At 36.3% G+C, this 144,179-nt stretch overlaps 6 protein-coding genes across 6 annotated transcripts in view; 2 read left to right on the top strand and 4 right to left on the bottom strand.

Annotated features, from left to right (window-relative positions):
• The first annotated feature begins 1,803 nt into the window (after positions 1–1,803).
• LOC149077071 (pentatricopeptide repeat-containing protein 1, mitochondrial) lies at positions 1,804–20,662 on the top strand. Its single transcript, XM_089244804.1, has 10 exons — positions 1,804–1,922; positions 5,340–5,884; positions 9,425–9,559; positions 10,028–10,237; positions 10,380–10,490; positions 12,894–13,336; positions 14,272–14,500; positions 18,041–18,157; positions 20,142–20,330; positions 20,441–20,662. The coding sequence occupies exons 2-10, from the start codon at positions 5,351–5,353 to the stop codon at positions 20,612–20,614; spliced, it is 2,142 nt and encodes a 713-aa protein (XP_089100930.1). The 5' UTR covers positions 1,804–1,922; positions 5,340–5,350; the 3' UTR covers positions 20,615–20,662.
• A 2,306-nt stretch (positions 20,663–22,968) lies between these two features.
• Positions 22,969–61,923, bottom strand: Nup75 (nuclear pore complex protein Nup75). The gene is made up of 23 exons (XM_089244805.1): positions 61,816–61,923; positions 58,586–58,673; positions 50,585–50,680; positions 48,036–48,096; positions 47,694–47,764; positions 45,940–45,977; positions 45,748–45,817; positions 42,596–42,717; positions 39,829–39,954; positions 39,597–39,719; positions 39,474–39,511; positions 38,649–38,742; positions 36,892–36,995; positions 36,019–36,102; positions 34,897–34,962; positions 34,311–34,361; positions 32,920–33,020; positions 31,962–32,047; positions 30,253–30,284; positions 28,893–28,993; positions 27,561–27,660; positions 23,836–23,965; positions 22,969–23,135 (listed from the first exon to the last, which is right to left on the bottom strand). Exons 1-23 carry the CDS (start codon positions 61,870–61,872, stop codon positions 23,040–23,042), a joined length of 1,935 nt encoding a protein of 644 aa, XP_089100931.1. The 5' UTR covers positions 61,873–61,923; the 3' UTR covers positions 22,969–23,039.
• A 473-nt stretch (positions 61,924–62,396) lies between these two features.
• Dph1 (diphthamide biosynthesis 1) lies at positions 62,397–68,371 on the top strand. The gene is made up of 2 exons (XM_089244806.1): positions 62,397–63,317; positions 67,864–68,371. Exons 1-2 carry the CDS (start codon positions 62,575–62,577, stop codon positions 68,354–68,356), a joined length of 1,236 nt encoding a protein of 411 aa, XP_089100932.1. The 5' UTR covers positions 62,397–62,574; the 3' UTR covers positions 68,357–68,371.
• Positions 68,372–70,370: 1,999 nt separating this feature from the next.
• drk (growth factor receptor-bound protein 2 drk) lies at positions 70,371–88,112 on the bottom strand. Its single transcript, XM_089244808.1, has 6 exons — positions 87,830–88,112; positions 87,384–87,641; positions 84,439–84,536; positions 82,371–82,490; positions 81,031–81,196; positions 70,371–75,727 (listed from the first exon to the last, which is right to left on the bottom strand). The coding sequence occupies exons 2-6, from the start codon at positions 87,459–87,461 to the stop codon at positions 75,554–75,556; spliced, it is 636 nt and encodes a 211-aa protein (XP_089100934.1). The 5' UTR covers positions 87,462–87,641; positions 87,830–88,112; the 3' UTR covers positions 70,371–75,553.
• A 6,333-nt stretch (positions 88,113–94,445) lies between these two features.
• Positions 94,446–111,607, bottom strand: CCT5 (chaperonin containing TCP1 subunit 5). Its single transcript, XM_089244809.1, has 9 exons — positions 111,290–111,607; positions 107,801–107,861; positions 106,062–106,425; positions 102,701–103,043; positions 101,121–101,240; positions 100,313–100,498; positions 98,161–98,298; positions 97,743–97,923; positions 94,446–94,726 (listed from the first exon to the last, which is right to left on the bottom strand). The coding sequence occupies exons 1-9, from the start codon at positions 111,392–111,394 to the stop codon at positions 94,596–94,598; spliced, it is 1,629 nt and encodes a 542-aa protein (XP_089100935.1). The 5' UTR covers positions 111,395–111,607; the 3' UTR covers positions 94,446–94,595.
• A 32,555-nt stretch (positions 111,608–144,162) lies between these two features.
• Positions 144,163–144,179, bottom strand: part of LOC149077076 (uncharacterized) — a 9,800-nt gene continuing 9,783 nt past the window's right edge. Inside the window, exon 4 of the mRNA XM_089242654.1 lies at positions 144,163–144,179. This exon is cut by the window's right edge and continues 416 nt beyond it. The gene's annotated coding sequence lies outside the window, so the exon portion shown is untranslated.

A 144,179-nucleotide genomic window follows, 5' to 3' on the forward strand; every position in this document is an offset into this window, starting at 1 on the left:
CTGATGAGTCTGAATTTGAAAGTTTTTGATTGAACTGTAAATTATATTTTGTGTGTAAATAATGCTATTGTTTCATAAATAAACTTCATTAATTAGCGCATCGATGGATTGATTATTGAAGCACAAAGTAAATTTTTGTTATTATTTTTTAAATAATGTAGACAAAATACGCCGCAACGGTCTATACGTTTTTTTCCCCTTCAAATTTCTCATGCGGATTATGCGCCACCGCGGATTAAACGCAGGAAAATACGGTATCATATGTTCCGTGAGAATATTCTCTCCTCAGTATTATTCTCCATAAGAATATTCTCCAGTATTAGACTCAAGGAGAATATTCGCAAGTTATTTATAAAGAATATTTATTATAACATATGCATTGTTATAAATATTCTTGAGAATTTCTCTAGAAAGACTATTAGGACCTATAAATAACTGGAGCATATTTTCATTGAGAATAATAAGAAAATCCTCACGTTATTTATAATAGTAGCTCCTAGATGAGAGTATTCTATTCTGCTAAAAATTATTCACGAGAATTATACATCTCTAGACGATTCTACTTGTATTTTGACCAGTCGGCAAAGAGCAGGATGACAGCGAGAAAGGGGGCAACTGCCTGCCCCTGTCGTAGATCTTAAGGCATAGGTGGAACCATAGAGTTATAATAGTATATCTTTAGTCTATGGATGGAACACTGAGCTATAATGAAAGGTTTACTTATAGCTCAGTGCGGTGGAACAGGAAGAGGACGACCGATCACCCCCCTCCCCCATACAGGGCCATCTTAAGAATATCATGGGCCTCGGGCCAAGAGATTTTTATGAGGCCCTACCTGGGAAATTCTTGAAAAATTCAACTACTTCTCATTTTTGTGAGGCCTTCCTTCTTTTGAGGCCCCCGGGTAGGCCCATGCGTTAAGACGGCACTGCCCCCCTCCCCGTCCAGTGAAAAAATGCATAATTGGCATTAGTGGGAGGGCTGAGGACATTCGCTGCTCTCCCCCCCCCCCCAACGATCACAAAACAACACGACTTCGGTGATTCGCCTTCCCACCTCCTCCCGTGTGAGGGGCTGCATTTATCCGCTTATGACTTGGGGGGGGGGGGGATCCTGAAGTCGGGGGTGGTAAAATTATGAATAAAATATGAAAATTATTATCTCTCTTTTACTCCAAAATTTCATTGGCACAGAAGTGTGTGTGTGTATATATATATATATATGCAGGGCATTAACACACGCTAATGAAGAGATATCTATTTTTCTCGATGAAATTTTTCTCCAACAAAGAAAAGATAAAAATTCTCCGGAAATCCGAAAACGGAGAAATTTCGAAAATGTGCGAGGACGCTCAGAATGAGATAACAAAATGAGGGCATGTCCTCATAAATATGATACGTCTGGTAACCCTATCCGTGACTCAGCCACAAGTATCTATAGTAATTTTTATAGTAATTTTTTCTTCGGAGAATCTAAACCAGTGTTTCCCAAAGTGGGCAATATCGCCCCCTGGTGGGCGATGGAATGGGCCAGGGGGGCGATAGAAGTTACGGATTTAACATAGGATCTTATGGGTTCCGTTGAGTTGGGGGCGATGAGGGGAAAAAATTTCTGAAGAAGGGGGCGATGGAACGAAAAGTTCGGGAAACTATGATCTAAACAATACTAAAATCAAATTTTATGAGCAAACTCAATGATGAAATATGTGCTGCCATCTAGTAGCTTTCAGTAATACAACAAAGCATTCAGTTACCACGATAGAAAGTAGAGAGCAGCACATCAATCTATTCTGAATATATTCCTCAATGAATGCCAGAGAAAATATTGCCCTCCTTTTACTCTTTAGTTGAACTGGAACCACAACAAACCCCTGTGGCACATGGTTATAGTAAACATTGTAGTTTTGGAGACGACGATGCGAGGTTCATTTTCTTTGAAATATTTCTTTTCCATTTCATGTTTGATGGATGCAATATTTTAAAATTAAATTAAACATATTAAGTTTTTATGTTTGATGGGTACAGCATTAAATAGTTGTTTTGGCGTGATGATAAAATTGGGGACAATCCGTTGTTGCAAGATAAAGCTAGAAGATTCCAATTGCAGTTAATCATGGAGGGAGATAATGGGCATGCTATAGGCCTACCCCTTCTCCCAACAGATCTGTGTGTGTGTGTGGGATCTAATATGTATATCCAAGGATGATGTCACTCGCTACTATGCATACAGAGGTTTCAACATTTGTCTGATGCGAAAATGAATGCAGGGAAGAAAGAAAATTCAACCGCCCTTACCCGGAATTGAGCCCACATCCTCTCACTTTTCTTTCTTTCAAGCAGAGCACAACTCAGGTCTATCACCATCTATGGGCGATTTACTACCTAGTGAGATGTGCCAGAAGTGTAAGTGTGTGTGTACCTAACAGTTAGTGCATATATAGTGTTGTGTTTGATTTTTCAGTGCTGCTATCTATACACATTCTCTCACTGAGTGAGCTCACTAGACCACTATTGCTACAAGGGCAATGAACCTCAATATTCTTTCTTTCCTGAATTCATCTTCGTATCATCCAGCTGTTGAAACCTTTGTATGGATATCTGAAAGTGTCATCATCCTTAGATAAGTCACCATCTGGTGGTAGTGTTAGCAGTTGTGAGCTTTAGCCTGAGTTTGGTCATACCGTTCATGAGTTTAGGGTTTCATTCAGCTCATATGAGAGCGCTAAGGAAAGATTGGGATTTTTGTTTTAAAATAATTACTTTCTATCTTAAAACAAAAATATATTTTTTTATTGAAATTATTATATATTTTTAGAATCTGTATACTTTTATGTTTCATCTTTTCCATAATTTTAATTACTTTTTATCAATAGTTTAATATAACCAAATAAAAATTTCTCACAGCTTTTTTTTTTTCCATTTGTGGCATTTGGAAAACATCGTTTCAAGTCCTACAACACCAGTTGCTACCATAAATTAATGTAGCCATTACTAAATCAATCAGAATTGTAAATTTGTATTTACAATTAATGGTAATTAATTACTTTACAAATTAGATTTGATCAGGAAAAACGAGGCAAGTGTTTTTATTAAATGACCTTGTAAAGTTTTAGATTTTTTTGGTGAGATGTTTATTATTGAAAATTATTTTCAATTTATCTTACGTTTCAGTTTAGAGACTTCTATTACTTCTGAAAAGCACATGTTTTCAACATGCTTAGTTTTTGATCAGTGTTAAAAAGCATGTAAAAATGTTTCTCCTGGTATTAGGTACCCAGAAAGAAGGTTAGATCATAAATTAAAGGGGGAAAAGGGGAAAAAAAATCTAGATTTCTTCGTTGCAACATTTGAGCTGCAGTAATGTTTCATCTAAAGATTTCTTTTGAGAATGCATTTTGTGAGCAACAGAGACAAATTAGAAATGTGCTGTATACGTAAAATTTACGAAAAAAGGAGCAATGAACGCCAATTATAAAAAAATAAAACTGCAATTGACAAAAGAAAAAAAAATTAATAGTATCAGAGTATCAGTGCTTGTTGAAGTTGAAAATAAACTACTAAAATATATGGAATATGATGTGAGTGTCAAGCATAAATATCAAGTTAAGTGTGGTAACAGGCAAAAATACCATGTCGGATTTGCCTATCTCTTAACACAATGTATGCTGGCATATTACGAGCAGACACATGCATGTAACAGGCATTTTTCGTGAATTTTCATGGAATTCAGTCATTCAGTAAAATTTTTATAAAAGACCTAATCTATTTTTCCAGATAGTACTACCTGCTTTATACTATCTATGTAGAAGCAATGCAAAAAACACACATATGCACTTACAATGACCCATATTTATACAATGCCCGCTCTCCACTTCAAGTCTACTAAAGACTACTTTTACGTGACCCGCGCTCAAGTGGCAGATTGGGAAAAATACAAAAGTATGTAACCCAACAACAATTTGTTGACATGGTTGGTTAAACTTTTTTAAGAATTTTTTTTCACCATTTATTTTGGATGAAATTTGCTGCTGACTATATTTTGTTTATGAAAAAGTAAAGTGTCCCTAAGAATATTGTTGTATTTCTTGATAGACATTTTTTTTTCTGTCAGCATAAAAATTATATTAATTACTAGCTTACCCGTCACGTGTTGCTGCGATCTCAGAAGAAAGGAAATTCAAGGAAATGAAGGAAAGGGGAAAAAACTATGCCAGAAACCTTCATGGGAGTGTAGTCAACAACTTTCCAAAGTTTCATGGCGATCGGATGAATAGTGTAGTAATGCATAAAGGACAAACAGACAGACATACATTCTTTTATATATATATAGATTAGAGCCCAGATAATATGTAAATGCATAAGCACATATGCAATTGCATATTTTAGCACTTTTTATAGTTACTGCATGTAAATGCATAAAATCACAGAAATTTTGGAATAAGAGCAAATTTTTGACATTTTTTCCATAAATTTCATTGCATACTTGTTTTTAAGATTATTTTTAACTATTTATTCCTCAAATTGAATCAAATTTCTTTAATTTGTTAAGAAAATATTTCACCATTAAGAAGTGTTCATTTTAAGGCACATTGTTACGCATTTTTAAATGCATATTTTTTTACACTACTTTAATGTATGTTTTCTCATTTTTTTCACTTATTCTTCAGTTTTACTTCATATTTTTCTCTTCTCTCAGGTCAGGGCCTATTTCAGTGATTTTATTATGGATATTTTTTTCAATTTTTTGCACAGACTTCTCATTTTTTTCCGCATATTTTTTCATTTTTGTGCATATTTTTTCCTTTTTGTGTACTTTTTTCTTCATTTTTTGTAGTTTCAAAAATGCACTTTTTTTTGCCCACATTTTCCCTCTTTAGGGAAGCTTCAGCATTTTTAAAAGTTGCAGTTTATTTTTCATTTAATTTATATTTTTCAATATTCCCATGGGTATATTGAAGAACTTTTAGAGCATATTTTTTATTTTATGCATATTTCAATATTTTTAAAGGCATATTTCAGCAGTTTTAAATGCATATTTTAACAATCTTTATGAACTTTTTCATTTTTTGGTGCTTTCAAATGCATATTATTTTTATTTTTGTATATATTTTTCATTTTTAGTCACATACATTAGCATTATTAGATGAATAGTAAAAAAGAATTTTCCATTTTTTGCACATATTTTTTATTTCATGAAGTATGCCTCTGCATTTTTAAATGAAGATTTATCTTCATTTCAGTGCATATTTTGGCACTTTTTTAGCTCATATAATTCGAGCATATAATTATGCCTTCTCATATAATTATGAGGAAATTAATTTTCTTTTTTTTTCATTACAGAAATATAAAAAATGATTCCAACATATATGAAATATATTCGGCAATTACTTCAATATACAAATACAGTTACTTCTACTCAAACGCAACTGCTGAATAATGTGACTAGGACGTTTCCGAAAATTGCACCATGTGTAAGAAGTCTTGAAACATTGTCACTTCAGACATTCAATGAAACTGATAGCCCAGTCAAAGCTTGTGATGATTCTGATGTGTTTGGGAACATGAGAGTATCACTAGAGCGGGATAAATCAAAGAAGAAAAAATTTCTGCAACAAATGAATGTGCCTCAAGTTAATCGCTATGTCAATCATCAAAACTACAAGAAGCAAACTAGGAGATTTGTTTCCAAACGGGTAGATGAAGCAGATGAATTCGGCAAACTGAATGACCAAAACCCTTTGTGGTATTCCGAAGATTTAAATGAAGAATGTGATTTTGAAGAAGAGGCCGATTATGATAGTCGACGTGAATACCCTGCTGAGAAAAGATTCAAAAATGCTCATTTATATCTACATGAGATGAAACGCTTAGCGAAAGAGAAAAAGGTTATCTCTTTTATTTTGTCTACTGTATCATGCAAAGAAAATTCTGTGTTTATCTTGATATTTCTCCTTCCTGAAACAGTGTTTCCTCAACTTTTTCACCCTTCCATAGCCCTTGAAAAGATATTTATATTCTAGAGAAACCATATATACATTACTTTTACTTAACCATGTATGCACCTCGTACACATTCCTTTGTGGAATTTCTAACTGATCAGTACAATCAGCAACATGTTGTTTGTATATATACATATACAAACATATGGCCATGCATATATGTAACGTGTTTATGTTGTAGGAGTTGTTCTTGGGTTACCAGATTTAAAAACTGAGAAAGGAGAGGATGCCTGCCTGCACCATTAGTAATTTTGCTTTTCCACAACAGATGGTGCCACTATTCCCTCTAATAAAACCGTTCACAATAATTTTTCCCAACTTAAACAGACCCACTAAAAAAAAATTCTTCAAATTTTCACAGCTATTGGTCAATGTAAAAAACCACAAAAACACTCATATCAATGAATATCAATAGATATGTTTCAAAGTGGGAAAAAAAATTTTCAAGAAAAAAGAAGGAAAAACAATTCTGGAAACCTTAAAAGGACAAAAGGGTGAATTTTCTAAAACAGGGGGGACACATGAAATGACATAGAAAAAAATAACATCTGGTAAACCTATGCTTGTTTCATGTTTTTGGTGGTGCTGCCATCTGTCTTCCATATTTTGAAGTGAAGATAGGAATTTCCACACTGTCACTTCAGTTGTCTCAAAAACTTAAGGTTCTGGATTATTGGAAGTGCTGGGGATTTTTTGAAATTCCTTCTCAAAATATGACGCATTCTGTTATTTACCAAGAACATGTTTTGTTTCATTTTTCTCATGAATGTAAGCGAGGGACCGGATATGTTAAGACTGTTCGTCTTAACATCTCCGGCCCCTCGCCTAGGCCAAATAATTTTTTTGGGAACCCCCACCTTATATCGTCACCTTATAATGAAACCTCATACACACACACATCAATTTTTTTTTAAATAACTGTGACAGTTTTAAATTGAGAACATCATATCTCACCTATTACAACTTCTGAGGAAAAAACAATTGGCAAAGATCTGCTCTATATAGCCGAAAAAATTAACCCCTTATTTGTTTTATTCAATGGGATGTCCCATAACTTTTTTTTTCTCTTTCTGTAAAATTAGGAATTTTGATGTAAGAGGTTTTCATTATAAGGTGATGATATATTGTCAAAAGTATATACCGTCATACCAATTTACATATTTACTCCTGAAAATTGTAATCAGATGTTATCATGAGGTGCCCTTCTGGTGGGCCCATGCATGAAGATGGCACTAAATGTAAGTGCCAATGACAGTTTAAGGGGATCTTAATCCGTGAGCCCCTTCATATTAACCCATTAGCTGCTATGATCCCCATTTGGGGATTTTTGAATTTTACTTGCTTTACGTTTACGACTTTTTGTGCATATATATAACTTATCTGGCCAAAAATTTAAAAAAAAAAAATCAGCAGTTAATGGGTTAATGTATAGTGTCATCAAATGCCATGGGCAGCCCTCAACTGTTATTCAAATGTCATTTATATTATTTAAACTCATTTTCATCCTTCAAACGCATCTGATAAATTCTTAATACAATCAGTTTTCTGATAAGTCATAAGTTTCCTGATGGATTGTTTCCACAGAATGTATATAATAGTGCATAGCTAATTAGTGCAAATTAGCGTGTATTTAATCTCTTTTCGCTGGTTTTGTATTTCATTTTTATTTCATTTCTCTCTTAGTTAATCTTGATTGTATGTATCCTCAATGTCTTCTGATGGATTGTTTCCATAGAATGTATATTATAACTTTTCATTTGTTGAATAAATAGAAGATGCTCTCCGATACGACCCAGCCTCCTAGGAGGTGAAGAGAGGAAGTTGTCTTGCACAACAGCTCTGGGCGTGAGCAGTCATCAATCAATCAATCTTAATACAGTCAAACCTTTCTATTTCGAAAGTGATGGAATGGAAAAAAATTTCAAAATGGAGTTTTGAGAAATTAAATTTCTTTTGTAAGAAAGCAAAAACCATGCCGAAGTGATGAAAAACCTGATTGATAAAAACTAAAAATACAGTATCATATACAAATACAATGCCACAACAGGCGAAATGCCCAACGAGGTGTCTGAGAAAAAGATGCCCATAACAAATATGGATGTCATACATTTCAAAAATACAGCAACCCAATTAAAAGTGCAATTACAAACAATATATATACATGATGAAATATTATACAATGCCTATAAAGAATACTTATGGTTGTCTTATTAAGTATGGATAGCTTCTCGATTTACCCCAACGTGTTTATTGTATTTCTTTTTAAACGTGTCAATTGTGTTAGAATTTACTACCTCTGGGGGTGAGCTATTTCATTTATTAACAACCCTATTAGAGAAAAATTCCCTGCGATACCATAACCTATGGTATACTAATAATTCATGGTCCATCCTATCCATCCCGTTGAAAATTTTGAATGCTTCGATCATATCTCCGTGAAACAAAGCATTCTATTCCCTTTTTTGACTACTGCTGAACGATGTTCAGAAAACCCAAGCCGCTCATCAATGAGAATTCCTGTATGTAATATTTTTTTTTCATAAATAATGTGATCATCACGTATCAGCATGATCCATCCAGGGAATTTGTTAGTGTTAGGTTAGACATCCATGCCCAAACCAGGATTTTTTTTTTTGTCACTGTTATTTGCATACCTTATTTAAAATAATCTTGAAGCTTGGATTGATGCATATTTTTGGTGCTGCATTTTTACAGCAGCACCTCTTAAACAAATTCTGTGGGGAATTTCTAATTAATTAGCACATGCAGGAACCTTATATGTGTAGCCCCAATGTATTTATGTTGTCAAAGTTATGCTCGTTTTGTGTTGTACCAGTGCTGCCATCTGCCTTCCATATTTTAAGTTAAAATGTCTAATGATGGAACTTTCATGATATGTAAGTATCGTGTTAAGATTTGCCTGCTCTCCCAGCAGAGAGGCTTTTTCAAATGGGAGACCTGCTCTCATTCATGCTTCCAAGTTGGAAAACCAATGAAGACGAACTTCAGCCAACCACCACTGTTCCGCTAACTAGGTTTGAATCTGGATCCTCATGATGAGAACCCAGCACGATGCCTTGTGTTTTTGTACTGCAATTCAATTTTCTATATTACTATAGGATAGCTGTATATATATTTGATGCATAGTGCTTTACCCTTTGTGTCACATGACACATCTATGTCTGTTATCATCCTTGAAGAACAATATTTTTTGAAAACCGAAGCAGTTAATCATGAACAAAGGATGTTTTCTTTTATATGCATCAATAAAATTGAATTTTGTAAAGACCAATTAGCTATCAATCTTCTTGAACCTTTTGCTTTGTCGAATATTCATTACTTCTTCTAAACTGTGCAAATCAGTTTATTCTAAGTATAACTCAAAACTGCAAGAGTGTAATCAATTCGAACATTTTTGCTTTGTAGCTGAAAGAAGCTTTGGAATTGATTCCTGATATGTACAAGAATCATGTTTTTCCCGTTGTTTCGAATTACACATTTCTCATTGGTGCCTGCGGTAGAGCTGGATACACAGAAATGGCATTCAAGCTTCTTAGACAGGTAAATATAAAGTTTATTTGCAGTTACATGTAATTTTGTATGTAGATTTTCTTTTTCTATTTGCTATAAATACTTTTGATTTCAATTTAAAATTTATAATGATGGGCTTGACAAATCCCAGGTCGCCATGGGAAATCGAATATAAAATCTGTATTTTTGCCAATAATATTTTCTGTATGTGATTGCTAAATTGGAATGTAAGGATGAGACAAGATTTTCTGATTTCATTACGTCTTTTAACATGGGACTGGGAGAGTTGAAAATAAAAATTAGTTAGGACCATGTTTCGTGAGCAAAAACCCATGCTTGGATCCCAAGAAATTTGGCTAATGCCGAAATATTTTTTTGATTTGTCAAGCTCTGATGAAATCATCTTTCAGTCTTGTTTATATCCAGTAATGCCTGGAAATGAATCTGTGTTCATTATGAATGGATTAATGCAGCATACATTATATGCTATTCAAATAGATGACTGACAGAGGTTTTCGTCCGACCTGTGCTGTATTAACTGGTCTATTCAACTCCTGCGCTGAATGCCCGTTTCCAGATTATGGCTTGAAGAATGCAGTTAAACTAAGGGAGAAAATAGCTGAAAAAAGCTGGTCATTGAATCAAACTTCTTACCATGCAATGATCAAAGCATTTGGAAAATGTGGTGACATCGGAACTGCATTCGAAGTAATTAATGACGCAAATTTTATTTCAAGTTTTTTTTTAATGAATCACAACCCTCATTTTCCCATGGATGCTTCATTTTTTGGCAGAAACGTGCTAATAATGACTTATGGGTGAGATTTTCATTGCTCTCCTCCTGTTTCAGATTGTTGATGAGATGATAAAAGAAGGTATTCGTGTCACTACATCAACTTATAACTTTCTATTGATGGCATGCATAGCTGATAAAGATGCTGGTTTCACACATTCAATAGAAGTATGATCATTGCGCATTATGATTTTTTTATGATTTACTTTATATTTTATTTATTTGAATCTTTTTCTGATTTTTGACTTTTAGTGAATGTGTAATGGTTATACTGAAATTAATTGGCAAGAATTTTTTTTTTTCAATCAGAATTTATTTCATGCAATGAAAACGAGTGCAGAGAAATAGACTGCTTTTTTTTCTCTGCTCAAGATGTCAAGGAATGGATATTTTCTGGATATTATGCTGAGGTGAACTTGGGGAGGGGAAGTCATCATTTGGTCTCCGCCGGGACTTGAACCCAGGCCTTCTTGTCTGCAAGAAGGCCTGGCATGGGCGGAGATATGGGGGGCGTGGAGGGGCAGCTCCCCCAGAGTCAAACGTGGAGTCGACTGATCTAATGTATATATGTATAGATGAATTAGCATCATCATCATCGTGCCCCCCCCCAGCAATAATGACCTTGCCCCCCCCCCCAGACTTCCAAGTCAATCTCCGCCTATGAGGCCTGGGTTCAAGTTTCAGCAAATTATTATCCAGAAAATATCGCTCTCTCAAAAAATGAGTATATTATCTCAATCTACAGCGTTTTCTTCACTTTCCAACAGTGACGATTTTTCTGCACATATCTTTGCTATTATTTTGGAAGTTTGAATAGAAAGACCATTTAGTAGATTTATGTTCTAAAGTCATGAATAGTTGAAAAAACCATGGTCACATAGTTTTATGGACATCATCCACTGTCTAGTGACGTCATTCCACACTCACAATTTTATTCTGCATTCATAATAATAGAACTGGCTTCCATCATCTGTCACTATTTTCATCAAAAAGTTCGGCAACATACTGATTTTTTTTTCAAGGTTCAAGATGTACCTCTCCTTTTTCATTTTTCACTAAAATGACTAGATCAGAAAATTCTGCTAGTGAGCAATAATATATGTGTAATAAATTAGCAATGTGTACAGTGTATATAACAGTTATCATTTCACTCCAAGCTGTCTTTTAGACATTATGTTTAACCAGTATAAATTTGATTTATCACTTTCATGAGTTTTTTTTCTTTTCGGACCTTTGCAACTAAACTTTTCGTATGCATTAGCTAAGATAGACTTCAAGGTCTGGGAGATAGTATCATCATGTGGATGTCAATATATATATACACATAGGCCTATGCACAATTTTCTCAAGGGGGGTTTTCAGTTTTTTTTTCCTTCTCAAAGGGGGGGGGGTTACATTTTTTCCTGCAAAATAACACTATAATCTCGACTTGAAGGGGGAAGTTAGAACCCCAAACCTCCTCCTTTGCGTACACCAATATATATATATATAGTGAACCCTTGCTATAAATATACTCTGTGGATCAAGAAAAAATATTGTTGTAGAGGAATTATCACACATTGCATTGAGAGGCAGCAGTTTAACATTAAAGCACTTTCATTTCTAAACAAGATTTAAAAAATATTTTTGCAGACAGATTAATTGTTATATCGAGTATTGTTGTAACGGCCTCACTGTATTAGATCTACTACACAAATATTTCATGTTCTAGAGCATAGCTTTCCTTTCCCCTGAGCTCCCACCCCCCTGTTCACCTGAAATTTAAGTCTGTTGTCTAGACCTTTCATAAAATTAACTGCAACATTAATTTGAAACATAATTTCTTTTGTACAAATTATTTAGATTGTTTCTATCCCCACAAAATTATGGATCATTTTCAGGAAAATAAATGAAGGACATTTTCAAAAAATAATTCCCTGTAAAAAAAGTCTGGACAGACCCCTGCTACTACTACTGTATTTGATGCTGCATCAATGCAATCAAAACCCAACCTCTTTTACTACAAACTAATAAACCATGCATGGTCCTCATAAATATTCCCATATGGAGTTCCTAAGGAATCCGTGCATTTTGAATAGGGTAGCATGTGTATATATCAACATACTTATGGTGTCATGTTATATATTTAGAGTACCACCTTTTATCTCATCAATCTTAGAATTGAAAGTAGGTATGGCAGAATTTTTTTTATATTGTGTCGTAAGTCTGTCCACTGTCTGAAAAAACTCACTGCCACAAATACGAGACCAGCTCACATTTGCACCAAATAAATTGATGCAAATTATTTTGAATAAATTTAATAAAATAACATTTATTATATTTATTACAATACTAATTACAATTATAAATTATTATAACAATAAAATTATTACAATATTAAATTAAATTTTATTACAATATTAAATTAAATTTTATTACAATATTAAATTAAATTTTATTACAATATTAAATTAAATTTTATTACAATATTAAATTAAATTTTATTACAATATTAAATTAAATTTTATTACAATATTTTAAAATTAAATGAGTATTCAAATTTGGATTCAAGTTATTTCCTTTTTGTATCAGGTATGGAGGAAGATGATCACAAAGAAGATGCAGCCTCAGTTGTACACATTCAACTTACTTTTGCGAGCAGTTCGAGACTGTGGCATTGGGCCAGAGGAAATATCTTGCTTCCTTCTACAGCATTGGAGCAGCTACAGTAGGGGATCATATAGCCTGAATACTCCTTCGTCAAAAGATAACAATGACATCTTGAGATTGCCTAATCCAGACTTTTCTCAAACGAAATTCTTAGACCCACCCAAGGATAGTAAGTCAGCTCCTGGAAAACCCTCTTTCCAAGATGATTTTAGTGACAGTGGGAGAACTGAAATCACTTTATATTCTAAAGAGGAGCCATATTTGTGCATCAATGCAAAGGAGATCTGTGCTAATATTTTGACTCAAAGGCCTCTGGGAGGCCATGAGATCATTCACCTTTCAAACATCAAAACTTCATCTGATAGGTTTGTTTCATTTATTATAAAGATGGTACAGTCAGACCTTGGTATAACGCCACTATAACATCAGCCATAGGGAACAAATAAAAATGACTTCGGGACATTATGCTATCAGTGACTTTTAAAACCTGGTGTTGTGGTCGAGATTATGTTAAAAGCAATCAACGTTATACCAAGGTCTTACTGTACATTGCTAAAACTTTTGTCCATATTTGTCTGAAATAAATAAGCCTAAGATATTTCATTGAAAAATCAAAAATTGTACATTGAGCCAACTATCAGTAATCATTAAAAAATTGTTATCCAAAAGTAGTTGTCATTCCCACATTCATATAGAAATCATGCCAAGCAAAACTTCACATATTTTTGTTCCAAAACAGAAGTAGAATAGGATATTAATGTTCATTATTTCTTTCTCCTTCATTTTTGAAGAGTTTTTTTTTCTTTAATTTGCATGTGTTATTGCTGCACACATGATAGCATAATTTTCTTCCAGAATTTACAGTGAGTGTCAATCTATTTTAACTTCCCTAGTCTTTGGAAACCCAGGCTGTTTGAAAAAGAAACTGTGTCTTTACTGAGTGAAATTGTACTTTAGGTTTAGTAAATTGAATTTTTATGTGGTTTTTTTTTCTTCCAAATTTCAGAGTTCCAAAATTTCTTCACTGATTTCAGTTAAAAAATATAATTCCATGAAATTAATGTAATTATATGTTCAGCTTTGAGAGTTAGTAAATCGGTGGCAAAGCATGAGAAGTGGCCATAGGAGGAATGAAAGCAGTATAAATATGCTTATTACAGGAATAATTTTTTTCATAAATGCCATTGAGACTCATATTGATATCATTAGACTACATAGTTACTACCGTTGAAGATTACTGAGTTATTGTGATTAAAGTTACTGAGTTAGCTGGGTTATGAATTTCCATTTATTTCCTCAGATTGGCATTAGTTGGTCATGCAAGTGGATATTTGAAACTCATGGAGGACCATGGAGTAAAACCTGACATAAAGACATTCACCCTTTTGCTGGAAAGCTTGCCTCAGACGAACGAGTCAGAAAATGAACTTCTGGATTTGTTTGTCAAATATAAGTTGCATCCTGATACCGATTTCTTCAATATCTTAATCAAGCGGAGGAATGTGAGATGGGATTTCAATGCAGCAAAAGTAAGTTATTCAAATTAAAAGCAGAGAAGCAACATTTTATTAAAATTTTATTCATCCAATAGACTTCTTTTTTTTTGTTATAAAGTAAAAATCTGAAATGTAGTGGCAATGTGTAGGTGATGACAATCAAAAGGTTATGTGATATATAAAACATATTTTATTTTTTTTAACACGGACATAGAAAAAGTATAGAGCATCATACACACACAATTTCTTGCCATACAAGAGTAAAAACATTTGATTTGCCATCAGTACTTTTGTTGCTAGGTTACCATCATGGAAATATAAAAATTCTGGAAGTTTGATGTCACAGATAGGAAAGTTTCTATCATAGGTTGCTACATAATAATGCTCACTATAATGATATAACAACATATAATGATATTACTTTCCGGTCCCGACATACTTCCCACAGTATTAACATATATATTCTATATCTGTAATTATAAACCCTGTTTGAAAGGATGATGTCACTCTCCACTACCACACGAAGGTTTTTAACAACTGGCTGTTGCAAAAATGTATTTTTGGAAAGAGAGAAAATTCAACTGTGCTTTTGCAGGGAATCAAACCCATGTCACTTTCCAGGGTGAACGCCCTAACCACTAGATTACAAAAGCCACGAATCTCTCAATCTGTCCTTGGAGCTCATGTACACCGAAAGGGACTGTACATGGACTGTCGCACCTGACTCAGGCCAAGCTGGGGTGGTCTGAGTCAGGGGGTTTGATACCCGCAAAGGTAGTTGAATTTCTTTCAACATTTCTTTTCAAAATTTGCTTACGTAATACTTGAACAACCCCTAAACCCTGTTCGCCATTACTTTTTTTTTCTCTTGTCCCTTCAGCTTTCGTCAGATACTATATTAACATTTTACAGGGGTAATTCAGATTCGAGCATATCTTCTTTTTTCCTAGCTCACTTCCATAGAAACTACATTAAAAATCAAAAGCAAATTTTTTTCCTTTGAAAATATGTGATTTCAGAAAAGAACTGTGCTGAAATGGAGGAAATTTTTTTTCTAAATTAAATTTCAAATCTCACCTTTAGGGGGGAGGGAATAAATTCAGTAACCCCCCCCCCCCCCCCCCCCACCAACAATAACTTTTTTGTCCCACCAGTGTCTGCAAAAGAGAGGTTTTACTGTATTCTCATTTGAATTCATGTGGCAATTTTTATCTCAAAATACATTGAATTGATGATAACTATGAAGAACACTGTGGTCAATTACTACTCTTTTCAAGCATTACACTTCAGTAGGGAAAATATTGTGTGTTGTGGTATATCTTTCTATATTTTGCTGTAAGTATCTAATCCAAACAAGTTTTTGATAGCATTAAACAATATTCACACAAGAGCAATGCAATAATCAGTATATCAATAAGTTCAGCTGTCCCGCCTTTACAGGCATATGGCAAGGTGGGTTCAACGCAGCTGTCACAATTTCACAGCAATAAAAGCAAACAACTCTCTCTAGAATATACTGAGCTTAAAAAGAAGTCCACAACAAAAACATAGAACGTTAAAGTAAACATAAAAGTAATTGTGTGACAAACAAAAACATTAAGACTTAAAATTATCATTGAAATAAATAAAAAGCTTAACATATAAAATGAAGGATATAAAAATGTTCAAATTAAAACACAAAAACTCGTGAAATTGAAATAAATACCTTCTAAACATACAAAACTTTTACAACAAAAATTGAGATTAAGACACAAAAACCATGTAAGACTTAAAATGGAATTTTTAAAAAAAAAAAAAGAAAAATGCCAAATAAAATATCAAATAGCGATAATTAGTAGAAAAAAAGCAATGCGATATGCAGTGCGGTTAGAAATCAACAGATATTGCTTAAAACATGACGTTTTCATTGAAGCAACAGATTTGGCTCACACTAGCACCATTACACCAAAAAATAAGAGTCTTATCGGTTAAGAATCCTAAGCATTCTAATTAGTCCATGTGACATGTCATGCGTCTGGCAGGAATAGTGTTCATACAGCAGGAGAAATATTTTTTCATTCCAAAACAATAAATAGTTTTTCTGTTTTTTCTGACACAGATATCAGTAAACTATAAATGCCTCCTTTTCCAGAGGATCTCACAATTGAAACTGAGCTACGAAAAGCCCTATCTTAGGATTCTATTGCTTATCTCTTGAGAGGGCACAAGGATGTTATATGCAGATAAATATTATATTGTTGGATAACTGAAAATATCATGTCATATGTTATATTTTTTCAGTGTGCATCACTCATTAGATTTGGCATTTGGAAATTTTGAGCAATGTGATATCACATCATATAAATTTATGTTTGTGATTTCGAGAAAAATTTATTCTCATATAAACAATTTTTTACAAAAATATGTTGTTGAAAAAAATATGTAAACAAATTTTTGTGAAAGAAGAATTGTGTAATTGATTCACTTATGTTCAGTCTAAAATGTATTTTCGAACATATTTAAAAGTATGATTGTCTACTGTCAAGCTTTAATATTTCAAAGTGTTTCTGAAAATTGATGTAATGATTCCTCAAAATATGGCACTAAAAGAATTTAAAATGTATAAAAAATTGATTCTACTGTGATTTAATTTACTTCTAGCTATCATAATTTGAGTTCAATTCTATAGGAGCTTATTTTCAAAATGGAACATTTGCATTGTTTTTCAAAATGCATTTTTTAATTATTTCTGAACTTGTGGAGATGAGCTTTGTCAGATTATGCAACACGGTTTATTTGAATGGGAATATTTTTTGGTAGAAATCACAGTGTAAAGTTAGTCGTTTCTACCAAAAACGAACATGTCTATTTTGTTCATTCACTTCGGTATTTTTTATTCAAAAGGGAGCATAACAAAGCTGTGCTCCTAATTACCTCAGAAAGTATTTTTTCAAAACAGCACATTTTTCAGAAGTGCCTTCAGTTGCATTTCACAGTAGAACCTCTCAATAATGGACACATATTGCACCAAAAATTTTGTCCACTGATGAGTAATGCATTTATGAATAGTAAAATGCATCGAGTCCCATCAATTTAATTTAAAAGAAGTGTCCATATTAGTGAAGATGGTTGCTAACAGCAGGTTCCACTATAGAACGATCATGTTTGTTTATGTTGCTCTTGAGAGAGTAATAAAGGTACTTTCCTTGGTAAGGTGAATCCTTCTGGAATCAACAGGTGGTGTATAAATTTGCAATTCTTTAGACGTACCTTTTGATTAAAATTGGAATTGTTTAACATTTGAACTAATTTTCTTTGAAAATGGAACATTTCCAACTCCCTTGAATATTGATCAAGAAACATATTTAAATATTCTTGCACTACTTCAGTGTGCTATTTTCCACTTTTGTAATGTAGTCCATTCCAGAGGAAAAAAAAGGTTTTTGTTTTAATTTAGTAATTGTAGAAATGTTCCCTTTTGAAAATAAGCTCCTCGTATGCAAAATTATATGATTGTGTTGCTGGTTAAATAACTTATATACAACCTTAAAGTTGTTTTTTTTTCTCAGTTGCTTTAAATTTTTATTCTTACAGAATGTCCTGTTGCTATTAAACAAGCATAATTTGAGCCCGGACATCGTGACCTTTGGTGTGCTTGCTTTGGGATGTCGAAATGCGAAGCAAGGGAACTTCTTGTTGCAAGATATGAAAGTATATGAATTTTTTTTTTCATAGGGCTTGCCAGTGTCATCTGAAAATATAATTTTGAAGAATAATTTCACTTCTTTCCGATATTTTAAGGGGACTTTTTTTTGTAAAAATTTTGAGGCATTTTTTACTTTTTTTATCAGTTAAAAATAATTATTAAAGAAAATTACCTTGAATTTGGAGTATTTTCACTCAATGAAATTTGAAAGCATAAAATTTAATTTTGATGCAAGAATCACACATCTAGATGTGTATTCGGGAACACTAGGGCCCTCATGCCATATTTTACTAATTTTTTTTAGTGCCAGAATAATTGTAAGGAAGTGTTAACTAAACCATGGTAGTTCTCACATCAAGCATTTAGCACATTGACTTTTCATTAATTGAGAAAAATGAAAGAAAAGTTGTTCAAAATTCGTAATTCCAGATTTAATTAGCTTCCCAATTAGCTTATATACGCATAAAAAAAGCCATAGAAATGCTTTCCCAACTGGGGGTGCATGAGAGCATTTTTGGGGGTGCGAGATGGAAAAAAAATTACATGATGTTTGATTATATTCAGGAAAATTAAAATGATAAAAATTGAATTTTCAATTTTCTAAAAAAAATATGAATCATACTAATATTTTGACACCACATTTGACTTCTGTTCACAAAAATATGTCATATGAATTTTGGGTTGTAAAAGTTTCTTTTTCAATTAGCGATCAAATCCACAGGAAAAATGTCAAAAAATGCTGTCATGTATAAAAGAAACAATAATTTATAGTTATTGTGCCTGGAATCAGTATAAGTGAAACTATTCAATGTATATTTTTTAATCTCAAAAAATGTTAAAAAATAGTGGTTTTTTTTTAGTTTTGTTTTTGAATTAATTTTCAAAAGAATGAAGCCAAAATTAAATATTAGCCAAAAAGCCAATAAGGAAAAGAATTCATAGGAGTTAGTTATCGGATAATTAATGCAATCAATTGCAAAAACAAATGCTGAATTTTTCTTACATATAAAAAAACGTATTATCCAAGGGGTTGTGGGAAGCTAAGTCGCATTGCTCTAGGGGTGCAGAAAGGAAAAAAGGTTGGGAATCACCGAACTAATATGATAAAAATCATCAAATTAGATTTTAATCATTTGTTTGTATAAATATCAGTTGTCTTGTTAAAATAACTTTTTTTACTGGAATACCTTCAAATTATTGAGCGGAATATTTTGTTTTTCGTGTGTAATGGGCAACTTTTGCTAACAAGGTTTTCAGTTTTGGCGGAAAGAATTGGCAAAAAATCTCCATAACTGGAATCTTTGTTTACACGTAAGCAATTAGAATTGGTTATCAAGATCTTCAAGAGTTCATGGCATGACCACTTCTCTTTTAAGGACTTGTAAAACAAATTAATTTCTCATTTTCTTTTGAATTGAGTGAGTTGAATGAAAAAATATGTCCCACCTCCAACCTATGGTTGCTCAATAACAAAGTTTATGTAAACTCATTTTAACACTTTCAGAACCAGCGTGCACAAACGGGAAGGGGGGGGGGTCCTGCTGTAGATATTGTTTTTAATCCTCAGAAGTTCAGACTTGACTTTCAAGAATATGTGTGTGTACACAATCCTTGAAATCAGCGGGGCTGAGTTCCCGCGAGGTTAAAAGAAAATAATACTAAAGCAATAAAAACAGCCCCCTATTTTTCGTTTGGGGGCATACAAGGTCTGATGGTTATTGTAGACCAGAACTCTCCTTCGTCAGTAAAGCAGTTAATGAGCATGACACAGTACAGCTCATCACCTTAGATACTGATTCATGTTACTTTTCGTTCAAAATATTATTTCTTATTGATGAAGTTAAATTCCATCATACATTCTTTGATTTGATGGCATTTATGATTTTCTTTGATTTTATGGGTTCTATTTTCTTTTTATGGAATTTGACTTCATTAAAATGTGAAAAAAAAGCTTAAGGCTATAATATTAATCGAGTTTTAATTTTTCAGAACTTTGGTGTCACTCCCAATGTAGAAATTCTTGGTGCTTTGATTACTTCTGCCTGTAAAACAGTTGACTTTAATTATCTGTCTCATCTTATGAAAATCATGAGAGTCGAGTCGATTTTTCCAAATGAGCGTATACTGAGTAAGATTGAATGCATGGTGGAAAGTGCTCATGAATCTATTATCAAAAAAGTATGTGTCTGAGATTTTACTACTATTCATATTTCAAGTGCATGTCAAACCCAAAATTTTGTATTCAATGGTATATATAATCAAATTCTCTCTCTCTATTTTTCCGTAAGGAGCAAGGGAAGCCAGTGGAAGAGCCTTTTCTTGATGAAGATTTTAGCAAGCACTTCCATGCTTTTAAATCCTATTATGCTGAGTGGCTTAGAGTTGTAAAAATGGAAATTATTGATCATCCATGGGATCAATACAAAGCAGATATTAGCCTACATAAGAATGAAACCAGATAAGGCCATGTGTATTTATTTGTAAAATAAATGTGCAGTTAAGTAATTTTATCAATGTCCAAAAAATTTAAATATTACGTCCAAAGCCCAAAACTGGGTGGTCATTTTTCGTTTTGATGAATTTCATTGCAAATTGACCAGCCAATTTATGATTTTTTTTTATTTTGAGACTTTGGCAAGGCAATTCATGAAATGGCATGGGGTGATCAGCCAAGTTTGGCAGGAAAAAAAGCATAATATATGAACAGAATATTGTCACAATATGGCACCTTTTTTTGTTCCATGTGCATGCCACCATCAAATCAGAAGCGATAGAGATGTGCTGTTTACTGGACTGTCTTATGCCAGGACATTGAATTTTGGTGAGGGATCTCGAGCCACTTTGCAAAATGGCCAAAGTGGAAAAAAACACCAGTCATTGGCCTGTAATATATATATTTTATGTACTAACGTATCTTATATTTGGCCCAAAAGAGACATTAGTCAGATTAGAGAAAATTTGGTTTATCAAGGTAACCAAAAGCAAATATACAGTATATCATAGAACAGCGGTTCCCAACCAAGGGTACATGAGAGGCTGTTAGGGGGTATGCGAAAAAGAAATGGTAATGGCGGCCACCCATCTAAAAAAACAAAGAATTAAAAAGCAGATAGAGGTTTTTACTAATATTGTCAGTTGTAATATATTAACCTCCCTATCAATAAAATCTTAAGATGAAAAGGGGGGGGGAGGGAGTTGTGTCATCTAGAAGGATCGGCCTTCCTTCCTCCCACCCTATGATCTGGATTCTTACACTCCTTCCTCCCAGCTTACTTTTCTACGGCGTTTTAGATTTGATTTTTGATACATGCCGAGCTGTGCATAAAAAGATTTAATTAATTCATGTTGTGTTTAGCTTTTGTTGTGGGTGATTGTATTGAGAAGTGTTCGTGTTATTCCCATAATTTTCTATATCAACTTTTCTACCAAGCATCTACTACTCGCATGATTTACGCTATGGATCAGTGGCTAAACACTGGATCTGTATGGAAGTCGACTGAAACACTAAAATGAAGTACTGTGTATCTTTAAACATGAAAACATATTTTGATTCTGTCAAAACTACCGAGGCTTCCTACTGCATTAGCTATCGTATTGCGAGACAAGGAAAAGAATTACAGCATTGGTGAAAATTTAATTTCACCCTGCATCACAAATGAAGCAAAATCCACAGAAGGTTTCTACTTAGGTCTTCTTGCATGTATGGCAGAAGTCGCCCCAAAAATGAAATGGACTTACTGCTATATTCACAGACAGAGCTCTGCTTCCAAATCGTTCTTGATGAAGTTGTCAACTTTTTATCAAGGTGAATCCTACCAACTACAGGTTGTGTGAAGACATGGACAGCCTTCACAACGCTTTGCTTTTGCACACCGAAGTTAAGTCCTGGTGCAGCTGTTTAAACTTCGACACAAGGCAGTTCTTTTTTTTTTTTTTAAGTGTTTGAAACACTTCGATTTCTTGTCACAAGCGGAACTAAATTTAACAGTCGGTCACTTGAAAGGATTAAAATCATCATTTGAAAAAGGTAATCGGTGGACATGAGTAATTTGAACTGGCTTCATTGTCGATTCCAGAAAAGAAGAAATTGCTAGCGCTCACATCAGATGCCACTCTGAAGATCCTGTTCAATGGCGGAATGGTAAACCTAGTCAGTTTTCAGAAACCAATATTGCTTTCGTTTGTATTTATTGTTCAACCCTAGCAAGAAAAAAATGTTGAAGGGGCTGCAACCTTAACCCGCTTAATGATCAGGAACATGATATCTCAGCCCTGTGTAAGAAGAAATACATTAGAGCTGTCCCTTTGGGACTCTTCATTGGTGACCTTATTAGAGAAAATTGTCTTTTTTTTCCTTCCTTGCTACGGTTTGACAATTAAGGTATAGTATAACATAGGAAGGAGGTAGCTGCTCTCTTCTTCCCCTCACTTCCATGTGTAAACAATGATACCAGTTTTTAAGATTTATCTTGTACCACTTCAATCTTGAAAGAATGGCATTATTGCTGACAGGATATGAAAGTAAAAAAGCTGAGACAAAAAGGTTTTTCATTCTTTCTCCCTCTTCCAGCCACCGCTATATATACAGTGAAATCTGTAAGAAACGGAAAGTCAAGTGATTGAACTATTATTCTGTTTTAGACTGATTTGCACCTTTATAAAATGGAAATCTAAGTACTGACTATATTTTGATTCCGTTTTGAACAGGTTTCACTGTAATACATTTTTCTTATAAGGTTACCATTGTGTAGTACTCAAGACCCATTTCACAAACTCCTATATGTATGTTAGGGGGATTAAAATATATATACATACATTCAAGTTCTGAAGGTTTTAATAGAAAACAAATTATGTACAAATAAAAGAAACAAACAGTCACTTTCCACATCAAGAGACGCTATTTTCATAGATAAAGCCCCGAGCTAAATTCCTAGCTAGAGCAAGGCGAATCACTTTTTCTTTCTTCATCAATCCTGTTTTTTCCTATAAAAAGATCACAAACCCTTTATTTTAACTTAAAATATCAGAATTTAATGATATATTTTTCAAAATGTCTCATGTTGAAAGTGCGATAGAAACGTTATGTGCAGCATGATTTGCACACTACAACAACCCTTACTAAATCTGTGAGTATTAATGGAAAAATTAGTCATATTTCCTAGTATTTTTTATGATCAATAGAAAAACTAGGAAAACACTTTTTCTGGAGAAGGGTTCACTAATGTAGAAGTTAAAGAAATTAGAATCAATAACAATTCGGAAATTGACAGAGGAAGGATTAGTAGAGCCCCATGAAGATGATCTACATTTGGGATTAGAAGACAAGCTCATAATGAGCAACATAGCAAGGGCTTCCCAAGTTTAAATCGGCAATGGATTATTTCCATGAAATAAACCCATCTATGGTACGTTTTTCACGTGTATAAAAATTGGTATAGGTAGCCTTGTTACCATACTCTAACAGAAATTGAGAAGAAATGGCTAACAGACATCATTGTTCTTTCAGAAAACATCGCCTAGAATCACTAGATCCCCCCCCCCTTCCCATTTCTACTTCCACACATCCCGGTTCGGGCATGGATGTTTACCAACACTGACAAATTCCCTGGACGGATCATGCTGGTCCCTTGGGAATATGTGTGGATCACGTTATTATTATCAAGGTTTAAAAGAATTATTTTACCTCCTGTTTCATATCAGTGCAACATACATCCTCAAGACATGACATAAACTTTGTTGTATCGCTCATGGTGAACACTGGTTCAGCTGCCTCCAAGAGAGGTAATGCATCTAACAACAGGACTATTTTAAATCTGCAAAACAAATTAGTGAAATCAGTTCTAAGTGAACTGCGTGGAGATGCGTATAGGTGTTGTTAGGAAGTCATTTTTCATGAAATTTTTAATAACAATTACCAAAAAATTGCATTTTAATATATATGAATAAAATATTATTTAAAAAAATTTAATTCACTGATTTTGATAAAGGTTTTTTTTTCAAATTTATCATACAGCATACTTGAAATCTCATACCAACAATCACCTTTAAGGCGAAAATGCTCTGTAAAAAATGCATTAACACCCTGAAAAACAAAAATTAACCCCCCCCCCCAAAAAAAAAAATTTCAAATTTATTTTTCCTATTTCTGCAAGGATGTGAAAATATTAAGGCCTTGTTATCTATATGACCCTCCAAGAATCGATTGTATGATGAATCAATTACAGCCACACTATTGAGGGAGGGAGGAAGGGGATCTTAAGAGACTAACAGGCAACCTTAAGTGCAAGACTGACTTGCAACAAGTCTACTACAGCACATTTTATTTCCAGCTTGAGAATAGGTAATGTACAAATGTTCTGAATATCAAGATCCACCCTCCCCTCTTTCTATCTCAATCTCTTAAAAGTCAGCCTTTCAGTAAGTTAAGGTGGCCGGGGGGACTCATTTTCATTGGAAATGCTGAAATATGAAAAGCAGATGCTGAAAAAATGTAATGCTCTATCAAGTAAAAATTAAGTAACAAGCATATTTTTTCATGACAGCAAAGTCATAGAAAAATGCTAGCCCTAATAATGACATTATCTAATGCAAGAGTTTCCAACCTTTCAGACATTGTGGGCTAAATTCAAAAAAATTTTCAAGAAGCCTGTGGGTCACCACATCAAGTCCTAATACAGGACAGTCTCGATGATCCAAGATGAACGGGACAAAGACTACATCGGGTTACTGGAAAACTCAAATTATCAGAAAAACAATAGAAATCAACTGGAAGAAAGGGCTTATGTACTCTTGCCTGTTGTGTTCTTAATCCAACGACATAGTTCATTAAGATTGGGGACTACCAATCGATGGCCTCTTCATAAGGTTGGCTGACAGGAGCTCTTCAATTCCCGGAGCCCCGATATATGAACATAATTATTTTTCTTTGATACTATAAATTTATTGTAGCCTGTGAAAAAATTCTGACCTGGGGTTCTGCCAAAAACCCCAGCTTAGGGATAAAAACCCCTTAAAACTGATTTGTTGCAAGAATCAACCAAAATAAAATAAACCACATTCTCGGAAAATCAACAGAAAGGTTTCAGAGGGGAATTATAAAAAATTCCAGCACCTCAGATTATATGGACTCTACTGTATAAGATGTGATTGAGATTTGCTAGGACTTTTAATTTACAATGGCTTCCTAACGAATCAGCCAACACAGCCCCCGATAAAAACATGGGCCCAAATAACTGAAATTTTTTTATTCTAAAATTATTCCTTTCACCAATTCTGAAATTCATTTTTGACTTGTTATTCTTTTCATTAATTTTGAAAGCACTTTAAATTATTCTGATATTGTTTTTTGCAGTGATTCTAAAGTTATCTTTTTAGACATTTCTTGAAATTAATTTTTAGACATTTCTTGAAATTAATTTTTATCAGTTACTTTAAAATTACTTCTTCTAGTAAGTCTAAATTTTTTTTTTTTGCATCAATTATGAAACTATTTCCTTCCATAATTCTAAATTTATTTATTTCAAAAATTTTGAAATTACTGTTTTTAAGGCAGCATTAAAACATTTCTGTAAATTAATAAATTACACACACTTTTTTGATGCTGACTTTCCCTTCCTGAGACATAGCTGCCAACTTTGGGGAATGAGAATTAGGTTTTTGCATGGAATCAAAATCCGTAAAAAAATAAACAGATTTTTGAAAAACATTGAACTGATTTTACATTAATAAAAGAAAAATTGCAGGGATTTTTGCCCCTTTTCAAGAACATGACATTGCAAATAATGCCAAGTTGCTAATTATCACCAACTAGTAGGTTAAATTACCTGTGATTACTACTCTCTACCAATCATGTCAACGAAAAAAATCACCAATGAGTCCAACGTGGGATATATGATCAAAGCAGATACAAGTAATTTTGCCAATATTGGATGTCGAAAGGCAGAATAACTGTTTGGCTAATTCTGTCTCCCCACCCCGAACATGAAATACTTTTGTGATTTGAGACATTGGCAAAAATTCATATTACACTTGTGACTTTAGGGATTAAAAACAAAAGCTAAGGTCTTATTCAGGTAAATTATTTGAAAATATATTTTTTCCCCTAAAAGTAGATTTTTTATAATCGCATCAAAATTTGAGAGTGCTGGCGATGGAGTAGAAATCCAAAAATCTTGACACCTATGCTGAGATAATGAAATTAAGCAGTTCCGAAAAGTGTCCCCCCCCACCCCAACTTAAGTAGCCTTTGTAATATATCAAAAGCACAGCATTATTGGTAGTGAAATGCAGGTTTTAAATTTCTTTTATATTTATCTTCTAATATTTTCAGCTATTTCCTAAAAATGATCAGCAAGCCACAATTGGCATTGCAAGTTGATGGCACCCCGATCTAATGCATATAGATACAACCTCTGACAATAAAGATCGGTGAATGAAGTCAGAATGGCCGATCTGGCAACACTGGCGAAGCAAAATGCTGCACATGCGTAGCTGCAGGTGTTGACCATCTGCCGCCACCGTTGTTCAGTTGAGCGTCGTTTGTGTTCCATGAAAGACTTGTTTTACAAAGTGCTTGTTTAGTGCGTTGGTTCTTAACTGAGAACAGGAAGCTGAATGAACAAAAGATTGTCACTGAGGATGAGTCCTGATGTCTCAGGTACGACCCTGAAATGAAATGGCAAAGCATGGAATGGCGTTCTCCTGCATCACCTCGTCGGAAAAAGGTCAGGGCAGAAAAATCATGCATCAAAACGATGCTAATCACCTTTTTTGATAGTCAAAGCATTATCCACAAGGAATTTCTACCTGAGGGAACGACGATGAATGCTGCAAGGTACATTGAAATTTTGACCCGTTTCATGAAACGTCTACGCAGGGTACGACCTCAGTACGCACAACAAGGTTCATGGTTTCTTGTTCTTGGACGACAATGCTCGCCCTCACACAGCCAATATCGTCAAACAGTTCCTGGCAAAAAAGGGGGTGGTGCAAATTGAACAACCACCATACTCGCCAGATCTCAATCCTCCAGACTTCTTCCTATTCCCACGACTCAAACTCGCTTTGAAAGGAAAGAGATTTGAAGATATTCCTGATATCCAACGAAACGTGACGAGGCTTTTGAACTCCATCCCAAAAGAAGACTTCTTGCAAAGTTTCCAGGACATGTATAGGAGATGTCAGCGGTGCATAGTAATGGGAGGTGACTATTTTGAAGGCCAGTAAGGTAGCTTTCGTTAACATTTCATCTACATGTTACAGGACTATTCACCGAACTTTATTGTCAGAGGTGGTATTAAAAATCAGGGTGATTTTCATGTTTATATATCATGAATTAATTTTTACTGTAAAAGGTGAGTGTTGAAATGCATCAGTGTATAATGTTTAATCCATATCGAAATTACTCACGGCTGTGGAACAAGTCCTGATGACAGCAACGTCACAAGCAATCTAGCCGCTGCTTTGAAATCTCTTTCTTGATATAGTTTATGGAATTCACAGTATTTTCCTGCAGGGGGAAAAAGAACCTGTCACTAAGTCATTCCAACAGTACATACAGTGAACGTCTTATAACGAGAATCTCATTATTACTAGTAATTCACAAGGAATTATTAAATATTAAAGTACCAACTGCTAAAGATAAAAAAAAAATCTGCTTATAAAGTCATTTATGAACAAAAATCAGAACATATTTGCGATAAAGTTAACAGAAATTCCCGAAAAGCATGTTTTCCTTTCCCGTTCTTTAAGAATTACACATAAAATGGACGAGAGTGGCCCTTTTTTTAAACTCTTCACTCTATTCACAGGTATAAATGGAGCATGTCAGTACCTCCCCATAGATAAGAGGACCACGTGCTGCATCCTATCTTCTTGTATTCTACATATAAATATAAGTCTTCTTAATTAATAAGTCTTCTTCTTAATAATCTTCTTGTATTCTACATATATTATATAATTCTACATATATAAGAAATCTATTATGTCATATCCCACATAGGAGGAGGTGGAAAAACACATCGTTTTATCGACAAGTAAGGTTGGTAGGGCATGGCCTCTGGTTTTGATACTGTTCTTATTTCCCTTGAAAAATCCCTCTCCCCCCCCCCCCCAGCCCTTTTCTTAGAATCTTCCAAAACTAAACAGAGGTTAATCATTTTCTCTGCCTTAAATGTTATTGGAAATTTTTATAGGGCAACACATACTCCATTTGCAAAAACTGCTGCATTTCACAAAGTGCAAAATTTTGTTATACATTTAGCATTGTGTATAACGGTTAACTCTGTGTGTGCATAAGCAGTTAAGTCTAGATACATATTTCATCAAAAATACAGTAGACTCTCAATAATCCAGCATGCGCTAATCTGGCCCGTCCAATTATTTAGCATTTTAAGGCCGGTTTTCTTCAAACATGAATGAGAAAAATGTCATATCCCACAAGTTTATATTATTTAAATGAGCTTTTTCAATTGACTTCCATTAATCTGGCACGTGCTGGATTACCAAGAGTCTACTGTAGTTCAAAATAAAATATTAAAAAAAAAAGGTAAATTTATTAAATTTGTTTTTTTCCCATTTATGTTTTTACAGTGCAAAAAAAAAATTTATAACAAGAAATCTATTATAATGACAATTTTTCTTCTGATTGTGAACTGTTGTTGTAACAGACTTTTACTGTATTTCTATTTGAAACGCAGCGCTTCTAATGATGAAAAAATAATTAATAAATATGATTCTTACCTAAGAATGTCAATTCATCACTCACAAGCATGCTAATGCTAAGATTTTTCAAAACCTCAAAACATCGAAATTTTCCGGTTTCTGTATATTCTTTGATCCACCTGAAAATACAAATATATATATACACACACACAGTTTTAACATTCAATCAAATTAAGATAAGGTATATGCATAAGGGTACCCAACTCAAATGGTTCTAGACCTTCTTTATTGACCCAAAAATTATTCACAAAAAAAAAATTTTTTTAATCAATTAAGAAAAAGTTCCATTTCTTTCCCCTCCCCCCCCCCCCCCCCCGGCAGGCTCAGCATTGCCCCTGAGCAGAATATAGTTCCATGTCAGTCTTTCCATGCAGAATAGAGAAATCGCATCTACATAATGTTCATAAAACATAAGTGTTTCCTTTCATGGATGCTATCAGTGATTGATAATCATGGGTATACAAACTCTTAAAAGCTTTATATTTAGCTTTACATAGCTTAAAGTTTTATATTTTCTTTCTGAAGAAATTTAATCGGAGGAAACAATTTAAAAAACTTCAACATACAAAGCTGCTAATGAAAAAACTTGTGTTTACCGAACGGCTGTTAATGGAATACAATAACGATTATACAGGAATTTCAGCAACCAAGGTCATACCCCTGATAAATGATTGCCGATATATGCTATGTAAACAAAGTCACGTCTTTGCCAGTTGCTTAAATGAGGTCACCAAGACTTTTTTTTCTAGTTGATCGATGGAAATGACCGTGGCTGTCCTCTATGGGTGTTTTTCCTAACGACAAAGGCAGTCATTGACATTGCGACAACGTGAAAGATCGCGTAAAATCTAATTTTCTGCCAAAAAATCCGGAGAAATGTTAACAAATCCGGAGTCTCCTGCCTAAATCTGGATAGTTGACAGGTTAGGGTTAGGCAAGATATCTCATAATTGCTGCTGAGAGTGTTAAACAGGATCACAGCAGTTATGGTGAATGTTGATAAGTATATGTTCTAGGGCAGCGGTTCTCAACCTTTTTTGACTTGCGGAGCCCTTTCCAGTATATAATTTCTGTGATGGAGCCCTGTTTGATTCAAAGAGCCCTTTTTTGTACATAATTTTCATGGCAGAACCTTGTATGCCTCTCTTATTTACTTATCTATTAAATTTACCGATTCATTTTATTTTCCATGAGTCAACGCGGAGCCTTTGGGAGGTCCACACGGAGCCACAAGGGCTCCGCGGAGCACCGGTTGAGAACCGCTGTTCTAGGGTATCTAATGCAAGTTAATGTGATATAGACTGCCTGGGGTATGAAGAATGTTATTATGTGTTAAAAATAGGCAATTCAAAATCTATTTAAATTGTTAAGAGAATACCTGTTTGCAAGTTCTGTGGCAAACTTGACATCCTGCAATTAAATAATTAAAATCGTCCATAATAATGAAAAATTTCACATGCATAAACAAAATAAAATATCTTTTATACAAAATACATTCCTGACAGGTTTCTGTTTTATATAAAGCACACACAAAAATAAATGCAGTGATTTATTTTTGTCGTTTTGTGAAACTTAAATTTTGAGTATATCACCCTAACTATTATAAACCAATGAATATGAGACATGCATATTATTATTTTGATTTTTTTCATGTTTGCTGTTTCAAATTACTATGCATTTGAAATTTCACATTCAATGTGGTAATAGTTAAACTTTGAATATAAAGCATCCTCCTGAATAGCAATATAATGAACACTTACTTACGTCAAAAATACAATTTTTTTTAATATTGGAAATAAAATATTGCGAAATTGTGTACCATTTTAAAAATAGTGACAATGAGATCAACAACTGATAACGTTTACGAGAGAAAGATTCTACATCTCTGTAGAACTTAAATTTTGCTTCTACGGCTTCCATTTCTGTGCTTAAATCCAAGATGTTTCTTGCAGCTGTGGTCACCATCACATTGAATGAAATGTTAAAATACAGTATCGCTGAACTAAGAACAATAATTGTCTCCTTTGCCTGTTCTTCTCCCAAACTGGACATTAAAACAATGGACATAAAACTGGACATTAAAACAATGGACATAAAACTGGACATTTAAATAATGGTTTAAATGGACATTATCAACATTTTACTAAGAAACTGGGGTGTTTTCTAACAAAAGTCACTATTTACATCATAAATGACACACTAAAACAGGCTTTTACTAAATTTTGAATAGTAAATCAGCTTCCACCCAACCCCTTACTTTCAGAACCAGTTCAGATAGGTAATAAGTAATAAGCATTTATCGTTTTTCCAAGAAGTATAAGAGTTTCTTAAAAAATGGGGTATCAGTACCCGAAGATGATGTCACTCTCCGCTATCCATACGAAGGGGGGTTTTAGCAGCTGGCTGATGGGAAGATATATTTTTAGGAAAGAAAGAAAATTCAACTGCCCTTGTGAGGAATCAAACCCACGTCCTTTCACTTTCCAGGTGAACACCCTAGACCACTAGACTACAAAGGCAACGAATATCTCAATCTTTACTTGAAGCCTATGTGCACTGAACAGGACTATACATGGACAGTCGGACCTAACTCATGCCAAAGCTCACAACAATCAGGGTATCAGTATGACTTTACTTTCTTCCATCCAAAGGACAAAAACTTGCACTTGACCAAAAATTCTTTCCGTTTCAGCAGGTTTTGTTCATCTAGAAATTGACTGAACATGCCTTCCATTTCTGCATTAGATAGTTTCCGTCTTAGAGGTTTCACATAATTGAAAAACATAATTATTCACTAGAATATTTTTCTGTTCCATTCAAGACAAGTTTCCATCTCATATAGTGTGTGTCTTAGGTATCAGGGTTTGAGAAAAAGGAAAAAGAGCACAATGCCAAATTTTTAGAAGCTTTTTTTTTTTTCAGAAAATTCCAAATTAATGGAGATTCTTTTTTAAATGGTAGATCGGTTAGCATTAATATCTTGAAATTCTGTTCCTACTTGATGTACCTGTCAGATCCACTATACCAAACTGAGGGTAAAAAAGCACATGATAAAAGCTTGGTTGAATAAAAAATTTTCAATGGTACCTTTGACTGGACAACCCAACTCAGAGCAGTTCCAAACATTTCATTCTCAATGGCTCTAATTGTCATAATACGACAGACAGACTTGACTGGAAAAAAAATTTAAACTGAAGATTGAGTATCAAAAACAATGCTCATGAAATAAATGTAAAATAATTAATGCTATAATTACCAATGAAATCTTTTTATTACATTATGTGTGTATAAAATATTTTTAATGCTGTAATTTTTCTAGATACTTATAAGATATAGTACTTATTACGAGATACTTATAACAAATAATGGATACAGAAAAGTCAAATTTTTTAACCCTCTTATTTTTGGGCTTCCCCACTATTCACTTGGTATGCGATAGTTGTATTCTGGTTCCATGGCCTCTTGGCCATGTAATCAGAAGTAATAGTTCAAAATTGTTTCGTTTCCGAATGACTGAACAAAAAAAATCTTTCTGATCAACAGAAAAATTTTAATGATCCACACAGTTGTAGAAGTAAGCAGTGGTATATTAATTGAAAATTTTAATTGTTTGGTTAGTTGACTAAATTAGTTTTGAGAATAAGAAATTCTCCACAAAAATATCTTCGCGAATAAGCTGTGAGACCAAAAAATTAATTTCATAACTAGAGTTCTGTTCATTTGTTAATATTAAAACAAAATGATCTAAAAGACATTTTAATGAACATAAAACAGCAATTTTCAACAAGCAACAACAGCAAATTTGTCGGTTATAATGAAAACTTTCCTTCTGATTGTTAGCTCTCATTATAACTGACTTTCACACTATATATATTCTGGGGGAAAACTTTCATTAAGCTCATAACATAAATAGCACTCATAAGATAGCATTGCTTGTCAGAGAAAATTTTTTCTTCTGAATTCTTGACGTTCATAACTCTGCATCAAAAATGTCTAATGACACCTACAGCAGATGAGCCTTTAAGTAGTCTTTTCAGCCACTTACCTAATTCTGTCATTTTCCGTTTTTCTGCCAAGTGTAAGACTTTGCCAGCTTTCACATCTGAATCAAGTGGAATTCTCTGAAGCCACAACTCCAAGAAATCCCTGTAATTCAAAGAAAAAAAAACCACAATAAAGTTAATGGGAGTAAATCTTGTGTCAATACAGCTCACATACATGAATTTTCCATGAGAAAATGCAATATTGATAATTTTCACTCATAGAACCATGAAACTGATTAGTTTAGTTAACACAAATCAATGTTTTTCTGTGCTTGTACAGTAAAACTTGGTTAATTTGAATTTTGGATAAGTCAAACTTTTACAAACTCCCTTGAGTTTTCTGTCTAATTTAATGTTAAAATTTTTTGTTTAATTCAAACTTTTTGGATAATTCAAAGTTGGAGGGGAAAAATCATAATTTTTGTATGAGCAAATTTAGTTTGGAAAAATTTTGCTAGACTGCTTTTCTCGATAAAGTTATCTAACAACAAATTTTAAAAGGCTACTAAAACAAGTGTCAAAATGCTGTTTTTCGCTACTTCTTTTTGATAATTTAATGCCCATTTAAACATTGTTCAACTGGAGTGCATCAAGACTTAATACTGATTATGCTTTTCAACCTACGAATCAAGGTGTAACATACAAATCTGAATCTCTTTGTCGTCATTAAGAGTATGGAAAGTATCGGGAAGTTCACATTGCAATACGTTGATGAAAGTATATTTCTTTGATGGCATGAATAATAATGAAAAGCAAAATTTGGGAAACAGTTTTGCAATGAATGATCATGAACTATTTCTATAAATCAGGTGCTGAAAATGGTCAAGAAATTCTGCAATGATGCTGAGATTCCAGAGCAGTGGAATAATGTAGCAGTTAAGATTAATTACAATTGTAAAATTAAAATTGGGAAAACAGTTTTGTAACTGATTAAATATTAATAATTGATAATTATCATATTATGTGAATGCTGATGATTAAGTCATAATTTGTAGTCATTTTACAGATGATTTTTTGATCCAGGATAGATTAATTGGATAATTCAAACTTTTTCCTAGTTATTTTGGACTTCAAATTAACCAAGTTTGATTTTATAAGATAGAAAATGTTTAATTAAAACAATTATTTAAAACAAAAATGTTTAATTTAATACGTTGAAAGGGTTAAGTGGAAAATGAAATAAAGTTCATCACATATAAACTGGCTTACAGATGTGTAAAAAAACCCAGTAAGCATTTTGATTATTTGAAGAGAAAATGGTGTTTCACATATATACAAAGGCCCTTTCAACACAAATTCATTCGACTTTCTACATAATTGGTGAGACTACAGTATTCAAAAAACACCACATTTAAAAAAAATCGAGAAATATAAAAGCAATAAGCACCCATACCTTCCGTGTTCCTCACACTGGTCTAAATAATCTGGTCCAATTTGCCATAAACTACAATCAAAATTTAAACAATACATTCAACTTCAGTATTCAATATTATTAAAACATCATAAAATTAGAAGTGATTCATACAACATTTATTGTAAAATGCAGTGGTAACTAGCATTGCAAGTGTCTCAAACTTGAAGAAATCCAAGTTAAATGCAAAAAATAGCAATTAAAAATGCTTGAACTGGGAAACATTGACTTTTGAGTTTGAAATATATTACAGAAAAAAGAAATTTAGTTTACTTTTAAAAGAATTTACTTTTAATAAGTCAAAACTAACAGCAGTTGTCACACTAATTGCTGTATCAAATTTTTATGAACAAAAAACTACTTTTATTTGACATAGAAAATACCATACTAGTTGATTTTCATACGAGTAATAATACTGCAGGGAAGTAGCACCAATTAAAGAGAACATCATTATTCTGGAAGTTTGCTTCAAGATACATTTTCTATAATAGCTTTTCCCTCAAGGTAATTATACTAATTATTACATTAATATAAATTCAAGCAAATATGAATAAAAAATGGCTCGTACCTATTATGAATCATGAGGAATGCTGCATAATTAACCAAAAACCACTCTCTCATGGAATTTAGATGACTGCACATAAAATATATAAGAAAATGTGTTACTCATAAGCATCTTCTAAAAAGTGATCAAGTCTTCATTACCCAGTAACACTGACTCGAAACAGTAAACTCATAGTACAATAACTTATTTTCAGTAACGATTATGCAACTTGTTAATATGCAAGTTATGGAAATTATATAAAAAATAAATATGAGTTTTCTTGTAAAAAATTTTGACAATGTTACCAAGTAAGGGTTCAATACAAAAAAAATTTATCAACTTCATGAGAAATTATGCATTTAAGAATATTATTTTAAATTGTTTTGAGTATTTTTTACAGATAAATGTCATTTTAAACTCAAGCCAATTTACAATAAAAAAAGATTTTCCCCCTCTTCTTGCAGATTGAAAAAAATAAATCATACACTAAAAGTGAAAAAAAAACTACACAATATCCTTAATTATCTCAAATAAGCCAAATTTGATTAGTTAGAACTTATATCAGTGACTGAATACTACATACAACTGGGTAACTCAATTTTAGATGGTATGAGAAAAATGTGTTTGAACACTAACACATAACATGAAAGGTATATGCAGCCAGTGCCATATTAACACATGGGCCCACCCTGGCACGGCCCAAGAGCCTCACAAAAATTAGATATGATTGAAAATTTCAAGTAAGCATGTAAATTTGTCAGGTAGGGCCTCAGAAAAATCACTTGGCCTGAGGGCCCATGATGTTCCTGTATTCACAGCATTATCTGCTATTGAAACAAACAAAAATAATTCTGCTTGGCTTGCATAATGGTTGTAGCATATTGAAACACATACCAAGATGTGTGCTTCGTTTTTTTAACATAAATATCAGCAATGTTTCAGTTATCCAGTTGCAGTATTGAAGCAAATGATATGATCACAATACATAAAAAAAAAAAAATCAGTACTACCCAAGTGAGAAGCCTCAGTTTAATCATTTTCAAAAATACGTTATCACTAGAAAAAAAGATTTCATCACAATACGCTATAGAAAAGAATTATGTTCACTCTTCACATTACAAATTTTTTTACAGGCTAAATATTTACCTTGAAGAGGACGAATTCAGGTAATTTCCACGATATAATAAATCTGTCATATGTGCAACAAACCATCTACCATCATTGAATTTGCTAGAGTAAATGGGAAAAGAAAAACTTTTTTCGTGAACTTATTTACAAAATAACTTAAAAATTTTAGGAATAAATAAATATATATTCTCAATTCTGGCAGTACAGATTTGGTAACAACCATGTGTAAGCATCAAGTAGTTTAAAGGATAAGTTTTAATACATTATGTAAATAACAATGTGTGTGTCTCACTAGTTTTTCCATCAGCATCAACAAAAACTATTTCGATTTCTATATACCTATTTGATCATTTTAGTAGCACTGCTGTCATTTTTTACTCACAAGGACAAATTGAACAGAGACCTACAGCTTATTGTAGATTCTGAATGGTAACATTAAATTTTTATTCATTTTTTCACATTCCTCACAAAGGGTTTGATATGTTAACCCCTCTGCATGGAACTTCCTATAGTATCAATGTGTTTGGATGCCATCTTGTCACTGTTTCTGTTGCAGAAAAGTGTGTTAGAGAAGATTTCAACAATTACTGGAATTGAACTCGGCAGCAGTTCTGAACATGTTTCTGTGCAATAGACAGGTGTCTTATCAATCTGGGCCTAACAGCCTATTTCAATTTGTAATATCTTTCAAAAGCTTTCAAGCTCCCAACAGAACTATTTATAATTAAGCACATTCATGGATCCATCTCATTAACTTAAAAATAGTGTTAAAGCCAAAATATAGTAAACAATGGCACAAGAAAATTATTCAATTTTTATTTTTAAATCTGTTCAGACTAAGAAAAAAATCAGATAATTTTCAAGGCCAATCAGATCATTTTGAAAACCTACCTGCACTTTTTCAGGAGACTAACTACATCAAGCTCCATAGCATCCAAGATAATGAGGTCAAGATGAGATAGTTCTGACTCTGCTGTCACATTGGCGCTATAACTCTTTAAAAGTAAAAGAAATCAATCAATCAGTAATAGGAATGCGTAACTTATTTTCATCTCACTTAAGATAAAGAATATTTTGATCATGTGCTGCAATTGTGTGCAACTTCAAAAAGATATTTTTCAAAAAACAAAACTTGAAAATTATGAATATAATATACAGTGAATCCCACTTCTAACATTCTTTGTGAAATTGTCAGGAAAAACATTGTAATCGGGAAACTTGATGAGAATTAGTTAAGAGTTGGGACTATGGAAGTAAGTCATACTAAGAGGGAACATTATAAGCAGGATCAAGTGGAAATTATTAGAATTAATGGTCTGAATGGGCTGATTTTTTTTTCTTTTTGTGATGTTATCTATAACCCATACATGATTTTTAAAGCTTCATACAGTGAAACCTGTCTCAAACAGAATCAAAATATAGTAGTCTGTTCGATAATTAGTGCTTTGGTTTGCAAGTTTTATGAAACAAGAATCTGTCTAAAACTGGAATATTATTTCAGTCTTGCCATTCCATCTCTCACACGTTTCACTGTATATAGTTTCTAATGACATAAAAATTTGTCATATCAACAATTCATTCACATTTTATACAAGACATTCACATATTTTCAAATGTGGCAAAAAGAGGGACTACTTAAAAAACATTCTAAAAGAGTTGCAGGCTAATTTCAAATATTATAGGCCTGATTGATTTCTTATCTATGTAAAGAGACTTTCGGGGGGGGGGGGAATCACAGGATAACCGTGGAATTGATAATGATCAAGTTGTAATCAAATAAGAATTGCTTTGCTCATCAGAATACCATATTTAACAAAACTGAGCTAATTTTTAAAAACAATATAAGCCAGAGAAGTTGTTAAAGATGAAAACTTTGCAGTGATCTAGAAATGGAATCCCGGAGCTTGTATGACATCTGCCATTTTTGCAGACTGTTGGCCACGGTTTCATACCTGAAATCAAACATTTTTTACTAGTAGTAAAAAAATTGTTTGATGCGATGCTCATCAATGACAATTCAACCAGTCTGAAACAATTAGTTTCAACTAACCAATCGAAATTACTTGTCCAGCCCACAAAACTAAGGTTTCATGAAAACATTGAAAGAGTACTACACATAAAGTTCATTTGCACAGATTCAAGGGATTATAGACATTTTTAAGGGTCGATTGCAGCCACAAGGTAACTTAGATTTCATAAAGCCATCCTTAAAAAAAAAAAAAAATTCTTATTGCAATTTTTACAAAACACTGTTTTTTCCACACAAATTTTATTCCTGCTATTAACTAATATTCATATGCAAAATTATACCTGACCTACAATAATTTGACTTAGCGTACATGGTTATTGTCAGTCTTACCATGTCAATTTTCATAACTTCAGCATATTATTGAATAATCAATAATACCTTACAGATTTTTAATGCAGGGTTGAAATTTGTTACTAGAAACAGGATTTACATATTTTCAATTTAGAATTATGGGTAAAACTATAGGATGAATCGGTCAAATCTAAAGCAAAAATAGTATATAAAAAGAAAAATTCAGTAATGAAACAACAAAACATGTCAAAAATTATTTATAGAGCAAATCAACTAATGAAAAACTAGTTATTTGTATAGCTAGTAAACTAGTTAAATGTATGCTCACTTTTGCCAACTGACCCAAAACATTGACAGGTATGCAAGGATCTGAATAAAGCAGTACAGAGACAAGTAAATGATACCACGTGTTGCAAAGATAGCTGGAAGTTTAAAAGAATATATAATATAAGGGTATTGCACAAGAAACAAGAAAAAAAATTAAACATTAAAACTTATTTAACTTTCCATAATATAGTTGCAGCTTTAATAGTAAATTTTTAGCTCTTGTGGATTATTCACAGCCTCTGCCCAGTCAATCACATTCATTTTATTCATGTCAAAATATTTCTATTGTGCTTCTCCATGTAAATGGGGGTGGGGGGGGGATCACTTTCTGCAGAAGAGGAACAGTGGCAGAAAAACAGCAAACAATTTTTTTCTTCATTTTCCTGAGTGTGTATTTATTTCTGTTAATGGCAATAAAACCCAGCAATATGAATATCTGGCATTGCCAGCCTAAATCTGGAAAGTTGGCAGTTCTGGGTATATACTCATAAATTTTTATGATTAAAGTGTTAATTTCCAAATTCCTGATTGTAATGAACATAATGGTATTAACTGCACACTTCATTGAAAAGAAAGAGAAATTTGACAATATAAAGAATTTTATACATCTATGAATATTGTAAATTTATTTCATTATCATTATTAACTTTGATGAAGTTGCAGCATACTACTAATTTTTATGTTTAAAAAAATTATATATTAACAAACATTCCTTTTCACTCCCTATTAGTCTGTTAAAATGGAAGGTTTACAGCCATTAAAATTATGTAAGAATCAGAATTTTTAGAGAGAAAAACTGATGATGCAAAAGATGTTCAAGATTTACCTTTTAGCTGAAAGTGCTTCTTTACTACCACACAGAATCTATAAGTAAAAAAATATGGATATCTATACAAAAAGTTTATACAGAATAATGCTGTTTTATATCAGATGTGATTTCTATATATACCTGGCCTATCTCTTCCAACTGTTCAATACCAGAAAATTCACCTTGAGACAGGCGATTCTTACATTCTTCCTGCCAGTGACGCCATCTCATCTGAAATTCATTCCATGACATATTTGTTCCTGACTAAATTATAAGAAGAAAAACAATTTTTACATTTCAAAGTAAGATGTGATACAAAAAAGAAAAAAAGAGGACAGCACAAAGGAATGGATAGCATTCATCCTTCACTTACATAATATGTAGGCATTTTCCGAAGCAGCTCATCCATACTTAAGAAATCTTCCCTGTTTTTTGACTTATGTAACTTCAATAGAGACCTGGCATTATTTATATTACCTTGCAGCACAAACTGTAGCACCTAATATTCAATATATAAACAAAACATGTAGTAATTTTCAATGTGAAAACAAAATCGATGCATAAGAACGATTTACTATGGATGTTTTTGTGAAGGCGAGAGGATTATCTGTCACCTATTTAAAATTCCAACCTTCATAGGTTCAAGATCTATAATTTATGCTTCAAAATTCTACAATTTTCTACAATTCATACATTGGTGAAAAATATTTTGTCATTGAAAATATGTACAGAGAACAAACTCATTGCTATAACTAAACTATAATTTTGCCTCTACTACTTCTAAAGATTCCTATGGGGAACTTATGATGAATCTGTGAATGCTAAAATGTACAAGATATATGTAGCTCTAACATATTCATGATATCAGAGACACAAGTGCTTTTTATATGAGAAGCGCTGCCTGTCTTCCAGATGAATACTTTTTCTTGAAGACATCTAAGAGATGCAAAATTTGATTAGTGTTGAGGTGAAGTATAATGAGTTTTCAGAAATTTCCTAATATGTAATAATGATTTGTCATGTTGTACGCACAGTTTGCAGATGAAATGGCACAATTCATAAGTAAGGTGGAGCTGTTTTGTTTTCCCACTTAGTTATTAATTTGAACATATGTTTCAGAACATATATATATATATTTTTTTTGTCGAAGTGCAGTATTTGAAAACAGCACCAGTGAGAACACAAAACAAGCATGAGTTTGACAACATGGGGCTACGCATACACTCGTACAACACATTTTGACATGTTCCAATGCATGAGAAATTCTGCTCAAGAATGTGTACGATATGCATGTATGGTCTAGTAGTAGTAGTCTTCAAAAACACTCCATAAAAAGTCTAGACTTCAGTTGTTGAATTCAATGTACAGGGTGTCTCAAAATAAAGCACTAGTGAAGTTTAAAAAAAATTTTAAAAAACTGATGTATTTGATTTTTTTACAATGAATGTTCAATGTGCCCTCCTGAACTGCTAGGGCGTAACAATGGTTTTTGTTCACTGCATATCTTTCTCAATATTGTGTGATTATTACAAAACCGCAGACTATTCAATTGATTGCTGGGTCAGTTAGAGTACACTATTTACCAAACCTCTCTCATAAAACAGTCTTCTCATTTCTTTTAAAGGATTTATTGTTCAAAAAATGAACTTTGATAATGAACTGTTGACGATAAAACACCCTGTTGGCGTAGACTCTGCTACAGAACTGAGTTTGCTATGCTGATCGAACCTTTCACATTACACACTTCAGAGTTGTATAGGATGGTTTCTTAAAGATTCTTGCATTTGTCTCTTACTAGATTGTAGATTTAAATTCCACTAGTTGACTATTGAGGACACCCTGTATATACAGTATATTAGTAATTGTATATTGTGATAACAGACATAATTTTAAAAAAAGCAAGTTAGAAAGATCAAAAAAATATTAAACAGAAAGTGTGGCACTTGACTACATTACAAAATAAAGGTCTAGGAAAGAAATATTTTATGGCTAACCCAGAGAATAAATAGGTACAAATGGCAATAATCTTCTTTATCCCTTTAAGCTTAAGCTTGAACGATCATGTGGGAGAAATACTTAAAGAAGTCACATACCTCTTAACACGTAAAAAAGTCAAAACATGAAAAATAGTGTTTAACCATTGATGTATTATAATTTTTTCCACATATTTTTGAATAAATATGCTATCCTATATACTGGCATAAAATTTTACATATCTTCAATACTTAATTTTTTTATAATTTTCAATAAATACATTAAAAACTGCTTTTGTGCATGATAAAGTGACATCAATGTAACCATTTGATATTGAAATTAAAATGAAGAAAATGGTTCATTCCATAAAATGAACTAAAAGATTCCAGATCCCTTCATAAAAATTTGATTTATAATATAAATTTTTTTGAATTTTTGAAAATTTAAATTTGAAATTAAATTTTAAATATGAACGAATCAATGCAATTTCACTCTTTTAGTTCATTCGATGAAATGAACCATTTTCTTCATTTTAATTTTAATATTGCATGGTTACATTGATGCCATGTCATTTTATCATGCATGTAAGCTGTTTTTAATGTATTTTTTTTAAATGTTTAAAAAATAAAATATTAGAGATATGTAAAATTGTGTACCAGCATAGCATAGCATATTTAATCAAAAGTATGTGAGAAAAAATTTCTAATAAATCAATGGTTAAATAGTATTTTTAATGATGTTTTGACTTTTTACCTTATTCATACCTTAAGAAATTTTCCTGGTCCTAAAGGGTTAAGGAACCTTTTAAAAGAATGTTCAATTTCAAAAGTTGAGACACAATTTAAACATAATCATGAAGAGCACTACTGATGAAAGTGGCAAGGAAAAATGTCTATAGATCAATGGCACTTAAATGGTAAGTAACAGATTAGGGTGGACTAAAATTATATTGAACATAGTAAGAGGGCTGTGACCCTTATTCATGTTACCAGAATGTAGATGCTAAACAGTAAAAGAGAAGTAAAGAAAAGAATCTCTGTACAGAAATGCTTTCATGAGAATGTTTAATGTCTGAGCACTTCACAAAGTGTCGAGACTTCAGGGTGTAAAATATAAACATCATTTATATCTCTTGGCATCATTTATATTTTAACCAAAAAACTCACAGTATCCCAATATTTAGAATGTTCGCATGGTTCATCTAATTCAAGGATTTTTTGAGACATCTTTTCAGCATCTGTAAAGTGCCACTGAATCCACTCAAGAAGTCGATATACAACTAATGTGCCTGTCAATTACAACAAAAATATACATGAACAGAAGAACGTTAAGAATTTAAGCAAACAAGAATCTTGACTCTTTCAGATCTAGTACCAACAAACATGAAGGTTCTTTTTGCTCACTGTAGGTATACTTTAACTTCAGGGAGTTAGCTTTAACTTCAACAATAATCAACACACACACAATCCTTAAAATAAGGGTGAACTCCCGAAGCTATTGAAAAGAATATTTTAAGAGCGAAAAAGCAACCTCCTCCCACTTGCATACAGGGGCTGAAAGAGTTAAAATGGGTTCACACAGTAAAATCTGTTTGATAATTTGCCAAACCAAAACTCCTGAAGAAAGATAAATAATTTAAAATCTTCATGTTAAAAGTTTTTTGGAGTTTGTTTTTTTGCTTCACAGAATTTTTCTCTGACTTTTGTAGAATATTTGCATATTCCTTGACTTTCCAGGTCACTTGGAACTAAAAAAAAAAATTTTTATTTAGCTTTACAAAAAGGCAATGCTAGTCACAGAATTTAGAATAGACAATTTACATATACATCGCTGTAACTTTCTGAACATTTTCTAATATTAAAACTTTTGGCTCTGCTACAATTAATTGTGGAAAATGTCAATGCAAATGTCATGAGAAAAAAATTTGATGGTGCTTGTCTCTATTTATGATCAATCATTGCATCAACATGCAATGATAAATGATAAGCAAGTGATGCTTATAGTGTTATAGCATGGCTTCATTGTTTTTCAGTTGGTTTTGAATTAAAGTTAAGAATCTAGAAATGTGCAATACCAAAACATAAATTGATATTCTCAGATTCTATCTGATATAGATTATAATTCTTTTTATCACAACAATGTATGATAATAAAATTAAAGTGATTCAATAGGTTACACAATTTCTGGCTTCAATAATTTATTTAAACATTTTGTTGGTCTGAGGCATACTTGGCAAACTTGCTAAATTTAGAAATTATAAATTATATATATACATGTAGCCTATGGCAGTATGGCATCTATACATCACAGCTACAAGCAAAGAATATTTGATTAAAAAAAATTATGGTACTTGAGGGCAAATAGAAAATATTTATGAGCTTGGAACATAAGAGAAGCTCATTCAACACACACAAGCTGTAGAACTGTGAGGAATTAAAAGCTGTCAGAGTTTAACAAAGCATGTTTATCTTGTAAGCAAAACTACTTTTATTCAGCATGAAATACACTGTAAACTGATTCTAATTTATTTTTGAGCTAGTCTTAATATTGTAAAGATTTGGAATGAATTGAGATCTTTTCAAAGGGGGAAAGTTCTGCTTTAAGATACAAGATTTTCATGATACAAATAACATTCAGGGGCTGTACTATCTGTTCATGCTTATCAGGAATCTGATCCATATCTGCGTCGATTATGACAATATAAGCATGAAAGGGAAATTTCCGTACTAGCGGCATTCTTCTTCCGAAAACAAGCATGGTATTTCTCTGAATATTCGGATGACGATAAGGATAGGGCAGACCCACTTCTTAAGCACATCGGATGATCGTATTTTATTTATTTATTCAAAAATTTATTTCTTGGACTTGGAAATTCACATTACGAGATGAGAGAAAACAATGCAATTTCGTTGGCTGATTCAATTAGAAATCCAAGTGTAGTACAGTGAAACCTCGCTACAAGGATACTCGATATAATGATATAATTCCCTCTACAGCTATTTTTCCTCACGAGATTTTTTTTCATGCCATATTTCTCGATGATACAATTATATTATCATAAAATTATATATATATATAAAATAAATGAAGAAAAGTAATAATCACCCACGTCCATCAAAATAGGCAATGGAGGACAACAATACATTTTTATTCCAATGTGATTTTCGTAGCTTCTCATGAAGTATGGCTTAAAGAACTTCAACAAATCAATTAGGATGATGAAATATCCTTCTGAATAATATTTACACGCTTTAAAATATATTTTAATTTTATAGAAATATAACTCTTCACACTCTTCATACACTTCCTTTTATTTTCCATCATCCCCATTTAAAAAAAAAAAAAAAGTATCTAGCCGATAGAGCCCGCTAACACCTTCCATTTTTGACGTTAAAGAATGTGGAAAGAAAATAACAACAAATGTTCTGCACGTGCATTAAAGATAAATTGCATTGCCACCATCGCTGAACAAAAAATTCAGTAAATGTATAGTAGTAGTTGTATATCCCAAGCTTAATTTTGATTGGTCAGTGGTCAATTGGCCAAAGGGAAAAATTGCTTTCCCCTGTGTAGAAAGTGATTTCTTTGATTTTCCCTCTTTCACGCCACGTGACGTTAAGGAGTGAACCTAACAATAATTCCTTGGTATTGTTTTTCGGATTATTCTTAACATCATGCTTATGAACCAATGCTTATAATTCAAATCGGATGAGAATAAGCATCAGCAGGTAGTACAACCCCAGGAAGGAAATAAACTCCTAACTTGAGATAATACTACTTTATTTTTATTTGTATCAAATATTTAACTTATTGTAAAGATGAAATTTATGATACTTACAAACCAATAAAAATTTCTTACATAGAGATGCGTGTCCTCTCACAATATAATATACTCAAACTATTTTTTTCAGCCTTTAACAACTTCCACATATAGGTTTATCAGATTATTTCATTAATCAATTCCAGAGAAATTCAAGTCTCAATAAGAGCCTGTTGGATCGGAGCCACTGTTGCATTAAATTTAAAACTGAGGCAGTTTTTAAGAGAAACAGCGAAACCTGTACGAAATGAAGCATCAAGAGGGTGAAATAATATTCCACTTTAGACAAATTTCCATTTTATAAGGGTGCAAATAAAAGCACTAATCATTGAACAGACTATATTTTAATTTCGTTTAAGATAGGTTTCCATCTCCTACAGTGTTCGCCTTAGGTTTCACAGTAGAAGTTTGCAAATAACTTAAAAAGACCATTACCAGTTAAAGGTTAACAAAAAAGCTATTTATGACACAATATTAAAAATATCAATCAAAACTTACTAGAACGCATATCAAAAAGTAATATTTCTATCAGGCTCCAAATTAATTCGATCTCTGAAAACATTGTTTTCTGCAATAGGAAAAAAAGAGAAAATTTTATCATAAAAGTATGAAAAAAATTTCATTCATTGTAAAAATAATAAAAACATTTTAAAGAAGTTTGAGAGAATTTTGAATAACACACACACATACCAAAGTTACTATATCTTCCTCAGACAGATAATCAGCAGCTGCTCCATGCGTAAAAAAAATACAACAAATTATTAAGCGGGCTCTCAATTTACATAATTTTTACTTAATCATTACAAAATTTTCTACATAATGTATGTGATGATTTTAATTAAGATCAGAAAATTATTTCAGTTGACTTTGATAATCATGCTTAAAAAATCCTTCTCATTTCTTTCATTTACTTAAGGAAATACATTTAACAAACATGTAAAAAAATAAACGTAACTATAAAGATTTTAAATGATCAATGAAGGCAATATAATTGATATATTTTGTGTTATCTGCAGGGCTGGACAATCTAGGTGCCAAAAATTTTTTTCCTGAAAGAAAAGGTCCAAAATAATGCACCTTTTGACTTTTACAGAGGCATAGTGACTCTTTCATGTTGGCAGATAGGCTGTATAAATTACAAACATTTTGTGCTGCTCTCGGCCTACAATTTAGTAAATACGCAAAGAAAATTTCAGGCACTAATACCAATTTCTTCTGGTTATCTTAATATAAAAACTACAGAATTATTTATAGAGTTAGTACCATCATGATTCACATGATTTTTCCTAAATCAAAACCAAGTCTTGCATCATGGTACTCAAATTTTTTGGCTTGCAGGCCATTCTTTTTATTCAGAAATATTATTGTGGGCCTTACCATTCATCGTTAACAGAAAAATTACTTAAATTATTGTATTTTAATGCGTAAAAGGAACCCCCCTTATTGCCAAAAATATAGGACGGTTCCTTATACACATGGATAATATTATAGATATATCTTTTCAACTTTTTTCCAAATTTTTAAGCCCATAAAAATCAGGGGTTTCTTATACACATTATAATACGGAGCTTCTTTGAGAGGCCAAATACTGAAGAGAAAATACTCACAAAATTGATTTAAACATTGTTTCAATAAGTCTATCAGTCTTTGTGAGCATTAATATTCACAGTGAGATAGATGGCTTTCTTTCTCAGCCCGAGATATCAAGGAAACAGTTATTTTCCGGATATTGTGCTGAGGTGACTTCGGAAAATAACTGTTTCCTTGATTAATATTCATAGTTCACAAAATCCTGTTTTTTCTCTGCACACATTACACATTTACTTTATATTCCACATCACATTTCAATACACAACGAAACCTATCTTGAACGGAATCAAAAGATAGTTTATATTCCATGATTCGTGCTTTGATGTGAGCCTTTATAAAATGGAAATTGGTTTAAAACAGAATATTGTTTCTGTCTCAGTCAGTCCATTTTGTACAGGCTTCACTGTAATAACATATAAATATTTTTAAATGATATGTAGGCTGGAGAAAATTCCTGAATGAGTTATCTTGGCTCGCAGCTGGAGTTTGTGCACCCATTTTTTAAATGATATTCATTTCTCACTTTACTTCCACTTTGATAGATTGATCACGTACATCAGGGCTGGACAAATTCCAGGCACCAGGTTACCATGGTGACTAGAAAATCGCATTGGTGCCCAAAGTTTTTCAAATGTGGTTTCTATACTGGAGTATAAGAGTGAAACAAAATTTTCTAATCTCATTATTCTACATCGTTCAGCATAGGAAAGGTAAAAGAAAACATTATTTAGGACCATTTTTCATGTGAAAAATACCATGCTGGGCTCCTAAGGAATTGGACTGGTGCCTAAATATTTTTTCAATTTGTCAAGCCCTAATGTACATAGAATAATGTTTTTTGTTGTTTTTTTTACCTTCAGCACTTTCCAAGTCTTCCATGCATGCCAGCAACACTGAATGATATTTCTGACTCATCTTCTTTATGCTTGAAAAATAAATTGATACAAAGCCATAAATTATTTTGAAACTATTAAGCTATACACACATCCAAGTATGATGTTCAGAATAATATAATAAATAATGGGGGTATAAAAATTAATTATGAAATATCAATCTTAGCAAAGACAAACTCTTTGGTAAAAAGTAAATGCTATAAGAATTTGAGTTTCAAAACCATCAGTGGAATTAATTCTACAGAGTATGCATATGAAATAATTACAATTCAAGTGTGAGGACAATTTATGCACAAAAATTACCTCTGATGGAGAGCCATTTCATCACTGCTCTTACTCAGACGTGTAGCAGAAAGGAATATACCTGAAGAATACAGAATAGAAATTTTTTCAAGCTTATTATTATCAGCGCATGTTCATTTAAGCAAAAATTTAACATATTTTTATATGATTCTTGATTAATAGAAATATTGTTCGTAATTATTGATGTGCACATGATACAAATAATTTTCTTAATGCAAGTCAAGATTCATTTTAACGACCATGCTTAATTGGGATTAGAATTTAGCAACCAGGACAATAAGTCCTGAATGTCTTCCCATTCATCGCATGCTATTTTTCATCCAATACAATGATCCAAAAAGGCATTCAACTCAATACGACATCCGAATTCAGCTCTGACCCAACTCTTTTCTACAAAAAAATAAGCAAAATGTGTTTTTTGTTTGTCAAAATTGTATTCACCAAAAATTCTATTTCTATTAAGCTTAGCAGTTAGTGATAACCCCCTTTGGACAAGAAATTTATTGGTGACCATATGAGGTGACACACATGTGGATTTTTACATGTGTGTCACCACGTGTCTTGGTTTTCCTGAATATTCCCTATTTTTTTTAATAAATGTGCTGCCTCAAAAACGTTTTCTGGAACGCCTTTTTAACTCAGTTCCAAATTGTGTTATCAGTGATGAATGAAATCAAATTACTTTTCAATATTTCAATATTTAGTTGGCAGTGCTGTTTTAGTATGAAATTAAAATTGTAGGGAAGTATACATTCTTGATTTTAATGTACAGTATGATTTAGAAAGAATCATCTAATTTCCAAATGATTCTTTGCTTGAAATTAACTATTAATTTTGTTGATAGACTATTAAGATTGTTCATAACATAGACACACATAAGTGTACGCAGAATTTTCTCAGGGGGGGGGGGATGATTTTTTTTTTTCTTCTGAAGAGGGGGGTTTGTTTTTTCCTGCAAAATAATACTATAATCTCGGCTCGGGGTTATGATACTTTTGTACATATCAACTTCTGTACAACGTACATATAAAAATATGTACGTTGTGAAAAATGCAAATTAATTTCTTGTTTGTGGACTTTTTTGTTTCGGATAATCTCTCGTGACCCCTCCCCAGTTCATTTGCATGACCCAATGCACTTCTGGAACCACTGTTCTGAAGAAGATAAATAATTTCTACCTTAAATATTAGAGTCCACAAGTCAGAGAATATGTAAAAAGTACATGGTAAATAAGAGATTAAGAGTCACTGCACTAGCCATTATAGGCATCACTCAAAAGTGATATAATGTTCTCATTATATAGTAGAACCTCAAATCCTAATGAACTAATACAAACTGCAGGTTTTCCCGTTTTAATGAAAGTCTGGTTTATAACAAATAAATGGTAGAGGGGGGTGTAATGTAACAAAGTGGGCATCAATGAAATGCAATAGTTAGCTATAACAAGTATTTATTATACAGTTAACACAGCTTATTAGAATCATGAATAATGTTATCATTTGGGTATTATTATTATCCCTCCCAAAAATTGTGGAACAGACCAATATCATAAAATTGAAAAACTTTTATAGTAATCAAGCCTTTGGTTTATGTTATCAATTTTTTTGCATTGACAGGTTTTCCTATTTGCATATTTTGAAGCTGATATTGAACCGGTCATTTTTCTCTACAAGTTATCGATCTGCGAGACTATGTAGGAGGTGAGAAGGCCCCCTTTTGGCAAAAAATTCTTGCACTCACACCGTACTAATCAGGCTTTAATAGCTACTATGATCCAGCTATGTGTAGCACGTTTGATTTTTTTTTTTCTTTCTTTCAAACTGAGCACAACTTAGGTCTATCACCATGGGCAATTTTCTACCTAGTGAGTTGTGCCAGAAGTGTAAGTATGTGTGTACCTATAAGAGAAATATAGATGGCATCACTGAAAAATCGGACAACACTAGATATGTACTCAGACTATTGTCTGAATGCATATCTTGTGTTGTCCGATTTTTCAGTGATGCCATCTATATTTTAGAAGTGAAGTGTAAGGATTGCATATCTGTACTGATTGTAGGCCTGTTGCTCTCTGTGGCGAGACTTTTTAATGGGGAGATCAGCTCGCATTTGCTCCATCATGGTCATTGAACTTGCTACTGGGATTTTTATCATATATAGTTATCAGGATCCCTGAGTCCCGATGTGATCACATTAAGTGGCATGCTTTGTATATCAAATTTAAAAAAAGCTTAAACACAGATTTGACTGAAAAATATTTATACATATACACTCTATTAATCTTAATTTTTATGGCTGGCAAATGGTATGAGTAATGCAACGCATCCATGTCTACGAAAAACAACACAATAATGCATGTTAAAAAACTTGCTTAGAAAATGTAAAACTTATCAGATAAAAATAAGCGTCCTTTACTAATATTACAATTTTTTTAACTGTTCATTATAATGAGGTTCTACTGTACTTTTAGTAGTCATTGTATAGCGAAGTATTTCTAATGAAATTCAAAGTTCATTGTATTTGTTCTATATTCAAAATAGATTACTCACCGTGGCATTCATTAACCAACTTTCTTGTGTATCTGTTGTGCAATGAGCTTATAGAACTGACTTCATGAAAAATAGCATCACCTTGATGTTTGATTTCTGAAATAATTAAAAAACGCCATGAAATGAGCAAATTCTTTCAAAAGATAAAAAAATAATAATAAAGTTCCAATCCCCTCTACATCATGACAATTAATAATTTTCAAATCATTGTTATAATAATGAGAACATTCTCTCTGGTTTTTTGGGACAATAAAATATCACGCTCCTTCTAAATGGAAAAGATTGAAGTAACGCAAATTCTCTTTAAAACAATGAACAAAAAAATAAAATAAAAACACATCAAGAAATCGAACACAACAGGCAAATTCTCCTGTGAAGTGGCTGAAAAAATTATACCCATAAAAAAAAATATGGCTATCAAACATAACTAAAATGTACAGCATATATCGTGAAAAAAATTGATAATACTATAGGCCTATAATGCACTGTCCATAGAAAACATTATGATTGTCTTATCTAAGTATGAATAGCTTCTCGATTTATCTCAATATAATTATCGTATTTCTTTTTAAATGTGTCACTCATGTTAGAATTCACAACCCCAGAGGTAAGGCATTCCATTTATTCACAACCCTATTAGAGATAAACTTCCTGCGACACCAGAACCTGGAATTGCCCTTTATTAAACAATACTACTACTAAACCACACATGCACCTTGTCCACATTCCTGTGTGGAACTTCTAACGAATTGGTACATGTTGGAATGTACGTGTCCGTTTTGTGAACTTAACACAAAGTTTTTGTTTCTGTGTTATGTGTAGTGCTGTCACCTGCCATTAATTTTTCTAACTATGAGTGAGGTGTAATAATTGACAATTTAACCATTGTAGGTTTGTTGCTCTCTGTCGAAAGACTTTTCAACTGAGGAAGTCTGCTTGCATTCACACATTAAAATTGGGAACCACAGGAAACCAACTTCAGCCAACCACCACTGTAACGACAGTAAGGTTTGAACCCTATTAAACAATACTGGTGTACCCTTGTCAAAGCAGTTGATTGATGGTGTATTTAATAACTCATGGTCCACCCCATCCATCCCATTGACAATTTTAAGCACTTTGATCATATCCCCCAGCCCCGGCAACTGCATTCTTCCGATGTAAACATATTCAAGGAATCAAGTCTCAAATAAGCAATAAATAACTCATATTCCAAATAGTTGTAACATGATGAAGTTATACATGTATAATAAATTGTTAAGTCTCATATTCTTTAAAAAGCCTCTTCATTTTAAGGGAATATACAAAATCAAACTTGAAATTCTATCCTGAAATCAAATATTTGATAGAACTTGTACCATTTCTAAATTTGTCAACATGTAAGCCCATACCAGGACATGGCAAATCCCAGGTGACCATAACGACAATGAAATTGGTTGGGCAATTGGCAAACAGGGATGGGCAAATCTATTCTGACATATCCAGGGTATTTACTTATATCCATGTGCATGATGCTAACACATAAAATACAGTTTCGAGCATGTAGTTTTAAGTCGGACTTGTAAATTTTTGAAGATTTGTCCGCCCTAGTATTGGCGCCTATAAAATTTTCTATATATGATTGCTAAATTGGAGTCTATGGATGACACAAAATTAGACCAGCCATTCAATTCACTCTCACAGTTTACGTTGATCACCTTCAGCTTCATCAATGACCAAAGACCACCGCTGATTGAGTTCCTCAATAATTCAGAGCTATTGTCAACACAGGTATACTGCTACTCATAACGCCCTTAAGAAGTAAAAAAAAAAAAGACATTAATTCAAGTTAATTAATTATTACCGTTTTTTAGATAAAGATCTTTCTTGGCTCTTAAGAAATTTTGCTGGTACCTGAAATTTTCTTCAATTTGTGAAGAACTGGCCTAAACATATGAAATTATTTGGATTTTTCACAGCAATGAGCAATGTCCATGGCAGAATCAATTAAATTCTACAATAACTTGAATTGAATGTCCAAACCAAAAAAAAGCTAATCTTACTATCAAATCTACCATAGTAGAATATGATAAAGATAAAAGACTAGGCCTAAGATATGAATCAAACAGCAGTTGATGAATTCAATGAGCTGTCACTTATGCGTCTGTGCAAGGGAACAAGGAAAAAAAGACGCATAAGTGAGAGGGGTGCATAAATGCATGGTAAATGTAATGGTATAGCATTATTATGCTATACCTTTGACCAGGAGTTCATAAAATCCTCTTATAACTGAGAGAAATGTATAAGTGAGAGATCAATGTATATATGGGGAGATTTTATCCTGTTATACCGAGATACTGATAAACATATATATATAACTTCATGTATTAGATAAATATATTAGTTGCTTTTCCATGAAGAAAAAAAATAGCAAAACACATTTTTCAAATGCCAAGCTGTGTGTTTTGCACTTTGCAACGTGGATGATGTTATGTGGGCATTACATTAACGTGACATTCATATACAGAGAGGAATCAGCACAAGTAGACTGGCAGTTCAATTCACTCCCACAGTTTCACATTGATCACCTTCAGTTTCCTCAATGACAAAAGACCACTCTTGATTGAGTTTGTGGTGAGATTCGATTTGTATTTTATCTCACAGATGGCGGCACTTGTAAAGCCGATGCCATTGGATTGTCACGCGGGAAATCGCGGGAGAAGCGATCAAACCATCAAGAGCTTAACGTGTCGCTCCGTAGATTTTTTATTTCGTCTTATGTTCCGTGTTGTAAATAAATAATTATTTTTAGAAATTTATCAATTATCCTGAATCCAACATTTTATCCAAATCACGCAACCTCATAACCCAAAGTATGGTGACCGCGGACTTCAAACAAGTTCCAGTTTCTTCACTGCAGCACGAGGCAATCTACTGGTGTTTCCCGTGAGTGAACTTTCGCTTTCCGGAACTTGACATCACTTTTCCTGGATTTTCATCATGGAAGTAAGTGCCGTTCAGGTACCACTTTTTAACCACCATGATCCAGCGCTGTGGTTTATCATGTGTGAAAGCACTTTCGCTCTCGCTGTTCCGAAACCGATAACCGAATCTGTCACAAAGTACAACTATGTTGTCGCGAATCTGCCTCCGGAAAGTGCGGCTCTTGTCAGAGACATTCTCGTTAATCCGCCGGCCACGGATCCGTATGAAAGGCTGAAATCGGAACTCATTAAACGGTCGAGCGAGTCGTCGTCCACTCAACTTCGAAAGCTCTTAACATGCGGGTCATTGGGAGATCGGAAACCATCCGACATGCTCCGCGAATTGCGACGACGAGCAGAATCGCATTCTGTCTCCGACGAATTGCTGATGGAGCTTTTTCTCCAACACCTACCGGCATCAACTCAGTCCATTCTCGCTGCTGTCACTCCACTCGTTCTCGAGAAAGCTGCTCAACTCGCCGACAAAATTCATGAAGTGAACCCTCAGCATGTTGACGCAGTTGAGAAACCGCAACAGCCGGATTCCGTCGCGCAACTTCGGGACGAAGTGGCTCAGTTACGCCGCGAGTTGAAAAACGTCCTGCGTTCGCGTAGCAACTCTCGCCAACGTACCTCACGTGCGCGCAGTCCGCATCCACGATCGGAAAACTGCTGGTATCACAACAAATTCGGCAACAACGCCAAAAAGTGCGTGTCGCCGTGCAAGTTTCAAAAAAACGGGGCGGGCGAGGAGTAATCGCGACATGCTCCTTGCCACAGGCATCTCGTCGCCTTTTTACCATGGACAGAAATTCCAAAATTTGATTCCTGATTGACACTGGATCCGATGTTTCTATCCTTCCAGCATCACCATCACAACGACGCCGTGACGCCACTATGAAGCTCTCTGCTGCTAATGCTTCATCCATTAGTGTTTATGGTCAAAAGAGGGTGACATTAGATTTCAATCTCCGTCGTAATTTCACTTGGACTTTCCTACTGGCTAATGTTTCCACACCCATCATTGGGGCAGACTTTCTGTTCAACTTTGATCTTGTTCCGGATCTCCGACGACGATGTTTGCTGGATAGGACAACAAAACTCAATACTGACTGTGATCTTCACATTGCAGAAGTTCACTCAATCAAACTCATCGAAGGTGACACCATCTACCACAGCCTTCTCAGCAAGTTTCCCGACATCATCAAACCACCACAACCAGGACAACCTGTGAAACACTCTGTCGTGCATCATATTGAGACTGTTGGTCCACCTGTGCATGCCAAACCAAGACGTCTAGCTCCTGATCGATTGAAAATCGTGAAGCAAGAATTTCAGCAGATGCTTGACCTCGGCCATTTACGACCATCTAACAGCTGCTACGCATCACCTCTGCACTTGGTCCCGAAAAATGACAGTGATGAATGGCGTCCAGTTGGTGATTACCGAGCTTTAAATGCACAGACTGTGAAAGACCGGTACAGTGTTCCAAATGTTCTGGACTTTACATCTGAATTGCATGGTAGTAAAATCTTTTCCCACATAGATCTCATCAGGGCCTATCATCAGATTCCTATACTTCCTGAAGATGTCCATAAAAGTGCTATTATCACACCATTTGGGTTGTTCGAGAGCACTCAAATGCAATTTGGCCTTTGCAACGCTGCAGCCACATTCCAAAGGTTTATTGACGAGGTCACTCGTGGACTTCCATTTGTATATGCCTTTGTTGATGACATACTGGTAGCCTCGAAATCACCAGAAGAGCACATCGAACATCTAAGGTTGTTATTCGAACGTCTGCAAATATATGGCCTCAGCATCAAGCCCTCTAAATGTGTATTTGGTGTTTCATCAATTGAATTTTTGGGCTACCAAGTTTCTGGATCTGGCATCGAGCCTTTAACAGATCGTGTTGATTGCATCCTGAACTTTCCTAAGCCAAAAACCATCACTCAATTACGACGTTTTCTTGGTCTCTTCAACTTTTATCGTCGTTTTGTGCCCAGAGCTGCACACATCTTAACACCTCTACACAAGTTTTTGGAGGGAATAAAAAACAAAAAGAAATCCAAAAGAGCTACTCAAACCAAGCCAGCTGATATCCTTCAGTGGACTGATCCAGCCGAGCAAGCATTCATCGATGCGAAGCAAGCCTTAGCGGGTGCAACATTACTTCACCATCCAATTCCTGGTGCCAAGCTAAGTCTTTGGGTCGACGCCAGTGATTTAGCAGTCGGTGGTTCGCTAATGCAATCAAATGGAAAAGGATGGGAACCCATTGCATTCCTGTCCATGAAACTGACAAAGAGTCAACAGAAGTTCTCCACTTACGACCGAGAACTGTTAGCAATGTACACTGCTGTCAAAAGATTCCGGCACATGCTAGACGGCCGTGAATTCATAATTTTCACCGATCAGAAACCTCTTGTCTTTGCCTTCAAGCAAAATCCTGATAAATGCAGCCCACGTCAATGGCGACACCTCGACTTCATCTCGCAATTCAGCACTGATGTTCGTCATACTAAAGGTGCAGATAATGTGGTAGCTGACGCTCTTTCAAGAATAGAAATCAACTCGATTTCCAAATCACCATTCCTGGATTTTGCCCTTTTTGCAACTGCTCAACGAGAGGATCCTGAATTAAAACAGTTACAGCAAGACAACTCTAATTCACTGACTTTCAAGTCAATGCCAAGTCCATTTACCGCAACGGAACTGGTGTGTGATGTGTCTACAGGCTCACCAAGACCATTTGTTCCAGCGAGCTTCCGCAAGACTATTTTTCATCATTTCCACAATCTTGCTCATGCAGGTGTAACATCATCTACTCAGCTAATATCTGCAAGATACGTTTGGCCTAACATGAGAAGGAACATCAAAGATTGGGTAAAGTGTTGCAATGAGTGCCAACGCTCAAAGGTTCATAAGCATACCAAAACACCTTTAGGCACCTTTGCAACACCCGATGCAAGATTTTCTCATATTCATATCGATCTGGTTGGACCTCTGCCTCCTTCAGAAGGAAAGACATACTGCTTAACAGTAATTGATCGCTACACCAGATGGCCAGAAGTCATACCTGTAGCAGACATCACAGCAGACACAGTTTGTCGTGCCTTGTTCGATGGTTGGATTTCCCGTTATGGATGTCCATCAACCATAACAACCGATCAAGGACGGCAGTTCGAATCATCACTCTTCAGAGAACTGATCAACCTGCTTGGCAGTAGCAGGATTCGTACCACTGCTTACCATCCACAGGCCAATGGCATGGTCGAACGGTTCCACCGTGTCTTAAAAAGCTCATTGAAGGCACATGAGAATCCAAAGTGGACCGTCACATTGCCAGCCATCTTACTTGGTCTCAGGGCAGCCGTCAAGCCGGATATCAAAGCCTCTAGTGCCAAGTTAGTTTTTGGTACATCTTTGAGATTACCTGCAGATCTCTGCACGGATACACCCGGTCAGCTCTCATCAACATACACATACGTACAACAGCTCAGAGAGCGTATGAATAGTATCAAACCATGCAAAACATCACCTCATGGTCAATCCAAAATTTATGTGCATCCTCAACTGCAAACTTGCTCACATGTGTTTCTTCGAATTGACAAGATCACACCACCTTTGACACAACCATATACTGGACCCCATGAAGTGATTTCTCGTAATGAAAAAAATATCACTTTAAATGTAAATGGGAGAAAGACCTGTGTTTCACTTGACAGAGTGAAACCCGCATTTATCTTTAACGATGTCTGTGTGGAACTTGACAAAAACAAGCTCGAAGAAAAGAAAAATGACACTGTGCCAGTACAACCATATGTCACTAGGTCTGGCAGAAAAGTCAAATTCAGTCCTAGGCTGATAACCGAAATTAATTTTGTTTCGAATTGTGCATCATAATATTTTTTTGCATCATATAATTCTACATTTCATTGATTTTTTTTTGCATCTTGTATTTCATGCATCTCATTTATATTATGCATCCGATATATATTTTTTACAGCTTATTGAATTTTCTGCATTTAATTGTACATTTTGCATCGTATATTTTTAAGTGTTTACTTATTGCACATGATTTCCTGCATCTTATGCATCATTGTATTATGTCTTGCACATCTATTATTCTGCATCTTATGATTAATTTTTTGTATCACATTTTCATTTTGTATCTCATTTATCGTTCTCTCACCATGTTCCTTCACTGGGGGGAAACTCATGTGGTGAGATTCGATTTGTATTTTATCTCACAGATGGCGGCACTTGTAAAGCCGATGCCATTGGATTGTCACGCGGGAAATCGCGGGAGAAGCGATCGAACCATCAAGAGCTTAACGTGTCGCTCCGTAGATTTTTTATTTCGTCTTATGTTCCGTGTTGTAAATAAATAATTATTTTTAGAAATTTATCAATTATCCTGAATCCAACATTTTATCCAAATCACGCAACCTCATAACCCAAAAGTTCCTCAACAATTCAGAGCTATTGTTCAGTTAGGTGTACTCAGGGCTTAACCCTTAATACCTTTGTTTTTAGTTGTTTTTCTTCCTTCAAAAAATTATGCCTTTCTTTTAGCGCTATTTTAGGCATTTTTAGTGCCTTTTTTGCTTGTCTATTTCAGCCATTTTTAGTGCCTAAACTTCCAAGCGATATTCATAAATCCTTTATATGCCTCCTAATACAATATCTATCATTCATCCCCTTGATCGTGGGATAATACAAGCATTCATGGATCACTATACATGTCACACAATGGAGATGATTGTGCATACAATAGACGAAGATGCAAATGCAGAAAATGTCTTGAAGATATGGAAGACTTACACTATCGCCAATGGCATCACTGTTATCACTAGAACCATAGCAGTTCTTAAGAAAAAGACAGGTAGAAGAGAATAGAAAAGAGGGTGCAGAAATGTTGGCAATGTTTTCTGAAAAAAACATTAATTTTTGGCTGGACAGACCTTCGGTATAGCTTTAACATATTTATGATATCAGTTCTAAAAAAAACCACAAAAATATGAAAAATTACCATCTTCATGGGATGCATAAACTGTCAAACTACCGTTCGGAGCCATAACAGCATGGCAGCCATTCATAAGAGATCTGTCGTAGACATGCTACAAAATAGGAAAAAAAATATATCTTATGTTTTGCATTAACAAAATGGAAACAAAACACATTTTCTAAATAAAAAGAAAAAAGACAGAGAACTAAAACCTCCTCTCAGAAATATATGCATATCAGACCAGGGGTACGCCGGAATACCGAAAACTAGGAATGGAACGAATAGTGATTTAGCCGAATACTCAATATTTGGTTAATGTTTTGGCTATACTGAATATTTCTTGGCCGAATATCTTTCTTAAAATTTATCATAATTATTAATAAAATTTTTGTTTTTAATGAAAAATAAAATTATTGAAAATTTCAAATGATTGATAAAGAATTTTAATTTATTAATATATTAAAAAACTGGTAATTGAAATATTTTTAGTGCCACGATACCGACAATCAAATTTACCGATGATATATTGTATGCATTTTTTTTAACACTAGTCACAAAATTTTACAGCTAATCAAGAAAATGTCAACCATTATTTAATGTCAACTAGTAATGCATCCTAAAAAATTTACAACTTATTTTTCCTATTCAGATGTTATTCCCCCCCCCCCTTTTTGTCTCTTTCATTAGCTCAATACATTTCTCGTCTTCTAATCTTGTACACCCTTCAGTTATGGAACTTGCGCAATTCATGCTCACTTCTACCTTTTATTGCAGCAGAATTCTATTTTCAGTTTTGTTTTTCCTGTCGGAGAGAGAAATCCCCCCCCCTCCCCCGGGACATAACTTTTCCCAAAGGAAGGGATATACACTGCACAATAAAATATAATCAGTAAATTTTCAATTTATGCAAAAAATTCCAATTAATATAACTTTTTAAAATTAAGTTTGTTCTGTTTAGATTCACACAGATATATATATATTCACAGAATATTCAGCAAAAGGGCCGAATATTCATCCCATCTCTACCAGGAAAATCTTTAAAAAATCAATTCATTCAAATTATGTAGGTCATCCAGAAAGTAACGACAGCAGGTTTATTATTCAAGGTCGTTCAGTGGCCCCAAACTATTCTCTTTGGTTTCCTTTGAGTATTGGTCGCAAACATTTGTGTTTTGGGAATTTTGTGCTAATTTAAAATGAACTGTCTGATTAAATCTTCTTGACTGTGAAGTGTGGGGAGTTATTCATTTCTTGAACAATTAAAAAGTGAATCCTGCGGAAATTCATCACCAATCAAAGGAAGTGTATGGCGATACAATAATGAATGAAAGACATGTGAGAAGATGATGTGCAATGTTTAATGAAGAATGAACTGATATGCATGAAGATACTTGGTTTGGATGCCCATCACTCGTTAGATACTTTGCTACGTGAAATCAATGGCAATCCCCCCTCTTCACAGTCGGTGGGATTGCTAGTCAGATGTTTATTTAAAATTAATGCAAAATCTGCAAAAATAAACTTTTGCGACCAATATTCACAGAAAAAAAAATCAAATAGTTGAGGATACCAGACAACCTTGAATGATGAAGATTGTGTGACCTGCGCCACGAAATACGCAATTGCACGTTACTTTCTGGAGGACCCTCGTATTTAAACTCACCATATATCAGATTTTCATTACGAAAACACCAGAGAAAACTGAGTATTAAACCCCCACTGCAAACCACTGAAGGGGGGGGGAGGGTTTTTCCACTCCTCTCAGGCCAGGATTACACTATATTAAATTTTACAAGACATACAGAAGACTGGATGTTGTGAAGATATTTATTATTTGAGATGTTAATTTTTTAAGGAAGGAAAAAACTCTCTGCCTCTACCGGGAGTCGAACCCGGGTCCCTCGATTGCCGGACGAGTGCTCTGACCACTAAGCTACACAAGAGATTTTCCTTCGCTAGAGCGTATATATTAACATCTCAAATAATAAATATCTTCACAACATCCAGTCTTCTGTATGTCTTGTATTAACAAGTGGAGAGTGACATTCATGTCATATATTAAATTTTATAAATATTATTTTATAAAACTGGAAAAATGCAACCAATCAGTGTATTGGTTGCATTCGAGTGAATATAACCAACGGGCTTACTGGTTGTTTTTTTTCTTCAAGTTTTATGAAAGATATTTTACCAAACTTTTATAGTGATCTGAACCTGTGCCTCACTGATCTCTTTTCTTCGTATCCCCTCTCCACAGGTGGGTACACCAGTATGATGGTGGCCATGAAGGTTTCACCATTCATGAAATGATCATGTGCTTTTCTCCATACATATTAAGCATATTGAAACATTCCCCCCCCCCCTCCCGACTCTTCATTTTTGTCCCACCATAGTCAGTTTTACACACGAGATAATTAGACCGGGACCTATAATTTATTGCAGATTCCAAACAAGTCTTTTTTTATACTCAGAGAGAGTGATGCACTAACTCTGCAGTGTGAGAGGGGACCACCGGTGGATACCAGGTGGCGCTGCACTAGCTTTGCCGAACAGGATTTTTCTTTTGTTCACCATATAGCAGCTGTTCCTACAGTTAATTAATGCGGTTGAGAAAGGGTTACCAAAACTAGCGAACACCAATTCAGCTATCAGGGTTGCCAATTCCGGTGAAAAAAAAAAAATCGTCACGTTGGAGCGAACCACGTCTATGGAAAATGAACCGCCGAAGATATCTGCTTCTGCTACATTCGCAGCTGGAGGAGTCTGTGTTTTCTCAGGTACAGATCCGGGGGGGGGGGAAGGGAACGACAATTTCCCCCCCCCCCCAAAAAAAAAAAGCGGAATGATATAAGAAAATTTCTCTATCCGTAAAATCCGGGATGATCAAACGAAAGTCACGCAATTTGCCCCTCCCATATTGTCTTGGATCCACGCCTGTGAGCTATAGCTCACTAACGCTTCCCCCTCCCGTAAATACATCTGTGTGGGGGGGAGGGGGGCAACGAAATTTGTATTTGAAAAAGTTACACAACAGTTTATCATGAGACAAGATCGAAACGGTAGATTCAATCAATTCAGCTAATTAAAGCAATTTAATGATATAATGCAGTGAGGTTGGTTATTGTGATAGGTATATATAACGCGGATTACTGAATAAATGGCCTGGGGTGGCGGAAATAGTTAATGCGAAATTGTATTTACATCATCAATTAATGTAAAACCAGCTTTTTAATAAAAATTAAACGTATCCTTACGAGTACATTGATATCCTGAATATCACCGGCGGGGTCAAAATCGTTTGATTCCGCCATGTTTTGAATTTTCCCTGAAAAGCACCGCTTTTGAAGTGGACCTCTCGCTTGAATTATACAGTATTGCAGCTGTTAGGGTGATTTCCTGTGCCGTTTATGAATTTATGTTTTTAAAAGCTCAAGAAATAGTTAAAATAATATAAATAACTGTAATGACCAAATTTAGTAAAGATTATTTTTTAGGCGTTGAATTTCATCAACATGTATATATATATATATATATATATATGTGTTGTTTTTTATTGAAGGGAGATTCTATCACCTCCTATGAATCAGAGCTGTACTGTTTGTTTACTGCTGGAGATGTGTATGTGTTGTTTAAATTAAACAGCATCATAGCTGTGAGGATTACTTCCTGTACATTTTATAAAATTATATTTTTAAAAGCTTATCAAGAAATTTTTGAAATAATATAGATAAAATAAATGAAAAATTCAATATAGAATAATTTGTGGAGGTGGTGAAATTTATTACTGCATATTTTTTTTCGGGAGAGCCATCTAAGCTTTAATCATTTCTCCCATGAAGTATAACTGTGCCGTTTGTTTACCAATTTAGATGGGTGCCTGAGTTGTATTGAAATTATAATTATGTTGTATTAATTTACTCTGTTGTATATTAATAATATAGACATACAGGCAATAGACGTGTGCTAAATTTTCTGTTATCGGAGATAATCATCGACAACTTTGTATCGTTGAGATGGCAGATTCGACCGTTCTCGTGGTGTCGGCGAAACCCGACCGTAAGGTTTACGGACCACCAACGAAGAAAGCGTTCAGCAGCGCCGGCGTTCCCGCTCACATACTCGAAAACAGCGCTCTACGTGAAGCAATCAAAAGTCTGCCGGAAAACTACAACTTCGAAATCCCTAAAACGATATGGCGTATACAGAGATGTAAAGCGCAGTGTGTAGCTCTGCAGTTCCCCGAAGGGTTGTTGATTTACGCTCTGACGATATCGGATATACTCGAGAAATTCGCAAGCGTATCCACTATAATAATGGGTGACGTGACGTACGGGGCGTGCTGCGTCGATGATTACACGGCTCGGGCTCTTGGCGCTGACCTCATGGTACATTACGGTCACAGCTGTTTAGTGCCTATCAACATGACGGACAGTATGAAGATGCTGTACATATTCGTGGACATCAAGATAGATACTCTACATCTGTTAGAAACGCTGTTGCACAACGTGTCGAATTCGGAACGAATAGCTCTCGTTAGCACTATCCAATTCATATCTACAATTCAGCATGTTTCTTCAGAGCTGCGGGAACTGAACTATGATGTTGTTGTACCGCAGTGCAAACCTTTGTCACCCGGAGAAGTTTTGGGTTGTACCTCTCCCCGTTTTCAAGATCGTGACTGCTTGGTTTTCGTAGGAGATGGTCGATTTCATCTAGAGTCTGCAATGATCGCTAATCCAACATTGAAAGCTTATAGGTTTGCAACACTTTCATATCGGGATAAAAATAAACTGTTCTTTAGTTTGGAGGATCTCTACTATAAAACAAATATAAATTGGGGTGAGATTATGCCACTTTGGGTGAGAACGTCCCATGATGGGAAGTAACCCTGGCACGTAACGCCTTGCCGTTTGTGGGGGTCAGAGGTCGATATTTTGAGATCAGGGGACAAGGGGCCCCTTTATTGGTGTGAGGAGCGAAGTTGTTTGTATGCTGCAGTCACTTGCAGTACCGTGAAAAGTACAACCTACAGATGTTTATTGATTAAATAACAATTATTGTTATTAATGTATTTCATATATATAATTTTTATTTTTACATATTTTCAATCGTTTTTGGTATTTTGGTAGTGACCCTGGTGGGTTTGGCGCTAAATCTCTGTATACCGTGTATTGGGAATTTACCAAACATGCTTGTTTGCTGAATCCTAGGATGGCATATTCTCATCCCATTTCGAGGTACACTTTGCACTTTCAAGCAAATACGTTCTACTAACTCTGGACAATTCCCAGGCAACAGGTTGCTATGGCAATTAAAAAATCAGTGTTGGTGCATTGATTGTATAAAATTGGTTTGCTAAATTCTAGTCTAAGGGTCACACAAAATTTTCTGATTTCATTACGCTGCATCTTTTAACGTGGGGAAAAGTAAAAGAAAACTTTATTTAGGACTGGTTTTTTTTTCAACAAAATGTTCCTGGGAAACTGGGTTGTCACCTAAATATTTTTTTTTTTATTTGTGACTAAATCAATCTGTTTTATAATGTAATACAAAGTCTAATAGAGTTTTTGCAATGATTAATTATTGTTATTATTAATAATTAATTAATTATAGCATAATAAAAGCAAAACTGTCAATATATTAATCAATGATGTCATGGGGGAGGGGGGAGGACAATGGAACCTTGTATGATAATCACTATAGTGAGAGCTGTGGCAGCTCTCTGTAGTCTGTCCTACCATGTACATATTGCCCTACCATGTACTCTTATCTTGTCAGGTTCGAGATTGAAAAATGGCCCTCGAAACCCCTCTGACTAGTAGTGTGATAATATATAAGTCAATGACAGTGCATGTTCTCTTTAACATGTAATAATACCAGGTTGCTCCTCTTTACTCACAAAGAATTCTGCAAACTCAGATGAAAAAACGACAGAGTGCCTGCCGGACAATACTGACTGCCAGCACCTGTCATGTGTTTCTGAGCACCTACCTACTTTGCTACACTCATACAAAAACAAACCAAATTATAACTTTCATTTGATCCAAGCTTTTCAGTCCACAGACGAGATATATGCTCCCCAAAGCAGAATGTGCCAAAATCTGCGATGTACGTCGTAGAACAATTAGCGATACTGCAGAACAATCTGGAAGTATTTTAGGAAAAAGTGCAAGAAAACACTACTATGGAGATTTTTACCGCAGAACATTTCCAGTCAGCCGAGGGTTCGTTGCAGAACAATGCGAAACATTCTGCTTTTGGGTATATGCTATTTCTGCCACTCATGGGCCTGAACCTGATACTGTTACGATATAAAAGTGAAGGTTTTGTAATGGCTGGTTATGCCAAAAGCATGAAGAGTATTGTAGTCGACCTCTTGGCACCATGTTAAGTAGAATGGCCTTTCCGTAAATAAAACTGGTGCTGAAGGATGTTGCATTTCCTTGTGTGAAGAGTGTATAAGCGATGTATCCAGTCCACCCACCCTGTTGTTTTGCAACACGTTATCAAACCGTATAAACTTCTTACCTAAATGGAAACCCAAAAGAAGATGTTTACGTGTCACAAGAATTTCTCGTTTGCCATTTAAAAAGAAGTTTATATGGTTTGAGGCAATCAGGAAGAGAATGGAATGAATGTTTCGACATTTTTCTGAAGCAGTGTGTGGACGTAGATGCCAATGTACAATGCTTTGTCTTAATGATAGTAAATACATGGGTCACTCTTGCAGCGTGACCCATGTATTTACTATCATTAAGACAAAGCATTGTACATTGGCATCTACGTTGACAACATTCCTATTGTAGGAACCTCAGATACCATAACCTTTTTTAAACATATGGTCAAGGAAAGATTTCAAGTTAAGAAGATGGCTCAATAACACTTGATCAAATGGCCTGCACTGAAGAGATTTTGGACACTTTTGAAGCATACAAAGTACGAAAGCCTGGATAACCAAGCAAAGATCGAGATGTAGTTCAGAAAGAAAATTCATATTCCTCTGTGGGAAACCGAACCACCTATCTCTCACTGTCCGGGCGAGTGTTCTAACCATTGAACTGCAGAGGATAGACATTTTTATTCCTTAGAGCATATGTATGAACGCTGAATGGGACTGCGCATGGACAGCCTCCTAGCTCAGCTAATAGCTCTTACGACGTTAGCCCCCAGATGGCGACATAGAGAGAAACGATATCACTCTCCGTTGTTCATATGAAGTGCGAAAGCCTGGATAACCAAGTGGAGATCAACATGTAGTTCAGAAAGAAAATTCACATTTCTCTGTGGGGAATCAAACCACCAATCTCTCACTGTCCGGGCGTACTTTGTATGAACAGCGGAGAGTGACATTGTTTTTCTCTATACTTTGAAGCAACCCATTTTAAGGGAGCATCAACTCCTTTGGACCAGAGCGTGAATATATTCATGCTCAAATTTTAAAGCTTTAATCAACAGTACCAGTCGGAATTCCCATTTTCATCTTCTAAGAGGTTTTCCGTGAGCATATTGGTAGCAAAAAATTTGCATAAAGTAGATTGAATGCATCTTAAAATGCCAAATTACTTTTTCCTTTTAGTTTCAAAAAATTAGAACATCCATTGCTTCTTTGAAACAGATTATTACATGAACATTTTTATGCAAATTTACATCGTGATCGAATAAGTGTTGTATGCTTTTCCAGGTAATGTATGTAAACCCAGAATAGTTTGATTTTTGTATTACGGATAGCAAACAGAACATTTCTGCAAACTCAAAATTATATGTGTATTTGCTTAGACATTATGAGAAAACATGTACTGGTGTGATACGAATACATTGCACTGAAGAACATCTTTAGTCTTGACCATAAATTTCATGCACCATGACATTCAATTGATAAGTCCCTGGCACAGATCAGGATTGCACCTCAACCATGAACCAATTGTTTAAAGATGGAAAACATGAATTATATCAAGAATTTGGTAATGTCTGTCGAAAATCATAGATACAGGGTGGGCAAAAAGTCTGTAGAAGCTTTAAAAATTCATAAAAACCAGAAAAATAACCGAAATAAAAAACGGTTTGCAGGGTTAGCATTGCTAAGTCGCAGGAATTTTTTTTAAGATGGAAAGAAAACTCAAAAGATAGCTGATAGGTGACGCTGTCAAACAAAAGATATGCAAGTAACAAACAGAATGCCTCCAAATCGTTTATTACAGCAGTATGTGTTCCACATGACCACCACCACCACAGGGGATAGTACATTGCAGGCGAGTCACAAATCCAGCAATGGCAGAGTGCAGCAGCTCCACATACATGGTTTACAATGGTGAACTGGTTGTGGATTGGGAGCGGAAGTTCCTATAACTTTCTCATTTTCGTATTTACATCAAAGTCTCTCTTACCAGCGCCACCTATTGGCTGTTTTTTGAATCCCCCCCACCCCCCTATCTTAAAAAATCTCCAGTGACCTAGCAATGTTAAAATGCAAACCATTTATTTCAGTTTTTTTTTTTTCCGGTTTTTATTCATTTTGAAATTTTCTACAGACTTTTTGCCCACCCCATACTTCTATGATTCTGTGATATCAGATGATTGTACCTGATGTTGATCCTATCAAGAGATTGTGGAGTGAAGCTAAAAAAAGAAGGTGATCAGTTGCAAACCACCTGTTATCGATTCTACAGCAGCGAAGATGGATTCATAGTTGAGGTCTGATCCAGATCTGTGAATTTAATCAAATACTCATAAATTCAATGTCTAGATGCATAAAATGATGGTCAAGGCCAAAGATGGCCGAGGTACAATGTATTAGTACGATATCGGCACACATTTTCCCATACTATACAAGCAAATGTACATGTAATTTTGAGTTTGCAGAAATGTTTTTCTACCTGTAATGTAAAGATTGAACTACTCTAGGTTTACATGGATAACCAGGAAAGACATGCAATGCTTATTCAATCAAGTTGATGTAAATTTGCATGAAAAATATTCATATCACAATCCATTTCAAATCATATGTTCTAATTTTTTTAACAACATTTGGTTTGTATTTTTCGAAACAAAGATGAAAAAATGATTTGGTATTTCAAGATACATTCAATCTACTTTATTCAATTGTTTTGCCACCGATATGGCCAAGAAGAACCTCTTAAACGATGAAAATTCAAATTACAACTATAATGTTAATTTAAACTTTCAAACTTGAGAATTTCATGAACTACACTTGCAAATTTCTGGGATGTTCTTATTTATTTTTTAAAAATTGTACAAACAAACGTTTTAGCTATTTTTTAATGTTTTCATTTCTTTATCAATAGGTATAACCCTTATGACAAAACCTTCACAGAAGAGTTTTATGACTATGAAAAGATGATGTCTATAAGGAAGTGCAGCATAGACAGGGCTTCTGAATCATCGATATTCGGCATAATTTTAGGAACACTCGGCAGGCAAGGGAACCCAAAAGTAATGAACAACATAAAGTCTCTTTTATCAAAAGCAAATAAGAGTTATGTGACTGTGCTCCTGTCGGAAATATTCCCTGAAAAACTGAAGCTGTTTACCAGTATCGACTCATGGATACAGATAGCGTGTCCAAGGTTATCAATTGATTGGGGAACAGCCTTTGATAAACCTCTCCTTACTCCTTACGAAGTTGCCGTGGCAGTCAAAGCTATCGAATGGAAAGAACAATATCCGATGGATTTCTATGCGTCAAAAAGTCTTGGTCCTTGGACTCCCAATTTTATTCCGAGCTCTGATGAATCGTGTAAGCAATGTGAAGATTGTAGTTGTAAAGAAAAGAAATGAATATTTTAGAAATTATCGATATTTTTTTTATTACTCATTTGAGCAAAGTTAAAAGTTAATATGCCTGCCAGTTTGCATACTCACTGTCAGAAACTCTAACCATATCTTAATTAATGCTGCTTATTGGAATCTCAGATAATATTATCATTTGAGTATTGTTATCACTTTTGCAAAGTACAGAACAGATCACTATCATGACATGGGAAGAAATACTTATAAAAGTTTATAGTAATGAGGACTTCAGTTCATGTTATCAATTGTTTTTCATCAACAGTTTGTGTTTTTTTTGTTTTTTTTTTGCATATATACTGAAGCTGGGGTTGAACCAAACTCATGTTTTCTCCCTATAAATTATCATTACTAATCTGCAAGACTATGTAGGAGGTCAAAAGGCTCCATTATGGATGACAATTTCCATACTCAGGTTCACAATGTCGTAATTGAGCTATTATAGCTGCTATGATTGTACATGTATCGTTTCTTTTTGTAAATTTTGTACAAGAGTGAAAGCATGTTTAAGGTAAAAAAAATCCTTTTAGTTCATGGTCAGTTCCTCGGTTGTAAGAATTTCATAAGGAATCTATGCCATGTACTATAATTCACAATGCACTATAGACAATTCCATTCCAACTCTTCTCAATTTTTGAATTTAAAGAAAGGATTTCAGCTTAAGGGGGGGGGGGGGAGATCCTGTTTTAGAACAATTAGGAAAACAATGTATGATTTAAAGTTTTGGAACCTGTTATGTTGGAAAAAAACACAGTTGGTCCTTTTCCATACATCCCATTCAACCAAACAAGACATTTGGTCATTGTAATTATAACTGGGATTTTTTTTTTCAGTTATAGTATCAATTGGTTATTGCAATTAGAAACCTGAGTCCTGATGTGATCACATTAAATATGGTGCACTGTATCTGGAGGTCTCGGGTAGACCCATGCATTAAGATAGCATGGCATGTTGGGTGAGCAGTGTCAAACTCTCTTGAAGTGCCAGCAAGACAAATGAGTTGAACAGGGATTGACAAATCAAAAAGAAAATGTTTAGGAGCCAGCTAAATTTCTTAGGAGCAAAACACTTTTTCTTGTGAGAAAAAGAGAAGCAGGCCTCAAAATAATAATTATTTCTTCTTTTCTGGCCATTTTCCATGCTCACAGTCATATGACTTATCCTCAGACTCCAGTTTAATAATTAGACAAAAAACATTTTAGGTGCCACCACCAGTTTCTTTAGTCACCATTAGGGATTAATGTTTCCTAGTTTTTTCTCAATCCCAAGAAAGTGGATTAGAATGCTCCAAACCTAAGATTTGGTTATCGCATACATTGAACAATTTAAGTAAATTAAAAAAGATTTAGTTACAGAAAAATAATTAATGTGAAAAGTTATCAAGTCTTGATAACAAAATATCTAGGCTTCTGAATGCAAAAATAAGAGGCCTTTAAAGAGGCAAAATATCTTGTCAATGCGTCGCTCAAAGGGTTAATTTAATTTATTTCATTAATATATTTAACTTTTTTGAAAATTTATTAATTGCAGCTTTTAGAATGCATGCTTCTAGTGATAAAATATTTTGTGGCATGTCTAATTAACCCTTACAGCGGCAATCCTGAGATATCTAATCAAACTTGATCTACTTTATTTCAGTCACCCCAAAATATCTCTGGTTTCTAACACGCTTTTATTTCAAATGTGTTCCCATAATGCGGATCAGGAAAATTTTAAAACTGCTTAAACAGTTAAGTACGTAAATGCAATCTGGTTCAACCTTATATTTCTTCCGAGGTCCCGGGAAATTCCCAGTTGCATTTTCCTGGGATAGAACCCCTAGTCACATAACAATCTAGTTAAATAGTCCATAACTACTTGATACTTATAAAAAGACCAATAGAATCCTGGAGATTACTACCTCTCATGGGTCGGAAGCCCTTCTCATTCAGTTGTTCCCTTAGAAAAACCTGTCTTTTCTCCAGATATGGAAGGTTCAAAAATAATTTACAAAGAAACAACAATATTGAAATAAAAATTGACATTTTATTTTGAAAACCATAAGCAACAAAAGCAGCGAGTAATTGTCCACAAAACAATTGTAAAAGCACACACACACACATCATATTCTAAAGCTTTGAACATCAAACTTGAGATTCAGATTTAGTAAACAAAAAAAAATTGAACACATCAACATTGTGCAAATTTCTTACTTTGAAAAAAATCGCATAACCATCAGAAAAGATATTGACCTTTTTTTTCTTTTCTGTTTACATTTATGTACGCCACAATTTTTTTTTCTCAATTTATTTGTTTAAATTATTATCTCAAGATTATTGCAAGATGTATAATAAGCATTTTTGAATAATATATCACAGTTTCAGCGACAAAAACCATTCAGCCAATCATTCTTCCTACCTTATCAAATTATCAGAATATATTTTGAAGTTTAGAGTGAATATTAAACTATTCATCATCGATGAGTATACAGCTATATTAGTACAATAATATGGCGGAATGCTGATCAGATTTTTTTGAAAATTAAAATGCTTATTTTTGCAAATTAAAAAAAAAACAAGCTAGAAATCTCAGTCAGTAAATTCAATTATGAAAAAAAAAATTTAATATTCGGTTGAACTCAACACCTAGTCTATAGTTAAGTAGCCCATAGCCACTTGATACTTATAAAAATACTGATCGGGAAATTTGACTCCGAATGTCAATGTAGTTCTTTTGAAATATGTATTTAAAAATATTCTACCTCCAAATGGTTTTTTTAATTCTTTCTTGAATAATGTATATCATCGAAATCATTCATCTTCCTGTCAAAAATTCATGCTGCTGGTTCTTTAGGACAGTGAGTTTTATTTTTTGAATAATTGATATGATTGAAATCATGAAAGCATCCATCTTCCTATCAAAAATTCATATGATGAGTCAACTGTCAGTTGGTTCTCTGTGACAGCATCATTGCAGACTTCTCTGAATGATAACAGTGAGTTTTGTGGCATTGCTCTGGCTTTTGTTTCAGCTGATGAGAGACACTTTAACCCTGTTTACATGGACATTTTAGTAGGTATGAAGCCTTATTGAAGTCACTAGACAACTTTTTTTGCACATAGAAGGGGGCAAAATAGAGTTCAAGTATCTTACCCACTTTTTTTTATACTTCACACATAAACAAGGATTTTGAGAGTCGTCAAAATACTCATTCCCCATCATCTTTTTTTTTTTAATTTGGGTCAGATCATTTTTTTGAATGTACCAGTTGATAATCGCCACAAACAAGGAAGATTTAACATATAAGGAAAAGGTAATCTTCTAATTCTAATTGAACTAAAAAGAAGTTCAATAACTGATTCATGTCAATTTCTTGAGACTACTGCATAAAAAAAATGAGGTACAATATCAAAATAACATACACCACATCAATAAAAAGGTTCAGCTGATTCTTGTCACAAAAAACTTTTAATTTTTAGCTGTTTCAAATTTCACATTGTGCTGATAAATTTCTAAATCAGTTGCATTTGTAATGTGAATATATATCGCTTTTTTCTTTTTTCGTATGTGGAATTGCATTGTATGATCCATATGTATATCACTAATACTAATGCATTTTTAGTAGAATTTATGAAAAATTTTCTGTAATGGTAATATGAATCAGAGACATAATTTTGAATATATCCACATATGTCGACGGCTGCAGTTAAAATAATATTGCGAGTATATATTAGCAGGGAGCAGGGTATTTTGTCTGTTTTGGCCTTTGTATTTGTTGTATAATAATTACAAAGCATTCACCATTGAGCAACTAACATAAAATAGAAAGGATTATAGTAGAACCTCGATTATCTGAAACTCATCTGACATCTGTTTCTTTATTGATAATTGATTTTTTTTTTATGTGATGAAGAAATTATTAGTCCAAGCCCAACACTTTTTAGTGAACAAATTTTGCTAGATATAAATAAGCAGCAATGATGCTTTTGAGAGTGTTTCTTTTCAAAAGATATTATTTGGTTGAAACAGTAACAACATTTCCGCTTTTTAGAAAATAATATTGCTTTCAAATTTTTGCAATATAGCTTTAAATCTGAGAATAATGAATTTGTCTATATGTCTGTGTTGAATGTAGCCTTTTTATTTGGCAGGGGGCATTCATAAACTATTTAGAAAAAATTGGAGGGGTGATAGTTCCCATCAAGACAAACAGTATTTTTACAATTGACTGTACTGAAGAGTAAATCCACTCAGAGTGTCAGGAAAGCATAAAGTAAGATGTCTACATTGAAGTTCCAACAATGGAAAAAAAACAGACATAACAAAGTCATAAGTTTCACCATCCAATACAGATTAGTGAAAGACTTAAAAGAGATATTGAAAGTAATATCCAAGGATGTTGTTGCACAGTTCACATCAAAAGTGAGGTCTTGTGCTTGTTGGACATGTTTTAAAGTTTCGCTTTTCTGACACTGAGTGGGCATACTTTTGAGTAGATTCCATAGTTAATCTTGTTCGTCTTGATTGGTACTATGACCCCCCTCCAAATTTTTCTCAACGGTTTACAAACACCCTGTATATTCCCATGTGTATTTAACTGTATTCAGTATGGATGGCACTAGACCTTTTGATTGATGCGTATTTGATTATCTGGGAATTTCGATTTTACCTACGTAGGCTCATTAAATAACCAATTACATTAAGTAATAGAGGTTTTACTATACTTTCAAACTACCATTTGTATACAGTTGCATTATGAATCCACTTTCCTGAATAATAATTTCGATTTCAAGCATACGAACAAGAAATTATAAACCATTTACAGAACACTCACTGTTTCATAAATACTTCAAACTTTTCATAGGCACGTTCACAGCAGAGCAGAAATTCAATGGAGTTAATTCACTTTGCAATCCATAACGCAAATTTGTTAAATAGTGCAATTAAGCAAAAAAAAAATTAATTTCAATGTTTAAAAAAAAATAGCAAGATAGACAAACTTTCTCATCTCAAAAAAACAAAAAACAATTTTTTTTCCACCATTTCATCTGTTGCACAACTGATATCGAGAATCTTATCTACCAGCCAAGTTTCTTTGTGATATTTTCTTGAACACAAGCGAGTGATAAATACACAAATGTAAAAATCCATACATATAATTGAAAATAACACTTACATAATGATATATTTTTCAATTTTAAACACCATCAATTTTTCAAAAGTACATATATACACACATACAAATATATCGAGAAAGCTGAATTAATACTTTTTCCCTCCCTGAATATTGATGGAACTTTAACGCTTTGTGCAGCAATTGTAAAATAATATTTATGCATTGCTTGAACAAAAAAATACTATACTGTGACATATATTATGAATAACTCCAACATCAATATTCAAAGTTTCATTGATTCATGAAATCATACCTAACAGAAGAAAAAAAACTTTTTTCTTTTGTGAAAAGTATGATTACCATTCAACAATACAAACAGTCAGAAATTTACCACTGCTAAATCGTAAATCATCAATAAGCAATTCACCAGCCTAGTAACCTCATCGTGTATTAGCGATAATGGAAGCAGTTTAAGGATTAAATGGGAAATGTGAAGAATTTGTGCACATTTTAATTCAAAGCAATGATTATTTCCAGAAAATGAGAAATTATAAATGGTTTTTTTGTTGCTGAATCTCTTGAACTTCCCTCACTCAATTGTTGCAGCAAAACCTTGATTATACAGCTATTGTTTATATGTAAAAACTCTGTAAGAGATGTTTGTTGCGTTAAGCGTTAATGGTTTTCCCCCCTTTATAATAAGAAAAATATCACCACAGTCAGAAATTATAGTGCCCAACGAAGCAATGATGGGGGTGAGGAAACTTTACACATGCCAGTTAGCCAACAGTGAATGCTTCTGCATATTAACCAAGAAAGCCCCCCTTGGTAGTACAGCAAGAACACTGTAACTCATCAGAGCTAATTCTGCATAAGAAAAAGACTTAGTGATAGAGTTGCAAGGCAAAAAGTTATGACCAAATTACATGTGTGTATATTATATACAAATATGGTAGCCATTGGAGAAAATACAAGAAATTGGGACAAATTTGAGAAAATACAAAAATATATGGTATATAGCCGATTGTTACTGAAAAAAAGTTGCCAGCTGCGTTGACAAAATAGTCAGTTGTTTCTGAAACAAATGTTCCCAAGAAAATTTTCAATTGAGGGTTTATAAAGGACTATAAACTCTACAGATAATCTCATTAAATAAGTGTTGAGCATGGCATATATACAAGGGTTTTTTTTTTCTCTTCTCCTACGTAATCATTAAGGTTTTCATATATCAATTACATCAATAATTTCAATGTAACAAATTCTAGCAAGCTCCACTAAAAAATGGGGAGGGGAATTTTTATAATAAATGTTGAGAAGGACAAAAATTAGGGTAAGTCTCACAAAACATAAGCCATATGGTCACCCTAATCATAAAATTTGCTGAATTATAATTAATGCAGATGATACAAGACTAATTAATGCACATTTCATTATCCATAAATTTTGATTTCCCAATGTATAATTGGTATATTAGGTTAGATAATCAAGGTTTTACTGAATTTCACATTCAAAAAGACAAGGCATATTCAAAGCAATAATTTTATCACACACCCAGAAAAAAATACACAATCCTAATGGTAAATGAAACTTAATAATAAAAAATAAAGCAAATAACAACTCTGACAATCCTGAGGAAGGAAAAAGAAAATTTAAAAAGTTCAAAAGACGTCACGAAGATAACATACACACAAAGCACCATATGCCCACACTAACTGTATAGCAAAATTTTTACAGTGTATAAATGTATTAGAGTTAATATATTATATATACTTTTTGTTTGCAATTCATATATTGTAAGGCTTATAAGAGGAAGCTACAAATACTCATTTTTTTATCCATTATTACAGCAGAAATTTGCATATGTTTAAGAAAATATAAAAGATATACACACATTTACAACAAGGGAAAAAAGGTCTTTTCTTTTTTCTCAAATGCGGAAAACAAAACAACTACAAGGAGGGAATGAAACACTGAACATGTTAGCACTAAACTGTTAAGTTCAACTCAAAACAAAACACTCGTATTTACAAAGAAAATTGAAAATCTGCTGAAGTCGGGGGTTTTGGGGGTCTTCTAAAAATCCTCCAGTCATTTTATGTGTGATAAGGAACAACATATGTGGCAGGAAAATATCCTCTTCTGGACCCAATTTCACCTTCCCACCAGTTTTGGTCGGAGCGGTCGATAACGGTGATGATATCACCACGACGGAACTCTAATTCACCAGGTTCTTGAGGTTGGAAATCGTACATTGCTTGAACGAGAAACTGAAATGTAGAGTGAACAATGAATGAATTAACAAAGTTGAGATAGAAAGGATGAATATTTAAAAAATTTGAATATAGCATGAAATGAGAAACAAGGATACAGTACAGTACAGTGAGGATGCTCATTAGAGACTCCACGTTATTGTGACTATTCCATTACAACAACCAGTAGGATAAGTCCCAAATGTTTTCAAATAGTGAAGATCATATATATTTTCCTTCCAATGAAATGACCACCTGATATAACATCCATTTTTTCAACGGGATGATGGGGGTCATTATAACGAGCATTGACTGTATATGTTTGCATTATATTGCATATACAGTCGTTCCCGCTTAGTACGACTAATTTTTGTGAATTTAATTTTTTTTCAATATTGATAATGTTAACTTTTCTTGGATACAACGTTTAAATTTTTTGCTAATCTCGCTTATAATGTTCGGGAAGTTCACATCATGCCTTTTCCTCCCTTGAAATCAGCATACTTTTCACCTTTTTTCATGTAAAGAAACAAAAATGGTGATTATGTGTGTGTTAACATTGAATTCTGTTAACATTTTTTTCTTGTTCTCTCCCTTTGTCTAACAATAGTGTGCAGGGCATAATTGCCCTTTCCACTGTTCAAATACATAAAGTTGATCAAAGTTATGTCTTTGAATAGGAAGACTGACAGATAAGAACTAGAAAAAGTTCTCAGAAGAGGTTATTTTCTTTTCCATTGCGATCTTACACAAATGTGCCACATTAGATAGATTTAAAAAAATGAATCTTCTCATATTGTACATTAGAAATTTTAACACCAATTTAATTTTTAGTTATCATAATGACCTGGTTCCTGGGATTTACTACTCCTTAGTAACCAGGATAACAGTTTTTAATCTCATGAGAATACATTTGAAAAATAATCATCTGTTACATTACTCTAAAGAATCACTCTCTTGTTTTGCATTATTTTAAATATCCAATATGTTTAGGTCTTTATACATGAGAAGCTAGACCACTTGTGAACCCAATTTGTACTTTGTCAGGAACCCTGAATAAATTGTTTCTAGACTATTCATGTTAATCAGCTGAGTCTCATTTATAACATGAATGTCTGAATTCACTCCACCACAAATCGATTCTCCATTCTAGTCAATTCTTTGTATACCATCATGTTAGATTTGGGTATTTGTATGAGTTTACAAACCACTTAGCAGAAACTTTACTGCTCTTTCTTCCACATCAAGCACAACTCTAGTCTATCTCCATGGACAATTTAAAACCGAATGCATAGTGCTGGAAGTGTGCATGTGTACCTAACAGTCTGAGTGTGTCTAAAGCTGTATGTGAATTTTTAAAACAGCTATCAATTTTCAAATTATGAGATGTGAAAACTATACCGCTAATTACCTGATAGATAGTGAAATTTTCATTGCAAAACAAAAAATTTCCAAAGAAGGCATTGGGAAAGATGACATAAGGTTCATCTCACTAATGTGCATAGTTAACATAGCAGATTCATAAGCTATATGGCCATAAGTTTTTCACTTTTTAAAGTTTGAATTTCAAATTTCCAGAAAAATACTTGAGTTATTTTGGAGTTTCAGATACATAAACTTAATTTGTATTTACACTTTCCAGGAAAAATTTAGTCACAAGTGTATTTTTAGGAGACCAACAAGAAAAATTAGATAAAAAAAATATGTTTTTGATCGACCCTGTATTGTAAGATGCCGTAAATGATTTGTGACTTTCACAAAATTTTATGTATGTAATATTCGTGCGCATCTTTGTGAAAATAGAACTCATATCCACAGAGATATAAATGTTTCTTCTAAAAATTCTATTTTTCATTGCATGTTTTTTGCCTATGGCCATGAGACACTGTAAAAAAATTTAAAATGAAATCCAATATTTGATGAGATATGAGCAGTTTGAAGGAAACCATTTTTAAGCATGCATAAACAAAAAATATCAATTTTGTTTTTCATAATTTGGTTGCCCAATATATAAGGCAACTTATATGAAAATTTCAGTTGATGTCATGAAAATTCAGAAAGATCTCAGCGATAAATAAATACAAAGACCACACAACAGGCAAAATACCCAACGAGGAGGCTGAAATGAAAGATGCCCATAAAAAATATGAATTTCAAATACATCTCTCAAAACTGTATCAAAAATACAGCAACACAATAATAGCAATTGGAAGAAATACAGCAACTGAAAATAAGACAAAGGAATAAAAAACAAATTATAATAAGATATAATACACTGCCCATAAAAAATTTATATGGTTGTCTTATCTCTCTCTCTCTAAGTATAGATAGATTCTCGATTCACCGCACTAAAAAATCATATTTCTTTTTAAATGTGTCAATTGTGGTAAAATTGACAACAACCAGGTGTAAACTATCCCATACACTCACAACCCTATTAGCAAAAAAACTCCAGAACCTGGAGTTGTCCCTTATCAAACAATACTGGTGTCCCCTTGTCGAAGCAGTTTATTTTTGGTGTATTAATAACCCATGGTTCCTTCTATCATCCTGTTGAAAATTTTAAACACTTCAATCACATCACCCTAGACACCTGCGTTCTTCCAATGTTAATGTAAAAAAAAAAATCAAGTCCCTCTCTCCATAACAAGCCTTGTGTGCCATCAAGAGCCGTGTATAGCTCTTTTCTGTACTCCCTTTCTTAAACAAGTCTATGTCTCTGCATAGTTCAATTCAGAATGAACTAAGAATGGAAAAGTGGACGGAGAATGTGAAAAGACATGCTTTTAACTACCACCACCACTACTAAACCACACATGCACCTCAAAGGAACTTCTAATGAATTGATACCTGTTGGAATGTACATGTTGGGAACCTAAGTGAAATTTATTTCTGTGTACTACTTGTTATGTGTAATGCTGCCATCTGCTATAAATTTTTCTAACTATGAGTGAGGTGTACTGATTGAATAATTAAACTGTTGTCGACCGGTTGTTCTCTATAACGAGACTTTTTACAGGAATCACAAAGTTGGGAACCACAGGAAACCAATTTCAGCCAAGCACCACTGTGGCAATGATAGGGTTTGAACCAGGGCTTTTTTGACCATTGCTGTGTGAACAATGTTCAAAAACCTACATTGCTCATCAATAAGAATTCCCAAATCTGTGATCCTAGTTCCATTCGGAATAACTCCACCATATATTTGTAAATGAGCACTAAATTTAAGTTACTTTGCTGAAAGCACACAGCTGTATGTTAGGGGATTTTCCACAAATTGGTGTTTCAATTATTTTCTGTCACTTGGTTGCTTCGTGAATAAACTATGGCTATATGATATGCTATGATGCTATAACTATGATGCTATAATAAAAGTAAGCAAACATAACACATGTGTGTCATGTCAAAATAAACAAATCAGAAGAAATTATCAAATGACAGAAAATAATCAAGATATAAATTTTTGAAATATCCCTTATCATCTAGCTACTTTCAGCAGGTAATTCAAATTACAGCTGACTGTATCGCCTACATCTTCCTGAATTTTCACGCAAGTTGTCCCATATATTTGGCAACCAAATTATGAAAAAGATAAAGATATTTTTTCGCATGCATACTTGAAAATTGTTTCCTCAAACTACTCATATTGAATCGAATAGTGATTTGTTTCATTTAAAACTTCATCACAATATGTGTCGTGTTGTCAAATTTTCTGTGAGGTTCATGAAATTTGGTTGAAAACTCTGCATGTTATAAGTAAAAAAACACGAGATTAAGAAATGTAATTTTCTGAAGAAACATTTATATATCTTCGCGAATATGTGTGCTGATTTCATAAAAATGTCACAAATACTGCAAAGAGCAAGTAGAATATTTTTGAAAGTCACAAATCATTTGCAGTTTCTTATGATCAAAAAGATTTTTTTTTTTCTTATTTAATTTCTTGTTCGTACCCTAAATACACTTGCGACTAAATCTTCACTGGAAAGTAAAAGATAAGCATCAGGTTGGTTTACATGACCAAAATTCCAAAACATTTCATCAAGTAGAGGTAGAGATGGAAATTTTTTTTTCCAGCCTGTAATAGATCAAATTAATAGGCTTTCTGGATATCACGCCAAGATTAACTTGGGGAAAAAAGTTCTATTGTCGGTATCGAGAATCAAACCAAGGACCTCTTGCAAACCAGGCAAGTGCACTGACCATTGTACCATAGAGACTAGATCTTTTTCCCCTTAAAAACGTCATTATACATCTCTACTGTTGCCATCTAAAGACTGCTCGCTGAAGTTAAAAGAGGCTCCAATGTTTCTACTAAGCAAGTCACGCTACTGTGTGTGTTGTAAGAGGAAAAGATCTCATCTCTATGGTATGATGGTTCATGAACTTGCCTGGTTTGCAAGAGCTTCTGGGGCCGATGCCCGGTAGATACAATGGAACTTTTTCTCACGTTTACCTTAGCATAATATCCAGAAAGCAGGGCTACAACTAGATAATTTGTCAGCCGGAGCAAGCATGCATTTTAGCATCCCTGTGTAAAGTAGAAGAAACAGTTAAGGAGTGAATTCGATGCCCCCTCTAGTCCAGCACCCGGGGCACCAGACCTGCCTTTTCCCCCCATAGTTGTGGCCCTGCCCGAAAGTCTATTGATTTGAAATTCATCAAGTATTTCATTATAAATTTGTGAAAAAATGTCTAAATTCCAAAGAGAAAACTTATCTATGGCGAAATAGTGTATATCACATATAACGTGTTAAAGAAAATTTACATTTATGGATCACACTATTTCACCACACGCCAGCTCCAGCCATATCGCTATGCCACAATTTACTGCCATTAACAAGTTGGGTAGGAAATGAAGGTCATTAGGAAAAATATCTTGTTCTATGTTCTTCCCCTGGTTCGAACCTGGGACCTGACAGCACAGTGGTAGATGGGCATCTTACCACCACACCATTCAGGCATTTGTGGATCATACTAGCACTTTGAGTTAGTATGAAGGTGAAAAACTAATGATACCATATAGCTTCAGAAATTCTATTATTATAGTTTCCAGCACATTAAATACTTTTTTTATAACAAATGTTCATACATTCAATTTTGTATCTTTCTATAAGATGTACTGTTTATCAGACATTTTTTTCACAGTAAAAAGTGTATTTTATGCATTGACAGATATGGCATTAGTTGAAAGTATTTCAAACATGCCAGATATCTGAATATTATTGATGTGCTTTTTTTCACTTTTGAATGAAAGAAATGCTACTGAAACACAAAACGAAATCATGCAATTCTAGTCAGTAAGATAAAAATAAGCTAACCTCTTCTGGGCGCATGTCTTTCAGCTTTATATCTTGAGAGCGGCTGACAGAAGCGGACCTATGATATTCAACCAATTCATTCAATGAATTGAATTTTACAACCCATAAGAAAAACTTTCCCTGTGTATCACGAAGAACTTTGAAATGTTGCACCGCATCACCGCATCTGTTCGAGAAAAGGAAAAGGTCCTGTATACATATTCCAAAATATCTTTTGGAAATGAAAAATGACATATATAAATGATGAAAGTCAGGGCTTATTATTATGAAGCCCATTAATAGGTTGCGTCAAGCCTACTAAGCTTTCAAGAAAAGAAAAAAAAAATGTTGAATTTAGTTTCAAAAATACATTGAAAATTCAATCTGAATTGCAAGAGAAGAAAATAATGCTAGAGTTGTTACAGTTGTGAGAGATAATTGAAATTCTATGGCTTCTGTGTTACAAAAATGTTCAATGAGAGGCCAAGGCTGCACTCATGTCAAGGCTGGTCCAATACTTCAGAGGTTGCTCAAGTAGTGTGGCCGCTCCACCACTGGCAATGATAGTCAAATGTTGGAAGCTAGAAAGTATTGAAAGGCTGGTCAAGTACTCTCCAACCCAAGTAAAAGGTGCCACCTTCCTTCCTGATCTTCCAATTTGCAGGGTCAACGAATGTCAGCAGTCAAGACACACGTTGGCATATTAAATTGTTCTGGAAGCAAATATATGCCAAGGAACATTGAGCCTAGGCTGGGTCAGTGTGTAGCCAGCCTATGCCACTGCTGCTTCTTTGCATCAGGGAAAGTCAAATACTAGAAGCAAAAAAAATGTTTGCGAATGACTATTGGGCCAGGCCTGACACGAGTGTGTCCCTGGCTAGAGATGTAGAATGCTTCCCATCAGCTGAAAATCTTGACTATTTCATTAAAAAAGAATATCAGCTCTTCAGGAGAAAAGTGATCCTCGAGTCCAATCATCAGCTGATTGAAGACTGTCAAAAAAAAAGACTACATTAATTAAATTCATCTACCTAGCATAAATTTACTATATTTTTTTATGAGTTTGAATAATTGATTCATGTGCATTTCTTCTGGTGTTTTCTGTTTCATTTTTTTTACTCTTCTAAAGAAATTCCCTGTATGTATCTCATCCACGCTACAACTTACTTTACATGATTATTTTATTGAATCTATTACACCTGTAAAGCACAGAATCTGTATTCTCACACATGCCTAATAATTGTTCTTTTATATCCCATAAGGTTTGTGAATATTGTTAAATGTGAGTTTGTTGCTTGATTATAAACACATTTGGTGAACAAGGTGTATCACAACTTCAGAGGTAAGTTAAAGTAACTCACTTCACAGATAAAGAGAAATCTCCTGGGGAACTTTCACTAACTCTAATGAGAAAAGCACCTTCGTGCTTATTGGATAATAGCTTTTCTGCATCAGCTCTAGTTATTCGTCCATAATACCAGCTATAAAAACAAAAGAATGGTCAAGGTCATTTTTAAGCATAAAAAATTTGCATGTTAAATTTTAGTATCTATACTGTCACACATGGGATGAAATAGATATGATGGGAAATAGGTAGATAAGGACCAAACACTGCTGAAATAAAATACATGGTGTTTCAAAAAGAATCACCCGATTTGAAATGCATATATTACGAAAAATACTAAGCATAGACACTTAAAATTAATTTCATATATTACATGGTTAATCATAAATTTTTTTTACAAACCAAATTAAAGTTGCTCATTATGTACACCTTGGGATGCACGGCATATGTCTATATGGTAGTCAAATTTGTTCCAAACTTTTGTGAGCATGTTTGCATCCGCTGTTTCCACAGTTGCTGTAATACATATCTTCAATTTGGCTAATGTAGCTGGAAGGGGAGGCTCTAGTCTTTTTATAAACCCCCATAAGAAGAAATTGCACACTGTGAGGTTCGGCGATCTTGGAGGCCAGTGATGGCCTGATCTTGGAGGCCTAACTGAATCGTCAGGTCCCATATGACCAATGCATCGTTTAGGAATGTGATTGTTCAAAAATTCTCAAACATCCAAGCTCCAGTATGATGGTGCCCCATCCTGCTGAAAAATGAAGTCATCCAAATCGGTTTCTAACTGTGGGAAAAGCCAATCTTGACAAACACTGAAGTGGCGGTTAAAGAAAGAGTGTTACGCTACCTGTCAGCAACTGCATGAAACTAGAGATTTCTTCTTTCTACCTACATATTATTCGATCAAAACGGATTAAAAGCTGAATGGTTTTGTTTTTTTCAATCAATGTTCTTTTTTAAACACCCTGTATATAAAATACCATGTTTTATCCTGTTTATAATTTTCAGATCATACATTAAAATGATATCCAAATATTTTAATGTGGAAATTACCTGTAGCTATTCTTTTCTGATGGGAATAAAATAAATAGAAGATGTAAATGTGTGCTGAAATAGGCAAAATGACTCGTTGAATTTGCCTATCTCTTAACATGCTCAAATTTCAATTAATTTTTTACACCATTAATTTTTAACAAACTTCATTGCTGACTATATTTCATTTAGTAGCAGGTAAAAAAGTGTCTTCAAGAACTTTTTAGGTTGACATTTTTTTTAAAATTTTTTGTCCAATTTCCTGAGAATGACCCATATCTGTTTATACAGTCGAATCCTGTTTTAACAAATTCCAAGAGACCGGAGAAATCACTTCATTATAATGGAATTTCATTATAAAGGAATTCCAGGTTTTTGCTTCGTTCCGATATAAACTTATCTGAGGGATTAGAAAAGCGTTCGTTAAAACTAGATTTCTGCTATATTGTATTTGTTAAAACAGGATTCGACTGTCATTAAAATCAAGGCAAACTATATCCTTTATTTTGACTAGTTAAAATATTCACACTAATTAATTGCTGTGCTGATCTATTGTTCCCAAAGCAGAATATACCAAAATCTATGACGTACGTTGCAGAACAATTTGGAAGAATTTCAAGAAAAGTTTATAAAACACTATCATGGTAATTTTTACTGCAGAACATTTCGTCAGCTGAGGGCATATTGCAGAACAATGCGAAACATTCTGCTTAGGTGGGTGTATTGTTTCTATTAAACATATGTTAACAGCACTGATTTACATCTGCATTTTTTATTCAATATGTTTACAATTTCTCTCTTGACCCAGCTCCCCTAGCGGATCCAACCCACACGAGTAAAGGGCTTACATCCCGGAAGGGACAGAGCCCAAGTCGTGTGTAGGCTGACAGTTCCTCTAGAGTAGCATAGAAGCAGGGTAGTAGAAAAACATAACATAAAGTAACTGAAGTTATTAAAAAAATTATCAATTGGTTGCTTGATTCATTATCATTAAAAGAAAATGATTGGCATAGACATTAATATAGCAGTTTGAAGATAAAACTTACTCATGTTTTTTCATTTCTATGTAATTACTTGGAATAAGACCTTCTTTACATTCCAGTTCAGCTCTATACCAATTCATATCATCTTCCATATTTAATATCTAAATTACAAAAAAATTATTAATAAAAAAACTTTTTTTTGCAAAATGTATAATAATTTACGTGCATTGAAGTAGCTTACACTTTCTTGTGGTGAATGACAGATTGTTAGTAATTTTCAGATTCGTGAAAATTTAATCATAAACAGAGCAAAGCTTCTTAGAGCTAGTAGACATCATTTCAATTCACATCAAACAATTGGAAGAGGTTTTTGGATAGAATACAGGACATTAATCACGACTTTTAAAACGAATTAATAATGAATACCAGAGAGAAATAAAGTGACCACAACTCATATTTTCTGGAATCTCCCATATTTTACAAGATTCTCCTGGTTTCTGAGTAGATCTCCAAACATTGATTGTTGTTACTTTTTAAGTTATAGAGGTATCCTCGCTTCATGCGATTAACTTGTTCCACAAAATCATCATGTAAGGCTAATATCAAGACCGGAATTTAAAAAGGCTGTAAGTGCCAAAATGTAAATTTTGAGGGAAATCTATGTAAAAGGAGGAAAACTGATGTATTCGAAGATACATCAAGTGCTACCTAGTAGGAGCTACAACAAACGAACTAATTGTCTGGGAACTTTTAGTCTTATTTCATTGCATTGGAGTTGGACCTGCATTCTTTTTTATGGAAAAAACAATTTTTGAAAAAATTTCACTCACAGCCTTTTCAATTCCAGTCTTTTGTAAAGCAAGTCGAATTGAACACAGGTAAGATAGGGATTGGGTTTTCGTCAAGAAGATAAAAAAATAAACCCAACTTCCAACAGTATTTTTTCTTTGAATGAATTTAATCCAAACTTTTGAGTAAATCTCATAAATTTAAGCTATATGAATAAATTGAATTAATAATTTTTATTTCTGTCTTCAGAAGGTACTGAAGGAAAGGCATTTCTAAATGCTGAAACACTGCAGAGAATTTTTTTAGCATCACAATATCAAACTGTTCCGGAAGAAGATCCTTCTCCTTATTAAAAAGGATAAAACATCAGTTTGCTCAAGTCTTTTACAAGAAAAAACTGTCATCTTTAGCTTAATTGTATATGACGAGCTGAGATAACTCAAAATTTAGATTTTGATAACATTATCAATGATTTTTCTGCTTTTGAAAGTGCAAAAAACATTTATTCTATTTCATGAAAATTTTACAGTATATTTTTCATTTAAAATAGTGCATATCCTCTTTGATGTGTTTACAAACAACATGTACCGTATTTGCTGATGTATCAAACATCTTCAACTGCAGTCGGGGTCCAATAGTTCTTTTGCCCTGGGCCCCATCAAGCCAAAGACAGGGCCTGACTCTAGATCACTCCTCTGGTTGCTCAATGACTCACTCACATGCTTGTTGAAAAGTCTCTAGGTCACTCACACTCTTGCAAACTCTATAGGTTATTCATTTCTAGACCTTTTTTTACATGTTAACTGGTGGGGATTTTGGCCCACTGTACAAAGAGAAAATTTTTCATTTCTGGGCTGTTCTATTTTTTTTTTTTTTTTTTTTGTCAATTATTATGACTCTTGCCACTGCCGGATGCCCTTCCTGCAAAATGCCCCCCCCCCCCATCACCACACACACAGTTTGCATTTCTGATAAAATGGCCTCACTCATTTGATCACTCACTGAAGTAGTCACTCACTCTTTAGGCTGAGATGGATTTATGGCTATGACAAACCCTCTTTCTTTTTCCTATTCCATTAATTCCATTCCTAAATTGTCTACTAATTCATAAAATTTTCAATCTCTCAAAATTTTTCCTCAGTGGGCCATAGCCCCCTTTGTGCGGCTGTAAATACACCTCTGGGCAAATTCCTTCAACTTGCCCAGTGGAAATTAATCATGTATTCATGTTATCACACGTATTCAGGGCTCGACTTTGACTAGATGGGGCCATAGACAAAAGAGGTACTGCCCCCCCCCCCGACTGAAAAGGATTGGTTCGTCAGCAAATACAGTACCTGTTGTTTGTAAATACATAATAAAATTCTCCATGGCATATCTTACAATAAATATTTTTTTGATACCATCAAAATCTAATTTTTGAGTTATTTTAGCTTCAATACACAATAAAGCTAAAGAGAGATGACAGTTTTTCTTGTAATAGACTTGAGGAAACAGATGGATGTTATCCTTTTTATAAGAAGAATGATCTTTCTCTAGAACAGTTTGATATTGATGATGCTGTCAGTGATGATTCAATGCTGTCTCAACATCTGGAGACAAATGTCTTTTCTGCACCTCTAGTGTTAATATTTAACATTCGTGGCATTGTGTCACCAATCTTTACCAAGTATGAAAATTGTTAAAGTTCCTCTTAAAAAAAAATTGCAAGATCAGATGCTTTGTATTTCAAATGTACAGAATCTTCATTAAGATTTGAGGATTTTATGTTGATAAACATGTAAACTATTTTTGGGTCATCATTTCACTAATCATTTTATGGTTAAAAAGATATGAAATTGAAGAACTGAACAACATTGAAACATATTTTTGGCATGAAGTTAATATTGCAGTGGGTGCCTTGCACATGCTGCATAAAGTCTATTAGCCTCCTGATTGGTACAACATTAAAATTGATATTTAATAGTGTTTGCTAATAATGCACACTTTTGAAATAGTATGATGTAATTTAAGGAAAATTGATTTTCCAAAAATTTGAGTAAAACACATACTACATTATATATACAAATTTGGGGCCCCATAAAACATGGGGGTGCCACATGCGGAAATCGGTCCCTGCGTGTATTATAACAAATATGTATTATAACGAATATAACAAGTATGTATATATTATTTTTATACATAGACACACAAAAAAAAAAAGAATTTCTTCTCCATACCTTTAACACTTGTCCTTTCCTGAAGCTCAGTTCATCATCCGCTGTTGCGTTAAAATCGTGTTTGGCTATAGCTTCCATCGTTTCTTCCTAATATAAATTCTTCAAATTCAGTTCTTTTTTTTTATTTAAAAAAAAAATTAAAAAAAAGTCACGCAAGTATGCTTCTCATGGAGAAAATTGTCTTTGAATGAAATAAAAGATCAGCTTCTCGGAATCACTAAGATAACATGGAAAAGAAAGAAAATCCTCCCTTTCGAACTAAAAAAAAGAGAAGAAAAACATTCAATTACAATTAGGAGATGAAATAAATACATTTAAAATTATAAAAGCATCCGCTTTAACAAAGTCATACCCACATATTTTAATTGGGAGATAAAAAATTATTGTAAGAAATGCCTTTAGTAATTCTAAAATAAAATAAAAAAAAGAAGAAAAGGCTTACTTACGCTTTTGGAGTCAAAAATAGATCTCGGAGAATTATCAAAAAAAGGGTAAGTCCGCCGCCCTCTATCTATTGCCAAGACAGAGGCAATGGTCCTTTTTTTTTTAAATATGTAGAAAAAGTTATTATGAAATTGTGAATTATTATTAATTGAATTATTCCAAAAATTTCAATTAATTATCCACAGAGAAAAATAATTAAGAATTGCATATTTCTCCCCGCGAGTGTTGTCTTTTTCTTCTCTCAAACCACAGCCATCCCCAAAATGGCATTGGCGGAAGGATACTAAATAAAGCATGACGAATCATGATGAAATACACATGGTTGCTTGGGAAAATTACTCTGCCAATCGGATCGAAATATGTATTTCTTATCTAGCTATTATTTTTTCCAGTTAAATTTCTATCCGTTGTGATTATAATTATTATGGGGATTTGAAAGCGGTTCGTGTGTGGTACTATATTTTGTTGTAGGTGAAATAGAAGTGCACTGTAGTTCGGTTTGGAGATGTGAAATGCATAATCCCATATCCTGTGGCAGGGGCCCCACACGCACACACCAGAATTTCACGGGCCGTTTAATAATGAATTTATAGCTCGAAAAAAAAAAGTGATATATATATATATATTGGTCTCTGGCCCCAGGGCTAGAGAACCCTGTCAGCCCCACCCTTGGGAGGGTCATGATGAAATCCATACTAAACGCGGGCACCGGTGCGGAAATGATAGTCAGGAGCAGGTCTGTCATTTGGGGGCCGTTTCTCCCCCCCCCCCCCCGGCTTTAGAAAATACACTAGAATTGGTTATATATATGTATACATAAATATATATACATACATTGAGTACATGTTCTCCCTCCCCCCCCCCCCCCCGGAAAAAGTTGAAATGACGGCCCTGGGGCGAGGCAAAAATCTCAGTATACATTATTCCATTACAAATTATATTGAATACTGAAAAATATGTTTTTCAGTAATCTCCGGATATATCCATACAAAAAACAATTAAGTGTGAATTGACAAAAAAAATTAATGAAAAAATTTTAAAATTGATGAAAGAAATAGTTCCTAAACCAATTAAATTTTTTACTAAAGAAATTGTCTGAGAACCGATGAAAATTCAGAATAAATGAATGAAATTATTGCAGCATTCATGAAAATTCAGAATTATAGATAAACTGATGAAAATTCAGACTTCATGAAAGGAATTAACATTAAACCGTAAGTTTGGGGCCCTCAAAACGTGGGGGCCCGGTGCGACCGTACCTGTCACACACCCCTAAGGGCAGTTCTGACGTAATGTGTAGAAAATGTAGAGTTATGTATTTTCAGTAAAAGAATAAATATTCCCTCACAACTCAAAACGTGTTGTTTGATTAATTAAAATGGTCCTTCATCAACCATCGATTTCGTGAAGTAATGGAAGCGTCTTACCGTTCTACAGGCTATGCGGCCATCGAACTTATATTACATCTCATCGAGCTTATATTACATCGAACTGTAATATAAGCTCGATGGAGATGCAACACTCAAATATTTTTCATAATGAATGCCACGCCTTTTATATGACGTCATCACAGACCTAACCATCCCAGGCAGAATGCCTCTGTGCGAAGCTCGTGACATCACTGGAGACGGTCATCTCACCTATAGCCTCTTGAATAGGGGCCTTAATCTCGCCTATAGGCATTTACATGGCCCCCCCACAAGGGCAGGACTGACAGGGGTCTAGCCCTGGGGCCCAGGACAATTCTCATCATTTTTTCCTTTTTTACGCAATAAATCAACTAGTTTATTCATATGCAATATTTTTACGCAATAAATCACTAGTTGATGGCTCTTCTATAGATATATAGCTATAGAAGGGCCCGTGAAAAATCTGACCGGGTGCTCACAAAAGATCCTAGCCTAGGGGGTCCTGCTCCAGGATATGGGGCCATGGCCATATGGATATAGCAGGCAGACGCATGTGCCATCTTTATCCGTTTTTGTAATATATATCTAATGATTATAGGGAAGATGACCTTCTTCAGTGACGTCACGAGCTTCGCGCGGAGCCCTTCTGCTGGTGTTGTCGCAGAGTAGTTGTAGGACCCCTTGCGGATCTTCGGAAGGATTTCAAGAATTCCGTGAGCTTGGATGAGGAAAACCAATTTTTTTTTCTATTGCTATGCACCGAATACATAATTATTTTGTAAAGGGAAGCCCGCAGTCCATGGCCTTCATTTCTTATGTTAAATTTTTCCTTCCCTATCCTTCGTTGGTGACACGAAGACAAATCAAAATATGATGAAAGAATATAATAATTATAAAAACCGTAAAAATAATGCTCCCCAATTCTTCTACGTACTCACAAAATTTTCTCATAGATTATTATCAGTGGTCCCCAGAGCACGGGTTACGATCGCTGGTGAGAAATAGTGGTTGTAAACCCCCTTCACACGAACAAACTTTTGCCAACAAATTTTGATTATCTCTATTTGACGAATAGGCAATGAATCTGGTAACCTTGTCCTAACCTAACCGCACGTTAGAAAAAGGAAGAAGAGGAGGAGAGAAAAAAATAGAAAACAAAAAAAGGAGGATAGATAAGTAGGATAAGAGGGTATAAAAGTAGATTTTTCTTTTCACCCTCACCATACGTGTTCTCTTTCGCTCTTGCATGTATATAGTAGAAAGATACCCAACTTGTGGGGGAAATCACTAAAAGGAGTATAAAATAACGGGGGATAAAAAAAAACCAAAATTCTCTCGGTTTTTGACCGAAGACACTGATTTGACCGCGCGTAAAAGGGTTAAATCAGCGTTTCCCAAAAGTGGACAAGAGCCTTTGCAAGGATGACGTCACTCTCCGATACCATACGAAGGTTCTTAACAACTGGCTGTTGCGAAGATATATTTTGGAAGGAGAGAAAATTCAACTGCCCTTGCGGGGAATCGAACCCACACCCTTTCACTTTCCGGGTGAACGCACTAGACTACAGAGGCACCGAATCTCTCAATCTTTCCTCAGTGTACACGAGCTCCAAGGAAAGATTGAGAGATTCGGTGCCTCTGTAGTCTAGTGCGTTCACCCGGAAAGTGAAAGGACGTGGGTTCGATTCCCCGCAGGGGCAGTTGAATTCTATCTCTTTCCAAAATATATCTTCGCACCAGCCAGTTGTTAAAAACCTTCGTAAGATCCTATGGATTGTCTTTACTTGGGGGGGGGGGGGGAGGAGGATGAGAAAATAAATTTTCTGAGAGGAGCGTTGAAACAAAAGGGTTGAGACTGGGTTAAATGGTGATCCGGATGAGAAGACAGAAATCGAAGTGGAATTATAGCAAGGCAAGCTGCTACTTCATGGCCCAGTGACACAAGGTCTTCTGTGTTTGAAACAAGGGATCCCTGGATCTAATTTACTGAAAAATATTGTAGTACCTTTCTAGAAAAATTTCCCATAATAAGGCCAATGATTCCAAATGGTGATTCTTTTTTTCGCTCTTGCGGGGGCTCTATTGTGTATATCTTTTCGCTACTTTATCACGAACATTTTTTGTTCCTGCTGAGTAATGACGTATTTGAGTAGGTAAAAAAGTTATTGACTGAGATACGCAGCCAGGGCCGCAACTGGGGGTGGGAAAAGCAGGCGGGTCTTCTCTATTCTATGGTAGAATAGGGACCGCCCTGGCACAGGCGGAGATAGACTTGGAAGTCTGGGGGTGCACGATGATTCATATGCGCATATATATATTAGATTAGTCAACTTCATCTTTGACGCTGGGGGGGGGGGGGCAATATTACCCCCCCCCCGTATCTCCGCCCTGGACCACAAGGGACACAGATTTCACTCTTTAACTTTAACCTCTCCTTCAACATTACGGGGGGGGGGGCAAAATGCGTGCTTGGCCAGCTCAGGGCGGACTGACTTGCCACCCCTGGCGGGAGGCTAACAGGGCCCCAATCTAGAGGACCTTGAGATAAATCTGTTTTTTCCCCAAAAAGAAAGCCTAACACCATTGTTTAACTGCTTTAAAGCAGATTTTTCTGGTTCAATACCGTTTTACAGTTCTTAATGCCAGATAAATTAATCCCCAAAACAGCACTTAATAATGAGTCATCACTTGCAATTATCCTTTGAAGATTATGTATAACGAGGTGTTAATATTTTATAATTACATTAATATTTAGTTTCATTTTATTAAGAAATTTATTTCAAATGTGTTTCTGGTGGTCCAGGGACAGGACATGTGAGAAGCCGAATCTTTCCTTCGCCTTCAATTCACTTTTCTGGTAAAAATGCTAGGTGAGGGAACCAAAATGCACATGCCTCTTGTGATGCGTACAGGGGCGGCTCTTGGGGCCATGCGACCCATTGCGGCCGAACGGGGTGCTAAATCCGAAGTGAATGGGTGAAAAATGTTTCATTCACTTAAAAAGGTCAAAGAAAATGATTTCTGTCCGATTTGGAGGCGGCGCCAAATATGAGATAATGGTCGGAAGAAAAAATTGTCAAATATATTTATATTATACAGGCCTATTCTCACAATTTTTTCACATTTAAATTAACTACAGAAGGTTCCCCCCCCCCCACCCCATTAAAAATCTAGCTTTGCGGCCCGCGAAAGATTCCAGCCTAGAGGTACTAACATAGGATGTGGGGGGGGGGGGGGCGCATGGGGAGCGGATAAGCAGGAAGCGCAAAAATAAAAAAAAATCGCGAGACAATCTCTACCAGTGCACAGGTAGAGATTGTCTCGAGCTACCCCTGGTAGTAACAGGGCCTGTTTTTTCCCTCAAGTTTTCTCAGTGTCTCTGTAGTCGAGGTATGGCTCAAAAGTGTGATGTCATGTGAATTTTTCTTGTGAAATTTGAAAAATTTTTTGGAGTCCAACTAAAAAGTCTGCACACTACATGCTCGAGCCGAATGGGGCCCCCGCAAATGTTTAAATTTTCTTTGTATAATAAGGCACATACTAAGGCCCTGTGCTCAACCCATCCCGGGAAAACTACACTGAAGGCATGTGTAAGGCAATTAAAAATTGGTTTCTTCAGTGTTCATGGTCAGTTTCTTCCAACTGAAAGTGCTGAACGTTGCGATTGATTCTGATCATTAACAGTTCCTCGGGCGGGAGATTATCACAAAGAATCTATTTAACGTGTACCGTACATTACAAAAAGTATCTATCATTCATGATACAGATTTGACAGTCAAAATTTCTGAATAAACAAAATATTTTAGCTGAGAAAGGGGGAAAAATCCCATTTTACAACATGGGGGGAAAAATGACATGCCCGAGTATCTATCACATTGAGTAATGTGCGCTGTATATTCATGAATTGTTGGGGGCAGCGGCTCAAACAGACTCAGCACCCCCCCCCCCCCCGGATCTGGCATGTACGCTATATTCATGGGTATGGTCCATCAAGTACGACTATTATTGCACTACAAAATTTCATTTACCCAGCAAAGAACTGCCAGGATTTTCCCCAACACCACCACTTCAGATTTTTATTTCTACCGGCCTTAATAGTGGTAAAAATATAAAAGAACTGTCCCCCTCCCCAATTTACAACAGTATGCATTGGGGTAAAACTACTTGCTGCATACAAGGTGGCACATATTTATACAGGTTCTCAGCAAAATCTAATTTTTTTGACTAATCACTCCAATAATTCAAAACCATAACCATTCAAATGTCTTGAGTCCATGTTTCACCCTACTGACAGCAGTGGTGGTCACTGAATATGGTTTTCTGTGGTTCCTAACTTTGAGGCTTGACTGCAAGCCGATCTTCTCATTAAAATCTCGCCACAGACACACAAATAATCGTTTACTTTATTTACAATTTTAAATATAGATGGCAACACAGAAATTCACTCACAATACTACATACACACTTCAGGCACAACTCTTGCGGTAGTAAATTTCCCATGGCAATGTGTTTGGTTAGATAAAAAGTTTATTTTAGCCCTTCACAGAATTTACTGACTTTTGCCAAATATTTAACATTTTTCCTGACCTGTTTTCATTTTCGGTCACTTGGAACCTTTTTTTTCAGCAACTCTGCCAGAATGACCGAACAAGCATATATACCTACATCCCATGTAAAGAGGCACCCATGAAGACAATATCAGTGATGGTGAAATTATTGTAATAGTGAGGCGGAATGTATCAGTGAAGGTGTGGCAGAAAGGGGTAAGTTTAAATATCGATACATACCGTATATTAGAGAAAAACGGGACAAGCTGGAAAAATTGTTAACCAATGAATTTTTTAGCAAATAGAGCATTCAAAGAAATCTAGGTCGGGTGGGGTGAAGAGCATTTCTGAATGATTTTTAGCAAGCATTGTTGGACTTTATCTTTCTATATTGTACTAAGGTATTTGCATTATACATCCTAGGTGTCAGAAAATACATATAACACGAACTGGTGTTTGGTTCAGATGAACACCCGGAGTCTTCAAAGTAGGGACCTAACAACCATCACAGTGAATACACTAATGCATTTTGAGAGGTTGCCAATCCAAATTAGTAGATACAATACGTGCCACTCCATATGTTGGCAATAAATATTTAAACCATCATAAACTAAGCATATGAACTATCTATAAAAAAATTTCTAAGAATTTTAAAATAGGCATAATTGAGTAAGTTGTTCTTTATTGTGAAATACGAAATATTAAGAGAAAAAAAATGCAGTCAGATTGCATCACAAACTTATGACAAGCAACTTATATGTTAATACACAGGAAGCATTGAGTCCTCAACGCATACAAGATTAAGATGTTGATTAATAGCCTTGCTCATTTTCAGATGAGCGTATGTCATCAATTTTCAGAATCATTTTTACAAGCTGGGTAGCGAGACTGATTTGCTGCTTCTTGCTGTTCAATGTCTCGATCACATGCTGAATTTTCATATCTAATAAAAAAAATAGAATTTGACACTTTTGGTATCGCAACACACGTTTATACTACAAGCATGAATTACAAATCCAAAACAAGATAGGCATGATTTCAATAACATGTTCAATAAAAACAAATTATGGCTCAATTATTACACTGATCAATACCACATTTGGGCCTTAGTATAAACCTGGAGATAGTCAAAGTAAGGGCACGTGAGAACCTGTTTTAGAAAAGTGACTTGATAAGGTTTTTTCCCAAATACCATTCATTTCACCATTCCTGAAATGGGCAATATAGCCCAGGGGAGGGAGGGATAATAAAAGCCATGGGTGTAGCATAGGCTTCCAATGGTTTCGCTTAAGTTGAGCGTGATGAGAAAGCAAAAATTGAGAAGGGGAAATGGAACAAAAAGTTTGGCAAACTGATATAAAGTACGGCTAACAGCCGGCCCAATTTTAAATGCTCCCCCCGACAAGGTGAAAATATTATTAAATTTGTGATTATCATTTAAATCATTGGGTCCAACAGCAGACTCCCTGATCTCAATGAACTCAATTTACATTCATTATTTTCTGGTGACAAAAGTCATTTATAATGTTTTCACCATATAACCTTTGAGAGCACACAAATCATACAAAGTTTATTATTGACATTTTTTTCCCACCCCCGTCGTTGGGTTAGTTAGCATGCTTTTTATCCCAATAATAAAACTCCTCTCACAGTCTACTGGTGATTAAATCAATTCATTGTAATAACTCATGCAGTCATACAAGGTGACCTTATAGGAAGGGTGCCAAATCAGGAAGTGGGGAAAAAAATTACAGGGGAATTTGAAAGAAACTTTTGTCCATAAAAGTCAAACTATGAATGTAGCAGATGGAATAATTTGCAGAAGGAAACTAATTTCTAATGCATAAAATTTATAATCCAGAGGCTCATTGATATGGTTTCTAGTCGGCTGTCGCTAATATTTTAAGATTCGAAAAAACAAAAATTAATCAGCAATTGCAAAAAGCACTCACAATAAAAATATCGCAAAGGATGATTGATTTTTATTTAAAGCTAATAGAAATAGCAAATTTTGTTCAAAATTGTCCATACCAAGCCAAGACTTATTGTATTGTACTAAACCTTTAACAGTATGACAAATCAATAAAACAAATTACAATATGGATATATAGGGTGCATAAGTCCCTTTATCCTACAACAACTTGTGAACCGCTGATCCTATAGAAGCACACTTTCAATTGAAAAACTATCCAAATAACGTTAAGACTTCAGATGCGTCATTAATATTGTAAGGGGTCGTACAGTTATTAAAATTTTAAAGAAACAAGTAACTTTTTAGCTGGGTCACCCTATCCGAAAAAACCAAATTAGAAAATCATTTCAGTCTCTCCTAAGCCCAACAAAAATTCCATGTTTTTAAACGCAATATTTGTCAAGATATTTGAATTCATAAATCACTGAAAATGAAGGAAAGAACTGCATAAACTAATGGACAATCTATGCTTCATATGCCGTCCTTTCTTCTCATTTTCAGTTTTTTTTAAATACAAACATTTCAGTGAATATTGCACTTAAAAATATGGATTTTTTTTTTTTTTTATCGGGCCCAGAGAACCAGGGCAATAATTTCCTATGATTGGGTTTTTTAGGATAAAGTGACCAAATTATTTTAATAACTATACAACCCCTTGCAACATGAATGGCATATCTGAGTCTACACGTTTATTTGTGTACTTTTTTAAATTGGAAGTATACTTTTAGGATAAACAGTTTGCGCGCTATTTCAGGATAAAAAGATTTTCCTATGCATCCTGTACATACTATCAAACCCAATTACTTAACTGGAAAATATTTATAAACAAATGTATTAACTTATACTACAGAAGCGTTAAATAAATTATTAAGATATACGTTCAGTCAATTACTAAGTGCACTAAAAAAAAATAATCTGATGTGTATATTTAATCTAGGGAAATCTGAAAAAATTCTTTATACACAACCCCAAGAAAGCACCACTATTCAATATTATGGAATAGCTGATGTTTTTTGAGAAGGAAAGATTTTAGCAACTTTGCAGTTCCCAAGCAAACAGAACTCTGCCCATGTACTACTACTACTGAACCAGACATGCACCTCGTCCATATTCCTCTGCGGAACTTCTAACAAATTGTTACATGTTGGAATGTGTGTGTATGTGTTGTGAACCTGACGTGCAGTTTGTTTCTATGTAATGCTTGTTGTGTGTAGTGCTTGTTGTGTGTAGTGCTTCCATCGGCCATCAAGTTTTCTAACCGAGAAGGAAGTGTAATGATTGAATAATTATATTGTTGTAGGCCTGTTGCTCTCTGTGGCGAGACTTTTTCTGCCCACTTACTAACAATTTGCAAAATGTTGCTGTTTTCTTTGTTGACATATTTCTAGATTGTGTTAAAAATTGCATCTCTTAAAAGTTGTTTTAAGCGTTTTCTTTTTTAGAAAAGGGGGAGGAAGAGGAAATCACACCCAGTGGGAAAACTTTGAAATGCATGTGTGTGACACCAGGATATCATCTATGGTTGGAAAGAATTGTGCGTGGATCTATGAGTAAATATTGAAGAGATCAACTTTTAAATAAGAGGAAAAATTAGTTTTTTCCTAAAAGATTCAATATAAAAAACATGTTTTGGTTGAACAGGAATGTTCAACTGGAGGGAAGAATGATTTTCCACATGAAAGAATTGTATATCAGAGAAAAGAATAAAGTTGGTAACAGTGAATAGGGTTCTGTTAACAGCGATAGCCATCTTCTTTAGCTGGGACTATCAAAAACTGTTGGTATAAGTTGAATGAAAGCATAAAAGGTTTTACTGTATTCTATCAGAAACTGATTGCTGCAGCAATTGAAACGTGTAATCTTTTTTTAATTGCAATTTAACAGTGTTTCAATTAATATTTACACAAATTCAGATTCAGAACTTCAACAGTATTTGTTAGAAATAGATTTTCAAGTAATTATCTTAAGATAAATGAGCTTAAATTACCATTTGTTCCTTTGTCCATACAATCCACACCAAGCCAAGGATTATTTTCTTTTATCTGTCTGGACTTCAGCTCAGCTATGCTCTCCATCGCAGCCTGCCCACTATTTTCAGCCAATGCTAAAGGAATACTCTCAAGTGCATCAGCGAAAGCTCTGAAAGCATACTGCTCCAATGATGATATCTATATACATAAAAAATAATTATCTCAATGTGTTTGAAAAATTTATTGTATTGACATTGAAGAAACAAAATTTTCAGGCCTCAAATAAGCAAAACTTGCAAATCTTTTTTAAAAAACAAATGGAAAATAAATGAGCTTTTCATATAAAAAAAAAATTCATTTTTTTTCCCATAAGGGATTTATTCCAATGATTTTATTAAATATTTAAAAGTTATTCCTTAATTCAAAAATTATTACCTTGTCTGATTCTGCGCTAACTGCAACAGAGCAGGCTAGTTCAGCAGAGCCTCCACCATACACAATTCGATTATCCTTCACTAAGTTACGCACCACACATAAGGCATCATGAATGCTTCTCTTAGCTTCTTCCAATATCTGCAATATTTAAGCAATTTCCAATCATGGTCACATAAATATATCTAGCAGAGAGAACAATACTTTCAAATTTTTTTTATTCTCAAAACAAGATAATACTTTAACATAAATGAATTATAAATTTGTTTATGAAGCCAAAATTCTACAATGCCTTTGATATTTAGTTTCACTAATTCAATCGCCCTTTACCCAAATCTGTGAAAGCCACAGAACTTATACTTACAGGTCTTCTTTTCACAAGTATATAGGATATGACCTAGAACCACTTTTAGAATAAATTTGAAATTAAGACTTTTCTTTTTGAGAATAGAAAAATATAACTTTTCAAAGTTTACATCTGATATTTCAAAATAGAGTTTGAACTGCTCATAAAACAGCTAAGGAAGCGATGAAAATTAATGGTACATTAAATATCGGCTTGAAAAAGGATGTGACAAGCCAAAACTAAAGCATTATTTGCATCTTCATTGATACAAGAATTTATCATACAAATATAGCAATTAAAATATTTAAAACTGAGGGGAACAAAAATGTTGTATCACATAACTGAAAATATATGTTTTGCACATATTTTGTGTTACTACGATACGATTGATTTGTCATCAAAAACTTGCTTTTAAATAAATTTGAAATTGTTTATAATGAAGTCTGTATCATAAAAATTTTTTTTACTCCACATTTGGTTTTTTAGCACTGGATTTAGTTTTGTAATTAGATAATCTCATACATGATTATAACACTACAACCAATGTATAATCCAGTGGTACAATGAGAGGTACAGGAAAGCATTCTGGGGGTGGGGGGGGGGGGAAGAAAAATATTATTTATCCATTGATTTACTTCAAATCTTTATCACACATATTCGACTATGCATGTTATCCTATGCCAGTATCAAATTTTACATATCTAATACTTGACTTTTTACAAATTTTTAAAAGAACCCATTTGAACGGATTGCACATATGATAACATTACATCAATAAAATTGATTAAAAACTGATTAAAAAACCTGTTCAGCTCATAAAATGATGAAAAAGATTTGAGATTCATTCATAAATATTTGGGTTATTTTTTTTCAACAAATTTTTCATAAAATGAGAAAATCTATTTTTTTCATCATTTTATGAACAAAACAGTTTATTTTGAATAAATTTTTATTCAATTTCACTGATGTGATGTTATTTTATAATGTGTGCAAGCTGTTCTTAATGAGTTTTTGAAAATTTATAAAAAAGTATTAGAAATGTGAAATTTTATACTGGCATAGAAAAGCATACACAATCAAATATACATAGTAAACATTTTAAATAGAGCAATGGATAAGTAATATTTTTAATATTTCTACATAAGTTTTTTACCATGTTAAAAGGTAGGAAACCTCAAAAAATACCAATCACAGACATTTTAACACATTTTTTAAAGCTTTTGCTTGCAGAATTTTGTCATGTGAAATTAAAATGTTCCCAGTTTGAAGGTACTTCGGAAAACACAATATCAACACCTTATATCAAATTTTCTGTTTTTTTTTTTTTTGGATCATGCTTGTTTTCTGTTTCGATTGAAGAAAAATATTATTACTAACAAAAAAACTATGACAAATTAGTCACAAATTGATATGTAACTTTAATTTTTTAATTATCTTTCAAGTTTAAAATTTTTATAATGAATTAATGCAATTAATTACAAAAACAATTTAGTCACAAATGAATACATTATGCAAAAAAGGTGCAGTGTGGTGAATAAAATTGCATCGTGGGTGCAGGATGAAAAATAGATTAAGAAGCACTGGTCTAACCAGAGAAAATATGAATTAAGGGTGTCAGACACTACAGGAAAAAAGAGATCCATGATCATTGTTTGGCAAAACAAAAACTATATTATTACTAGTAAACTGTACATGCACCTCATACACACTCCTCTATGGAATTTATAATGAATCAGCAAATACTGGAACACGTGTTCCGGAAGTATGTGTGTGGCACTAACGTATTTACGTTGTCGAACATATACTAACCATCTTGTTTCCACCTCTAACAAATATTGTCACAGCTCTTGAATTCTGGCATTCTTCTATCACCAACATGTGTTCCTTAGTGGTACCAAAAGAAAGTTCACGAACTATACCAGCTTTACCAAGTTTGTCCGAAGTTAATTCTTCAAATCGAGGAACAATTCTTCCACCAGTTGCAATGGCTATCAACTGCACAAATAGAACATGCATGTTACAAATGAATTAAATTAACAGAAAATACGTTTTGTTAAACCATATGAACGAATTTCATTTTTATAATTTACTATATACTTATATTTATTTTATTCTTATGGGGGGGAACAACTTCTGACACATGGCTAAAGACCGTTAAATTTTGTGCAAAGAATCTTGCACTGACAGAACATGTGCAATGAAAACATTCAAATCTAGGCTTATGCTTTAATGAATTTTTTGATATGCTTAATCATTTACTTCACACGAAATGGAGGCATACGCAGAAAGTAAATTTGCATACTAAGAAAGTAAATAAAGCAATCATAAATTAATTGGGTTCTAAAGACAGTAATTTCAATGATGTGATTGAACAAAACTTCGGCTCACAATGCTGTGTTTTGTGAGTGTGTACAACATCCCTGTTAACTAAAAGGTTCATTAGCCACAATAGAAAGATTGCAAAAAAAATATTTGTTAGCCAAAATATTCGCGAGTCGAGATGTTCGCCAGCTGAAACATCACTGTATTTTGAAAATTTATACATGGATACTTTTGAGAGGTAATACATAATTTGTTAAATATATGTTTTGTTCCCCCAATTAAACTAAATACTCACCTCAATTTCAGGACCACCGACCCATCGTACTGCAGGTAACTCTTTTCTCAAGAGGAGATGATTTGCTTCATCATCAAAACCCCACTGACATATCACCAGATTTGCTCCAGTATCTTTTACCTAGTCAAAAAAAATGTTTTATGAATTTTTTAAAATATTACAGCTAGGCCATCTGACACTTCACTTCTTAATATCATTTTGAGAATACACAAGAGAGCATTAACCCTTTCAGTAGCAATGACGAGATATCTCGCCCTGAAACTTAAATTTTGAGAATAACACCCTAACTACTATAAACCAATGAGTATTAAACAAACATGCAAATGCCATGAGAAATATGCTTGTTGTATCAAATTACTATACATTTGAAATTTCACATTTAATTTGCTAATTGTTAAAATTCAATATAAAACATTTTACTGAATAGCAATAGAGTGAACACTTTTGTCAAAAGTGAAATTTTTTTTAATATTTAAAATAAAAAATCAGGAAATCCAATACTTTTTTTTAGTCACAATGAAATCAACAGCAATAATGTTTGTGAAAGAAAGATTCTACATCTCTCTGAAGCACTTAAATTTTGCTTTTTTTAGCCTCTATGACCTGCAGTTTTGTGTTGAAATCAAAAACATGTTTCTTGTGGCTGGTGGATGTCCATCTACAATGGATGAAAAGCTAAAACACAGTATCGCTAAAATTGTGAACAATAGTCTCCCTCCCCTATTCCTCTCGTAAACTAGTTTGAATTGAAATTATCAACATTTTTCTAAGAAACAAGTGTTTTCTAACAAAACTCATCATTTTCATCATAAATGAAATGCTAAACAGGCTTTAACTAAATTTTAAACAGTAAAATCTGCTTCCATGCACACAAACCCAACCTCTTACTTCGAGAACCATTTCAGATACAATAATAAGCGTTCATTACATCGCTTTTCTAAGTACATTGTTTCCATAACAAAAAAGGAATGGGTATGACTTAATTTTTCTCATTCAAAGAACAAATTTGCACTCGACCATAAATTGTGTTTCAGCAAGTTTTTTCAAATCTGAAAATAGACTAAATGTCTTCTGTTTCTGCCTCTAGAGTCTCCGTCTTAAAGAAATTTCTGATGACTGAAAAAAGCATTAACTATTTACAACACTCTGTTCCATACTGTTTCTATCTTAGGCAGGTTTCGCTGTATATATAGAGTGGCCACATGACCTGTATTTTGCAGGAAATTTGTAATTTTGGCCATCTTGATGTCTTTTACAAAACTACCCAGTTTTTTCTATAGTCTTAAAGCACTTGAATTTTCATTCTTCACTGAAAACAAAGATTGAGATTGTTTATGTTAACTTCTGTAAGGATCCTGATGTACTGTATTTTCATCGAAGAAATATGGTCAGCCCAGGGAAATATTGTGTTTATTGGAACTTTTTTTTTACCAGAACACCTATTACGCACTGGATGGGACCCTTTGGCATGTAAGCTAATATCATGAAGAAACCTTGCTGATTGACACAGCGAGAAAAATATAACAAAAAACTAACAATGTGTTTCACAAAGCATAAAAACTGACAGTAAAGGACATTACTTGTTGGACCATGTCTTCGAATTTCGCCTGTTCATAATTCCTCAGAGCTTGGTACTCAGCTGCCGAAGTCACATCCAACTTATGCTTGGTTTTCGGCTTAGGAGGCTCAAATGGGCAGGTGAGGATAGCAAGCTTAGCGTTCTTCACAGCCTTAGGCATCTGAGGATGGCTGAAGTCTTTATCCACAAGTACTCCATTGACGAGAGTGGTATCTTCAAGACGACCGCCTTCTTTGGATTCAATTTTGATTAGCTCAAAGTCAACATCCCTTCGCTCTAGATCAGCTACAGACAGAACTGCTTTCACACATATTTCGGCAAACTGCCTCAAGCAGCGATTAACACTATGTGAGAAACATGGAATACATGTAAAATATTAACGGAACTAGAATACACAAAACGCCAAATTATTCAGTTTAACTGAGACATATCAAGTGAATAATAAAATTTTAAGCCCCCTAAAAGGATTAAATAAATGCAGGCTTGGCAACCTTCAGAAGGTGAAAATCTGGCAGTTTAACTTAAAAATCCCATAAACGTGTCTTTGAACATTTAGCATTTTTTTATGGGCATATCAAAATAAGTAATACATTAAGTGACCATATTACCCATATTTTACAAAACACAGCCATATTTTTTGTTAGCACTTGGTGCCAGGCTATTCAAAAGTCCAATTTTTTTTCAATGATGCTTCTATGAATTTGATATTTGCTGGACATTTTAGTGTTGTTAAACTTTTTCTCGTGAAATCAATTATAATTGACACACTTGAAGTTCAAACAAGTTCAAACCCATTGACCTTGTTTCAGCTGTGAATTAAGAATTTAGCCCACAACGGGCTATGTCCTTTCTGACCAATAATTTTAGTGTGTAGATCCCAATTTCTTCTTCTTTTTTTTTTTAAATTTCTGCTATGATATATAAGTCAGCATAGTTTTACATACAGAAAATTTGGCGAGTGAATCTACCAGCCGTTTTACAATTGAACAGTTTTTTTTTTTATGTTTTCAATGCAAACAGGATCCCATGTTTGTTTGCATTCATAGATTTAGATTGCTTTAATCATCTTCAATACAGGCTACAGTGCTTGGAGTGTAAGAGGTGTGATGTCACATGAGTTTTTCTCTGTAATGGGGACAGGGTCGTTTTCTAAAAATAAAAGCAGTAGCTGCAAAGAACAGCAAACTCATTTTCAAGTTTTCTTTTCAAATTGATGGCAACAATTGAAAACTGGCAATATGAATTCACAATCCGAAAGTCCTGTGATTGTCATTTAAATCCGGAAAGTTAAAAGCTCCATAAATTAATAGTGTGCAATTCCTGTAGAGCGATAACATTTTCCAGTCCTGACTCAGTGCAAATATAATCAAGAGCGATTGAATTGGGCAGTTGGAGGTATGTAAAAGAACTGTGGGCAGCCTGTGACTAATACGGACATGACGCAAGCAGTGATCCAAGCACTTCTATCACAGAAGTGCTGCTGTCATAGGTGAACACATTATAGGTATGACGAAGGATCTATGTTTGAAAATTGTCGGAGCCTGACATACGGGTCAATCATCTCCAATGTCGTGAAGACTCCGTGTCCAGGGTCTATTACGAGCACATTAATTTTGGTAAAAGAATCCCAGCTAGGGCAAACTGCTTTGGACAACAGTATGCGGCTGAGCTGGATCAATGTCAGCTAGCTTGCATGGTAACAGCAGATAGACAAGCGACAGTGTAACTAATTACTCAGCGATTTAATGCTAGTACACTAAAATATTAAGCAGCCCCACACACCGTCTAGAACTATCTCACAGCTGTCAACCCTGAAAAAATAAGAATTAGGGAGGGTTTAAGGCAGATCCAAATTCTGAACAAAAGTATAAAAGGGACTTTTACCCTTTTGGAAAATTGTGCAAGCCACTACTGATTAGTGTCAAGTTGCCAACCATCGCTAACCAGAAGGTTAAATTACATGTCGTTGCTACTTTAAAATTAAATCATGTCGACAAAAAAAAAATCCCCATCAGGCCAGAAACAAGACTTAGTTACAGCAACTGAAACTCTTCTCACTAATTTTGAATTTCAAAAAGCCGAATCGATACTGCTGCTTGGCGAATTTTGTCTTCCTCCCCTTGAAAATGATTTTTTTTTTTTTTTTTTTTTGATTTGATGCAATGGGCCACAATTTACATTATGCTTGAAATTAGAGATGGGACGAATATTCTGCCACTATTCAATATTCAGGCTATCTGGCCCTCTTGCTGAATAATGCTGACATATTCGGCCGAATATCTGTAAATCTAAGAATAACAAACTAATTTCAAAAAATTAATTGGAATTTCTCACACAAATTAAAAATTTATACTGATTATATTTTATTGTGTGGGTATATCTCTTTCTGTGAAAGAGGTTATGTCAGGGTGAATTTCAAGAATAGGGAAACACTAAACTGAAAATAAAATCCTACTACAATACAATAGATGCGAGTATGAACTACACAAGTTCACCAAATCAAGGACGTAGGCCCACCCAGACAAGATACGTATTTAGCTAACGAAAGGGACAAAGAACATCTTGGGGGAATAATAGAATAAGTAGTAAATCTGATGCACTGTAGTTAAAAGTAAATAATGGTTGACATTTTCTTACCTAGATGTAAAATTGGTAAAAAATTTTAAAAATAAATTTGATTCTGAAAGTAATATTAAAATACAATATATGATAGCTAAATTTGATTTTAAATATCGTAACAATGAGTCTTCCAACTGCCATTTTTTAAATATTTATTCAAATAATAAATTGCATAATTAAAATTCAATTTCAATCATTTAAAATTACCAATAATTTTATTTTTTAATTAAAAATATCAGTATTATTCATAATTGTGATGAATTAAAAAAATTATACTAAGCCAAAACTTTAGCCGAATATTCAGTATTCGGTTATTTGGCCAAATCACTATTCATCCCATCCCTACTTGAAATGTCTTTTCAGGGATTAAAAAATGAAAGCAATGGAGTTTTTTTGTCCAGGTAAATGTTTTGTTTGATGAATTCGGGAGATCCAAGAATTTTTTGGGAGTCCGGGAGATGGAGTAGAAAGTTGGGAGATTTGGCAGCTATGCTATTCCCTCGCTAGAGGCTACAGGAGCCATTGTTCCACAAGGTATAATCCACTATAGTCTATAATTAAATCGCTCTTGGGTGCATAGCCTATTCCATCAATTAAGATAATTATGTGTGTGTGATGGTATGGTAATTTTCTTCTGGTCTTTCAAGTACCATTATATATAGGTTTAACCGTACACATCATCTAATATGACAGATTTAATATTGATATTGTTTAAATACTATCATATCAGAAACTGTACTCACATTTTCGAACTGAGAGTGGTCATTGCGGTCATGATCAAAGGTTCAAGGTTGTCTTTATCAAAGGGAAACGAATCGCTAATCTTGTCCAAATGGGTCATGGCAAACCTTGCAGCAGCCTCGAAACCATCAGCAACACGGATAGGATGGATTCCGCGGTTGATAAGTTGCTCCGCCTGTTCGAGAAGAGCACCAGCGAGTACGACAACACCAGTCGTACCATCACCAATTTCATCATCTTGAGACTGGGATAGCTGAACCAGCAACTTGGCTATCTGGTGATCCACATCCATCATCTTCAAAATCGTGGCACCATCATTAGTGACTGTGACATCACCGTCAGAAGAAATCATCATCTTATCCAGTCCTGGGAAATTTATAAGTTCATCAAACAAGAATTATCATATGAAACAAAACATTTTTCATAACATCGGTGTGGATGTAAAAATATTTAAATAGCAAAATATAATTTATTTAAGATGAGTTATCAGGATGACTATCGACACATTTGCTATTTTGACAGAAGTCATCTCTTTCCTCAACAGTTATTGATGAGTTTGAAATTTTTAAAATCAGAACTTCTTATACATTTGTGATTTCAATGAGAAATAAAGGGATTAGGCTTTCACATCACTCATTCAAACTATGATGAAAAATTTTTTGGGCTGTTAGTCAGTTAAGAACGACCAATGAAACCATATTTTGCTTGCATGAGTGACAAGAATCTTCACGAAACGGTGGTGAAGTCAAGGGCAAAGCCTTTATTTATGTGATTGTCAGGCAGGGCTTGCAATGCTTTGCTGCGATTAATCAGAAAAACTTCTTATCAGTTGATCTGCCTTATGAAAATGTTTGTCAGCTGTGCGAGAGAAATGTCAATTCCAGTCACCTATATTCATGACAACTAAATAGAACAAAACTATTCAATCATAGCCCACGGCAAGCCAGTACTAGAAAGGGGGAGCAAAATTTAGGAAAAGAAAAATGGGAATTTTTATGGTGCAACAAAAATCACTGCATTGAAATGATCAAATTTTACCATTGGGAGATGGCAAAAAAATATGCCCCCCCCCCCCCAAAAAAAAAATCTTATGTATGGCACTAGTCCAGGAATTGACAAATGATAGTCACCAGGCCCACAAAGCAGAATGTTATGCATTGTTCGGCAATGAGTCTCAGCTGACCAGAAACGTCCTGTGATAAAAATTCCAATGTGTCTTAATTTCTTACGCCTTGAAATCTGTAAAAAGGTGGGATGCATCCGGTCTTATTGGTAAAAATTCCCCATAAAAGTGTTTTCTACACTTTTCTTAAAATTCTTCCAGATTGTTCCGAGACATGCATCACAGTGTTGTTCAGTGCATTCTGCCTTGGGGGGGGGGGGGGGATAGGCAGTGCCGTCTTGATGCACAGGCCAGGACGACTTGAGAGGAGAAGGACCTTGCAAAAATGAGATCTAAAATTTTCTATATTTTACCAGGTAGGGCGTCAGAAAAATCACTCGACCCAGGGGACCATGATGCCCTTGGTGCCAGGTTGCCAGTGACTGAAAAATTTATATTGGAGCCTAAAATTTGCTTGTGATTATTAGTTCACACAAAAGAAATGTGCTTGGCTTTGGAAATATTTGGTTGGTGCCTAGATTTTTTCTTGTTTTGTCAAGCCCTGCCATAGTCCATGGGAAATCATCTTCATATACAAGATTGAACAGAGGAGGGGAGTTATATGCAATAAGTATTTACCTTTTGGTCCGAGTGAACTCCGTATGGTGTTGGATACATTTTTAGCAGCTACAATGTGCGACTGAAAAGATAATTAAAACATAATGAAGCTTAGCATCGGAATATAACTCAACTTTACAGTCATATAGGAAGTTTCTATTGGGAACAGTCCATTTTTGAAACAGCTGTTGTATGGTCTGCCACTTGCCGATTATTTGGCGCCACACATGTCTGATGGCCCGACGAAGAGTAGCCAAGGCCGTCAGACACTACGGACGCAGAAAAAAAAAACATCAGCATGCAAAACATAATAGAAACCACCAAGCATAAAAATAGAAAAAAAATATCAGTTAAAAAAAATTACACCTGGCCCATTTTTTTAATAATAAAAAGATCGGGGAATAAGGAATTCCGGGCATAAATATTCTATGTATTAAAACTAAAACCCGGACCCTTGTTTTTAAATAAACGGATCCGGGCATGAAAAATTCTATAGGTTCATTTTAAATAATAAACCGATAAAACAGAAGGCATGGCAATGGATGAATAACTAATAAATACAACAAAATAATAAATGGTATGATACAACCTGAGCAGTAGATAATCCAAATAACTAGTGCTACAGAAGGGAGGAATAATAATGAGAGAGAGAGAGACGCGCTGGAAATGGAATAACGGCTGCTTAGAATTTTTGAAAAAATGCGGTGAACAAAAGAAAAATCCTGTTTGGTGAAGCCAGCGCCATCTAGTATCGCCCAACGAAACCGGAAAAGTGTTCAAAAATACAGCAACCCAGAGAAGCATTATGACTGCCTTGGCGACTTATCATGAGAAAAAAGTCGCCAAAGTCGTGGCGGACCATACTGCATTTGCTCCAAAACATCCAAGATAAAAATGCTGGGGGAAAAGCAAGGGGAACAGATGCAGTATGGTCCGCCACGACTTTGGCAACTTTTTTCTCGCGATAAGTCGCCAAGACCGTCATAATGCTTCTCTGGGTTGCCATATTTTTTAACACTTTTCCGGTTTCGTTGGGTGATACTAGATGCCGCTGGCTTCACCAAACAGGATTTTTCTTTTGTTCACAGCGTTTTTTCAAAAATTCTAAGCAGCCATTGTTCCATTTCCAGCACGTCTCTCTCTCCCTGATTATTTCTCCCTTCTGTAGCTTACATCATTTGGATTATTATCTACTGCTCAGGTTGTATCATACCGTTTTATTATTTCGTTGTATTCATTAGTTATTCATCCATTGTCATGCCTTCTGTTTTATCGGTTTATTATTTAAAATGAACTTACAGAATTTTTCATGCCCGGATCCGTTTATTTAAAAAAAAGGGTCCGGGTTTTAGTTTTAATACATAGAATAGTTATGCCCGGAATTCCTTATGCCCCGATCATTTATTATTAAAAAAATAGGCCAGGTGTAATTTTTTTTAACTGATATTTTTATGCTTGGTGGTTTCTATTATGTTTTGCACAGTTTTTTTTTCAGAGTCTGTAGTGTCTGACGGCCTTGGCGACTCTTCGTCGGGCCATCAGACGAGTGGTGCCAAATAATCGCCAAGTGGCGGACCATACGACAGCTGTTCCAAGCAAGGAAAAATCTATCGTTTTTGGGAATTTCCTTTATTGCTTGTTGGCATTTTTTCTACCTGACTGGCCATTTTCTTTCGTTTTGGGATTTCACCCCGTCGTCTAGTATTTCCTTTGCCTTCTTCACTGTTTGTTATCGTCTGAAGTCATCCCTAGATATCGCTAGTAATAGGATTTCCTATATAGCGCAGCATTTGAATAAGTCCATTAGTATTCTGGAGCTCCCCACCCCCCACTACTTCTTTATACTTTATATTGTATATTCCGTTTTCCTAATATGTTTTGCGTGTTAGTTTTTGGTTTTTTTTTTCTTTTTTATCATTTTTAACAGCCCTAGTATTCAAGGAAACAATTGTTTTCCGGATATTATGTTGAGGTGAGCTAGGAAAGAAAAGTCATCACGTCTCCGCCGGGACTCGAACCCAGGCCCTCTTGCATACCGGACAAGCATGCTGCCATCTACACCACTGGAGACACATGACCCTGCCTTCCTAATTTCACGCACTGTGTCGTGAGGCACTGAAGTATGCTTGCCGGTATGCAAGAGGGCCTGGGTTCGAGTCCCGGCGGAGACGTGATGACTTTTCTTTCCGAGCTCACCTCAGCACAATATCCGGAAAATAATTGTTTCCTTGATATCTCCGGCTGAGAAAGAAGCCATCTATATCTCTCCAAGCCCTAGTATTATCAATTCTTTGGTGATTTTTTCCCTTTGGCCAGAAAGACGTACAAAACCATGTTTCACTCTCACAAAAAAGAAAAAAAATCACAAAAAAAAAATGATTATACCATAGCTGTTCCTACTAAGGCTTATACACCAGAGTGGAATCATTATGCTATCTCATGATGCTGCAGCTGATGTATGCTGCCCCTCAAACAAAAAAACGTTGGCCATCGCTGGTCTACGCAAACGAATGAATGCAGCAACTCTGCCGGCAGACTGATATTGTTGCCGAGATCTCTTCCAGCCTAGCTTCATAGCAGAGTGATGATCGACACCAGTGGTTCTCAAAACGGGTGTCATAACACTTGTCAAGGAAGCATCACAGGAACTGTTATTATTGATGCGTGCCTGTTCGGTGCTTTGAAGCGGTTCTTCGTCAGATTCTGTGGGAGCCATGGATAGACAGTAGCTAGGACAAGAAACTGCCACAAAAGTTTGAGAACTAATGACCGACACATTAAGACAACACTTTAAGAGAACAGTTACATAGAACGTCTTTAGGTTATATTGCAAAATACACTACAGTCCGTGAACAGAATTCGAAAAAGTGTCCATTAACGGGAGGTGTCCACTATGAGGTTTGACAGTATTTCAGCTGCGCCAATCTGTTAAGTCTGTGCGTGGAAATCTGTAAATCCAGGTCCAGACCTGTCTATCCCCAGATACTCAAACATACAAAAACCTGTTTTCCCATCAAAATCGCTGCAGCTTTTACATGAAATTACAATTAAAATTCAAAACAAATTTGGTCGCCGCCGCCCCCCCCCCCCCCTTCCATGACAAAACTCAGCATGTCTGCTATACTGCAATTTACTGCGGTTAAGGAGTTGAGTTGGAAATGGTGCCATCTATTAGCAGTTGCCTAAAGCTTGTTAGGGATAGCATACTGAAAAGTAGAAGCTAGAATAATTTCGAGTCACTAAGGTGGGGGGGGGCAAAACCTAGGCCGAGTCAGAAATCGCCAATTTGGCAGCAACCTCGCTTATGGAATCGTAGCCAGATGTTACACAGAATATGAAATTCCTTTTAATGACTCAATTAGCGTTAATGACTCAAACATTATGGTTTAATGATGGAAATTTAAGGCCTGAACAGCAGTTCTTAACCCCACCCACGTTGGTTAGTTAGTTATAATTGAGATACAGCATCTGTTCCTAATTGAGTTTATAAGTATTATAATTATAATATACCTTGATAGCATCGAGCCCCGACAGACGTTTCTTACTATCTTGATCTTTCAAAATGAGAAAAGGGCGGCCGAATTCATCAAACGCTAAATGACCCACAGCTGTCATCTCAAAACCTAATTTGAGTTATTCAAAATGCACTCCAGACGATTAGGGAGGCTGAAATTCCCTAACGAGAAATCAAACGAGGTTTGGAGTGCGAAATTAATTATAATTAACGATTATATCATAAATACGACGAATTTACGGTTCATTAATTGTCTGCGAGCACGCCGTGGAAAAGTAGGCAAGAACGCAACCCGGTATCGAGGGATAGTTTTTTTTACATAACTTCCTCCTGTACATGATTTTTTTTTCAAAGTTGGTAAAACAGAGTAATGATCATAGTATTTTGAGCCTCAAACTGAATTATGCATAAATTTCTCTATAGAAAATTTATAAATTGTTCTACAGTATTCATTTTCTAAAAAAAAAAAAAATATCTTGCTTAGTATGTATAGCGTCATCTAGCAACAAGATTTTACACTATTCTAGAAGGTTGTCTTTTAAAATCAAATGCACTTATCAGGTTGCTCGTTAGATGACAGCACAAGTTCTATATTTCGTATTAAATATATCGTAAACGCGCGCGCGCCAACTTTGAATCCCATTTTGAAACGTGAATGCAGTTTTGAAATGAAATTTCAGTAAATGCGTTTCCTACATCCAGGGGTTATCATACCAGGGGCGGATTTAACGGCGGGTGAACCGGGCACGTGCCAGGGCCCCTGATTTCTAAAGAACCCAAACTTCACACTTTTTCTAATTTAAGGGGCCCAATATTTTCCGCGCCCTGAGCCTCGACCGACTTTAATCCGCCACTGGACGTAGCCAGAAATTTCGTTCGGAGGGGACTACTTTCTTTTCGGGGGGGGGAAACAAAGTGATAAAGCAATTGATTTGGCCATCTTTTTCCGTTTTATCGGTCATTTTCTCACATTTCGGGGGGTACCAGACTCCCCCAAGTCCCTCTCGCTACGCCCTTGTATCAACGATCTATTTCTCCTCTAAGGTTCCCTAGCAGAATTAATGACAGGAAAAAAAATCTCAGAAATTGAGAGGGGAATATATTTGCCTTTTTTTTAATAAATCGAAATTTCTCTGGAAAAATTCTTTATGCCCCCCCCCCCCCAAAAAAAAAAAGCCGATCCCGTGTACTTTCCTGGTCATGATACTAGTACCTCCATCGTATTTAGTATGGTATAATCAAGTAATTTCTTTGAAATACGAGACATCTGGCAACCCTAATTATATGATGTAAGGCAAAAAAAGAAGAGGCTCTAATGTTAACAAACCTAAGCTAGTATAAGTATAATGTGTATATGTTACTGCCGAAGCCCGAAATTGGCCACTTCGTGATGTGGCCAGCTCAGTTGACCCTGCCAATGTCCGAAATCCGGGTTTTCTTCGGGCGTTGGTCGGCCCTTATATGTCGATCCCTGTACAGCTCTATATATGTACACTAACATATCGATATTCAGATTTCTTTGACCGTTAGGGTATCTAACCATAATAATTATGATGTGTGTTATGCCATTTATAATTAGATATGGGCATAATTATAAGATATAGCGCCCACAAAAAAAAGAATATGATAGTGGCTAAATAATTTGGCGATGACCACGAATCATAGGGATCGATATAGAGATGTATAGGGATCGATATATAGGGGCCGGCTAAATCCCTGCGAAAGCCCGAATTTCGGACGTTGGCCGGGTCAACTGGGCTGGCCAGTTCACGAAGTGACCATCTTAAGACCAACTTTAAGCAGTTACATTTATGTACCTAATAGTTTGAGTGCGTATCTAGTGTTGTGCGTAAATATTTAGTGCTGCTGGTGCTACTACTACTACTAAACCATACGTGAACCTCATCCATATTCCTCCTTGTATATGCTACTGCCAAAGCCCGAAATTGGCCAATTCGCAACGAGCCCGCTTACTGCACGAATTGGCCGATTTCATTAAATAGTGACACGGCCAGTGTCCGAATTTCGGACATGCAAATCTTTTCCAGGGGTGGACAAAGAACATGTACTCAATGTATTGATATACACCATTTTTAGTGTATTTTCAAAAGCCAGGGGGGCAAAAGCCAGGGCCTTCTTGCTCGCCTGCCTGACTGCTGCCGGTCTTTCGGTGCTTAGTGTATCGTTCTTCCACCTTGGCTCAAATTCTTTGGTTATTAACCAGCTTACACATATCCCCCTATGGGGAACAAAGTGGTGGAGGGGGGGGGGGGTCATGGTCGGTTTCGGTTCCTCACAATGCGAGTTCGTCACTGTTAAATAAACATGTCTATTCTATGATTCATTAAGCTGATTAACTGTTGATGGGTTTTGAAAAGGGAAGAATCGACATAATTAATATTGGAAAGACAAACCACGGGATCGGAATAAGGCTAGAGAGTCATTCGTCATTTGATTCATTTTTCTCCGTTGTATTCCAATCGGTGCGTCAGCGGGTCGTGTTTATATTTTTAACGTTATTAATTTAATTCGCGTTTGTCATAATGAAGCAGAAACAAAAAGGACGAGTGGTGCGTATATTTAAACATTTCCAAAAGCAGAGTCATTTTTTTCCCCTTTGCCTGTGCAGAGCGTATGCATTCGTAATATTCTGTCCGCTCACGTCCTTGGTACATGCACCATTTGGGCATTAGGATTCATCTCATCCCAAGCGCGGATTCAGTGGAGAGTGATCGCCTCTTCAAACAGTGCGGTCTTAACGCATCGGCCCACCCGGACACTGACGGCCAGGGCCATACCCTCAGGTGCGGAAGGGGGGGGGGATTCATGGTACTATCTGGTTCAGATTTTTTAGATTAAACGCTTTAATTGGCATGCAGGCTTTTCCAATCGGGGGGGGGGGGGAGGCTCAGAAAAATCATTTTGCCCGTGGCTCCACGATGCTCTAAGACGGCCCTGCCTTCAAGGAGCCACGAATAATATGGGGAAAAATTGGCGTGTCTCGTAAAATCCAACGAACCTGCATAATAAATCACCCCTACTGTGTTGAGAGGATCCACGCCTGTCGCATCCAAGCAGGGCTATCGTAAAGCCCGGGCCTTGTCATAATGAGAATTAGTTCTATGCTTTTCGAAAGAGTGAGTTTGTGTGTGTGATTGTAGGAAGATACTTTCAGCTAGGTAGGGGCAGAGCTGTCCTATGAGCATCATGGACAGCACCCGGCAAAATGATTTGTTGAGGCATCTCATCATCATCAGTACAACATTTCCAATCCACTGCTGTGGATGTAGGTCTATATCCTCTGAAATTTTCCATTTTTCTCTGCCTGATGCTTTTGTCATCCAGTTGACTCTAGCCATTTTTCGGTTCGCATCACGCCATTTTGTTTGGGCGCCTTCTTGGACGTTCAACATTAAGGATGATACAGGGGTACCAATTCTGAATATTTGTGGTCCATTCATATCTATCGTTGTTTTCCTGTCTTCTTGCAGTGTGTGAAGCCCATTTCTATTTCAAATGCTTAATTCTTTCCATTTGAAATCATACATGGAAAGTGTACTGTATGATTAGTATACTGATACCTACTGAGGCACCTACCTGGTTGGAAAAAAAGAAGCTAACGGCACTAAAAAAATGAAAATAATGAATGCATCGTAATAATCTAGTCTTCTTTATAATTATACAGGTTCATCATCACCGGCGTCATCATCACGTTGGTGGTCAAGCATCGCATTTTGAACCTCGGGAAAGGACAAGCACTAGTGACGTTACGTCGTTACACAACCTGATTTCTCCGGGCACCGACGCGTGGACGACTCTGGAAAACACCCGTAGGTTAATAATCGGGAAAAACAAGATGGTCTTCGATCCTAAATACAGGTACTGATTTGAAAAAGTTGTATCGGGATGGATTTAACTCAGGGGTTCTCAACGTTTTTCAGCTGCGACCCAAAATTAACGGCAAGATCTGCATAACGACTCACGGGACTATTTGTTATTCGAAATTAGTGAAACCAGAGAAACGATAAATGCATTTATAACAGGACTGCGTGTGGATTCATACGACTCATCTCGGGAGTCCCTGCGAATGAAGTTTGGGTCGGGACCCAGGGCCGTCTTGAGAGCATCATAGGCCCCCCCCCCCGGACCTAGTAATTTTTATGAGGCTCTTCCTGGAAAATTCAACTACTTCTCGTTTTTCTGAGGCCCCTCTTCTCCTTGAGGCCCCCGGGCAATGCGCGGGTGGGCCTATGCGTTAAGACGGAACTGTCGGGACTCATAGCTCGAAAGTCCCTTGCTGTAAGTGGATTTGCACGACCCACCTCCGCAGCACATGCGAATTAAGTTTGGGTCGGGACCCATAGCTCAAGAGTCCCTTGGCTGTAAGTAGATTTGTATGACCCTCCTCGGAAGACCCTGCGAATCAAGTTCTGGTCAGGACCAATAAATAGCTCAAGAGTCCCTTGCTGTAAATGAATTTGTACGATCCATGTCGGAAGACCCCGTGAATCAAGTGGATCGTAACTTAAAAAGCCTTGGCTGTTAGTGGTTCACACGATAATTCTCGGCAGCCTCTGCAAGTTAAGTTTGTGTCTGGACCCATAGCTCAAGAGGCCCTTTCTGTAAATGGATCCACGACCCCACTTGAAACCCCCTTGTGAATCAAGTGGATCATGACTCATGTATCAAAAACCCTTTGACTTTAAGTTGGTTCACACGACCCTTCTCGGAAGCCCTTGCGAATCATGTGGATCGTGACCATGGCTCAAAAATCTTTGGTTGTAAGTGGATTCGTACAATCCATCTCGGAAGCCCCCGCGACGCAAGTTTGGATCGAGACCCAAAGGTTAAAAACCCCTATGATTTTTAACTCATGAAAAATAATTGCGGGTTGATGCGCTTTTATAACTTAACGCGGATGAGCGCAAGAAAATGTTTTGCATGTTTATTTTATTGTAAGTTGGAAACCATTCTTTTGGTCTTTTCCGTTTCATTTTTACAGCCTTTCGCTAATGCGCATATTGACGAAGATGCTGGATCTGGACAGTGCGGACAAGAACTGCGAGTGTCTCCTACAACTGTCAGCGGTGGTTCCTCATCTGGGACCGAACACGGAAATGTTGGTATCCGAAGCTTTGCCCAAGATGGTGACTTTCTTAGCGAAGAGACAACCCGAAGTAAAACTCGCAGCCATGAACCTTCTCTACAGCTGCTTCAAATGCACTGGGGATGCCGAAACGTACGTCCATTTCTTACATATTCGCAGAAGCGGATTTATGGTTCTGCCACCTGCGGGCTACATAAATTTTACCTTCATTCTTACATTCCATGTCCAGGTAAACTTTTCGGTCATTTACGTGCTTGCACACTGTTTTGGTCACTCACGTATTCGTATATGCTCCAGGTCACTCTTTGGTCTTTTGACACCACTCGCATTTCTTCTCGACTGGATAAAGCGAGCCCATCACGTGGCCAAGCCGCCCCCCCGAAGCGGTGGGGCCCAGCGCCAGAGTGACGAAGTGGTAAGATGCTCGTCTTCCACTATGAAGATTACCATCAGGTCCACGGATTAAAATCCGGACAAGAACATCAGAAATAAGTTCTTTACCTACCGAGCCAGTGGTGACCACCGGTAGTAGCGCCTTCATTTCTCACCCAATTGCACTGAATGGAAATTGCCGTATAGCGATATTCATTTATGATCGGAGCTGTTGTGGGGAAATTAGCCCTGGAGCCCGGGGCGATTCTGATCTTTTTTTCACACTATAAATTCATTATAAAGGAGCCCGTGAAATTCTGTCCTGGGGGACCAGCAAAAGATCCTAGCCTAAGTGCCCTGCCCCAGAATGTGAAGGTCATGCAAATTGTACCGTGTGGCAAAATTTATGTAGCCCACAGGCGGTGAAACTATAAATCTGACTCTGTCCGGAACTAGTTTCCTTGAGGGCGTTTGAAGACAATATATGTATCAAAAAATATTGACGAACTCTGACAACATAAATACGTTATGGGGGGGGGGGGGGCGCACACATACACTCAGAACACACATTACAGCTTGTAACAATTCTGAAGATGTGCGTGTGTGGTGCCACACTCTCCGCTATTTATTTAAAGGTTTCAAGCTGGCTGATGAGAGGATGAATTCCAGGAAAGAGAAAACTGAACGTCCACTGAAAGAAAATTCCCCACAGAAGTTCTCTCTTTCTTTCTTTCCTGAATTCGGCTTCACATCAGCCAGCTTAAAATAGGGTTACCAGATTCGAAAACTGAGAAAGCAGACACCTTACCACCCCCCCCCCTTTTTAACGTAATTTTACTCAATTTTCACAACTGATGGCGCCACTATAGTGAAAAAAAAACAAAAAAAACCGGACACCACTCAACTCTAAAACAGAACCGCTCAAAAACAGAATAAATAACGATGCGTCTCCCTTCTGTTATAATGAATTTGTTCTTGCAGTCCGGACAGTTTTATTGCTTTGCCTGAAACAAGAGGTTTTCCTCTGCAATGAACTTTATCTTTTATTAAATTTATTGGCATTTCTGAACGCTTCCATATAGCCGCTCTTCCTTTAGAAGGTTTCCCCCTTACGGGAGCGTTGCTTTTTTTTTTTTGCCAGAGGTGACTTACCATAGCAATCATCATTGAGTGATGTTTGCATCCTATTTTCTTTATTTCTGAATATAGAGAGGTAGAGAAGAGGTACCACACCACCTCCTTCCCCCACTCCAGTATACGGCATTTGCTGTTGGTTCTGCAAACAATGGTTCTGAGAATTTTGACGATGATCGGTCAAAGCGTGTTTATATATGATCTAGTATGTCTTCTCTTATCAGGGCTTTGTATCCTTTGTCTTTTTCTAAGGTCTGATGGCACATGTACTGTTGCGTTCAGCGTACACGAGCTTTACGGAAAGAGGCTCGTTGCCGTCTGTGGCGTAGTGGTCTAGCGCACTCACCCGGCATGTGAGAGTGCGTGGGCTCGATTTCCTCGAGTTGAATTAAGACAGTTGAATTTTCTTTCCGGAATGAAGACAGCCGTTAATGAAAGGGTTCTGAACTTTTAGAAGAGTGCGGGCCACTTCGCTGATTTGAACACGTTTCGCGGACCACTCAAGTTGTCCATAAATGATGTGTCGCAGATCACTTAAGTGCTCTGGAAATGTGCTGTGGGTCCCACTTGAATGATCTAGAACTATGCACGGGTAACTTCAGTGATGTGGAACTGCACCTCGGGTCACTCAACTGCTTTGGAACTGCGCCACACGTCACTTAAGTGACCTGTAAATATGTTGTGGGTCACTTGAGTGATTTGTATATGTGTCGCGAGACACTCAAGTGACGTGGAAATGTACCACGGGCCACTTGAGTGGCGTGGAATCGTACCACGGGGCACTTGAGTGATCTGTAACTGTACCGCGGGCAAGTGTTCTAGAAACGTGTTGGGGGTGGCTTAAGTGCTCTCGAACTATGCCGCGAGTCACTGAAGTGATGCGTGAATATGTCGCGGGTCACTTGAATGATGCTCAACTGGTCCATTCAAGTGCTCTGTAAATGTACCCCGGGCCGTTCATTTAAGTGTGCTCTGGAACTGTGCGGTTGGTCACTTAAGTGACCTGTAAATGTGGCACTTGGTTTTTATTTTTGCAAAATCAAGTTTGAGGTCGCGGGCCACATCAGATGACTGTGAGGGTCACATTTGGCTCGCAGGCTATGGATTGAGCATATATGCGTTAAAATCTTCGTATGTAACAATTTTTTAGAAATTCCGCTGGTGAATGTTTACGAGATGCATTCATACTATTAAGGGCCGTGTTCACCGACATGGTCTAAACTGTAGTCACAATTTTTGGATAAGAGATCAATATATAGATTGGTTAAAAACCTGAATTTAACCAATCCGTGTCGATCTCTTATCAAAAAATTGTGACTATAGTTTAAACCATGTCGTTGAATACCGTCCTAAGTAGTAGTAATAAATTTCCTGTGGCTCAGTGATGATTTTAATGGTTTTTGTGAAAAATTTTTTTTCCTCCTCCAGCCTTGCCAATCGTTTCACTCAGCATGGCCTCCACAGTCCTTCAGCTGATGTGCGGTACGGCGGACTCCTTTTCGTCAACACACTCGCCAACGTGTTCCCGGACAAGAGAGTGGCGTCTCTGTTTCTCCGGACCCTGGCGCAGAAGCTCGTCGACCAGCTTGACCACGACGCCGAGTTCTACGCGATATTTCACACGCTGAAGTCGATTCAGAGAACTATATTCGAGGACCACGAGTTCTACCACCTGATGAGGTTAACCGACAAGAATGCTGCCCAGATATTCAACGACGTGAGAAGTGGCTCTAACCACGCCGACCATCGCGTCGAATCCGCCGCAGACAAGGGATCTTCGCAGCTGGCTTTCGGGTTGCTCGATCCATCGGTCGTCGACCAGACCAAGCAGGGCGACGAGGCCATAAGGCGATACGGGGTGAAGAACATCGGGAAGTCGGTGCGGTCCACGAGTTGGAGCTTGGACAATATCCGTCCTCATTTCGAAGACTTCGTCAGGTTCCTCGGGAAGTTGACCGCCGACAACTCGATGCAGATCCGGGTGTTGACGCTGGACATCGTAGATACCTTGTTGGACCGGACGAAACAGGACGTGATTATGTACCTCCCAGTCTTTTTGCGCTCCATCACCAAGAGCTTCGGTTGTTCGGATGCAAGGGTTCGGAAACGGGGCATTCGTACGATGCACCGGCTGATGCATCACGTACATCCAATGGTCCCGATGTCGGAGCTTCTCAAGATGACTCATTCCAGGAACCCGGTGGTCAGGGAAGAGATCGTAAACAGGATAACGGCCGGGATCTTATCTTTCCCTCCGTACAACTTCGACCTGAAGGTCCTGTGCGAAGCTACGGCGCATTGCCTCGAGGACTTCGTCTTGAGCGTCCGCCAATCCGCCCTGGAGTGCCTAGTAACTCTGGTTCACCTGGAAATTAGGACCGGCAAGAAAACGGCCGATATCGCGGAGTTTCTCCACTCGTCCTGCAAAGTCGACGGCCGCACGGTTAACGTCACGATATCTAGGGCCAGGAACGGGCTCCTGCCGACTTGCACGAGCGACGGGTTGGTCTGCTACTCGAACTGTCGGAATCCCGAAACGGGATCGACCACGTCGATGACTGCTGACGCGTCAGCAGCTACGTCCAGGATGACGACGGCAACAGTCGACAACAGACAGCGACCGACATCAGTCGCGTGGAAGTCGGTGTTCACGGTTTCCCCCCATTCTGAAGAGGATCCTAAATCTATCCATGATACGGACTTCAACGTGGGGATGAATGCAGGTTCGTATGGATTTTACGTGGATATTTATTTCCTCTTAAGGCCCGTTTACACGAGGCAAGCGCTTTAGTTGGTAACTTAATTTTTAGTTGCCAAGTACGATACAATGTATGCAGACGATAAGGCCGTTTACACGGCTTTAGTGTCATACCATGCATTGGTGATATCGCACCTCAAGTGGCGAGAGACTTAATGAGCTAGGGTAACGGATGGTTACGGTTATGATGATGCCAAGTCATATGTATCTGTTGCTGTCCGAAGTATGGCCACTTCACGAATTGGCCGAAAGTTTTGGCCAAAGTCAGATTTTCAGAAATGATTCGAGCTTTGGGCGGCAAATTCTCGAAGTGGTTGGTGATCCGTGGTTAAAGTTCGATGTGCTGATGTATAAGACGGTCCGGTAGGCGCCAAATTCATTTTTGTTTTCATCGTCAACGTGTGACGATGGGTTTTGGGGCACACGGGGACTGTAATTTTAATAACTATACAACCCCTTGAAACATGAATGACATATCTGAGTATTACACGTTATTTGGAAACTCAACGGTTCGCCAGTAAAATGCCAAACCCTTCGTGTGACGATGGGTTTTGGGGCACACGGGGACTGTAATTTTAATAACTATACAACCCCTTGAAACATGAATGACATATCTGAGTATTACACGTTATTTGGAAACTCAACGGTTCGCCAGTAAAATGCCAAACCCTTCGTGTGACGATGGGTTTTGGGGCACACGGGGACTGTAATTTTAATAACTATACAACCCCTTGAAACATGAATGACATATCTGAGTATTACACGTTATTTGGAAACTCAACGGTTCGCCAGTAAAATGCCAAACCCTTCGTGTGACGATGGGTTTTGGGGCACACGGGGACTGTAATTTTAATAACTATACAACCCCTTGAAACATGAATGACATATCTGAGTATTACACGTTATTTGGAAACTCAACGGTTCGCCAGTAAAATGCCAAACCCTTCGTTTGCTATGCACCGTGTATATAATACACGGTGCATAGCAAAATTACTAAATATAATACACGGCATTAATATAATACACGGTTATTAAAATTACAGTCCCCGTGTGCCCCAAAACCCAGTTAGAAAGTTGTTGCCCTGTCTTTCCTGATGCAAAAAAAATAATTCATTCCTTGTTTCTAAGTGCTAATTTCCCCCTTTTTTGAATTCGTATATCTCAGAGAATATTGCACTTATACAAACATGGAACGTTTTTGTTGGTATCAGGAGAGACTTTTCTATACTTTCTAAACAACTTTCTAACTGGGTTTTTGGGCACACGGTGACTGTATAAAGAACTATTTTTTTATATTAATAACTATACGATCCCTTTGAAACATGAATGACATATCTGAGTACTACACGTTATTTGGAAACTTTTTCTAAGAGGAAATATACCTCTAGAATCAACGGTTCGCAGGTAAAATGCCATATCTCCTGTTTGCTATACACCTTGTGTATAAGCTGTATTGGATTAGTTCGATGTGAGGAGAAAAAAAAAGAGAAATTTGATTAAAAAAATAAACTTTGTGTAATACTTTGTATTTTAACTATGTAAACTGGCTACTACTAGACCCTTATAGTTTTTCTGTCAAATTTTGAAACAAAAAATTGATAAGTTGCCATAAGTGGACATGATTATCACGGAAAATGATGATTATCGCGGCCAGGGCTGCCCAGCAGCACCAGTTCGTGCCGCCTGCTCCCCTATTCCAGATTCTGCCACGAAGCTAGGCTGGAAGAGATCTCGGCAACGAGATAAGCCCGTTTGCAGAGTTCTGGCGTTCATTCATTCATTGCAGGTAGCAGGACAAAAAAATTCAAGAGAGTACAGAAGTCCCCAGCCCCCTGGCCTCCAACCACAAGCCTTCAGCGTGACCATGAGAACCCCAAAGCTCCAGCAACACAGAGAACGAAACCCGGAGGGCAGTCTATTGCATGAAAACAACAAACACACATAAGGGACTACAACTGTGGCAGACACACGGCACATCACAGGTCCCAAAAACAGGAAGGCATTGGCTGGTGCGAAGAGAACGACCAATACCTTCTAAAGCAAGGAATATTGGGCCAAACTGGGCTAGTGTGTGGTTAGCATATGCTGGTTTTCTTGCATCAAGGAAAGGTAAATATTTGCGAATGACTATTGGGCCAGCCTCGGCACGAGTGTGGCCTTGGCTGTTTGCCACGGAACATTGGACCAGGCTGGGCCAATGTATAGCCAGCGTATAGAAGCCCCTTATTGCAGCAGCAGGGTGGAGGAGACAAACATTGGAAGCAAATACTTGCGAATGATTTGTAGGGCCAGCCTGGACACCAGTGTGGCACTAGCTTTAACGATATGCAAACCATTTTTCTGAAGTGAATGATGCCATGCGAGAAGTTAGAGGCCGGTATGGCTCGAGGCAAAATTCTCACCCGGCGAGATAAGGAAGAATCTATTCGACTCTTCTTTTGCCCCCATTTCCTAAATGTACATTCATGACACAAAGATATCGCGTTCGGAGTGATATTAATTATCTCTTGTGCACATTAATATCTATATTAATTATCTCTTGTGTATCAACTGTATTTTACTGTCCAAATTTGTTGCCAAAAACCATTGTATTAGCAGGAGTTCAAAGAGATTTTGTTTGGTTTTGCAGGTGACTGTGTTTTTCTTGAAGAGCAAACATCGAAACGTGAGCAGCAGCAAGACGTCTCAGAGAAAATAATCGGGTACGACACCGGATCGTCTCACATCAGTCATCACGGCCATTACGATCCGAAACTCGAGGAAGGAGATACAGTGTCGATGAGCGAAAACATTCCCCTCGATATCAAAAAGTACGTCAATCTTTTCGATTGAACTGGATATATGCAATAAGTACAGCCCGACCTGAAAGTTCAGGCAAAATGCCATAAATACCGGGGTTTTTTTTTTGCCCATACAGTCAAACTTGGTTTCGAAGTCTTCAAACGAAGATTTCTGAATTTTTGTCGTTATAACCGAGGTGTCATTACAACCGTAGCCGTGATCTTTTTTTTTGACGAAAAAATGTACTCAGATGCAATCAAATGCCGTGCAAGAAGCTGTTGTTTCATTATGATTAAGGGTGACCATATTTGATCATTGATCATTTTTGTAGCCCCACGGTCTGCACATGAGGGGCAATTTGACTGAGGCCTACAATTTATTGCCGATTCCGAACGGAACCTTTTTTTATACTCACCGAGAGATTGATGCGCTGACTCCTCGATATGGGACTGACTCCCTGCGGTATCAATCTTTTCTTTGTGGTCATGCCGCCGTTTCTGCTGTACCCCTGTGTCAGGAAAGTTTTCTGATAAGGATAAACCAGGTATCGAACTCGCGGCACCTCTGCATGACCATATTTGATCGGGGAAAAAATGGTAAATTTTAAGTAACAAGTATGAGATAGCACCAATTTTCACCAAAAATGTTAATCAACTGTCAGAGAAATCCCCAAATATGGCTAACGAATGGAAAGAAATACAGTGCTAGGGAAATATATGTAGTGATTTAAAATTTATTTCACGGGGGGGCGAAACATCAACATAGCAAATAAGTCTGTTTAATGATTATTTATTTTTCCTTACGCAATTTAGGGATTATGCAAAATACCTTCATCTTGATCATAGTAAAGATTTTTGCAATGGAACAAGTCGGAAAGGATGAAATTACGGGAAAATATAGTACTGTGTCTCGTATGAGGGTCATGCTAATTAGAAGCACGTCAAAGTCCCAAACTTGTTTAAAAAATCCTTTTCTTTCTTTTTTCCGTCGTTAGGTATCAAAAACGCCATAAAATGACAAAAAATGTGTCGTTATATTCGAGTTCGTGACTTTTCATCCATGTTATAAATAAGGTGCATTAACATTATTCTCTATGGGGATAAGCTCACAGACCACCAATTATTTTCGCTATAACCGAATTTTTAGTGTATATATTTTCAACTTCTTTTTTGTTTTTGTTTTGTAAGAACATCTTTTTTTGAATTTTTCCTGCAATAAATGCCGATTTGTGGCAGGACGACACTGGTCAAATGTTTTTTTAGTGCGTTTTTACCTAGGGCCGGTACTATAGGTAACTATAGGTAACTATAGGTACTTTGTCAGAAATGGCAAGCATTTTGGCAACCCCGTGTAATGTAGAAGTAGCAGTTGAAGGGTGAATGCAGCACCTCCTTTAGTCTAGCCAGGGCCGCAACTAGGAGGTGGGGGCAGGCGGAACTCGTGCTCCGGACGCTGGACCAGAGGGGGCGCAAATTTCATTCTCAAATTTTACCTTCAACATTACAAGGGGGCACTAAGGTGCGCACTTACCCCGGGTGACCAAGCATCTAGTTGCGGCCGTGAGTCTAGCGCCCGGGGCACCAGACACCCCCCCCCCCCCCAGTTGCGGCTCTGTTTTTACATGTCTATTTTGAGCATTTTTAGAGCCTAAACTTCTATGAATTATCCATGTAGCTCTACGGTGGTAAGAACTAAATCTCGGTTTGGAAGCAATCCTCCCCATTCCCCAAGATATATGACACGTATTTATGAACAATATTATGAAGTCGATTGATGAGAAATTTGCTTTCCTTCTCCTTTTACATAAAGGCCATCCTATCAAAATGGGGAAGCAATGACCGAGTTTGAAAGTTCTCATATTTCTGGAAGTGTGACCGACATCTCCGTTGGTAATTCCGTGAGGAGCTCAGACACTCGTGCGGATTACGAAGCAGAAGCGGAGGATGATGATGACACCCTGCTCACGGATGTAACCATGAAATATTCAGAAGAAGAGGTTGATGAAGTGGTGAGTTCTATGTGCCGAATGGCTGGGAATAAGGACATGAAGGATCGCCAACAAGACTGCGACTCTCAGTTTGAACTTGGAACCTTGTCATCGCTATCGACAGTCGACACCATAAAAAACGTGAGCGGATTATTATGATACGTGTAATATTTTGCAGCTATTTTATTTTTATAGGTGCGAATAAGTACAGGGTGTCCCATAAATTCGTAAAATTTGAAGAAATTGGTATATTTTTGAGTGCGGTTTGCGAAAAAGTTACTCTCACACACACACGAAGGATAATTTTTTTTGGTACCGAGAAAAAATTTACCTCAAGTTTTTGTGGATAGAGGGCGGGGCTCAAAAGAAAATTACAGAATTCTGGACCCGAACTTTTCTTCAATCTCTTCTGTGTCTGAAACGTTCGTAAAGCTTCAGTCTGTGATTCGTGGCTAAGGTAAAACAACTTCACCGATAGTGCTCTATCCACTAATATCAACATCACAATTAAAACCTTATATAAGCACCAGTAAAAGGAAAATTCAGAAATGAGCTGTTAATCGTACACCATGCATTTTGTAGGACCCTGATCTGCATATTTCCATTGATTTTCTTTAGGGCGGCGCTATCTGTCGGCATAAATCTGAACTATATTTTTTTTGTAACAAATAAAAAAAAATCCCCCTTAGTGAGAATAATTTTTTCGCAAAACCATATTCAAATTTACCAAATTTCTTCGATTTTATGAATTTTTAAACTATTTACGAATTTGTGGGACAGGTATTCTGCTTGTCCTACTTTAATACCAACCTCACCTCCTCATTGCAGGTTAACCATCACCACCAGAAAGAAGATTCACGCGATGGGTCTCCTTTCCAAAGTGCAAGTACAGAGCATACTCTTTACGAGGTGGGAGAGCACGACACCGCGTACATCGAGTGTGACGCCGAGACACCGAAATATGACGAAGAGATTGGCTGTTGTTTATCGGACCTCGAGCTGACCATGTCTGGACTCCGCCATTCGACACCAAAGATCAGTGAACCGATTGCCGAGAGCAGTTTCGGGACCAAGCTGGCGAGAGATAGCGACGAAGAAAGACGTTCTCATCAGGTAAGACAGACAGTAAGGGGGGGGGGGGAGGGAATATTTCATGACCATCAAAGTCGATGGGATATTGAAATCACGGTCGTGAGAAGAGTATTTTGTTATTTCAGTACTTGGGGATGATAGATATGGTCAAAATGTTGATACGGTCCACCTCTTTGTAGAGCCACGGGTAATTTTTAACGCCAAGCTTATTCGCCAAGATAGCTTCAAAGATCCGAGTCAAAGCGCCTTAACCCCGTGAATTCGGCTTCTTAGTAATGCGCATAAGCCATAAAAAAACCTCAAAGGGATAAACATCCAGGGGCTTTCCTCACTGCGCAGAGGCGTTATGTAAAGTTCGAACTGTACCAAGGGGTAGCGCCGAAAAGAACTTATAGGACCGCAATGGGTAAAGAGACGATTTAACTCAGCTTTGATCAGAGTTATCTTAATGTGACTGTGCGAGGGGTATGCAAGTACACAGTCTCAAACGTCCGTCTAAGTCAAGGGTGTTCAACCTTTAGGAGCGTGCGGACCACTTCACTGATTTGAAAACATGTCACAGGGCACCTAATTAAGTGATCTGGAACAGCACCGCAAATTACCTAAGTAATCTGCAAATATGCAGCGGGCCATATAAATGATCTGTAAATGTGCCGAATGATCTGGATTTGCAGATCACTTATTTCACTTAGTAATTACGCCGCGGGTCACTTTAAGGGATCTCGAAATGCACCGCTTATTTGTACGAAATTAGATTTGAGGTGGCAGGCCACATCAGATGACTTCGAGAACCACATTTGGTCGCGGGCCATGGTTTGAATATGTATGGTTTAAGGGGACACTCCGAATAAAGGACACCTTCACTTAAGGGACAGATGTCCTGATCCGTGTCCTTTTGAATGAGAGACTTAATTTACCTCTGAATAAAGGGCACCCGTTTTTAAGGGGCAGAAAGTTTTTCGGTGTTTCTTAACTGAAAGCTTTCGTTGCAGACGAAATCGTACTGCATGTAGGCCGCTGCATTCAACAGCATTTTACATCACCGGCTGCCAGTAAAATATAATGGTGTCATAATTGATGATCGATCAGTAGGTCAACCCTTATTATTTCCACCATTAAAGTGCTTAACATTATTCTGTGAACGGGCGGGTGCCAGGCTCGGATCCAAGGTGGTGTGTCAGGAGGGGCGACTAATTGCGTTTGTTTGTAGAATCGTCCCGTATTTTACGGGACAGGCAATAACTCCCCCTATTATTCAGCTCTTTGGGTGAGGGATGATCACCCCCGCCCTTCCTCTGGATCCATGCCTGGTTGGGTGCATGGTCTTTATCTTTACTTGCAAAAGTGAGTCCCTGTCCTTCGTCGCATTGATTTAGGTACACCGATTCTAGATCCGAACCTATTCATGCACATGACCCGAGTGCCGTGGTGGTAAGATGCTCGTCTACCACCGTGAAGGTTGCCGTCAGATCCCCGGTTCCATTCCGGGAGGAAGAATATGGGGAACAAGAGATACTTTTTCTCCCTAGCGAGTTCAAGGCGATGACTGATAGATGGCGCCCTCAATTTCATTCAAAAAATCCCCACCCTTCACTTTCCCCCTCTTGAACAGCATAAATTTCGTATAGTGATGTAGCCGGAGTTGGTGTGTGTGGTGAAGTAGTAGTTATCATGTGCACATGTGTATCACGTATATAAGGTGTCCCATAAATTCGTAAATAGTTTAACATTTCTTAAAAATTGAAGGAATTGGTATATTTGAATGGCGTTTACGAAAAGGTTATTCTCAAGAAAAGGGATTTTTTTTAGTGCAGAAAAAAAGTTCAAATTTTTGTCGATAGAGGGTGTTAGACGAAAGAAAATCACTGGAAATAAAAGCATGATAAAATATAATAAAATACAAAGAAGCAGGGAGTACGGTTAACAACTTATTTCCGAATTATCCTGTTACTAGCGCTTATACTGTATATAAGATTTTCATTGTGATGACATTGGTGGATAAAGCACTATTGGTGAAGTTGTTTTACCTCAGAAACGAATTGAAGACCGAAGGTTTACGAACGTTTCGAACTCAGAAGAGATTGAAGAACGGTTCGTGTCCAGAATTCTGTGATTTGTTTACGTGCCGTGCCTGTAGAAACAAAAATTTGAGATACGTAATTTCTTTTTTTTGAGAATAAGTTTTCTCAAATATATAAATTTCTTCAATTTTTATGAATTTTCAAACTATTTACGAATGTATGGGACACCCTGTATTACCGAACACATCATGTAGACAATTGAATTTATTTACAGAATCTCGATTCACCTGGTATACAGCTGGAAGTGCTGCCAATCCACAAGAAAAATTTCAACATCTTGTTTCTGGAAACGACCACGACCTACCGAACGGGAACAGTAGAAGCTATCGACGACTCCGACGAGTCCGTTGTCACCGAGATGGAGCGCGGAACCGTTTTCACCGTCTCGTATCCTTCTTCGGCCGATGAACGGGGGAAAACCGGCCAAAGTAGAAGCAGTGCGATTTCGACTCTTTCGGATGCTTTCGAATGTGACGAGATCGGCGGGGAATCGAAAGAATCTAAATTTGAAGACGTATCTTCCACTGGATCCGGCCACAGAAAGGCAATCGAAGACGCGGAAGTTTCATCGGTGGAGGAACTATCCACTTTCGAGGGTAATTCGAATAGTTGTCGCTCAAAAAGCCGGATCGAGGACGAACACCTCACGGTCGTCTCTACTAAGAGGAGAAACGATGACGTAATTGTTCGCGAAGACTATCCGCAAGCACTTCCAACCACCGTAAAGGATCGAGCGCCATCGAAAAAGTACGCAATCAGCGTGAAGACAAAGCCCAGGAAAATTAAATTTCTAAACAGTCCCAGGAAGAGCAAGTTGGCAAAAAACAATTCCGACGAGATGAAAAAGTCCATCCAAAGCATCAAGAAAAGCCCAGGACTAACGAAGAAGTTGGCCGAAATTTCCAAGAAACCAATCGTCCATAAAACGAGCCATAAGAGGCCTCACACGGAGAGCGAACTCGGACGCGCAAACGGTCCAGATAGATCATTCCCCGTCAACGAACTCCAGCAGCAGCGCCAACATACCAAGCCAAGTCAACCCGATGACTCGTCACCCAAACAACTGAATGTCAATCCCAAGAGGAAAACACGCACAAGAAGAAGCAAGAACGAAGCTGCTGTCATACCGCATGGACGTGAAGTAAGTCGTAGTCAATATCCAGAACTGAAGGAGGAGGAGGTCAGAAAAAACGTCATCAAAGATACCCATCAGAAAACTCGACATCCTCGTCCACTCAAAGTCCAAGGTGATTCGCGAATCGTGGACCGAGTTAACTCACGAATCAAAGACGAGAATCCTACGAGAGAAGCAGTAAGGTCTTGGAAGAAAAAAGACAAGACTCAGGCAGTGGGAAATTCCGGAAACCCCAAAGCTGACTCACCGCAGTCAAACGATCACCTCGGAACGGAATCGGTGGGCTACACCCGGAACAATCGCCACCAAGTTGCCAAGAAGTTACTGCTGCGGAAAGGACACGAGAAGAACGCGGCCAAGTGTAAGATGGACGAGACTCAAATTAAAGAAGCCAATTCGCAAACATTCGTTTGCCAGAACCCATGTTGTCAGAGGCCAACCAAACGAGTAAGTCGTAATGCTTTTCTTAATGTTTTTCTTAATTCGTTTTCATCATTTTGATGTTTTCATTACAGTATTCTTTACGGAATTTTGATGTAACTAATTACGAAGAGTCGTCCTAACAAGTTCGGGGACTCGTGCTGAAGCATGTTTTTTATTTGGGGAGGGGGATCGATTTCATACGTTACGGCTCGTCGTCCAAAACCGCATGAACCATAGATCCCACTCATAACGTTCCCACTTAGAACGTCTTCTCTGGTGTGAGTGAAGGCCCGTTCACACTCGTAACGAGAACTTTTTCTCATCTGCTATTGCAGCCAGAAATCACTTGCTGAAGATCGCTGCTAATGAACGAAGTTCTCGTACCTTCTGTACAATGTGATCAGTCTTGCGAATACACACAGCCAACTGCGCGCGACATTTTTATCGCTTCAAGTTTTTCGTGATCTCTCCCAAGTCTCATTAAGATTCCCCGTTTTACCTCTTTACGATCTCACGTGTGTAATATCACATTCTAATATTAGTGGAATAAATTCAAACAAGTGAGAGAGAGAGAGAGTTTTCTGTGTCTTCCTCCCTCTCTCTTCATCATCACCAAGCTTTATAGCAACCCTATTACCTACGGAAGTTGCTTTTTTCTTTTCCTCCTTTCTTTATAATGTATCTTTCTACTATATACATGTAAGAACGAAAGAAATCCTGTCTTAATTCTATGAATTTCTCGGAGAAACACCACGAAATTTAAAGCAAGAAATTTGAGAAATGTGTCTTACGTCCGAGTTCGTTGTCTTTGTCGACATTAAAAGGCGCGTTCGTTGGCATTATTCTCCGTAGAAATCGGCTATATACGCCAATATTTAACAGTATAATCTGAGATGTTGTGATAACCGATTTTGACTCAGTCCCCCCTCCCCTACTTTTTTTTATAGGGATCGCAAATACACCCCAACGTCATTGCCAAAGAGAAACCGAAGGCTTTACACGCGGAACTAGCTGTAGCTAATGAGTCTGGAAACATATCCGAAGATGACGACGAAGTTGCAACCACCCCCGTAATGGTCAATAGCGCAGAGTGGTCTGAGGAATACGGGAGAACCAATGAGCGTCGTGGAAATCTTAACGCTAAAATCCCGTCCTGCAGGAAAGCTAGTGATCAATGGAGGTGAGGCGTTATCTATGTAATAAATCCATGATCCAATAGTCGAGGCTACACCCGTGTCCAGCCTGGCCCAATACGATGCAAATCTGGTCACGGGCGAGTAGTGTGGCAGCTCCACTATTGCCAATGATCGTCAAATGTTAGAGGCTGGAAGGTGTTGGAAGGCTGGTCGAAAGCCGAAGTGTCCACTCGTGTTCACTCTGGTCCGATACGCTACAAGACTGATGATGGGCAAGTAGTGAGGCCGCTCTACCACGTGCAATGATCGTCAAATGTTGAATGATAGAAGGCTGGTCGAAAGCTGAAGCCACACTCGTGTCCAGCCTGGTCCAATGCGTTCCCAGGGTGGTGATGGGCGAGTTGTGTTACCGCTCCGTTATTGGCGATGATCGTCAATTGTTTATTTAAGAGAGCCACCAACACCTTCCAGCCCCCACCCCAAGTCAAATAAGCCACCTTCCGTTGTTCGAAGAACGCTAACATCGTAACACACGTCGACGTACTATATTGTTATGGAAGCAAATATTCGCCAAGGGACTTTGACCTATTCTGGGCCAGTTCGCAGCCATCCTATGCTACTGGTGCTTCACTACAGATGGGAGAAGCAAACACTGGAAGCAAATATTTGCGAATGACTATTGGACCAGGCTGGACATGAGCGTTGCTCTAATTCAGGCTTCAATGTGTATCAGGAATACTGAACATTTTTCATCCGCGATTCAAAATTAACAACACGAGAAATTTCACGGCCCATGGGTCAATTTCTAATTTAAAAAACAATGCTTATCAAATTAGAAAAATTAAATATTTAATTATTACATATTCCTTAAATAATAAAGTGTTTGGTTTTCGAAATTTTTTGAAACCACTCAGTGGTATCTCAACGTGTAGGCCAACGGAGTTTGAGCCAGAAATGCTCCCACAGAATGACTAATTTCATAATTATTTCTTTCATTAACTCTGAATTTTTATTAATTCCAGAATTATTTTTCTGGTTATGTTTTCTCTCATAATTTCTCGCATTGATTCTAGAAATATTCTCATTAATTTCAAATTATCATTGATCCTGAATCTTTATTATTAATTTTGTTTAGTGCTAAGATTCTTGACCCAGAGGTCCGTGAACTTAAATGAAAAAATAACTTGTTGTTTCTACATCACTATAATCTGTGGTCTTAATCAAAAAGGGTCCGAGAAAAGATCAGGAAGCCCCCCCAGTTTAGTTTGCCCATATTTTTCAGGATTCCTGTACATTTCTGTAATAATTTTGTTTTCTTTTTGGATGTATGAAATCATGGCTCAAGACATCCCCGACAAAAATTCTCTGGGTCATAGCTCTAGCTACTGAATTCGTGCGTGATAACTTCATTTGCGCAACGAATGAATTTATTACTGAATTTTTTATATGAATTTATACGGCCCACTTCAGAAGCTCCAGCTCAAGTTTGGGTCGCGAGCAATAGGTTAAGAACCCCATGTTTTCAGGAACTGTTTTTTTCATGGGCGGACGGGGCATGTGCCCAGGGATTTTAAATTGGCTCCTTTTTGAATTTTTGGCACAGCCCACGTGCCCTCCTTTCCCTGCGTACGCCTCTGCCTTCACCGAATTCGTGAATGCGCCTAGAAATCTAGTGTATTTTTACGACCGACCGCAGAAACCCCTGCGATCCAAGTTTGGGTCGCGACCCATACGTTAAGAACCCCCCCTTCCCATGTTTGTTGTTTTTGCTTTCTCGCATGGGAAAAAGGAACAAGAGCCCACAACTTTTTAGGCCCCCAAAATTTTCTGCTTTTTGTATTTTTGGCACAACCCGCATTGTGTATTCCTCTGCCTCAAAGAACACTACATATACAAAAAATCCACAATTGTCCAGGGCTCGAACTTAGGTATGAGGAACAGGCCCCGCCCGTTGTATACGATACGCAGTGCATCACCGAAGAAATATTTCACCAACTTTTGCAAGCGTTTTTTCTAATGAATTTTTATTTTATTTTACTATTTTTCAGCGCAAATATTGAATTTCCGAAGCGGTCGATAAACTGCCCATGGGCCGATTCCTTCGAAAACAGCATCGAGAAGTTTACGCCATTTGAAAACAGCGACATAGCATATCTAGCATTGAAACAGGCCATCGATGACATTCACCTCAATGACGTGTAAACTCTATACACCATTTATGCCACCTTCTACTTTAGTCCAGGGTCGTCTTCATACATGGGGGCCTCAACCGCAGTGTAGTCTTAAGGCATGGGCCCACCCGTGCATGGCTTGGGAGGGTCCTCAGGTGCAGAGGAGGTGATCTTATGACAATGTGATCTAACTACAGTTTTCAAGAGTAAGTATTTAAAATGATGAGCAGATATTTCTGGCCAGGTAGGGGAGCCTCCGAAAAATCCATTTGCTCTGTGGCCCATAATGCTCTTAAGCCGGCCCTGCCCACACGACTCTGGTATGTAAACAAAGGTGGAGATTTATTGTTTTTCTTTTTTCCCTTCTCTCATTCTAGCCTAATTTTCTTGACCACTGATTCCTTAAATTTTCCGCCTAGAGCTATGTGCCCGCTTTGCACTCCCACCCTCTAAGTACGCCTCTGTCTCTGTCACTCGTTTGGGCACTAAAATGCTTGCAAATTTTCTTGGTCATTCACAAACATGGTACCATTGTTCTTCAGGGCACTCTTTTAGTTACTCAATCTCTAGGTCGCTCTTTGGGTCACTTACTGACCTGAAACCTTAATCTGTAGGCGACTGTTTCGGTCACTTACATACTTGCACATTCTCCAGCTAACTCTTTTGGTCACTCATATACTTGCACATTCTCTAGGTCACTCTTTCGGTCACTCACTGACCTGAAACACTGTAGGTCTTTCTTTCGGTCCCTCATTGATCTCGTACCTTAATCCCCTGGTCACTCTTTCTGTCGCTTACTGACCTCGTCCCTCACTCTCTAGGTCATTGTTTGTCACTCGCATGCTTGCAAACTCTCTATAGGTCACTCTTTCAGTCACTCACTTGGTTCCGAGCTCCCTAATTCACTCCCATGCTTGCAAAACGCACGCTGCCCTGGTTCCCTACCATCTAGGTCACTCGCTTATAAGGTCCATGAATTACTCTTTCAGTCACTCACTGACATGGCCCCAAATTCTCAAGGTCAGGGATTTCTAAAATAAACGCTCTCGTGGAACCCTTAATGGTTATGAAGCTGTTCAGCGAAAACCCTGATGATTATGATGTTGTTCCAAGGAATCCTTGATGATTATAAATGTATATATAGCTGTCCAACAACACCCCAAAGTAATTTTGAATACTTCTCTAATAGACGTGGTGTCTCCGAGGCCGCCCCATGTTATTCAGACGGCCCTGCTCCATTTTTTTAAATTAATAAATGAACTCGAATAACTGAATTCGTTAAATATGTAAAATATTTATTCTTCTTATAGTACGAAGAAAGAGGAAGGAATGTTGAGTTTGGTCCGTGTTGCGAAATTCCATCCGAACATCTTCAGCGAGAACTATATGAGCCGCGCGATGGCACAACTATTAACGGAGATGTCGAACCTTAGGCCATCTGTGGCCGGCCAAGCAGTGCTGGCCATCGGATACTTATTCATGTACATAAAGAAACCGTTGGAATGCGTAAGAAAAATTCTCCGCAACATTTTTTTTGTTTTCTATCCAATCTTTCTTACGTTACTGGATTTAGTCATTTTACAACGTAGAGGCTCAACCCATGACCCACGGGCCAAACGTGGCCCTCGGAGTCATCCGATCTGGCCCGTGACCGTAAATCGAATTTTTTTTTTAAATGAACCGAGTTGCACATTTACATATCAGCGAGCCGCTGTACATTCCCAGATCACTTAAGGGACCTGTGGCAACGTTTATAGATCACTTAAGTGACCCGCAGAGAGCAGTTTCTCATCACTTGAGTGACTCGCGGTATATTCACAGATCACTTAAGTGACATGCGGCATATTCTGAGATTACTTAAGTGACCCTCGGTACATTTAAAGACAACTTGAATGATATGCGGCACAGTTCCAGAGCACTTAAGCGGCCCGCGATGCGTTTTCAAACTAATAAGGTGTCCCGTACTCTCCTGAAAGTTGTGCAACTGCGGCGCAGTTCCAGAGCACTTAAGTGGCGCACTATACACACATTTTAAAACCAATAAAGTGGCCCGCACTCTCCGAAAGGTCGATCTCCCTAGTTTTATGGTATGGGATGAAAAATAAAGGCGTAGCCGGCAAGACTCTAACTCAGAGACCAAAGAAAAGGTAAGATTTCAAGTTTTCAGGGCTTTGTTAAGCAGCGATATGCAGTCACAATTTATTTCTATACCATTTCACGAGCCCCGAAAATTCTGTGGGCAGGTGTGACAACACTCTACGACCCTGCTTTCTGATAAGGCACAAAATGCTTCTGCACATTACATAAAATATATAGGGATAAGGTAATTAGTATCGACATAGTTCCGATGTCACACTGGAGTGTCAAATAAAAAACCCAGGAAGCAGTTGAATACGTTCAGATATGGATGTGTTTTAGGGGGGGGGGCGATTATGATGAATGTGAATATACAGAGTGGGCCATAAAATAACTTTGCCGATATACGATCCCCTAACAGCCACAAAATTCAATTAATGCTAATGAAATTCGAGATATTGGTGTTTCAGAGAATGTGCTCGAGAATGAGATGAGGGGGAAAAAAACTCGTTTCCCGAGGGGTTACGGTAACAGCAACAAAATTTCGTAAAAATGAAAGAAACAAGACGATCACTAATGTGTTGGTGCGCTAACCACTCGTTTTGAGGGGGGGAGGGACTTCTTGTAGATCTGACCGACATGCCCGACCGAGCGGTTAGCGCACCAACCAATCCCTTAGTAAGAGCCTCTTTGTTCGTCTGCGTTCTGCATTGACGTTTATGGTGACACATGTACCATTTTAACGACATTCACATGGTATTTTGCTGCATAAAAGTGAATGTTGCATTTGAATTTGCAGAAGATTTGTTGCTGTAACCGTAACCGCGAGAGACGGATTTTTGTTTCTCATCTCATTCTCGAGCGCATAGTCTGATACTGTATAGGTGTTCTATATCTCGAATTTCAATAGCATCAGTTGAGTTTTGTGGCCGCTATTGGCTCCTATATCGATAAAGTTATTTTATGACCACCCTATATAGATTTTTTTTTCACGCCGAATCATTATCCCATATGATTAACATTATCTCTCACTGATTTGCAGAAACTGAGAATGGTTATAGCGGCTCTACTTAAAAAATCCGGCAACAAGACCTTCGCCGGATCATACAACGCCGTCATTAGAAGCATGTTCTACGTCATCAAAGGCATCTCTCCCCAGAAAGCCGCCTTGGCCATCATTCAGGAAGGTTCCAGGTAGGCACGAATAAAAATGATGGCAACATTAATGGATTATAGGCTGTCTAATGTAGAAATGATCCAAAAAGTAGTCAAATTATTCAATGGCGTGGAATTTCTTAACTTGATTAGTTTTGCTGACGCCCATCAGAGACGCGTAAAGATACTGGAAAAACAGTATTTGGAGGGCTCAAAAAATAATGGGGGGGGGGGTGTTGGTCCGGCTCATGGGGCCCAATATAAGCTTATTTTTGTGATGCCCAATCATTTTCAAAATAACCCTTTCTAGGACGCAAAGGTATAGCTTTGGGACTCTGGACTCCATACCTGATGTCGTTCGGTTATTCAACATTCCATCAACCAATAAGTTTCAAGGGTATAACACGAAAGCTTATTTAATTTCCATCATGGATAAAGCAGCTATCGGTCACTGATGGCAGCACTGAAAAATTTTCTTCTCGTGCCCCCCCCCCCCCCCCCTCCATCCTGATATAAATAAGACCAATCTCTTGAACCTTGGGCCAGGCACAGATCCAGAAGGTGGAGAGGGGTGATCATCCCTTACAAGAGCCAAATTATATAGGAAAAATAAGTCTGCGTAAAATACAGGACGATTCAACGAACCTATGCAATAAATGGGCCCTCCCGACACTTCACCCTGGATCCACGCCTACCCTGGGCTTCAGTGAGCTTTCTTCTTGGGGGGGGGGAACCCTGCATGATCCATGCATCTCTGTTTCAATATCATGGGTTTCCTCAGGCAAATTGATGTTCTTCGGTCCCATACTTAGCTGGAAGTAACAGCTTTACATACAAGCAACAAATTTACATACTTACATTCGAAAATCATAGTCATCATCTCCTCAAACATGCCCCGGGCCATGACTGAATGAGGCCCCCCATAGGTAAAGATGGTAGGCCAATGGCATTATGGACAGCTCTGCTAGATTCTGAAAGTAGTTTTCCCACCGTATTGAAAGCCCTATATTTCTTCACAGATCTCTTTGTGGACCCACTTCACCACGTGTCATGGCTTCCCCCTTCATCTGATTTTCATCTGTGGCCCCTTCTAAAATAAAAGAATATCCCAGGGCAGCAGGGGGGGGGGCACATGACCCAGGTTGAGACCTGGTTTTTTTTCATTTGTATTGTATGTATACAATTTTTTTTCTATGATTATCCCTATGATTTTGGGGTCATCACCACGTTGACGTTTTTTTTTTTTGGTGACAATTACGGCCATTTACCATTAGCCATAGCTAACCATAATTATTATGGTTAACTATGGCAACCCTAACGGTCAAAGGAACCTGAATATCGATATCTTGGTGATCATATAAATTAATAGCAATATACATATAGGGGATCAGAATGTAGGGGCCGGCCAAAGGCCAGTGAAAGCCCGAAATTCGGACATTGGCCGAATCAACAGGCCAACTTCGGGATTTGGCAGCAACATATATATATATTTTTTTTCTTCTTTTGCATTGTACATACAATTTTTTCCTTTGCAATGTTTATATAAAAAAAAATTTCATTTTTCTTTTCCATTTTTTTTCTTTTGTATTGTATACCTACAATTTTCTCTGTTATATATTGCATACATAAAATTATTTTTTCTTTTGCATTGCACACATACAATTTTTTTTTCTTCTTATCTCAAGGCATCAAAACAAGGCCGTCCGAGAAACAGCTGCGCAGTTCATGTCCATGTTAACAGCCAAGATCGGACCCAACCGATGCATGTCTATAATGATGTCGACGCCCATGATAACGACCGCAGCTCATTTTCTCATGGATGGTTCTCCACTAACTAGGTTATTGTTATTCACGAATTTGCATCTTAAATATTTAAAAAATATATTATTTTTTCATTTAAAATTATCTATTATGATTGTTTTTCTGAACATGTGATGATTCTTCAAAAATAATTTTTATAGTCATTTTCAGACCTCAAATCGTAGCGTTTGATCAGATTTACGCAAAATTCACCGACAACAATTCACTGCCACGCAATTCACCGATAGGAAAACTCACCGCTGGGAAAATTCACCGACCGCAGTTCGTCGTCAGTGAGTGAGTGACAGAGTGATTGGGGAAGTGAGTGAATGTATCAACGAGTGACCGAATGAGTTGGTTAACGAGCTAGTGAAAAGTTAGTGAGCGAGCGAGCGACTGTTTAAGTAACCGTATGAGTGGTCGAGTGAGTGGGTGAGTGTTACCAACCGAGTAAGTGATTAAGTGAGTTATCAACTGAGTAATAGATCAAGTGAGTTACCAACTGAGTAATAGATCAAGTGTGTTACCAACTGAGTAAGTAATTAAGTGAATTACTAACTGAGTGATTAAGTGATTGAGTGACCGTATGGGGAAACTAGTGAACGGGTAAGTGAGCGATCGAGCGAGTCAGTGACGAAATGAGTAGGTGATTAAGTGAGTTACCAACTGAGTAATAGATCAAGTGAGTTACCAACTGAGTAATAGATCAAGTGAGTTACCAACTGAGTAATAGATCAAGTGAGTTACAAACTGAGTAATAGATCAAGTGAGTTACCAACTGAGTAATAGATCAAGTGAGTTACCAACTGAGTAATAGATCAAGTGAGTTACCAACTGAGTAATAGATCAAGTGAGTTACCAACTGAGTAATAGATCAAGTGAGTTACCAACTGAGTAATAGATCAAGTGAGTTACCAACTGAGTAAGTAATTAAGTGAATTACTGAGTGATTAAGTGATTGAGTGACCGTATGGGGGAAACTAGTGAACGGGCAAGTGAGCGATCGAGCGAGTCAGTGACGAAATGAGTAGGTGAGGGATGAACCGTATGAGTGGCTGAGTAAGTGGGGTGAGTTACCATGTGAGTGACTCGCTCGCTCAAGAATTTGCTCATTTGCCCACTCACTGACTTACTTGGTCAATCACTCACTTGATCACTCACCGGCTGATTCACTCACCCACTATGTCATTATGAATAATTTGTTCGTGAATTTTCCTAGCGATGAATTGTTATGTCGGTGAATTGGGTGGGATGAATTTTCCTTTCGGTGAATTATTGTCAGTGAATTTTCCACGCACAGTTTCACCAGTTCTTTCCTTGACCTACTTTTACTTTAGATAAAGAATCGCTCTCTTCTTCACGTCCATTCCACAGAAATCTTATTGAGTTAAGTTTCATTTGATCATATATATTTCCTCATTTCATGTACAACAACTCTTCGTACGACGTCCCCCATAAATAGCGTATTAAGATGACTGACATACGATGTTTCACGGCCGCGTACACACGAGAGTCACGACGAGTCAACGACCTTCTTTGCTCCTTGATATACGATTGTCATTCCGTGAAAATGCCATCCTTTTCCTTATAAATGTCATCCTCCCTCGAAAGTCGAGAAGACAGTTGATCGGCAGAAATCTGTTCTAAATCGAAGGGCACGTAAACAAGATCTTCTTTTTTGATGGACGGATTTGATATAACATTGACCTGGTTTCAGAGTCTTGAAATTATTTCATGTGGCCCGTGACCTCAAACCTAATTTTGCAAAAATGAGCCAATTGATATATTAGCAGATCACTTAAGTCGTCTGCGGCACAGTTCCAGAGCACTTAGTGCCAGCGGCACGTTTCCAGATCATTTAAGTGCCCTCCAGCGGAATTCCACTTAACACAAGCTGCTCGCACCACATTTCCAGATCACTGAAGTGACTCACGGTACATTTCCACATCACTTGAATAACCAGCAGCGCAGTTCCAGAGCACTTAAATGACACGCGGCACATTTCCAGATCACTTAGGTGGCCCTCGGCACATTGCAAGATAATTTAAACGACCTGCAGTGCATAGTTCCAGATCAAGTGACCAGCGGCGCAGGTCCAGAGCACTTAAGCACCCCGTGGCACATTCCCAGATCATTTCGGTGACCGTGGCACTTTTCGACATCACTGAAAGCATCACTTAAATAACAAGAAGCTCAGTTCCAGAGCACTTAAATGAACCCGCAACATTTCCTGATCACTTGGACAGCCAGCGGCACATCACAAGATCATCTAAGTGACCTACAGTGCAGTTCCATAGCACTCAAGTTATCAGCGGCACAGTTCCAGAGCATTTGAGCGTCCTGCGACACATTCCTAGATCATTCGGCATTTTTCATACCACTAGTGATCGGCGACGGTGCTGTTCCATATCACTGAAGTGGCCCGCTACACGTTTTCATACCAATGAAGTGGCCTGCACTTTCCGAGAGGTTGAACACCCTTGGGATAAATGGACCCATCTACGATTGCATATTAAACGAGGGAAGATATTTTGAGAAAGAGTAAATTATTTTTGGCTGCACGTGTATTTCTTGATTTTTCATGATTTTACTCCCAGTTCTTGTGGAAAACGCAACTTTTGAACATATTTTTTACTCTTCACGAAATTTAAATGAAGGTTGAAATTGTCTATTTTAAAATTGTTTTTTGACCAGGCACTGCGGGAAACTCATGTTCAGCGTTCTGATGGCAAACCACAACTTCCAGAACATCAAAAAGAAGTGTCTATCGGATGGCACTCAACTGAGTATATCAAAGATCTTACAAACTTTATCTACGAAGGTAAGTACCCATAAAAATCAGAAGGTGCGGGATCAATAGCTCAAAACCCTCGGCTGTAAGTGGATTCGAGCGATCCATCTCGGAAGCTCTTGCGAATCAAGTTTAGGTCTGGACTTACAATTCAAGAATCCCTGTCTGTAAGTGGATTTGTGCGACCCATTTCCGGAAGCCCCTACGAATCAGGTTTACGTCGTGCAAGCGCGGATCCGGGGGAGGGCGATGGGGGTGATCACCCCTCCCAAGAGTGAAAAATAATATAGGGAATAAATTTGTATTTTCCATTCTAAAATATGGGTTGATCCGATGCACCTACACAAGTCACTTCTCCGATAAATAAACCTGGATCCACCTGCCCTACGCTCTATTCGTAACTGAAGATGTCTGGCTCGGATTCATTCGAAAGCTATAAGTAAACTTATAGCTCAGTGTTAACTGTCTTTAATAAACTTTCCTTATAGCTCAGTGGACCGACATGCCCGAAAGAACGGTCAGCGCACCAACCCCTTGGTGGAGCTTCTTCCTTTGTCTGCGTCTTTTGCCGGCATTTACAGTTGATACCGTTTCAACGCCATTAATGGTTTTTACTGAGCCGACTGGCGCAGTAAAAAACTGCCATTTTATGCAATGCAAGAAAGTGAATGTTGATGTTTGAATTTTTCGTAATTTTTCAAAACTTACAGTAACCGTATACCCACGAGAGATAGGTTTTCGTTATTATCTCATTCTAGAGCGCGTACTCTGAGAAACATCTATATCTCGAATTTAAACAGTTTTAGTTGATTTTTTTGCGGCCGTTAGGGGCTGAGATATCGGCAAAATTATTTTATGATCACTCTGTACATATGATCTGCATCTTTCGTATCTAATTTCAGGGCGTCGAGAATGACGTGATGCCGATATACGTTGTGTGTCCAGATGAACACGACGTTCTTCAGGCGAAGTCTTCTCATCTATGACTTGATGTGGTTTTTTTTAATAGAGAAATACACAATAGTGTTCATACTCTCTATGAGACTCGAATCATATCGGAAGATTCTGTAAATTCTACGATTATTTCATCGATTAGAAAAACTGTATTAGGTGAAAAAAATAACTCTAATTGTTATTATTTTTAAACATAATCATTTATATACGATTTCAATTAATTTGATCATTTGCAAATAAATGGTTTTGCTTGATTTTGGCGTGTTTTGAATGTCTCGAAAAATTTCAACGACTATGCCGATCACCCTCTTGGCTCACGTATCGTTTGGTCATAACATGGTCAACACTGGGTGGCCACTTTATTATGACATTTTATGGCACTTTATTAAAACATTCAAGATGCTGTTGCATTATTGATGCTCGAAAAATACATTAAGAACGTAAACTGATCACAGAGACATATATAGGGTGGATACTATCGACGACCACCCAATAATTACTAAATTACAATATTCCTTGTGAAAAACTAATATGGAAAAGTATTTTCACAGTTTTTTTGATTTGACAAACATTTTGGAGTTATAACGCATAAAAAATTGATGGCGTCATTTTCAAACCCTGCCAAATTCACTGATCGTGCACCAAACGTATAACTTGGTATTTTTAAGCTCATAGCAATGCTTCAACACTGAGCGTATTCAAGAAAGCTAAAGCTGTGCAAACCAGTTTTTATCTCTTTGTCTTTTCCTTTCATAAAATTTCACTTAATAGTGGAGGGGACAACGAATTACCACATCTTCGCAAAAAAAGTGTGTATTTTGAGGAAACAATTTTTTTCTCCAATAAGATCTTGTTTGGCTAACGCTCTATATATCTGGTGATAAACTTGCTAATATAGTGGGGCGAAGGTAACACGTAATAACAAGGTTAACATCACTCTACGAGAACATGGTAAACACACCAATCGTGAAAGAAAATAACTGAACTTGGCTTCTAACGGGATTAAATATTTCAGTTCATTTTCAATTCAGCAACCCGCTCAAGGAGAGAATTTTTTCTTTGGTTGGATGTTTGGCGAGTGATTGACCGTTAGAAAACTGACACGTCACAAAAATTCAAAACGTTACAACTCCCTTTATATTTGTCTGATCCTAAAATGGAAACACTTTACTATACATTAGTTTTTGCGTCACGGTTCGGAATCCGCCACTCCATAAATCCCACACATTCAACTCACTCTTGATCGTATGAAAATTTATGGATAACAAAATTGGGAACGTACATGCCAGTGCAATAATGTTTATGTTACTGCGAAAGCCCGAAGTGCGGTCAAGGTGCTGGCCACTTCGCGATTTGGCCGGAGATCCCTGGCCAAAGTTCGATGTGTTGATGTAAGACTGTTCGGTTGGCACAAAATCCAGTTTTTTTTTCGTTGCCAACGTGTGATACGTGGTTATTTGGATTACCTTCTTCTGACGAGAGAAAAAGAGACTAAATTCGCATTGTGACTGCGATACGGATTCCCATAGCTAACGTGGACGTAATTATCACGCAAAATACGCCAAATTGGCAATGATCCGAAATCATGTCTTTTGTTATTTTCGGACTTGAGCCAGAGATCCCCGGTCACTTCACGAACTAACTGAAGAGAAGCCAGGAATTCTGATATTGCCCGGGCCTATTTACAATGAAATTAGCCATTTTGCGAAGTGGCCAATTTCGGGCTTTGGAAGTAATATATATAAAATCGGAGTTAGGGGCACTAAAATTTTTGAGACGTCCCTGGCCTCGCGTCTGGTGGGCCCTGGATTTTTTTATAAAAGATACAAGTAGGGGAGGCATTTCTTCCGTCGGTGTTTGTTTTTCCTTAGAAGCAAAACAAATACAAAACAGGTCACAAAATATGTTTCTTTTTTAAAGAAGAATAAAAAAA

Source organism: Pholcus phalangioides, unplaced genomic scaffold, assembly GCF_987345545.1.
Source record: "Pholcus phalangioides strain wild (caught in Gottingen) unplaced genomic scaffold, Ppha-v1.0 ptg000015l_1, whole genome shotgun sequence".
Lineage (NCBI taxonomy): Eukaryota > Metazoa > Arthropoda > Arachnida > Araneae > Pholcidae > Pholcus > Pholcus phalangioides.

Coding starts and splice junctions, on each gene's coding strand:
- LOC149077071 (XM_089244804.1), top strand. CDS start 5,351: ATGATTCCAACATATATGAAATATATTCGGCAATTACTTCAATATACA. Junction 10,491..12,893: donor GTTTCACACATTCAATAGAA/GTATGATCATTG, acceptor TTTTTGTATCAG/GTATGGAGGAAGATGATCAC. Junction 20,331..20,440: donor ATGAATCTATTATCAAAAAA/GTATGTGTCTGA, acceptor TTTTTCCGTAAG/GAGCAAGGGAAGCCAGTGGA.
- Nup75 (XM_089244805.1), bottom strand. CDS start 61,872: ATGGCGGAATCAAACGATTTTGACCCCGCCGGTGATATTCAGGATATC. Junction 45,818..45,939: donor AGGAAGATATAGTAACTTTG/GTATGTGTGTGT, acceptor TTCCTATTGCAG/AAAACAATGTTTTCAGAGAT. Junction 36,103..36,891: donor AGTCTCCTGAAAAAGTGCAG/GTAGGTTTTCAA, acceptor CATTTACTCTAG/CAAATTCAATGATGGTAGAT.
- CCT5 (XM_089244809.1), bottom strand. CDS start 111,394: ATGACAGCTGTGGGTCATTTAGCGTTTGATGAATTCGGCCGCCCTTTT. Junction 103,044..106,061: donor ACCACTCTCAGTTCGAAAAT/GTGAGTACAGTT, acceptor TTTCTCACATAG/TGTTAATCGCTGCTTGAGGC. Junction 101,241..102,700: donor TCGAAGACATGGTCCAACAA/GTAATGTCCTTT, acceptor TTTTTTGACTAG/GTAAAAGATACTGGAGCAAA.
- Dph1 (XM_089244806.1), top strand. CDS start 62,575: ATGGCAGATTCGACCGTTCTCGTGGTGTCGGCGAAACCCGACCGTAAG. Junction 63,318..67,863: donor CCAACATTGAAAGCTTATAG/GTTTGCAACACT, acceptor CTTTATCAATAG/GTATAACCCTTATGACAAAA.
- drk (XM_089244808.1), bottom strand. CDS start 87,461: ATGGAAGCTATAGCCAAACACGATTTTAACGCAACAGCGGATGATGAA. Junction 84,537..87,383: donor GGAAAGGACAAGTGTTAAAG/GTATGGAGAAGA, acceptor TTTGTAATTTAG/ATATTAAATATGGAAGATGA. Junction 75,728..81,030: donor AAGACATGCGCCCAGAAGAG/GTTAGCTTATTT, acceptor TCTACATTTCAG/TTTCTCGTTCAAGCAATGTA.